We start from the raw sequence: 113,884 nt of genomic DNA on the forward strand, positions 1-113,884 counted from the left end.
TGCTCTCACTTATTCACTGGTACAGTCAACACACATATAGAGATGCAGTCAGATGTATTGCACAGTAGTACAACTGCAGCTGTGTATTTGCTGTTATATGAGTTTGCTGAGGTTGGATGATTTTCTTATCCAGCCACCATTGATCTGAACTCAGCCAACGATGCCTGGTACGGCAGCGTCAAAGACTCCATCAGAGAGCAGCAGATGCAGGCTGTCTGGGTTTCTGATGGCAAGGTAAACACACACACACACACACACACACACACATTCTCGCACATGCACACACACACACACACACACACACACACACACACACACACACACACACACACACACACACATTTCACAGGCTCCCCCGTGTACCTCATTCAGGGAAGCAGGCAATTAAATCCCCCATGTGTTGAGCATCTTTCAACTCGCACTGACTGGTCTTTCTTTTGTTGTTTTCCACCCCATTTATGCCAGTAAGAGTAGGCTAAATGACAGAAGCATAGCTCCGTATAATGCAACACAGTTTAACAACACCACAAAAAGGTTGAACCAACACCTCTCTCAACTATTTCAACATAAACTGAACATTAGATCCTTCATGAAGGGAGTGTTTATAGCAGGACTGCATTAGTTTTAGTTAAGTGTGCCTAATAAACTGGCAACTAAGTATACGTCATAGTTTGTTGTAATTGATCTGTAGTGGACTAACTGCCCCTCTATCTTCCTGTCACCTTCATAGCAGCCACTTGTGTGTGCGCTCTGAGCATGCTCACTGTGTGTCTACTACTTCCTGCCAGTAGTGCTCTACAGCTCGGCTCTGTTTGTCTTTCTTTCTTCTCTCTTGTTCTTGTGCTATCCGTCTGTCCATCCTTCCTGCCTGTACACCCAAGATCCACCATGTGTCTCTTCTAGCTGGAGGGAGTAGAGAGTGATCTGGACTGCCAGGACGTGGAGCGTCTGTCCTTCCTGTCCGCCGACTACCTCAGCATGGACAGCCGGCTGACCTCCGACCTGGACGACACTGCTGACGAGGCCGGGACCTACACCGACAATGAGCCCGATGCGGAGATGATGCACATCTCCGCCATCAGCCGCTCGTCTGAACCCGTGACAGCTGAGGAGGTCAAAGTCAAACACGCACACGCGCACACACACACACACACATACACACACACACACAAACAAACAAGCTTCCATACAGCTAATGTGTAATAAAATCAGTTAAATATTTGAAGTTTTATTTATTCAGGGAGAGACGTCCATGCTGCTCACTGTAGTACTGTGCGGCACCAGCAACCCCTGACCTTGAATTCTAAATATACTTTTTTAAAGCTTTTTTACAGAGATTATCTTCAGTTGAAGAAAGAGTATACTTGTACCTCACTTAGGTTTCAATATTCTTCAAACAAACAAAACAAGTGTCATCTATCCACATGTACGTATACTGTTGGTTCATGTTATGAATGATCACACTCGCAGGGTGAAAACCCAGTGATTACAGATTATACAGTTAAACACACTAAATAATACAGCTAGGATTAATGCTGCACACTCTCAGTTTTTCCTCTAAGACATTCATGGTATTGTACTTGGAACATGAAAAGTGACATATGCTGTGTCTGTGAAAATTCATTTGCAAAGTCAGTAACTATGTCTGTATTTACAGAATTAACAGAAGAATTAAAAGTTACAGTGCAGTGAAGATGTGAAGACATACCCTCACATGTGCCTCACATACGTCAGGTGCAGACAGAAAAGTCTGAAGCCTCAATTTAAAAGAAGTGAAAGTCGGAGCAGACCTCAAGTCTTTCTGGGAGTCTGAATGGTGCTTTTCCCTGTTTATCTTTGACCATGGTGACAGTGAGCAAACCTGTTTCAGACCCCTCGAGGCATCTGGATGGTTTAGAACATAGCAGCAGGTCACCTTGAGTTTTTCACTTCTTTAGAAACCAACAGTTGTATATTTTAAAATGAATTCTTTAACACACAGAGGACTTCAGTGCAAATACATGAGAACTGTCTTAGTGAGGAGTTCGCAATCAGCTGCAGTTGTCTGATACACTTTTTAGGCTGATGTCATTTTCTCTCTCTATTCTCTGTCCCACTCATTTTCCCTGTTCAAATTCCTCTCTTGAATTTCTGTTTCCTCTAAAAATTCCATGTATTCTCCTACTTGTTTCATTTTTTTTATCTCAAACAGTGTGTGTGTTAAGTGCTATATGATAATGTGTATCTGTTGAGGGGCGTGTCAGACACACGCTCATTAACGCACAGCCAAAAACACACAGTTCAGTCCTCCTCCTTCCACTCTCAGGATGGTGCTGCCACCTGCAGTGCAGACAGGGGATTACATCTCTAAGGATGTCACAAAAGGAAAATGCAACTTGCTTTTGCACAGCTGTTAAAAGTCTCACTTTAAATGTTTGCTTTGGGAAAAACAAATGTCTACACATCAAAACAGGGCCTGGGCACTCTGGGACAAATGCTTGGATATATCCCAGTGTCCCTCTCCTTTTTTTTTAGCCCCACACTTCCTCCAGGCTGGCCAAACATAGAAAAACTAACCAAGCCGAACAAAAGTGTTTATTGAAGTGTTTATTAAAGTGTTTATTGAAGTGCATCTTAACGAATGAAGGGAACAATAAGTCTTTGAGATGAACATGAGGAACACCAACCCCTGTCATGGTGCTGCCCACTGTCCTGTTCTGTGTATTATATTGATGTGTACAATGTGCATGTGTGTCTATGTGCAGATCTTGCGCAGGTATAGTCCAGACATCAGGAGTCGCATGAGGAAAATCAGCAGCCGGGAAGTCCTCAACAGGTGCAGCCCTCCACCTGTCTTCTTACCAGACAACAAGGTGAGAGAGACACACAGTATATCTACAGGACAGTACTAAACCACTGATTGATCTCACTGCCCTTCAGACTCCTCCATCAGCAGCTCATTGGACCTGATGGGTACAAAGAATTCCCCTCAGTTGTTCGTAGATGTCGGTGGGCTTGTGTTTAGCAGTAATGTTCAGGTTTTCACGGCAGCTGATATGCACAGTTAGTCTTTGTGTCTATCCAAAGTAAACAGTGAAAGTTGGTGAGGAGCTGCTGTTTGGTTGGAGAGAAAACAGTTCAGCTTAAGTTCAGCAACCAACACTTTTTCTTGTGCTATATAAAACAAAAATATTCAGGCACGTGAAAAAAAAAACTATCACTGCAGGACACGAAGGAGAAAAGTCTGCACTGTTAGGCTCCAAATTAATCTTCTTCAGCTCTGAGGAGAATCTTTTAGATCGAAAAGTTGCCTTGAAAAGAGAGTTAAACTATTTCTTTGCAGCCTAACGGTGTGCAGATTCTCTCCTTTGTGCCTTTCTTCTCTCATAGCCAGTTTTGAGTGGAGCTTTAATGTCTGAACCACAGTGCTGTTTGACACTTTCGTTTTTTATAAATAGATATTTTGGTGTACACCCTTGATGATCAGTCCCACATTTTTTTCTTTCCTGAGACTTTATACACCAGTTAGTTTTGACTTTTAGTGCCTTACAAGTACTAAATCTTGTAGTAGTGTTTGGAGGACATGAATATATATACATTCATTTCATCAGTCCAGGAAGAAACAAAAAATAAAGAACATAATTATGTTAGTCCTCTTTCACTGGAAGAAGTTATTGAAAGATAACATAAAATGTATCCATGATCGGGGATTCTGCTTCTGTTTCCATCGTTCTCTGCTGGCCTTGGGGAGGAGCTCTGAGAATGAAATCTGGGCTCTGCTTAGGAAATGATACCAAATCCACCAAGGTGCAGAGGCCTCCAGCCATCCAGGCCAGAGCCGTCCCCTCGGCAGCGCCCCCATCAGTAGACCAAGAGCAGCTCCCAGTGTGGGGGGGCCCCCGTGAGGAAACACTGGAGCTAAAAACCAAGGGACTAAGACATAAACATAAAATAAAATAAAATGAATAAATGAAATAAATAGTAATTAAACATATCGTTAAAACGTGCAACTAAAATAAGATACGAATAAAGATTAAATATGATAAGAAGCCTGATTAAAGGATTAGATAAATCAAACAAATCAATTGAAAGCCTGATTAAAAAGGTGGGTCTTGAGCCTCTTTTTAAAAACATCAACAGTCTCTGCGGCACTGAGGTGCTCCGGCAGGCTGTTCCACATTGCAGCAGTCTCCCCTTCCTCTCTAAGCAGGCAGCCCAGGCGCTGATCGAGGCACTTGTCTCCTGCCTGGACTACTGCAACTCCCTCCTTGCTGGAGCCTCTGTGTCTGCCATCAGACCTCTGCAGCTAATCCAGAACACTGCTACCCCCCTAGTTTTCAACCTTCCCAAATTTTCCCACATCACTACTCTTCCCCGCTTACTGCATTTGCTCCCTGTTACTGATCGTATCCAGTTCAAGACTCTGGTGCTGGCCTACAGGGCAGTGAAGGAAACTGCTCCTTGCTGCCTTCAGGCCATGGTCAATCCTACATCCCAGCCCAGCCCCGGTGCTCCTCTGCCTCTGGAGTCCCATCACTCAGAAGACCCTGTGGTCGCTCATCGCTCTCAGACTCCTCTGTTCTGGCTCCGCAACCCACTGAAGTTAGAAGGAGTGGTTTGGTCTATGTGGTTTGAATGCAGTTATTGTTCGTCGCTTTGGAGAAAAACGTCTACCAGATGAATTTAATGTTCAGAGGTTATTGGCAGTGCTGTTGATTGGTCATGCAGACAATTGAAGTGTTTGACACACCGGACACTGTATCATTGGAGTTTCTGCTTTGTGTTGAACAATTGGACACCAGTAATGTTTGCTGATAGTTGCAGCTGTTTGAAAGCCAGAAAGGTTTGTGTTACATGGTTTAGCTTATCATAGAAGTCAAGTTGGCTTTTTCTACAAAACACCAGAGAGCTATGAGTACAAGGCACTGTAAGTATCTGTTCTGGTTCTAACGTATCCCCTCCTTGGTCAGGTGAAACTGTCTCTGAGGGAAGATCCTGTCCTCATATCAGGCTCCACGAACCCACACCATCACCACCGTCAACACCACCCTCCACGCCCTAGCTCCAGCAGAAGTTACGATTCTCCCTCCAGCAGCAGTCCCGCCAGCAGCAACAACGATCCTCCACCACCCATCTCCCGTTCAGCTGCCTCCTCCGCACCACTGCCTCCACCTCCGGCTCATCATTTCAATTCCTGCGGCAAACTGCGACCCCTGGGAGCACCCCAACCACCCCCTGTGCCCAAACCCAGCAGCTTTGGGAGCACAGCAGAGGCTGCAGTTCACTCTCCTCTGGCTCTGTCAAGTCCTACTGTGGTGGCCTGTAGGCAGCAGCAGGAGGCAGCAGAGGACAGCCCTGTCGAGGATCCATCCATGAGGTCCTTCCTGGGTAAGATCAAGGCCTTCGAGAAGATGGATCACTTCGCCCGAGCCCAAAGGATACTGGCAGTGCAGGAGGCGCAGAATGCCAGGGTGGGCATAGCTAATGTTCCTATCAGCACAATAGAAGTCAGGGACTTGGATCAGTTCTGTAGGTTTTTGCAGTGTGGTCACGTTGCAGGTGTCTTTTTTAATGGTGCATTCACAATAGCCAGCAGTAATTACAAGGTGTGTAAGAACAACAAGAACACATTCCAACACATGTTATTGTTTATCCAAGCGTAGCACACTACATGCAAAAGAGATTTAACGAAAGAGTACTTCACTTCAGAGCCCCTGAAGACCCAGAGGAGGATATAACTGACACAACATTTTAATATTCCAGCACAGCACAGTAAGTTGTGCTCTCAAGATCCATACCTCTACATCTTTTTCAAACTTGTAAGCCCTAATCGGCTCAGGTACCATCGTACGAGGCAGTTCATCTGATTTTTCACAGCTTCCTCTGGAGTCACAAAAGGTTTTGTGAGATATATGCAGTGCTGTTTTGTACAAATTATTTGCTCAGGTTCTCACTAACGAAAAAAAAAAATCATTTTAACAGGATACTTTTCACTTTATCACAAGATATCTTATGCAATAATTACACACATCTTTTTTATACAACATACCGGGTAACTCTGTTTTACCAAGAAACATTTCTTGTTTCAACAGAATATCAGTTTATTTTGTTATATTACAAAATGTTCTCTATCAACATATCTTAGAAAACAAGAAACTTTTCATTATTAAAACATGGTAATTATGTTTTTAAAATGAGGAAAAGATAGTAAGAGAAGACTGACAAAAACTGACAATGACTGCTTGACTGGATTTAAGTTTTATTTTGTGCTTGGAATGAGACACAATGACATCCAGGTGAAAACGATTTTGTTAAAACAAGAACACTTAAGGAGATCATTCACCTACTTTGTCCTCGTGGCACCAATACCCTGTGGCAGTCTAGAAAATCTGATCATATTATATTTTCTATCAGATGGGGTAAACTTTTTATGCAAAAAAATGTTCTGTGTGATGCACAGTGCATGTAAAAGACGTTCTGTGTCCACTTGGTAAGAATCATTTCCAGCACATATTAAATCTTAAAAATACCACGTTACATTGTTTCAATTTCATAAACCATTTCTTCATTTAAAATAGTGTTGGGTGTGTAGCATAGGAGTACATTGCACTCACTGAAGAACAAAACTGAACACACTGTCTCATAATTATTACTTTGGTGTCTCATAATTATTCTCAACATCTCATGATTAAGAGATCTGTATCACATGATTATGAATAATATTCATAATCATGTGCCTTTTTTCATGCTTCATTTCTGAAATGTCTTATAATGAACCACATTTTTGTATTTGTAGTGAGGAAAAGGAAGTTGTTTTCTATCCAGAAACTGCATGTTCATTTGGATAGCAGTTATGAGAGACTTTAATCAAGTAATCTGTGTTTCCAGTTGGAAATTTCTCAGAAGCACCCAGACATCTATGCTGTTCCCCTGAAGACAGCCAAGCTGGATCACAGTCGCCCGCAGCCTATCGGGTAGGCTCACTACTGCCATACGGCTCTGCTGTGAGTGTGTTTGTCAATGTGTTTGTGTCTCTGCAGTGTTTGCTAACCTCCCAGATTGCAAGATTTCCCTGGTAGCGCAGCCTTAGAGACTTGCATTGCGCAGAAGAGAGAATTACATTACCAAGTGAAAGACGAAAACACATTTCAGAGACACAGTTTGAAGAGAGTTAATGCCAATCAACTGACTGGTACACTGGCAGCCAACAGATTACTAACATGTACAATGTGTTAGTTCTAACCCTTAGGATTTATTTTTGAGGCATTTTACAACAAGAGTAAACACTGAAGCTGATATCAATGACATTTAATTACAAACAGTAACACTGGGTACATGCTTCATCTTTTCCTGGAAATCCCTTGTGTGTGTAAACTCAATTTGAATACAGGACTGGAATGTTAAAATTATATTAGCCCAGCATTATTTGACTACTGCTGAAAAACAACACATGAACAGTATCAAAAACAGGGTTTGATTCCATTACAGTCTCAAGGATTTTTCTGTGACATATGTAGCAGATCTAAGGCATACATTCAATATGTGTGCAATATATTGTGAAAAAAAGTGAAAATAACATTTCTGATATACTCCAATGAAAGTGGTTTATATAATCAGGATGAATTGTTGGTTTGTTGCCAACCTGTCTGTCTGACCACTCGTGTTTCTTCATCTGTTGGACTCTACTTTGGCAATGTCACTGTGTTCTCAGATCTCAGCAATTAATGTGATGAATACAATTTTATCATAACTCATAGAACTGATGATAATGATGATAGAATGATTTAATAACACTCAAAGTGGACAAATCCAATTTTGATATAATGTCATACAGAGAAGGAGAAAGCCCTCTATCAGATGGGTTGAGAGCGAGGCAAGTGTTAATCCTCCCGGGATCTTGAATATCTGAAGCAATTTTCACAGCAATCCATCAACGCTTGTTGAGATATTTCAAAAACCAAAATTGTCAGCCTCATAGTGGTGCTAGACAAAAAGTCAGGCATTTGTAAAGTAATTCGGTTACATAGGAAGCCATGAATGTCTGTACAAAATTGGGTACCAATCCATCGAGCAGTTGTCAAGACATTTGACTGAATAAGTGAAATCTTTGACCTGCGAGTGGCACATCAAGGGACCCTGAATGTGGGGCAGAGCTCAGTGCACCTTGTGTTTTCTGTGTCCTTCCAGCTCCAGCTCCTGTCCTGAACCCCAGAATCTTCCATCCTCCAGGGAAGGAGGTCCCTTCTACCCCAGCGAAGAGGAGGCGCAGAAAGAGGCAGTGCCAGGATACTACACTGCAAACTCCTACCAGTACCAGGACACTGAACTGTAGGGCCAGCACACAGCCGCTGTGTGCCCTCAGCTTCCTGGACATACATGTACACATGCACTGCATATGCAGTATATCTACACACTTACCATTCCATCATGTCCTGCACAACAAATAAGCTGCTGACTTTGAACTGACTCTTGCTTCTTTAACAATGAGGGGGGACAACTGCCTTTTTTTGCTTCAAGGAAGTTAAAGCAATCTGTACTATCCATTTGGATAGGAACACACTGTCTTCACTTTACTTTTTATGTTGTATTTGATTGTTTTTTTTCTTATGTACCACTTTTAACGGTCAAACTTGAGTGACTAGGAACCACCTGTTTTCTTGCCTATGCAACTCTTCAGTTTGTGCACACCAACTGAAACCTATTGCCACGAGTTTTGCCCTCACAAAAACCTCAACAAACCCACAATGCGCTTTATCACGTCTATCCCCTGCTTTTTTTAAGCTCCTATTATTGCCAGCTACGATCAACAAAGGTTACATATATATTATTACATATATATAATATATATAAATATATATATATATCTAAAGTCAAGTGTTTATACTCTGTCTTTGCATTCCTTCGTATATGACAATGCCTGTGTATACATACAGTATATATCTATATATATTCTATCTAGTAACTCTGGAATTTGTTACAATTTTTTGAAGTGCCTTTTACTTTCTTAGTCCCATGAGGTTTGGGTTGTCTTTCCTCTGCCCCTCAGCCACCCAGCTGTACTAAAACCTCTGCTGCTGTCAAGCTTAAAGGGAAACCAGGGAACCAGTGACACCAAAACCTTAATGCTGTCCCCACACACACTGTACTGTATGTTGTCACCTGCAGTGACAAAACACGCCCACAAAACTACAGTAAACACCCTGCACCTCCAGTCCTATCTGCCATGTGTAAGAAAGAGCAAACATTGTCTGATCTCCAGCATTCAATGGAGAATAATACGAGTCTAACACCAGTTTGAAATTACAAATTCAGATACCTAGACTTGGTCCAAGCTGTAAAGGCCCGGTCACTCCAGTGTAAAAACAGCCAAACTGTGCAGCAAAATCAATTCATTTCAGTGGAACTGGCACAATTAGTGGACTAGCTTGTGGGGGGCAAAGTGAATCTGAGCAAATCTTTCATGTCAAATTCAATTTTGATGAACTTTAACATGGGAAACTTACCAGTAGTGAACTATCTTGACAGTGCTGATCTGTGAAGGAAAGAAGAGCCAGAGAGTTTAGAGAAAGGAAGCTATCATAGCGTGTTAGCTGTTTTGCACTTTTATATAACCCTCTCTATCAGAGTATAGACTACTTCATAAAAGAGGCATGGATTTTAGATTTATGAGACAAAAGTCAATAAACATGTTTTCCTGAATAGACTTTGTAAAACTATTGTCCCATTAGCAACAATGCTCACTAGCTTGCTAAAATGAGTAAGCCAGTTAGCCAGCGAGTTAACTCAGAGAGCTGTTATAACTAGGACCAGCATTCTGGCTGGCTAGCATGTTAGTGATGTCACCAAAGTTGGATACGTTCAATTAGAGGGAAGTTCTGGTTTTATCCAACTTTGAACTTTCATAGTTTTTGCCATAATTTCTCAAAGTTACTGTTATTAACATTAGTATTGGAAGTAACATATTTAACAAAATCACTCATAATATCTCTGAATGCAGCAAAGTTGCTAAAACAGTCCAATCACTGAGCTAAAATGACTCAGTAAAGTCAAAATTCTTACCCAATAGGTTGTTTGCAGATAATGTCATGTCACCCTTTTGTTGTGGTGCTAACTGCAGATGGAGGGCCAGTGGTAATTTTCTGCATTGGAAGCATTGTAACACACGTTCAAAATGCCTATGTTTAGTGTCGTTTGCGGATCGATCAAACCAAGAAACCACAAGGAGCTTTTATTGAGTACCAAAAGTTGTTGTTCATAATTGACCAAAAAACGAAAAAATGGCTTGTTAACTGTTAATTTAATGGTTGGGAGGAGCCGAGTCAGCTAATGGTGGAAACGGTCTAACAATAGCTATTGTTTTAAATCTAAGGTGATAGATTTAAAGTAATAGCTACAAGCAACATGACAAACACTTAAAATCAGCATTAACGGTTTCACATAAGACAGGTGAATGTAAATAATGTACGTACATATGTACATATGTACGTAGTGGCATTTCACCGGACCTAAGGTGCACACCCTTGAAAAAACCAAACAACAGTCATCCCGGAGCACTTTGGTACCGAGGTCGTGGACCCAACTGTTAACAACGTTTGTCTGTTTTCATTTGGTTTCTAGAGTAGAACGATGTCTGAATGAGCAGGTTGTTCTTATATCTGCAGCCTCAATAACAGCAAATCTTTCAGTTCAGCCGCTCCTCTTCATAACGTAAGGGTCACATCCAACATATGTTCTGATTTTATGTTTGTACCTTTCTCTCATAATTTCATCTAAACTAGCCCAGTAAGAACTTTCCTTCATCTCGTTCATTGCAGTTTTCACTTCCGGCCCTATGTTCCTATTTAACATCACGTGACTGCAAACAACCTATAGGCAGCAAGGCTGACTCGCCACTTATTGCATCCGTCTATGAGTTAGTTTGCCAGCTACAGTAGTTTGCCAAGTAGTCTTGTGAGTAGGTAGTCATTACATCACCAAGCTTCCAGCACAACCTATTTTATTAGGACGTCCAGTGAATTTTGCTGTGTACTTCCTGGTGTGACTGGGCCTTAAGATTCTTTTTTTCTTCTTTTCCATCTTTGGTGCTCAGCACTTATTGCTGTATTGTTTTTGCACTGTACCTCCCAGTCAGACATGATTTGCCAGTCTTACTGTATGGCCAGTAGTGTAATGTCTTTGCCTTGGAATGTTTTGTTCATTACGTTTCTGCAGGTGGTGCCCTCTTCTGTCTGTTTAGCCATGGTGGCTATCACTGCCTATGCTAACAACCCTGTTAAATGAAAAGGTGGGTAATATTCTATATTTTTCTTATTGTCAACAAATCCAATACAAACCAACAATGAATTAATCTTTCTAACAAATATTACATGTGTATTCAAAGCCTGATGTATCATATTCCTCTGTGCCATAAAGCTCAAATGTTGTCCAAAAACTATTAAAGACACATCAGATATTTGCTAGAACACCAAATGTGTATTAATCCACTGCTGAAAATAGTCCCCAACAAATCCACTATTTCCACCCGTTTGAGTAACGTTTGATAAAAACTGAAGTGTCCAGCTGTTTTAAGAAATTACTGTATCTTTTGTAAAAGTGAAACTATATATTTGAGCCATTTTTAAAATATCTACATCCTCAGAAGAAACCGCAAAGTACTCTGATACAGATTCACACATTGTTGGTTTTGATCTTCATGTGGAGTTTATCGATAATAAGAAGAATATAGAATAACACCACCCTTATCTTTTCAAAGCTGTGTCCCATTTCAGGACAGCTTGAGGGCTCAGTGAAGCAGAATCTGTCCTCTGAAGGTATGGCCGGATGAACTCCCAAAGCGGCCTTGGAGCGCTGTGCCTAGATTTTGACACAAAACCACTCTTCACGATCTCAAGACCAATAAAGCAGGAGTCACCTGAAGGCCTTTATCATGTCATTTGATTATGTGGTGCATATTTCTAAACACATTTTCACAGTAAGCTTTGGCCTCTGGGGAAGTAGCCCTCTTAGCTAGGTTGGTAATCCAGCCTTGTCTAACAAAGACACATTTGTGGACTGTGTCCTTCCAAGGGGGAAGGCTCTGAATTGAGACACAACTTCTTTCATTATTCTGAACACACTTTAGAAATTAAACACAAGCTAGCAGACATTTCCCCACACAAACCTACCAGATACGGAGAACAGTAAAAGTAAAATCTTTAATATGCTGGCAGAATATTTTTTGTCTTCTATCAATCATCCACAGAGTGGACCAAAACAAATTTAGAAGGAATCCTGTGATAGATGAGTCCCAGCTTTGAGTTGGGGTGTGTGTTCTGCCATGGTCTTGGTGTCTGTGGTAGAGACACTCAGCTGTCTTTGGTTTGGGCTCCATCATCAATGTGACTGAATGGTGTCCCACATGTTTCATATATGCTTGATTGTATATCTCAGTTCACTCTTTACCTCCACATGAGTTACAAAGTGCTTACTGTCAGAATCCGAGTGCTAATGACTGACGTCCTTCACATGGACTGGCATTGAACTCATGGAGTATACTGTACTGTGTCATGGCAGAGGATTATATTACAAATGAGACAGAGAGAATGAGAAGAATGACTGGACTGTGTCTGTTGAGTTTTTCCATGTTTTCACCTTAAAACACCAAATAAAACAAAAAGTCCTAACCACGTGTAGTGTATGTACCATGATCATTTTGGCAAACAAAGATTTCATAACTCCCCAACTGATTAATCAAGCCATTCAACTGATGCCTCATGTTAACTGCACATGAACTTTAGAAAGCATTTTCACACAGAACAAGGACTGTGGATTCTGACATTTGAAGGTATTACTTCGTGGTCAGTATGAAAAAGAATGATTACAGCAAAAATAAATCTTTCGACGTACATATGGAATGTGATCATATTGTATTACGATGGACCTATCCAAGCCTATTCTTTAATCCTATGCTTCTTCTCCTTATTCGCTGTCCTTGAAAGCCAAGAGTCCTTCTTTCTAGCTGGTATAGTCATGTAAATCTATCTATTGTCTGTCAAATCAGTTCCCTTTTCTGGTTTGGATGTCAGAATGCTGTGTACAATAGAGAAAGTAGACATTTCCATTGTGTGGCTTCAGCAGAAAACAGCAGTTGACAACAGCATTAAACGACTAAAACTAGTTCAACAGGGCATATGGCTCACTGAGGTAGACATAACTGATGTCTTTAATATTGCTCCAATCCACCCTTCACAACATCTTTTTGGTAACAGGTGGGATTCCAGATTTTATTGAAGAGTGCCTGACATTCTGCTGCTGGACTACCCATGGATACTTAGTTTGATATAGGTGTTTAGACACTGGATGCAGCTAAATAATGTCAAGTTTCCTTTTCCATCTGCGGGACAATTTCATGATAGATCCCCCTCATGATAGTTCAGGCCCGTCTCTGTCAAAATTCCCATTTCCACTCTTGCTGCATCCACCCGCCTGAAGAGGAAACAATTGGTCAGGACACACATCTGAAGTAAGTATCATACCTGAAGAAAAAATGTCTCCTCCTCCACTGAAAACATCTTGCCTGGGTCCAGACCTTTGAATCCACCCACTCCACCGAGTTGACTGATTTGCCTGTTGTCATGACATCAAACAGTGGTTTCTCATTTATAAAAGCGGACATCCAATGAGCACTGCAGGGGACAAACGATTATCCAGTCAGCACCATGGATGGGACTAATACCACTGTCGTGCTTTTGTCAAGCAGTGTAGTAAAAGCAAGGAGGAGTAACAACAATATTGGCGACCCCTATAGACAAGATAGACACTGCTGTTAGGGCTGTTCTTCACTCACCAGAGTAGTTTGTTTTTACTACACTCCTCTCCATTCTAAAAATCCCGGCAAAACTAGTATGTTGGCATGGTTACACATCAGTGTCAACATAAAAGGACATTGGATTCAAGCAGATATGTTTGGCTCTATCCCTCCACTGGCTCCCAGTTGCTGCCCGCATCAAGTATAAGTCCTTGATGCTTGCATACAAAATTGCCACCAAAACCGCTCCAAACTACCTGAACTCCCTCATTCAGGTTTATGCTTCCTCCCGCTCACTACACTTTGCCCAGGACCGGCGCCTGGCGCTGCCACCTCCAAAAAGCCGTAAGTCTTTAGCTGGACTCTGTTCTTCTGTGGTTCCCAGGTGGTGGAACGAGTTAACAAACTCCATTTGTTCTGCAGAGTCCCTCTCGATCTTTAGAAAAAGACTAAAGACCAAGCTCTTTACTGAACACCTTGCTCTTTAAAAATATATAAATATATATGAAAAAAAAAAAAACAACTCTATCGACTCAATGCACTTTTTGCATTACTTCGTATAATTGTCTTTGTAGCACCTATGTCCAGTTGGACCAGAAAGTTGCGTTAGGGCACTTATCCTTGTTGTTCTCTTCCATCTAGAACCTTGCTTATATTGTATGAAAATCTCATATGTACGTCACTTTGGATAAAAGCGTCTGCCCAATGACTAATTGTAATTGTAGTGACTGGGCAAGGAAAAAAAAAATCTCTTTCCCACCGAAATCCAATAGCAACCTCAGATATGGATATGTCAATCTGAGATCTTCCACCAGGTGTTTTTCCATAACTTTTGTTGCCACTGTCCCAACTTTTCTGAAACATACTGCTGGCATCAAGATCTAAATGAGGGCATAGTTTTCCCAAAAAATGTATTTCTCAGTTTCAACATTAGATATGATAGATAGATGTTGTCTTTGTGCTATTTTCAATTAAATATGGGCATGTCAGTGTTTTGTAAATCATCACATTCTGCAAGGCAAGGCAAGGCAAATTTATTTGTATAGCACAATTCATACACCAGGCAATTCAAAGTGCTTTACAGAAGCATAAAAATACATTAAAATCATACATTTCAAAGAAAGAAAGAAAGAAAGAAAGAGATTAGAAGAGAATAGAAAAAAATAAAATAAAATACAATTAAAGGAAGCCAGTAAAAGACAATAATTTAGTGTTTAAGACAATAATCTAGCATTTAAAATGATTACTTTAAGTAAAAGCTGTAGCGAATAATAATGTTTTCAACTCTGATTTAAATGAGCTGACGGTTGGTGCAGACCTCAGGTGTGCAGGGAGAGTGTTCCACAGGTGAGGAGCATAATAACTGAAAGCTGCTTCACTTTGTTTGGTTCTCATTCTGGGAACACACAATAGACCTGTCCCTGATGACCTGAGAGGTCTGGATACTTCATATGGAGTTAATAAATCTACAATATATTTCGGTCCTAGACCATTTAATGCTTTGTAGACCAACAGTAAGATTTTGAAGTCTATTCTTTGACTCACAGGAAGCCAATGTAGTGATCTGAGGACTGGTGTAATATGGTCCATTTTTCTGGTGTTTGTAAGGACTCGTGCAGCAGCATTTTGAATCAGCTGTAGTTGCCTAATTGATTTTTTGTTTAGGCCAGTTAAGACTCCATTGCAATAGTCCAACCTACTGAAAATAAATGCATGAACCAGTTTTTCCATGTCTTCTTTGGACAGACATCCCTTAATTCTGGTTATATTTTTCAGGTGATAGTAGGCTGATTTGGTAATGAGCTTTAACTGGCTGTTAAAATTCAGGTCAGAATCAATAATTACACCAAGATTTCTGGCTTTATCTGTTGTTGTCAGTGACATGGAATTAAGGTGAGCACTGATCTTTGACCTTTCATTTTTGGGGCCAAATACAATCACTTCTGTCTTATCTGCATTAAGCTGAAGAAAATTCTGGCACATCCACTCATTGATTTGATGAATACAGTCACTCAGTGAAAGTAAGGGACTGTAGTCATGTGATGACACAGAAATATAAAGTTGTGTATCATCTGCATAAGTATGATAAGAAATATTATGTTGCTCCATGATCTGAGCTAGGGGTAACATGTAGATATTGAAAAGAAGTGGTCAGAGAATGGACCCTTGTGGCACCCCACACATCAACTTTTGTTGTTCAGACACATGCTCACCAATTGACACAAAGTAGTCTCTGTCTTGTAAGTAAGACTTGAACCAGTGTAACACTGTGCCAGTAAGTCCCACCCACTTTTCCAGTCTGTCAAGAAGTATGTCATGATCAACTGTATCAAAGGCAGCACTGAGATCCAATAATACTAAGACTGAGGTTTTGGAAGCATCATTATTCAGATGTATGTCATTTAAAACTTTGATAAGTACAGTCTCAGTACTGTGGTGTGGACGAAATCCAGACTGAAATGCATTAAAAAGATTGTTCTGCATCATGAAAGCATGCATTTGTTGAAAAACAACCCTTTCAATAATTTTTCCTAGAAAGGGAAGATTTGATATTGGCCTGTAGTTACTTATCGCTGAAGCATCCAGATTAGTCTTTTTTAGGAGAGGTTTTATTACTGCAGTTTTCAGGGCCTGGGGAAAGTGACCAGACTGAAGAGAATTATTTATTATCTGCAACACATCTGGAGCTATGCAATTAAAGACATTTTTAAAAAAGTTTGTTGGCAGAGTATCCAGGCAGCATGTTGTAGATTTTAACTGTGATACAGTTTCTGCCAGCCTTGTATGATCTAGAAGGTTAAAATGTGCTAGATTAACTGTAGAACAAGAAGGCACAGATGGACTTATCATTTTGCCTGAGCTGGAGCTGCACACTGTTTGTCTTATCCTTGAAATTTTATCTGTAAAAAAGGCTGCAAATTCATTGCATGACTTGTTGGATAGCAGCTCAGGAGGGACTGATGCTGTGGGGTTTGTCAGTCTATCCACAACAGAAAACAAAGTGCGGGCATTATTACAGTTTCTGTTGATAATCTCTGAGAAGAATGCTTGCCTTGCCTTCTTTAGTTCATGGTTGTAGGTGTGGAGACTGTTTTTGTAAATCTCATAATGAACCTGGAGTTTAGTTTTTCGCCACCTGCGCTCTGCCTGTCTGCAGACTCTTTTCTGGACTTTGACCAGTGTGGTGTTTCTCCAAGGTGTCTTTTTCCTTCCTGATAAAACTTTTGTCTTAACTGGGGCGATGGAGTCAATAATAGCCATAACTTTGGAACTGAAACTATTTACAAGGTCATCAGTTGAAGCTGAGGGCAGTGTTGGTGATGGTGTAAAACACTGAGTGAAGACTGCACAGGTGTTATCATTAATATAACGCTTTTTGATTACCTCTGCTCCACTTTTGTTAAGAGTAGTAGGTATGGCCATTTTAAATGACACACAGTAACGATCAGAAAGAGCAACATCCATCACCACAACCTCAGAGATATTGAGCCCTTTGGAAATAACCAAATCTAATATATGCCCTTTGTTATGTGTTGAATGTGTTACGTGCTGAGATAGGCCAAAATGATCCAGGATGTTTAGAAGTTCTTTAGCACATCCATCTTTGAGATTATCAACATGAATGTTGAAGTCACCCACTAACACAACACAGTCAAAATCAATACAAACAACAGACAGTAGATTGGCAAACTCATCGGAAAACTTTGCATTGTATTTTGGAGGCTTGTAGATGGTTACGAAGACTGATCGACAGGGAGACTTAGATTGAATGGCAACATATTCAAAAGATTCAAACTGACCATAAGAGACTCTGCTGAATTGAATGCTATCATTAAACAAAATGGCGACTCCACCTCCTCTCTTATGCATTCTTACTTCACTTATGAAACTGAAGTTCGGAGGGGCTGACTCATTGAGAACTGCTGCGCTGTTATCTTGTCCTAACCAAGTTTCAGTTAAAAACATAAAATCAAGCTTGTGCTTGATGATAAAGTCATTGATTAAGAATGATTTGCCTGCCAAAGACCTAACATTTAAAAGGGCTAAATTAAATGTGCTAAAAAGTCCAACATCCCCATGTTTTAGAACATACTGTGGCTGACATGGAATACTTGTTAAATTCGATGATGTGATGTTTCTGGAGAGATGGGCCGATCTTCTCCTCCTACCTATTGAGACATGAATCACTGCTTCCGGCACAATGGGCCCTGGCTTTTCCTTGGAAAAGTCAGGCATAACATTTGCCTTAAAAGCTGGACCCGGAACACATCAGTTACCAACACAAATAGGTGGCTGTGCTGGGCTCTTACTAGGGGACTGGAGTAGGTTCAGATCAAGCCGTGGAGGGGGTGGAGGTGGTGCCCGTCGGCGCTGTGGTGGTGGAGGGGGACAGGGTGGTTGTAGGGGGCGGGGTGGAATTTGGGGGGACAGGACCCCAGATGGGCGAGGGGTAAGTCTGATACCCGCGCTGACAAGTTTGTTCATTTGGTCAGTAAACTCCAGAAGGGGGGAGGATGGTGATGGGATACCCAGTGAAGATGATGAGCTAGATGGAGTTTGGGCAGTTGGAGATGGTGACCTAGGTGGAGTTTTAGTGGTTGGAGTCAGTGAATCCTCGCGAGCAGTGGCCCCTGGTGGAGGACATGAGGCATCCCCCTTTTTGCTCTGGCATCCTTCATGGTTAGAGCATACAGGCGGGGGGAGAGTTGGTTCTCCTTCATGTTTTGGTGTTTGCTGCTTTTGTTTGGATTCCTCTTGTCTCTTGTCCTTGGGAGTGGGAACAGTGTTACGCAGGAAGAAAGATAGGTTGGAGGCAAAAAGTTTTACTCCTGACTTGTTTAGGGAAAGTCCGTCTCCTTTGAAAAAATGTCTGCGGTCCCAGAAAAAGTTGAAATTGTCAATAAAATGCACTGAGTGGACATCACATGCAGTTGAAAGCCATCTGTTTACTGCCAGTAATCTGCTGAATCTCTCTCCTCCTCCTCTGACTGGTGGTAAAGGCCCACTGAAGAAGACCTCAGCATTCAGAGAGCTCACTGCATTTAGCAGTTTATCTAAATCTCGTTTGAGCACTTCAGATTGTCGTTTCGCAATATCATTTGCCCCTGTGTGCAGTACAAGGTATTTCAAAGTTGGAATTTCTGCAACAAGACTGAGGATTCTGTCGGTCATGTTGGAGACCGTATCATCAGGAAAGCACAATACTTTCGTGTTTCTGCTGTACATGCTTCCCACGTCTTTAATAGCAGAATCACCAACAACCAGAGTCTCTGCTTCTATTTATGTTTAACACAGCATCCCAACTTTTTTGGAAACAGGATTGAATATTTATATATGTTGGACCAATTTCATCTTTTCCTCTGTGACAATTTGCTGTTAATATATATATTTATTTTATTTTTTAGGGACTGTACATGCTTTTATCACATTGTAATTAATAAATTGCTCCAGACCTGATTTTTATAACTATGTTTTAATATCTTGCCCATCCAGAGTAACAATCCACGTCTTTGTACTGTTTTATTCTGTGTGGAACTCATGTCAACCTTAATTCTGTTTTCCTGGGTGGTGGTGGTGGTGGTGGAGAACCCTGAGGCCCTCTAGTCTCATTACTTTTTCTCTGTTCCATCTATTTATTTACTTTCTCTCTCTTTCTCCTCCAATTCCACTCTCAGCTCAGCTGACTGAGGACATACATTCTTTCAAGGAAACCAATCCGATTTTGCCATGACCTCTGTGAGCCAATCATCTCATTGCTGTCAAACCTTCCTTCCTCTGCTGCTGTCAGCTGTCATTTCAGTGTCATACTGACACAGCCCTCCTCTATCCTCTTCACCTCCAGTTTTCATCACAGCCAGCGCCTGTGGACCCTTCCACTGAGCTCATCACTGGTCAGCTCCACATCATATATGTCCAGACCTTCAGGCATTGCTCTTCACTACCCCCTTAAAATAATGACATCACTATGGGATCTAATCACTAAAGACTCACATCATAATTCTTCAGCTTTCCTGTTGTATGTCCTTCTAAGTCTCCTGCAATTGAACTGTAGCTCAACCTACCTCTTCATTATTGAGGAGTGATGTAAAGTGTAATATCTTATTTAAATATATATCAAAACTGCATTTGTATACTTGGATTCAGTACACTGAACACAAAATCAGATTTTCTGACGTGCATGTCACACTGTCAAGAGATACGGAGTTTTTAATCTGTCAATTTAATGTCAATTTAAATTGTCCACAGTGTTTTCTGTACAGGTATATAATTGCTGTGGGGGACTCAGGGTCATTTCCACTTTTCATCCAAAATGCTTTTTGGTGAACATGAGTCAACTAGTGGTTAATCCTCATATGATTTTATAGTGCCATTCATTTCTTACAAATCGAGCTCAGATAGTTAAAGCTCATCTGATATATTCAACTTCCATTGATACTAAATCAGGAGCAGCCCAGGCTGAGAGTGAGGTCACCTACTCTTTGCACTTTATACAGCCCATTATAAAACTGCATATACATTTATGCTAAACTTTTCAGATTGCCTTTGTTAAGCACTGAAGATCTATGTGGACACTGCTTTATCTCATTGTGCACACACAGACTATATCTGTAGCAAGGTACAACAACTGAGGTCATGTCGAACATGTCAATCAAATGAAATTGTCTTATTGATCAAAGTACACACATGATTGTAAGGTAATTCTTACAGAAACTTACGCGTCTGCCAGGGTGTGCATTGAGACAGTGTGATAGGGAATTCTATTAAATATTGATTTCATTTGAAAGATGTACACTGGTAGTTTATAAGTATGAGGGTAACATACTTAGAGGTTTAGTAAACCCATATTATAAAGACACATAATTTATCTCCTCCCTTTACTGGCATCTGTCCATACACATAAATGAATTTTAGATGCACATATAAAAAGAATCAGCAAGGTGTAATCTCATTCATCTCTCACTCATCAATAAATATGCATCATTTCCAATAGTGACATCCTACACATCTGTTTTATGTCAATCTGTCACTAAAATCAGCTTTAGTCACTGGGACACTTGCTGCAGTTCAGCACGGAGCTAGTAGAAACACCTCCATCACACTGCCTCAGGCATCGTCATGTTATAAAGTGTTGAATGTCTAGCTTATGCAGCTAGTAAAAATTTGTCATCATGTGACCCATGTCCGACACTTTAGTCACATGATGGCACCTGAGTGTAGAAAGCCAATAAGTGAAATATAAAAGAGAGGCAAATGCACAGCGAAGCATGTATGAGCCGCTTCAAGTAGCAGGGGCCCGCAGGATGTAACAAGCAGGGTGTTGTTTGATTAGGTGCAGGCATGTTGTCAGCAGAGATTTAGTGGTGACAGGTAAATGGTTGGTATGAGGCTCTCTGGAAACAGCCAGGCCAACACTGTTGTCACATGAAGTTCAACAGCAACATACATTACTGAGGATTTATCACTGCTGGTACAGTCCTGGAACGATGTCTGAAGGTTACACATGATTCATGCACAGGTAGCTGCAGTACATCAGCATGGTGGACTCATGGAACCTTTCAGTCATTTTCAATGGGAATGGTGTTTTTTTTCCAACTAGTATACAAAATGCTTCATTGTGGAGCTACAATGCAATGTAGAACTTTCAATCTGCTTTCCTACTTCCAGGGCCAACTCAGGTTATCAAAAAAAAAAAATGGCTTCCTTTAAACGAGATGCACATTTTCAGTATCCTGTGGGTCTTCAGCTATCTCCATGTAAATTCAATGAGTATTCACTCTTTTTTTCCAGTAATATCTTTGCTATTTTCAAACAGCCTCCAACACGAAATATGGTGGAAATCATAAAGGGAGCTCAATCACAGTACCACAAGAAGATGAGGCCTTCCTTTGTGTGTCAGAAAGAGGCAAACAAATGTAACAAAACAATATTTCTAAAAATAAAAATAAAAGCATCACTACTTTTGAAAAGCGTTCCCAAACTGATGTGTTCACGTCATGTTTTCAGTGGTACATATTCAGAGATACAGAAAACAGAACGGTCAAACACCAGAATGAATTCATTTGGTATATTTTTGGTATATTCACATTCTTACTTGAGGTTAGGCTAAATCCTGTTGGAAAGAGTTTGTCAGGTTGATCAGTAAGTTCAAGTCTTGTGTCTTGAGTTTTGGTGACGCAACTCTTTTGTACCCCCCTGTAGGCTACGTTTAAATCTCAACTGTGAAAAACAGGGAGCAAAGGTGGGCTTTAGTCAGTGTCATTGGGTACTTAAGACTAAATTTTTCTTTCATTTTTGTTTCTGGTTAGGTTAATGGTTTGACACTGGTTTAATTTACTTTTAATATTAAAAACACCCTGACTGGGTCCTGACAGCACATTTTATACCAATGACAAACACTGCATTTATATACAAACTGTGAGGAGTTCAGAGCCTGGGTTTGATGGGGGCCATTTTTTCTTCCAGCCCGCGCCCTTCACAAGTGTGCGCGCGGGCCTGCGGAGGAACCACCCCTGAAATTGTAGAAAAATAAGAGGAACTGTCCTCCGTACGTGTGTGAGACTGAGTGAGGCCCCGAGCAGACGTTTTATTTGTATTTTCCAAGATTCGAAGAAGGCACCCTGGCCTGTTTACATGTTACACATGGCCTGCCCTGCCCCTCCCCCGTCCTCACGTCTCTCTGCCCGCTGCCAAAAAATGTGAAAGTCAATCCAAGCGCTGCCGCTCAGCGAGCATGTTATTTAAAACTGGACACCATCATGGCAGGAGTACCGAGCGGCTCCACTGAACCGAGCGAGGATCCACCCTTTAACCCGTGAAAACAACTCTTCTCTGCAGAAAGTCCAGCTTCGACTAATTTTTGCTTTTTCGTCTGGTGTCGACATGTCGCTCCCAGTGGTGCTGCCGGGGTCTTGCTGTCCGGTTACCGGGACTTGGCAGCTCGCAGAGCCGTCTTACCGAAACCGACCCCGTGGCTTGTCCGCCTCTTCCCGGATCGCCGGCGGTGGCTCTCGGCTGTTGCTGCCCGGGCGGCCGCTGCTCTCGCTGGGCTTGTTGCAGCTGCTGCTCGGCGGCTCCATGGTGGCGCTGTCCTTTGGAGCTCTGTCCCTCAGCAGCTCACCCCCCATCCGAAACTCATGTCCCTTCTGGGCAGGCTCCTCGGTAAGTAAGCCACGGGCTTCGGTGTCATCAGTGTGCATGGCATTTATGACCACTGAGCCTCTAACATTATCACACACTCTTCCTGAGTGTGTAAAGTACTGCAGGCTGCATGAACAGCACGGGGGACGAAGGCGTCTGTTATTTCGCAATTTACCATTTTAAAAAGGGAAATGGCGACAGAAAACTGATGCATATCACAGGAACATGTTAGTTGTAGCCACTTTGACAGGTTTCCATTAATGCTATTAATACTGTCTCTGTCAGGCTTCCTTATATATGTCGCTGTCAGAGCTGCAGTGGTACGTTCAAGTGCACCATGTTAATGTAGTGAGAGCCATGCAAGGTCCCTGTCAAAGAATCCAAATCCCATAAAACAAGACTGTTCTGGTGGTGATTATCTGTAAAGTGTTGATTCCTTCCTGATGGGGTTTTGGTGACTGTGCAGCCTGCAGTGCTTGTGTCAGGCATAAAGGAAAACAACAGTTTATTTCTACTGGGGTCTTATTTCCACCACAGCTCCTCGGTTCTGTCGGTTTAGATAACATTGTCCTCACCCAAGCAGCTGATGAGAGTTTGGATCACAGCCACACATCACAAACAATGAGTACAACAGGGCGAGAAGTGGCGGCGGCAGCACAGTCAGGCAGGTTGGAAGCAAACCAACAGGTTTTCCAAACTCCTTTTGAAGAGAAAAGAGGTGAATGAGAGAATAGCATATTAAACAAACTGTCCCTTCACCACAGTTTGACAGACCCGCTTCAACTGTGACCTCTGACTTTGTCACACTTGACACAGCTTTGGAAGAAAAATGTTCTCACATAGTTTCATTTCAGAGGTCAGCCTTTGGAGACTTCTAAGACTTGCAGCTTGGCCTGTAAATTGCTGGCAAAGCTTGGGACTTGACTTGTTCAGATGCAAATGTTATGTCATTGTATTATCACTGTCATCATTCAGAGACCAGAAGGACTTACGAAGATTTGTGACTTGAGACTTTGATAGAAAAAAAAAAAAAATACAATGAGAGACATTACTCCTTGTATATTATTTCAACACAAACATCCTTTAAATGATTTGATACCTACACATTATAAATTAAACAAATAAAATAATGTCATGCACCATGTAGTTGAATTATATGCTCATATCCGCTTGAGTTACATTTTATTTTCAATCAGTAAAAGTGAAGTTTTGCAGAGTTTCCAGTTGGCTCTGGTCCTCGTGTCCTGGAGGATTTCAATGTCCTGCACAAATGGGAGGAATTCCAGTCACATTTTTTCTGATTATGGACTCTTTTTTCCCATGTTTTCTGCAAGTGTCTAATGGAGACAACAAATTCTGAAGTTTTCCAGTATTTAGTAAGAGAGCACTGCAGCTGGCAGCCACAAACACTTTGTTCAAACACCACAGAAACAAAATACACCTCAACAAAACCTTCTTGGTTCATCTTTTCACTGCTCTAACGATCACCACCATCTCTGGTTTGATTAAATTAAACTCTTAATCTACCAAATTGGGAGAGGAACAAGAGAGAGGGTGGACATCAGAGGAGCGGTGTGTGAAACAAGAACATTTTCACATCTAACTCTGGAATTATTTTCACCTGACATGAAGACCTGAGAGATTACAGATTTACAAAAAAAAAAAAAACCTAATTACTGGAGAGGGAAAACTCTGGTTTTGTGACTCCTGAACCTCATGCAGTGCGTTCAGTGCAGCTGCTGTGGCAGTGCTGCTTTTTCTCCCCACAATCAAATGTTAATTTCCACAATTCCAAATTGTTTACAATTCAGTTCTATGTTCAAATGTAGAATATTCATTGACAAACTTAGTTAATGACAATGTTAATTTTCCAAAATGTTGGCCCAATCCCTTAATCGGCTGAACATCACACACAGCTTTGTAACTGTCACCCTTCACAGTTCAAAACACTTTCTGATCATTAGTTGAATAGTATGGCATTAAATGCAAATCAAATGTCCATGGAAAATGAGTAATTCTTCTTTGAAGTGAGTGTTGCTGGTGAAATTCCTCCCGTTACATGGCCATCTTCCTCTGACACAACATCTCTTTCTGCTGCTCCTCCAGCCTTTGGAGAAGATTAAATTCCCTTAACTCCTTACAGTATTATACTGTATACCTCCATCAACTTAAAGCTGTTAAAGGACAAAGCCTTTTACTGTCCACTCCAGCTCTCCAGTCTCTGTAGCGGTACATTTGATTAGCTGGTAAACATAGTAGAGCATTTAGCAGCTAAGGAGCCAGACATGTTTCTCACGAGTTGGAGACCAAGCCAGAGCTAAATGTGCAGTCACTACTGGACTCACAACCATTAGGTGGACACAAACACGACTCTAAGCGAATACCCATGCTGCTCTGTATCTGCTGGATGTGTGTTTAAAATGTTAAGTTTATTCTGTTATTTATTCAATCATCAATTCATCATTCAGTCTACAAAGTGTCAGAAAATAGTGGTAAATACCCATCACCCAGAGCCCAAGGCATGTTTTCATATTGCTTGTTTTGTAGCAAATGTTCAACACTTTTTCTTGATAAATGATTTAAATGATTTTCACATTGATTTGACACACTTTCAGCACTAATTTAGATACGCAGATGTTTGTTTGTGACAAATGGGTTTTCTGGAATACCCTTATCAATGGGTGTTTTCATCCCTTTCATCCATGTGTACAGTGTTGTGCACTGATCAAAGTAACTTTTATGATGAAGGCTTACGTGAACAGACCCAAATTTTCTGTCTAAATGGCACAAAGTTAAACATCACACATATCTGAAAAATGTAAAGCAAGATTACTTAAACATTTTTTTTTGCTTTGGGTTTGTATGGCTGTTAGGGGCACAGGAATTATTGAGTGGGTGGAAGGAATAGTAGAGTCCACCAAATATCAAAAAATGTAGATGCTAATGGACTAAGCTCAGTCCAGACTTTGAAGTTGAAGAGAGGTTTGGTATTTCAGCAAGAAAATGGCTCAAACATACCTCAAAATCAGTCATTAAGAAGCTCCAGGAAAGACAGATGGAGATAATATAAGGGCCACCACTGTCCTCAGGCTTGCATTGAAAATCAGGGGAGAGGTCTCAAGCAGCCTGTTCAGGCAAGAAGGCAGATGAATATTTTTGCACTTGAGTTGTTTTCCCAGGAAAAATAGGAAAAAATTCTGAAAGCAAGAATTGAAAGAGCCGGCTACAGGAAGCATCTGTAAGCTGTTGTAGTTGTCCAAGGAGTTCCAAAGTACAATGAGTACAAGGACAAACGTCCTTTTTTATATTAATTTGGAACTGTACAAATATAAAAGTCATCTTGCTTTAAATTTTAATGCTTCATGCTTAACTTTATAACTTACAGGTCAAGTCAGCTTCTTACTCTATCCATTGTAAAAGGCATTTTGATTTGCACAAATTTGTGCACACCACTGCAGGTTTTCTGCCGTTGTTTGGTCCAAACCTACAACAATGAAACTGTGGAACTGCAGGTGGAAACTTTGTGGAACACAGGGTGAATTTTTGTCTTAAAAGACAAACTGTATATACGCTACTTGAGCGAACTCTTTTGACACTGGCTTCACCACTACTGTATGGGAATCTGCCCCCCTGCCCCCTGCATTTATTAGAAAGTGAGGTAAAACATCCTCAGCACACTGTGCCAGTGAGTACCAATTCAAGCACTGTTCCAAAAACGACATATATGTCTTATTTACTCAAATTAAAGTGAAGAGGGACATGGGTGAAAACGCAAATGAGTGTTTAAATGAAAGCTAGACTTCTTCAGAGTAATAAAAAGCAAGAAGTCGTTCAACTGCGATGTTTGTGTTAATAATGCTACTTTTAAAATCTGACTTTCACCTGGAGTTTTGTGTGTTTGTTAGATATGTGCCTCTGTATACTTCTGTGGTGTCTCTTTTTGATAGTGCACATGAACATTAACATTATTTTTCTCCACGTGTTTCCAGGTCATTCTGTCAGGCATCGTAGGCCTTACAACATGGAGAAGGCCCATGCTACTACTGGTAAGGGACACGGTTTTGGTTCCTTCTACGAAACAGTGATTGATAACATTGATTACAATGTGGTGTTACATTTAACTGAAATTCCAATAGTAAAAAGGAAAAGGTAGATTTAAATTAGCACCTAATCAGGGGTGTCCAACCATGTTCAATGGAGAGCCCAACTGTCTAGAGGACTACATCCTCTGATCAGCACTCCCTCAGGTAAAAGAGAAGAAGTTATCAATGCAATCACCTGCTGAGGGACTGTTGTACCTCAGTTGAAATGAATATCTGCTCTCTGTGGCACATGATTGGACAAATCAGACCTAGATAAAGGATAAGGAGAAGTGTATTGAAATAGGGTTTCCTTCGAAATACCTCACTAACTGACCAGCCAGAAGAGGAAGTAAATGGTGTCAAGGGTTACAACATAGACTGTGCTAAGACAAACGTACTCAGAAAGGAAAAAGCTAATTAACAAATATGTAGAGTCTGTGATACCAGGAGATGAAGATGTGAAACAAACGAACAAAAAAAGACATGCAGTCAGAAGGTGGAGGTGTGCAGCCTGCAGCCCATAATCTAACAACTCGCTGTGGCTGCTCCTCACTCTATCATTTCTCCCTGCAATATTTTAAAATGATCTGCTATCAAAAAATTGAGGAATTTACACTGTGTTTCCTGTGACTGCCACCCTGTTGTTCGCTAATTGAAGTCATTGAATGTGAAGGACCAGTTATAGAAAATGTGTTTGCATTAGCAGTAACTAAATCTTGATATGATAATGCCACAGGAGAGTGAACAGTCAACAGTGAGGCTGATATCAACCCGATCAAATTACAAACTGTGACACTGCATTACATGCTGCATTGTTTCCTGTCAATACGTTGTGTGTGAAGGCCAGTGTGGTAATGGCAGACTCTGCCATTTATGACTGAAAAGACTTTATCATACAACATGTCATCCGACCACATCTGAGGGCAAACGGTTTTTGGCTGGTCCAATCACCCACACATTTGAATTTGTCTTGACCTGTTGTTATAGAGGGGGGACGTGCAATAATCTTACAGATGAGGGTAACCGAGTGCCCTTGCAGACAGTTTCTCCTCAAAGGCATTCATGATGTTGCACTCAGTTGTACACATGAAACTCACTCACTGTATTTCGTCACCTCCACACACCTGGCCAATGACACCATGAGGTGGGCGGGATTGTATGGTCAGTTTCAGAAGTTTGCAGAAATTGTCATAGAAAGTCCCCCAGTTCAAGTGTCAGAAAGGTGTGGGCGTCGGGACTTCAGACCATCTGACAAACCCTTCTGTTGAAGCACACTGACTGATGCCTTGAGTTTCTGCTCTGGTGTTTTTGGAAGTATCTTAGTATTTTGTAAAAGTTGAATTTTTGAAAATTATTCCATCAAGTCAACAGTGCGTAGAGGAAAATCATGGAAGCACGAGCATGTTGTATTAACAGTGCTGAAGAAATTCAATCTGAACTGTTACCTTTGTGGATCCCCTGGCATTTCTATTTAAGTCAGGATGTAATGAAAGATTTAGAGCACTCAGAGAGTGTACGGCTACCAGACAGTGCCTGCTGGACCATGCTTGGCGTATGATGCCCAAGACAAAGCTGGAGGTGTGAGAGATTGATTAGGTTATTGATTATATGGAATCCCACACTTTCACAGCAGTGTCACAGGGGACTGTACTGGAAATGTCTTCTGCTATGGTCCCAGAATATCAGAACAGCAGTGAGCTACTCTGGATCCATTCCGTCTTTTTAAGAAACCACAGTAAAGTAGCTGACTCACCACAGTGTGGAGAACTCAGTGGATCATGTGAAATGATTATCTGTCTTGACTATCAGTCCTAAAGCAGTGTTTTGGACTTGATACCAAACCAAAACAGGGGTTCTCCAGCTGGCATGTATTGCCCAAATCTACTCTCAGATAGCTGACTGCAGAAAAACGAAAAAGTGTGACTGAAGCACAACGGATGAGCTTTGATAGAAAGACTTCAACATGCAGTCGGGTGCTCTAAGGTCTGAAAAGCGAGTAGGTGTACCTTTTGAGTTGAGATGATGTTGTCAGACAGCAGGTGTAGGCAGTTATTTTTAAGTGTAATCAGCTGTGCCGGGCTGAGGTGCTGATGTCAGCAAGAATGCTGTTGTCCCAGTAACGCTAAGCTACAGCGTCCTCCTCTTCCTCTGTGTTTGAACTCTTGAGCTTCACAAGTTCAGATTCCCCAACAACACAAGTTCAAACTTGGTGTACGCTGTATATTTAAAGGCCTACTGACTAACAGACAGACGACAAACAACACAAGAGTCATGGACTTTGAACAACAATCCACATTAGCTTCCTAGCTAATGTCTCAACATCTGGTACAGACTGAGACAGACAGCTGGCTGGTAAGGTCATTTTTATAGTTGCTAGGTAGTCTGACTAAATCAGCATAAATATAGGTCAATGACAACAGCTGTGCTGTATGATCAGCTGTATGGACGTTTAAAATGTGTCATCACAGAGAAAGTTAGAGACAACAGGAAGTCTTCTTAACTGCTGCCACACAGCCGTCTGTGGCGGGCAGTTACACACACCACTGCTTCCTCTCGTCAGCCTCTGTCCAGTGTCCTCTCTGTGTCACTGTGTTTTAATGCAGCTAAATTCATCATCAAGTTCTGCTGTGAGATAACTGAAGTATTTCTAAGATGCTGTTCTGCGGTGATGAAATCATTATTTTAGAATTGGTACGTCGTCTGAAATCAACAGAAAACCAGGTTAATGACAACAGTTGTCTGGTATCACACTGTCAGCTTGTTACACTCTGTTTCCATCTGAAGAATCAGTCAGCTGATCTCGGTGCAGTGGGTGCAGTGCAGTTCACAGGTCTGGACTCAGGTAATGACAGATAATGCATTCAGTATGTAATGTAACTGGCTTCATGTGGATAGACTCAAAGACAAGCAACAAGTTTGAAGGCTTGAAAGCTGATTAGCTTGTCAGCTGTAGCACACTAAACTGATTTCAAACCTACCTGGAAACGCTGAACATTTGACAGTTTGGATGCTGACTTATCCCTCAGCGTCACTGTCCTTGGCTTGCCAGAAACAGTTTCCAGTGGATCTTTTACATCTTGTCTTCATGCTCCTGTTGGCACTCAAAGGCTTCGAGACTGACGGAACATTCCTGATGTGTCTTCAAAGACATTTTTTTTCTCCTTTCACTACTGAAAACATACTAACAATAAGTTAGAAAATTGCTTTTACTCCAGAAAAGGAAGACTTCTGTGATTTCAGGTGGGCTTTATTCTAATCTGCTGTGTGTCATCTCATCTCTGTGTTTGGCCTGTGCCTCATGTCATTCACTTACTGTAACACCATTTGATTACACCTTGGTTTTGAAACATTTTTTCACAGAATACGTCCACATGGTTAGACACAAGTGTTCAAACCACAATAATCCATCTTCCCTTCCTTCTGTCACCCACCCCCTCTCCCCATCCCTCCATCTCCAGGTCAATGTGTTTGTCCTGCTGTCTGTGGTGTGTGTGCTCCTTAATCTGGCTGGATTCATCCTGTGCTGCCAGGGAGCCCAGCTGGTTTCCAGTATGACCAGCTGCCAACTGGTGAGGCTGTTACCTGTTTGTGTCTGTCTGGTTTTGGTCTCATGGTTTGTAGATTTTCTGTATTTTTCTCCTTCATGGTCTCTCTGTTCCTCCTGTGAAAAGTCAATAGGAAATGACATCTTGTGAGCATCACGCTTACTAATTTGATGTTAACTAAATTTACTAAACAAGGATATAACATAAGTAAACCGTGCAAAATTCAAGATCATATATTGCCAAGGACTCAGCAAGGAAAGTAGATTTCAGCTGAAGCTAATGATGCTATCTTTGGAAACTGTTTGCTGAAGGAAATAGGTCAGATTGGTTTTGTGTGTGTGTGTGTGTGTGTGTGTGTGTGTGTGTGTGTGTGTGTGTGTGTGTGTGTGTCCACTAGATCTGTAAAAAAACGCCATGAAATGTTATTTAACTGCTGCTTCTTTTCCAAGTTGTTTATTGAGGGCGTGTCTTGATTCACAGATAAAGACTGAGGGCCAGAGTTACTAAGACTTTTGCAGCTGTGTATGCATTCAAGGGAGAATTGCGCAAATAGAGGAGGAGTTGTGTTAACAGAGGATGATTGCGTATTCTGCTGGATTTACTCTCAGGGAAAACTCTCTGAAGACCAGGCATAAACATTGCACCAATAGGATTTACAGGAATGAAAAGAAACATGCATTGAATAGAAACACCATGGAAACGAGTAACAGTTCCAGGTCATGAGACAGCCCATCAGGCCTGCTCAGTACTCACAGCTTAATTCTAATAATGATCCGTTTAAAACATTTAGTTATTTCAACATTTATTGGTTATACTTTGTCTGGTATTTATTCATATGTTCATTTTAGACATGTAGTTGTTATTGTTTATTGGTGTTTTGGACACACACGACACTGGGTGTGTGTATGAATGTGTTTGCAGGACTCACTGGAGTCAGTGGAGGTGCTGTACAGCTCCACAGCACCGCACTCTTGGCAGGGTAAAATGATTTCTTGTCAGTCAGGCTGCAGGAAATGTGATGAGTCTTGTTCAGGCCAGAGCTCCTCTGTGTGACCTTCTGACCTTTCCTGCTGTTGTGTTGCCTTTCCTTCCTCTCTCTGCCAGGTTTCCTCTCCTCTGTCTCTTTCCTCTCGCCCTGTTTTTCACCTGGATTTATGTCCATCTGTCCTATCTGTTAGGGCGTTGAATGTATAAGAATAGATGGAGTTATGCAGTGTTTTGCACTCTGCTCTATAAATAGAGGTCAGTGTGTATGTTTGCTGTGTGTGTGTGTGTGTGTGTGTGTGTGTGTGAGTGACCCTGTTTTCATGCTGATGCAGATCAAGTGCAGTACTCCAAATGTAGCCTCATTTGACGTCATGTGTAAACAGATATTTTCATCTGTAAATAATACTTGAGTGACTCATTGCTTGGTGCAGAAATAACTTTGGAGGCACATTGTTATTGTTCTTATTATTGGAGTAGAAATACAGATTAGCCTGTATACTTACTTTGTGCATAATGCTGAGGTTTCAAAAAACATTATCAAATCTGAATCCAGTTTGGCTTCTCTCATCTGGATCTTTCCAAAGTGTGAGCTGTTCAGCTGGACATCCCTCTCATGTGAAGCAGGTGAAAACAGCTAGCCTGACGAGTATGTTGTGTCCATACACAGAGAGAAATGTAGCAATGATGCCTAGTCCTTCAGTGTGGCGTCTTAAAAAGGCTTTCCCCTGGAAATTGGTTAGCAGAAGTGTTCCAGACTGCCCATCCAGGAACCAGTCCATCAAAGAACACCCTCCACCACAGCTGCTTTTTCCAGTTTGTAAGAAAGGTTTTCTTTTTCGCCAACATTGCAATGTACTGCTCTGCTTTGTGTTATACGACAGGTTTTTAATGGATCCAGGAGCATTTTCTTGCTAAGAAAAGTCCAGCAGCTTAGATTTCTGTAGTCCAAAGACTGGTCTGGGTGGACTGTCAGTGATTTGTTGTCCTCTGTGAATCTATATAATGTCCTATAATGGAGCTCGTCGAAATAGAACATTGTAACAGGGATCCCAGAGTTTTTCTTCATCATTAACATTATGAAGATCATCTTCCCATTGTTTTACAAGTCATTCAGTTATGTCTCTTGTAGCTTAGCACTCTATCATGAAAATGTAAAATCCAGCCTTCATTTCATGTGAAATAGATTCCAATCCTCACAACTGGTCCAAGAAGGGCGACACCCTAACTTTGTTTTGAATAGCATTCTGGGCCTGAAGTACAAAAAAAAAAAATAAAAAAAAAAATAAAAAATCTTTGTTAAAAAGGAAACGTGAGAGCAGCAGAGTGGTGAAATGTACATTATACTGAATTTAAGACTACAGAAGTGTTGAGTTTGCATCAGCATCCCACAGTGTTTGATCAAATTGAAATGCAAGCAGATATGAAAATAGGGAAGTTTCTTCCTAACACATCATCAAATACACAACAAATATATATAAAACTGGAGAAATTAGGAATAAAAGTCTGCCAGCTCTTTGGTTTATCCTGCATTGATCTGGACGTGGTTCTACTGGCACCAATCCACGAATCCGTGGGTAAGGGGGGGGGGGGGGGTGCTGCTAATATCAGCAGCACACTGATATTATCAGTTGTTGTTGCTTCTTTCAAAATTCTTTTGTGCTTTGCAGGAAGTAAGCTACTTGCTTGCTTGCTTGCTTAGAGTAAGTCTCCAGGAAATGAATGTAAGTCTATGTAATGTCCCTAAAAATGATGGAATTCTTATAAAATCAGTGTGACCCCACTGATCTTGCTGTTAATGTTGTTCTGCTCCATCTGATCCTCTATCTTCCCCCTGTAGCTGCTTTTTCCCCTCCTTGATTCTCCTCCTCAGCTCCCTCTGCACCTTCTTCAGCTCCTCTCTATTTCATGACCCTTCTTTATTTTTCTTGAGGGCAGCCTTTATGTCAGGAATAATCCAGGGTTTGTTGTTGGAAAAGCGTAGTCCAATCCTGATGGGTATGACATCCTCCTTTATTCATCTTCTCACTGTGCAAGTGGCAGCTGGCTGCCTGTAGAGGTTTGTACACAGGTAGGAGGTGCAGCAGGTTGTGATCAGACTGTCCCAGTAGAGGGAGAGGTGATGAGTTATATGCCTCCTTGGTTTGGGCATGAAATACATCCATTATTCTATTGTTTCTGGTGTAGCATGTAACATATTGAGTGAATGTGGGCAGAGTGGAGGACAGAGATGATTGAAGTCACCAGACATAAGAAAGAGGACATGCAGGTGTTATGGCTCCAGCCTGCTTGGAACTCAGTGGATGACATTAGAGGCCGTGTCAGTGTCTGCAGAGGTGGGAGTATACACCGCTGTGGCAATAACCTGCAAGAATTTCCTCAGTAGGTGGTATGGCCTCATGCTGACAGCTGACAGCTCAATGTCCTTACTGCAGAGTTGTTGTTTAATCATGATGTGCTCAGATTTCCACCATCTATCATTAAAAACTATGGCCAGCCCTCCTCCCTTCCTCCCACCGCTCACCTTTGTCCTGTCCACCCACATCACCTGGAAGCAGTCCATCACAGTGTTTGTGGCCAGAGTTAGTGTGTTCAGTCATGTCTGTGTGATCACCATAATGCTACACTCCCAGTATTTCCCCTGGCGCCAAGGCAGTGCTGCTAACTCATCCATCTTACTGGGGAGAGATCTCACATTTGCCATGATGATGGAGGTGAGGACTAGTTTGCAGCATCTCCTCCCAGCCGGGTGCTCAGCCCTGGTACAGTTTCCCTGTCTCTTCCACCTCAGCTCACGGGCAAGACAAGATAAAGAAAAAAGTACTTGCACTAAAAAACAAGAGGAGGAAGCTCAACGGTGAGCGAGAGCTGCTGTGTGGCGCCATCTTGGAATGAGCTGAGAATAATAAGCCTCTGGGGACCAAGAACATCCGCAGCAAGTTTCATAGTGTATTCTTGTCACAGTCCCCACATAGATCACGATGTGTTGTGTGTAGCTGGATGGTTGATTGAGCTGCATAGTGTACTTTTTATTATTTTTAAGCTGCTCCTGTTGAAGAGCGTCACAAATTGTTTCAACTCCTATCGAAATAAACCCCCTTTGTGTGTTTGTGTGTGTTGTTTCAGAGTGAGGCTGGAGATGTGTGTTACTGCTGCTCCCTCTCCCCCACCTCCAAATGTCCCGAGGAGAAGCTGCTGGTGCTCCACCCTGCTCACTCCTGCAACACCATGAGGATCCTGCTCAAGGTACACTGCTGAGTATGCGCTGTGAGCTGACCAGTGGGTACACCCTGAGTGGTGATTCACAGATGGCTGGATTTACTAAGATGCCGGAAGGCTCACACGCAAACAGTGACCTCACAGCTTAAGTTGCTACAACGCGAGTGGATTTTAAGAGCACGTATAACATGAACACGAAATGAGATCACTTTAATCCCAGTGCACGAGACACATGCTTCAAATGTAAGAATGCAGAAGAATACATGAGAGCGTAATGAGGGGAAAAGATTTTGGAAGGAGGGTCTTGACATGATTAACCAGAACAAAAGAAGAGTGATCGTGCGCTAATAGACTTGTGTCTCTTAGAACATAAGAGAGCAGTAGCTATAGGTTAAAATAAATATGACCTAGCTAAGTATGAAGGGACTCATCATCATGTGTTGCTGTGGGAGGAAAATATGTGGCAGAGTGTCATCAAGTTTTTGAAGCTAAATGCTAAATGACTTGGGCATGGGTGTCGCAACTGGAATAAGATTATAAAGTTTAGAGGCCCATGTGATCTTCAAGGTTTCTGTACATTGTAATTAGTGCAACATTTGTATATTCACCTCTTAAATTATTGTTTTTCTCTGTTTGCCTGTTCATTTGATTGTATACTGTATTTGCTACCGAGACTGAATGTCATTGAAAAGGCCCAGTAAAACTATTGTTCAGAAAAGGAAAGCACAGTTTAATAGTACACATATACACATATTATAATCACATACTTTGTTAGGAGCCATCGTAGGTGTGCAAAACGCTGATGTTTCCCACATAAACACAGAGTATGGAGTTATAACTGAGCGGTCTGATGTAGTCAAGGTGAACACAGTGGACAGCTGTGTGTGATGTCACTACGTTCTGTTGGGGCAACTCTCCAACCAGAGGCTGCAGATGTATCAGCATATGTGTCCTGCTGCCTTCAGGTGACTGCAGGGATTCAGTGAACTGAAGGAGAAGCTTTTCATACGGTATAAAGCGGCTGTGTGCGGCAGATACTGTAATAATCACCCAGATTATAGATCAACGCAGATCTACTGATGTTCCTGCTTTAACCACATTTCATGTTGTTTTTTTAAGCAGATTTAAACACTTACTGTTTGGAGGGTGATTCAGTGGAATGGTTTATTCACAGACTCTGAGCACATAACTTGTCCTGTTTTAGCTGATGTGATTGTGTCTTTTTCTCTCCCAGAAAGTGCTGTTTGCACTGTGTGCTCTGAACGCTCTGACCACAGCTGTGTGCCTCATGGCAGCTGCCCTGAGATACCTGCAGATCTTCACCACAAGAACACCCTGCATGGTATGAGCCCACCACAGTCAGGTCTGCTGCACAAGGTTCATGTTGGCTATTATCTGCTGTGGGCTGCTGCTTGCACATGTCCAAATCAGAGTTAACATTTGAGATGATGATGTGTTTATCCAGAGTAACTGTGTAGTCTGAGTGTCACAGGCTGAAATATGTATTCCTGGACTCTCTAAAATACAAAGAGACAAATGACTAAAACATGAGAGTGGCGGGAACTAGAAAACTGTGGAAAATTCACATTGCTCCATCGCACAAATTAAACCCACATGGAGTTGGGATCTGGGCAGCCAGCGACCACAACAAAAAGCATTAATTGGCCAGAAAGAAAGAAATAATCCTAACAGAAAGCAGCATATGTCACCAATGAACAGTCAGATTCAGCAACAGAAACTCTGAAGTGTGGGCCTACACTGACCCCCTTTATTTGTTTGCAAGCTAATAAGCACATTTTCCACAGTGCTGAACAAGTCGTTTAATAACACGTCATGTACATGACAGGCCACATCAGCCAGCTTTATCATGTGAAGCTTCAGAATTGATTTTTGACACTGCAAACAGCAGTCGAGGACTGATCATTTCACATGATCTTCACCAGTAGATGGAGTAGCCAGCCTGTCATGGAATTTGTCTTGTCTGTGCCTTAGAAACATAATCAGCCTTGAACCTCAGCTAAGGCCATCCAGATGTTATTAGACCCTCTGTGGCAGCTTTATGTACATCCTGCTGTAATTTGTCCACTTGCCATGTGACCAGAGCATCACACTGCTTGCTCGAAGAAGTGCGCCTGATACAGTAGCATGATGTGTGATGTCACGTGTCCCTGCTCTGTGATAGGACGAGCCCAGAGCCACGGTGGAAGAAAGAGAGGAGCCTGCTCAGGTCCAGGACCCAGATGAGTTTGTGGCCCCAGCCCCTCCCCCTTCCTACTTCTCCACCTTCTACTCATACACACCTCGCCTGGCTCGCCGGTACACACACACACACACACACACACACACACACACACACACACAGTCAACAGTGTTGTTGTGTAAAACACTCCAGCCTCGTTTTCAGCGTTGATGTGTCACACTAACTTGGTTGAACACGATAGCTCACTCACTGCTTTGCTGTTTGACTTGCGTGTTTCAGGATGCTTGGTGACAGCGTGATTCCCCTCCCTCATATCTACGGGGCTCGGATCAAAGGAGTGGAGGTCTTCTGTCCGTTAGACCCCCCACCTCCATATGAGGCTGTTGCTGGAAGCGCCACCAATGCAGTCACACAGGTACAGAGCACATTACCATCCCTACACTAAAGCCCAGCTCATGGTGACGTAAATATCTGAGATTTTGAACAAATCCAATAAACATGTACTGACCGTCATTTTTTTTAACATAGACACATAATTAGGAATGCAACTAACAATTGCTTTGATTGATTAATCTGTGGTTATTTCCACAAAAATGCTCGTCACAGTTTCCCAGAGCCCAAAGTGACGCCTTCACAGTCCTTCTTTTTTCCAGCCAACAGTCGAAAACCCAAAGAATCTTGATTTACTATCATAAATGACAAAGAAAAACAGCAAATCCTCACATTTACGATGTTTGATGTTTTTATTTGAAAAATGTTGTCAAAGCCACAGAATCTCTTTAAGGAAGCTGCAGCATCTGAGAACAAGCAAACATGATGAGTGTAAGGTGGCTGAGTGGTCACTGTGATGCGTTACATCAAACTGTTAGAAACATGAGTTTAACTGCTCTTTGACTAAAAGGTGAGCAAATTTGGTGACTGGCAACTTGTCATGTTTCTGAATTCTGGGTGTGAAGATGTAAATTCAGATTTAATTGATAAGATTAAATTAGATTAAACTTGTTATGCATCCTTCATTTAATGGAGGTGTGATGGTCTCTGTTTGTTTCAGGAGACAGAGATTGCTCTGACAGACATGGCTATGAACCAGACTACCTCTCCACCAGGAGCCTCTGCAATAGGTAGGACATGTCCACACACCAGGCAGGCAGGTGGTGGGGTGGGCGGCACCCCCCCACATTCCTCCCACACCCCCAGTGCACCCCAGACAGAATGTACCTGCCTGTGTATCTGACTGGTCTCAAAATAAAAAACTCAGAGACAACGGTGCTGTGAGTCTTTGTGCTGCTCTGATTGGCTCTTCAGTAATTATCATTGTATCATACAATAAAACAGTTTCACTTGTACTAGACAAGCTGTGTTAAGACATGTTTTGCTGGTTTATCTTTTCAGTTTTTATGCTTCCAAGCCAGCGACAGCTGTGTGTACTGTACGTCCATCCATCCCATTCTATCTCAAACACTCTTTCTTCTCTGTGTGGAAGTGCAGCACAGCTGTACTGTTGGTTTCTTCATGTGTGTCCCTTGTCTAAAATCTGGGACCACCAATGATAAACATGTTGTTTACGAAGTGATTAGTAGATTTCTGTCATTTTGATTGCATGACTCAGACTAAAACATTTGGACTGGAGCATGCTCCCATCCTGGGTCAGTCTGTGTTATTTGATTTTAGCTGAATGGCAGCAATTCTAATAGAACTTATGTCCATCTGTCTATGTTTGGTCTTAGACACAAGTGCCGAAATAGTATCGGCGTCACCGGACGTCCTTCCACCAGCCAAGCTCCAGCTTCCTACTTCTCTTCCTCCTCCTCCTCCTCCTCAGCAGCAGCAGCACGCTCCAGCAACGATTCCCTGGAGGAAACCAAGGATACACCGTTCCAACAGTGACCCAGTGCTGATGGACCTCGCTGCTAAAGGTCGGCTGCTTTTGCTCATGTGGAACTGTAGAATCTGTAGAAACACAGTGAGTGGATGGTTGTGCGTAATGGCACAGCTTGACACATCTGGTGCAGCTGCAGATTTATCAGCAAATAACGATGTGTTTACTGTGTGTGGTTAATAATGTGAGAACCTGAACCTTCTTCTTTCCCTCTGATGTCTGCTGTAGTGCAGAGCAGCAGCGATGCTCCCCTCGCTCCCTCTCCTCAGACCACAGATTCTTCCACCCAGACATCGCAGCCCACACTGGCCGCCCACGCCCAAGGCCATGTCACACTGCGACGGGGCAACAACGACAGTAGGACGCCCCGCCGGCCCCGGCCCTCCTCCATGGTGGACTACCAGAGCTACCGACACACACAGCAGCTGGTCAGGAGAATCCTGGAACAGCCGGCAGCCCAGGGCCTGACCCCCGAGGTCCAGGAGCTGGTGGACAGCATACGAAATGTCCTGCAGTCTGATCAGGAGCACATGGAGGAGGCTGTACGCTGTGCCAGTTTCATAGAACAGGTCGGAGTTCATACGTGCAGAACATTTATCATTCAAAACCACAAAGAACAAAAAACGCTTGGTAATAGTAATATTGAAAAGACCAAAACAAACAGTGTGTTAGTACATCCTGTTACATAAATGCAGTGTGTGTGTGTGTGTGTGTGTGTGTGTGTGTGTGTGTGTGTGTGTGTGTGTGTGTGTTTTAGGTTCAGTAACTCAAAAACATCTGGTAGGTTTTATCAAATGTTACTCAAACAGGAAGAACATTTGGTGCTCTAGTGAGCTCTATAAACTCGGGTTTATGGCTTTAACGGGGAAGAGGAAGGAACCTCAGGAAGAGTAACAGAGGAGGGATCCCTCTCCCAGGACGGACAGACAGACAGACAGACAGACAGACAGACAGACAACAGAGGTCCTGTGCACAGAAATACAGCTATATGTTGAAAAAGTGATTAGCTAAGAAAGACAGCTTCACACAAAGGATTACTCACAGAACCACACTCACATGTTAAGACGATCGTAATCATTATTTAGTCACAGAGACACCAAACCAGTTATGAAATATATGAAATACTCCAGAATCCTACAATGTGCTGAGAATATACAAGAATACATAATAATAGAACTGATCTATGTCAAACCCTGTTGTATTTTCCCAGTCAACATCACAACATGATATTTAGGTGATGAATCTCCTTTCTGGTGTTCTTGAGAGGTGGACTTCTTTTCACGTCGCCATTATCAAATATGGACAAACTGCAGCATATTGACTAAGAATGAGTATTATTTCTTAGAATTCACACTGAGGCTGAATCTTGTAGTCTTGTTTTTTTTTTTTTTTTTTAGAAGTTCAAAAATAGTTTCAAACTGAATGTAAAACTGATGCCCTGACCACAACCTCTGATATAAATGAGGTGGACAAAATAAGAGAAACATTGCCAGTGTAACATACAATTAACGGTTAAACAGCAGAACGAGCTACATCCTCAAAATGATCATTGAGTCATTTTATCATGGGTGGACCTAATAAACTGTCAGCTGAGTGTATGTTACGTCCAAGATATTCAATCAGTCCAAATTAATGACTGATGTTTTTGTTCTGTGCTCCATCTGTATTTTACAGTGTCATGAACATCAGTCTCCTGTTTGCTTTCAGGTGTTCACCGACTCAGACATGGGCCCCGGTCAGCCTAGACCTCCTCAGCAGCAGCAGCAGCAGCAGCAGCAGCCAGCAAGCAGTTCCTCTCAGACTTTCCCTCGTCCCCCCAGGAGAAGGCCTGGTCTGCTGCACCTGCAGAGCTGTGGGGATCTCAGCTCCTTCACCTGTGCTGCACTGGAGGCTGTGGAACATCGAGGAAATGGTAGAAAAGTGGGGTCGACGGCCGGCTCCAGAGCAGGTTCAAGGGCAGGGTCAAGGACAGGGTCAAGGACAGGGTCCCGCGTGGATCATCCTGAACGGCCTCACAGTCTGATCGGAGTCTTTAGGGAGACGGTGCTTTGAGGGAAACCCAGTAAAACATCTTGGCAACACAGCTGGATGCTGCCCTGTCTGTTGCTAAACTTTGAGAGAAAGCTATTATAATCCAACCACTGATGAATATCTGTGTGTGTGTGTGTGTGTGTGTGTGTGTGTGTGTGTGTGTGTGTGTGTGTGTGTGTGTGCGCGCGCGCGGGCGGGTGGGTGGGCAATGTGTGTTTATGACAGTGTATGAGTGCAGTTTTTCAAAAAGATTTTTGTTCCTCTAATACTGTTTTTGTCACAATTTGTGAACTCGTGAACCTTGTATTTAAACACAATACCCAGCAGCCGATGTTTTGTATGCTTTCTAAGTATTGATTGAGATTTTTACAATGTAATGAGTTTTCATTTGTTCCAATCAACTCAATACAGCTATACATGAAAGCACTTCTTCTTGTATTTAATGGTCATGTGCATTGGCATCAACATTTTCAGATACTAATAAAACAATAATACTTTATTTTATGGGTCCATAATTTCTTCATAAGTTTCTTGGAAGGAAATTTGGTACTAATTATAGGAAAAATATGGATGGAAAGAAAGGTAAATATATCCATTATTCATTTATTATCAGAAACCTTATTTTCCTATATGTTGTCTTGTGTGCTTGACTGTAGACAAATTGAAAGCTTTTTCATGTTTACCGGACCTGTGCAGCTCCATTAGAATGGAAGTGAGTTTGTACAAATGACACAGTTCTTTGCAGGAAACTTACTGACCATTTAACGAAGTGTTTGCAGTCACAGCCCACCAGCATAGCTAGCTTTCCAGTTAGTGAGTAACAGCTTGGTTACTGACAGGACGGTTAAGGAAGAGCCTGATGCCTGCAGGTCATACATCCTTTGTGGAGCCATTTGCGCTCTTGCAGAGCATATATATAAAAAAGTGGATGATGCGGCACAGCTAATATGATAGCTCCTTCTATTTTGGACTCTCACTGAAATGTCAGCCCCGTCAAGGCAGTTCGTTTGAAAGTTCCACACAGATTCATTTAGTCTCTAAAGTGTTTTCATCCAATATTTTTAGTGTTCTTAATGTTGGAGTGAGTAGGCCCTGATGTTGTGTTCACATCATGCAAAGGTGGTGATGATTCTCATATGTACAATGACTGTTTATGTCCTTGGACAACTCAAGTCAGCTGTATGTTTGAGGAGTTGGCCATGCATGTGAAATAAAAACCTCATCAGTTTAGTTTAATTATTGAAAATTTGCTTTTTGAGGAACTTTCTTCTCATCATAGTCAGAATAGGCTTTATAGGAAAAAAGACTTATTTAGTACTTACTAGTAGAATATATATTAGATATATTAGAATATAATAATATATTAGAATATTCTAGTAGAATATACTTTAAATTTCAGAAAAATCCAGTTTCCCATTCGTAATTCTGACTTAAATATTGTCATAAATTGGAAACTGGTAGTTACTTCCACATTGTGTGAATGCAGTATAAGAAAGTGGCATTTTAGAAGTACATATGTTTGATGAAGGCCGTAAATGTCCTTGTTTGTGGACTACTTTGACTGCCCTGCTACTACATTTGTTCTCTGTATCTCTGGACTGCTCTGCTGATTGTCCTGCGGTCTGAGGATTTACCATCGTAACGGATGGTGCACACAGAGAGGAGTTCTGAGGAGTGACCGTGAAGTTCTACCGACCATCGTTTCTGGAGAGGGAAATGTGAAGTTTCTTGCAAACAACAAGGGCGAGTTGTCCAGCTCTGTCAGTGCACAGCACAATAATGCTTCACTCTGTTTGAGATGTGGCTGCTGTGGGATATGCTGGCAGGCCTCCACACAGTCTGAGCCGACCAACAAAAGACAAACAAAGGGTGGACACTTGAGCCGCTCTACAAGCAAAATATGAATATTTTGACATTGACTCTGTCATTAGCCTCAGTCCACTGCACTGCCCAAAGACCTTCTATACACACACAGCATGCAGAAGTGTGTGTTTGCACTGGATGTGCCATTTGCTGACTGGATATTTCACCTGTTATTTTGCATTTTCTGAACATATGAACACAGAGATCAGATCAGGACGGTTCAGAGTCAAAGGCCCAAAACATCAGGCTTTCTTTTAATTACTTTTTCATTTCGAGTTTTCCTCACAATAGTTTTCACATTACCTCGCAACTTTTTGCATTCATTCTGATGCATATTTCTGAAGGAAGGCAGAGGTCCAACAGTAAGAAACTAGAACCATCTAGCAATGACATCACTCCAGCCGCAATAATCAGTGTATATGCTGCAATGGAACACATAGAGCAGTGAGTTTGGTGACCTGAACCAGATTTATTCAATATGCCTAACCATCCTCCCAGGGTCAACTTGAACCTGTTAGTACTGACATAAATGTGTGTTTTGATGAAATATTCCCTTGTTTGATACGAGGAATGTCCAACATTAACCTCGCTCCTCTTGTGGTGTTTCTTTTGCACCATACCTGTACACACAGATCACTGCTGGTGTGATCTTACCACAACACGGTCTCTAGTTTTATTAAATGTCTTAGGATGGACAGTAATGGTTGAAACGGTGGGGGGGACCAGTGGCCCCTTCTCCACTCCCCAGCCTACTTCTGGTGCCCATGTTTGAAGTTGCCCTTCCTTTTTTATCTCAACTCTGCACCTTCATGACAAAATCTGTCCACAGACATATAAACACCTGGCAAAGTAACCTGCATGTGTGGTAGTTCCCACACACACACACAGACACACACACACACAGGCTCACAAGGTGAAAACAAACCCTTCTGAAGCACAGCACGGCTTTTTGGGAGCTCTGTAAGATTCAGTTTTAAGTGCTAGTTTGGACTATGACTCATCATGATACGAACAGCATCCACTGAGCTGTTTGTTTCCCAAGATAAAGGTGCAAGAGACACAAATGGCACTTCTGACTGTCAGTCTCTGCAGAGGAGAGGTTGTTTTCGATCAGTCACATGAGTTAGCTGTCAAAATGTCTTCATTACAGTGTTTGCCTTTACAGCACAGGTGTGTTGACACTGAATGCCTTCTGACTGCAGTGCAGATGATCAGCTGTGAATACAGTGAATACATCATAGAAGAGAGACTTCTGCAGCCTGATGATCAGAGTACAGAACAGGCTCCTGTGGTTCTCTTCTCATCCTTCCTGACCTAATACATTTAAATAATTTTCACATATTTTCCCTTTTGTATCGCTTTCTTGTGCAGCCACATATCAACATGAAAATCTCACACGATACCTTGTTGATTACCTTGTTTGTCAACTCAGATCTTTACAAACAAGTGTATTTTTTGCAAACAGAAGAACAACAACGCTGAACACAGTGTCATTTAACTGTACTTGTAAAAGGGTTCAGTGGTTTATTAGTTGTTTCAGTCCAGAACAAAGTGGTGGAGTGACTGAGTGACTTACCGACACTGCCACCCCTAAAGCCAAAAAGAGGTTTTTTTGTTTTTTTTTTCTGTAGCTTTTAAACACCAGAAGTCCAATCAGAGTGCAGCCAAGCAAGACCAGCTTTTCAGACCAAATTTTCAGTCTCACAAACAAAACTCTATGTTAGACCTCTTTGGGAATCATGACATTTTGGAGAGGAAAATAACTCCCAACGGTGTAAAACTACTTATAAGATCATGCATAGCTGATTCAGACAACACAGTCCAAGCCAAAGTCCTTCTGCAAGTCATTTATTGTTGTAAATACTGTTACAAACATTCTGGCTCTGGTACAGGAATGTAGCTCCAATAGCTAGAACATCACAGAAAAAGCTAGCAAATAAATAAACATTGCTGCTGCTTTACAGAAATGTATTTTTCTTGTGTTTTTTTTTTTTTTTTTAATCTTTAGACACATTTAGAGTTAATGCTTCAGTTACATTCAAAATGAGTGCACTTATAAATACTTGTTAGCCAACCCTGCTGCCTGCCGCCAGCTTCAAGTGCTTGTTTCCTTGGTTAGCTTCATTGTGTCACGCTAGCCTACAATCCCTGACCACAGAGGGAAGATATCACACGCCTTAAATTATCTTGTGCTCTAGCTGCATATATACATGAATGTCATTTAACACAATCACTTTCCTACATTCCACTGACCTTAAAGACCCCTCGCATTGCTTTCTACTGACTGAAGCTTGCCTACAGGCCAACCCAAACACACAAAACCATTAGAAGTATATACCTTTACATAGTTTCTATATAGGTCATCTATATGTGTATTTTATATATCCAGCTGGTTTTTGTTTGAACATGGAGTACATTGGTCGTAATCACACGCCACACACACACACGCACACGCACACACACACTAGAAGTGAGAACGGTACAGCGTAATCACGTGGCTCCAGAGAAGCCCATGTTAAAAGTCCAAAAATGGCTGCCGTCGCCCCTGTTCCTCTTCAGTAGTAGCAGTTTTAACATCATAAAAAGTCTGGTAGTAGAAGTAAGGCCAAGATGAGCTTCATCGATGTGGACTGACAATAGCAAACAAAAAACCTGTCAAATCAAAGAAATGTTGTGTGATGGAGGCAGGTACATTCCCAGAGAAACAGGAGGGGAGCAGAGGAGTTGGTGTTGGGTTCAAATGCTTTAGTAAATTGGAGAACAGAGGTTCCACAGATTCATAAAAAAATCCAGAACTGAAGTCCACACTGAGAGGCCTTCTTCCAATGAGTTGTTTATCAGCGTTAGAGATGTAAACACTGTGAGTCATGTGTAGAGCAAACGCCTATTCAGACTGGTTTAGTTTTACAAGGAAGGGCATGTTTCCACCACCTGCAACAGCTCCACAAAATAAAAACTGTGACCTACTGCTTATTGGAAACTCTAAAACCATCTGGCATTGCCGTCAATCGTAGGAACAAACATCAATTCTGCTTCAGTCCAAGCTGAACTTTCGGTGTTGTAGTTGATGTCACGTCCAAAAGACATTAGTTTGAGCCTTAAATGAAACGGGATTCAGATTCTCTCAATATGAAATGTAGACATATTTTCTATATCTTATAAGCTATGTCCTTATTCAATCTAACCAATCAGCTCACCTACGTTTTACATGAAGCACAATGTGACAGAGACATGTGACTGCAATAACACTCTATATGCACCACCGATTTTATACTTTAATCTGACTGCTGATCTTTTATTCAATGACAATCAACCTGCTAATTAAGTAAATTCCAAAGGTTTTTGGAGTCTATTTCATTTAAGTGTGGCATCTTGCTCTGTTGGGACAAATGGACCACGGACTGAGATTTGCTGTATTTAGGAGGTTTAGAATTGACCTCCTGGTACATGGAAATGATGACGAGAGCCTCTTCCAGTAAAAGTAAACCAGCTTAAAAGGTGCTTGTATGTCATTTAGTTCCAGCATACATCTGTGCACATGAACAACATTCACTTTGACAGCTTTGACCTGTGTTACCCATATCTTCACGTGAAGGCATGAGCAAATAAAACCTCCTTTCTTTGCCTGTTTTTGAGATCATGTTAGTGTATCTCACTTTAACTAAAATGCATGTTGATTCAAACTACCTTCAATTCAAACCAGCAGATAATCTACCATTTCCACAGCGAGTTCATGCCAGTGTTTTTGCATGTTTCAGCCCATTTCCCACAGCAGAACCTTTGTTTTTGGAGGCGGCCACATTGTAAAGGCTGGAAACTCTGACAACAACAATACTCACTGCGACAGAACATCGAAGTGTTTGTAAGATGAGGTTGTTGAAGTGGAAAGTGATGTTGCACTTTGAAGATGGCCGGCAGTAATGCGAAGAGTGTGTATTGTGTTGTAAATGCGATAAAACATACAGAACCACTGGCATTTAAGGGTACAGCTACATTGTCATTTTATATCCATATTATAAGCACCATTCAAATTTGAAAACCAATGTGTTATTATACAGTGTTACTTTGTGTATAAATACACATTAAATGAATTAATTTGATCAAATTACCATGAAACATTAAAATAAGAAAAATAAATCTGGCTAAAAGAACCATGTTTCAGTCTTTTTTTCTTAGCAAAATAAAGACAAAATCCCATTGCACTTCTGATAAAGAGTTTAACCCCTGAACTGTTTGCATTGCAGGAACAGAAATGTGACTGTTGAGGGAAAACTAAAGCTGCTGTAGAGCTTTGGTGGACATTAACTTCCACTGAGCCGCTGCTCTTTCTCTCGTACTGAAGGTCCTTCACTGTGACTCCACTGTGTGATGTGAAGACAGTGGCCTTGGAATACATGCAGCTGGTGATAGTCATGTATTCCCTCTGACTGCACTTCAGTAACTGCAGAGAAAATACAGCTTTGTCAGAATACAACACGTGCTGTATTTCAACTGAGGAAAAAGTTAACTGAACTGTACTACCTGCTGTGTTCCAGCTATCAACTTCAAAAATCAAAATAGTGATATTCCTGATAATATGTCCCATTCATGTGAAACCCCCTCCTTTCCTCTGATAATGACTTGATTATTATCATTTATTACATTTAGAAGAACATTAAAAACTCCAAAAATGACACATTGAACTCATAATAAACATCTGTCACCCATTCACAAATTTGGTTATTCAATGCTGCTACATGTAAAAATGTGTATGGACGAGGTCTTTGGTGATCACTGCAGATGACATTTACCTAATTCATGGGAGTAATGACACTGTTTCTTTACTTGAATGGTTGCACCTGGGCTTAAGGCAAGACACTACAGGTGAATAATGTCAAAATTTAAACTTCCCAACTTGATTACTGACATTAAGATATTTTTGTTTTCTGAAATGCTGTTTTAATATGCAAATGAAGCATTATCTAATGAAATACACAGTGGTTATTGCTATTTCATGTAGACATTTCACTTATTTTCTTATCTTTTTATTTAGCTAAGAGTGCATTTTCTTTTCTTATTGACACTGTGTTTAAATTGTTGCCTTTTTAATCATTGCTGTTTTTGTGTGGACCCCAGGAAGACAAGCGACCACTCTGTGGAAGCTAATGGGGATCCAAATAAAGAACAGTGAATGTGCACTAATCTGTAGATATTTCCAGTGAAGTAAAATAGTAAAATAAACATGAAAATTTGTACAGTGACCTGCTAAATGTGTATTTTGGGATATTTTCTTTTCATTAGTCTGATAGAAGGCATGTTATGAAAGCAAAATACAGTCCAAAATTGACCACTGCATGCATTTTTTCCTGTAGTGTCTGACCTGAAGGGTTATTTGTTAGTTACTGTAAATTCTCAAATAATGTGCTTGGCCATTATTTACCTTGAGAATCAGGCCATTCCTTGAAAGAGATTCATATTAGAAATGGGACTTAAATCATTATTTCCTGTTTTATGAGTATCAGATTTTTAATTCTTAATTCCTCCATATTTACCTGTTGTCTTGATAAATTCAGTATCGTGTCCATTTCCACAGCACTCGCTCATCATTCCAGCAGTCATGCCACCCTCACCACTCTACTGTCTCACCATTCGCTCTCACACTTCCTGGTTCTACTTTGTCGCTGTTTTGTTCACAGTTAAGCTGCTCTCAGTTACACCTAACACCTCCTGAACCACTGTTTAACATTAGGAGCCTTCCAGTGGCTCAAAGAGCACAATCACTCCCTTCCCAAGTAGGCTTTTATTATAAAACATCTGCAGGGAATGCTAAGTTTCAGTGACAGCAGCTTAACACTGATCGAAAAAAACAAAACAGTATTTGTGTTAAAAGAGAATGACTGACTGATGGAGTCAGTGCTGTGGAAATGTATTCTCTTATATGTTTGAGTGTTACTGTATTTGCTACAAGCAGTGCTTAGTGTAGTACATCCTTCAGGCAGTGCAGAGCACCTAAAACTCTGTATTAAGGAAACTGTGTACCGTTCAGTATGGTGCTTTGTACATCCACATATGGAGGTGTGTTGCAGCCCAAAGCTCACTCCACATTATTTACATTATCCAACCTGCAAAGAACAGAACATACTTTCTACAGAAGCCTTGGTAGCCTGATACCATGTGTGCAAATCAATATGCAGAGCAGTGTTTTACTTTCTCTTTTTCAATAGAAGTGGAAGAGAGGGAGTGACTTTCATATCTATGTATCAGCCAGCCTACCCGCTCCTGCATCCTGTGCAAACACCTTGACGTAGGGACATCAGGTTTGGTGTACCAGGGTCTTGTGTGAGTCTGCTCTACCTTTGGACACTGGTCTCTGGTGTAAGAGGGTTATTAATTTAATGGAGGTCATTGCATGCTGACCCGAGCTGCTGCTGGTGCTATGTACAGAGGATACAAAAAAATCAACAAATGGAATGCAAACACAACAACTTCTGTAACAACCAACTACAGCAGAGATGGATAACGTTCCTGTTGGTAAATGTGAGGTGCAAAACGGAGCTGCACAGTCAACTCTTCGACAATACAGCAAACGTGTAGAATGTGATGATGGGGAGTGTGTGTTCACACACACATTTGTCAGCAAGATTCACATGCTCCCTCTGTGGAGAGCTCTGTGTTGTGCAAAGAACACCAAAGTAGAGTAGTTTGAGTGACTGCAGTGGCAGAAGGGAGAGCTGAGACTGAAAGCAAGCTTGGTCCCATGAAATGTGTAGCTACAACGTGAGTGCATACAATGCACATAAAAAAGACTTTCTCACATTTGGTGGAGGAAGAATAAGCAGACACAGGCAGTGTTCTGCCAGTGAAATAGCAGCATGGCAGAAAGCACAGTCAGGGGTGAAGGTCAGGACTGAATGTGCGGATTACCTTCAAGTCTACAATCAGGGTTCAGTTTCAACCTCATAAAAATAAGGATTCTACTGGGTGAAAAGTCCTCATAGATCTTATTGAACAATGACCAAAAATGTCACCAAACTGTCTTAGTTGCCTAAACTGAACATTGAAGATACACTTAGGAACTGTTTTAGTGCGCCCAAGTTTGACAGTGTGAAATATGTGGAGTTTCAAAACAGCAACAGTGAACCAGGAATAAAGTCTAAGGATTCTGGGGCACTACCAAGCTCCGAAAAATGCATCAGGTGTAAACATCCTTTCACTAACTAGACCATTAGCCAAAGCACACATACAAATCTTTGAGTGAATACAGATGGATAATTCAGGTGGGTTTCTATGTTGCTGTCACTTGAAGACGAGGCTGAGCAACACAACAACCCCACTAACAACTCACTGCAGTCCACCAGCTGTGGATAGAAAGGTACAGGATGAGGAGGGGGACGAGGGGTCGGCTTGGGGAGTGACAGTTGATTGCAGGAGACTTAAAGGGTGCGTGAGGTCAGGGCTTTGTCTTAAATGTAAACAGGCTGCTCCTGGGCGGTCAGCAGGCGGTACATGGCTGCAGGCATCGTCTTCATGTGGATCTGAGACACAAACAGAACAAAGGATGCAGTTTAATGGAGTGATTATAGTAAATCGCTTTGAAGATCAAGTGCCAAAGACTAGCAATGACTGCTGCCAATCCAGACATCCCATTGGACACTGGTAACCACCACTGTTACTACTGTTGTAGTGACAGCTAACATCAGTTCTTCTGATGCCGCCTTTCTCTGAGCTCTCTAGGCAGACAAAGTTTCTCCTAAGGATGTCGCTGGAGGAATGCTCAGGAAAATGTTTAAGTTGATCCCCTTGGAATGCATAAATATACTCAGGATATTTGCTGTTCAGTCATTAAGTTTAAAAGGTTGTGGCTGGTGTGAAACCTTGTGATATATTACATTTTGATTATAGTCAGCAAATCCCATGAAAAGACCAAAACCAAGACAGTGTGTCTCAATAACTTTCTGACCTGCCCAGTCCCAAACTCTTTGGCTGTTTCCTAAAACAGCTGAAATGTTGCTCAAACTCTTCCTGTAGAACATCAAGACATATCTGATGACTTATCCTGCACTTGTTTCCACTGAAATATGATTGATTCAATTAAAATGGCTGAAGCTGATTACAATAAAACATACATTTTCAACTCTTCTGACCTCTTCTGGAGGTCAGGATGTTGTTTCAAAGCTTGCACTCAGTGTTGAGCTGCTTACACAGCGTGCACTGGCATGAACCTTTGGGTGTCATGTAGCTGCTGTTGCTGTTTATAACCAAGCAAACAGCACAGTTGGAAGTCCTTGCTGTAAAGCCAATTAGGAGACATTTGATGCTACTCAGCAACTGAGCTGTGACATTCACTGGTAACAACTCCAATAATCATATGGCTGTGAGGTGCAGAAATTCATGATAACTGCGACTTGGTTCCTTGAGTAGGAAGAGGCAGGAATATTTTACTTGCATGCAGTAACTTCAATAAGTGTTTGTTATGTCCATGTCCAGTGTGCTGTCTCACCTCTCCCACAGCGTTGGACAGGATGTGGACAATTTTTTCATGGGGCGTGGCCACCACGCTCTGGCTGTTGATCTCGATAATGCGGTGACCCACTCTGACCCCGCCCCGCTCAGCGATGCCCCCACGCATAAGGCTGCAGATCTGTTGAAGGGACAGACTGATTCTTTTACATGACAAATCAATTTTCACTCAACCAATTTAAAAAAAATCTCATTTCCCATAAAACCAGTGCAGAAGCACAATGCTACCGACAATGCCATTCTGGACGCTGAAGCCCAGCTGGTAGCGGAGGTCTGGCCGTCTGATGAGCACAGTGGTCACTGGGGGACATCTGACAATGTTCAGCTTGATCCGAGACTGGTTCTTCAGACCCTATTTAAATAAAGCACATGGCATCAGTGAAATGTTACTACACAAACATATGATAAGATGCCAGTGGAAGTAGAAAACCTCCAGTATTGATCCCTCACTGGCTTCCCATCTACAAACACAGTCTCTTTCACAGAAGCCTGAAAATGATTCCTCTGTGCCTCACAATTTTCATCCCATGTGCAAGTTGCCCTTTTATTCTAATTCTGGAGAAAGTGATTGCTAAGCAACACCTTGAGGTTTTGGATCATAAATGTATTCATTTAAATCTGGCTTACATCTGCATCATACTACTGTTTTAGTTCTACTCTATTAATATTATGTCAGCATTTACTTGCAGTATTTGATGAGACTGATCATCACATTTTTGATACTGGGTCAGGATTTCTGGCTTTGCCCTATTAGGTTCTCCTCCTACCTGGAAGACAGGCAATTCTCTGTGGACAATCCTGTCTCTTCACTGGCCAATGATAGGTTTAGGGTGCCTCAACGATCAATTATATTTCCTATTTTATTTTCTTAATATATGCTCCTTCTGAGCAATATAATGTGCTGCCATGGCACGTTATCGCATTTTTCACTGACGACACAAAAAGGGCCACCCAACTGTGATAAGACTGTCTGCCTGGATGGTAAATCATTTTCTTCATCGCATGACAAATATTCTTACTATAGTCCCTCAGCACATTTCTGAACAGGGAGTGAAATCAAGAATTTGTATCTTGCATCATTAAACTTAAATCTGAACCACAATCAAATAGAATGTGTCTAAAAAGACACTAAAACTGCCGTACATGCCTTCCTCTTATCACACCCTGCTTGCTGCAGTGTTCAGTTACAGAGCCTCAGACAGACAGAGCAAAACTCTGACACACATCTTTTAACTACAACTAAGTGATGGGATTACATTACACCTGGTTTATCCTCTTGACACTGACTGTTTGAATTGATTCTTGATCTTCATCTTACATCTGGGGTGCATACACAGCTTATTACAACAGTTGGATTTGTTGAAAGTCAACCCCCTCTCTCTCCATGCATCTCCTGTCTGTATCTCTACTATCTTCATCAAGTAAAAGCAAAAATAAAGGTGCAGCCAACCACAGAGAACCCCTGGTCTATGCAGCGGTGGGCAAGAACTTTGTCCCTGTGCTACCTGTGCACCTCTATAATCAGTATCTTCATTCATAATGTCCATTATTAAAAATAACGTCATACGCATACCTTGATGATGCTCTGGCAGGTGGACAGTGGCAGTCCCACTAGACTGGTCCCATTAATGGACATGATCTGGTCTCCTATGTTCAGTCTGCCAGACCTCTCAGCTGGCCCAGCATGCATCATGTTGGCAATAATGACAGTGGGCAGGATGGAGCCCCACCCACTCTCCACAATGACCACACCCAGAATCTCCCCCTTAGCTTTCTCTATGAACACCTGAGTTCACGGCAGGCAGGCCGCAAGCAAACAAAAAACAAAACAAAGTCACTTGAAATGAAATCATGGTCAAACCAAGACTTGGTTTAATACAATTTCCCACATCATAACGCAAAAACAGATGAAGTTTAGTGTACCAGTGTACATTCATGCTTACAATGACAGCAGAACTCTGGAATTTGGAAGTTCAGACAAAATAAAGAAAACAATGCTCGACTTTTTCAATTTAATGTTAGAGCTAAGGAACCAGAATAATGATGTTTGAACGATACACAGCCCTACTTACATCTTTGCAGTTTTCAGACTTGGAGAAGTGGATGAGGTCATCATTGTACATGTCCTGAGTGTTGAGCAGATCACTGTACTCCTTCTGGCTCAGATCCTCAGGGTTTATGCCATTGGCCCGTAAGAACTCCTGGTAGGCCACACTGAAGGCCTGACCAATGGACTGGGCGATCAGCTGGGCCTAGAGCACACGATGGGTGGGAGAGAAATGGCCAACTTAAAACTGTTGAAATAATTGCAGTCAGTATTTATATTCTCCTCTCATGGTCTGCTTAAGTTCTATTTAATAAACTGTATTCAGTTTCACAGCTGATTAAACTGTCAAAATGAACATTAAAAAATGTATGTATGCACATATAACTGCGGTCAAACTCACATCCTCAGACTCAAACACGTGGCATATCATCTTGTACTGGCGCTTGCTGTCTTGACCTGGGTCTGAGGCCTCCACGTTCTCCTGAGAGTCAGGTCGAGGCATCCTGCGCCGGGCCATCAGAACCACAATGTTGCCGATGTCTGCAATGTAGGAGATGGTCCGCAAAGGGTGGTCCATCATGGTCTCCTGGCAGTCAGAGAACCATAATATACAGTACATCATTTAAATCTGGGATTATAGACCATTTTACCAATGGCATAAATGCACTGACATTTACATCACACTATTGTCACAGTACATAACAATTATTCAGAATATATTTAGTTCATTAGCAGCAGATGGCTAGATGAATGAAGGGATGGATTAACTAATTAAATTTTTTGTGTGTCCCCACTGTTTGTCTGTTCATATGTGCAGTTAAAAAACAGAAAAAGTTACTAATGTATCAGTTAGCTACTGTCACTCGATCCCACTCGATAGATGCAAACCAGTGATGCAACTACTACATTTTAGACGTTAGATGTGTGGCTTCTTTATTTGCTGGCCACAAAGTCTTTATTCCCTTAATGAATTATGCAGTAGCCTAACCAAACCTACTCAAACCATAGAGTTAACTCTTTAGCTGATTGGCTGTGTAGCTGTGTAGAGATGTTGTAATAGTTCAATAGCGGGTGATATGAGGGTCCTTACTCATTGAGACAAGAAAAACACTACAGTACAAAGCACCACAGTTGTGTGTTGTGTGTCAGTCAGAGTGAGTACCTGAGAGTCAGCATTGAGCACTTTGATCCTCTGGGTGGAGATGAAGAGATCCACCTCTGTCATGGGCTGAGGCTCACCCTCAGAGGCCTACAAGCACATACGCACACACACAAAACCACGTCCACAAAGCAATATGTGACACACATTCATAAAACATATATCGAGGCAATTAAAGGCCAAAACGTGCGTGAACGAATAGGACCTTAAAGTTCAAGGTCAGCAACCATCTCATTACGCCCACACAGTGCACACAGTGAAGGAAAACATGCTGAAAGATGAGACAGCTGCAATGCTAACTGCACTTTCTGATCCATAAACCCCAAAGTAAGTCTGGCCTCAAGCTGCACAGCTGACTGTAACAACTCAACAAATAATACCGATCTTTGTACTACGTTTGGCCCATTTGCTGCACACAAACTAGTCATTCATTACTCTACTGCTGACCATTTGTCACAGAATGCCACAATTTACCTTGTTTTCTGTGTTTTTCTCATTATCATTTCAGCGCAATGAAAATCTAGTAGCTTGAGCTTCAGTGAACATTGCATCTGCTTTCATCAGTGTGAAAGTCACAAAAAATGAGTGCTGTATGGTAATGCAGAACAACATTTTCAAAGTCAATAAACAAATTTCCCAAAATGTTGAGCTGTTCCCTTATGTCTCTTTGATCATGACAGCACAGTAAAGTGAATGGAGAACCACTGGCTACCCGGAGGGAGGGACAAATATATACAAACATTTCAAACACTGCAGTACACTTTGGAAAATGGTCAGCAGGGATGTAAAGCAAAATAAATCTTTACTGTCATTAACAATCTGCAACAGGGATGAGTGCACGCTAATGGAGAACAGTGAAAACAGTCCCCATAAGGAAGTAAACAGCAGATGGTATGTGATTTTGGTTTCAGTGACCCATTGTGTGTGTTTACATAATACAGATACGATAATGTAAAGCATCTAACAGACTGCATTAAGATCTGCATGTCTCACTGTAGGTACCATCCTCAGCATGCATTCCAATTTTAGGTACATTAAGTCAATTCAGTAAAGTGTTTTCCCTCACTGTGCCCCTGGTTTACACAATTAATATGTGCACAAATTTGTACCGTATGAAACAGAGTACTGTTTGCATTATGTTGGATTTAGAGGGTTTTTTTTTTAAGACTCCAGTGCTTCCTGCTTGGTGTCACAATCTGTGGAAGGTGTTAAACTGCAGGAAACTCAGCAAAGGGGTGAAGATCCTCCAATACAAAAATCAAAGCCGGCAGCTATATTCGCAACAATGAAAGAGAGATAGTTTTAATTCCTTATGGTTGATTTTAATCCATAAATATAACTATTTAGATGTAGCAGATTCATCTATTTGACAGGAAGACGTAATGCCATTCCTCCTCTTCTTCCAATATGACGTGTGTGAATTATTAGTCTATGTGCGCCTCGTCTTTTTGTAAAAATTTACTCCACCCAGAATCTGTATGAAACAGTCACACCCTGTATACCTGAAATGTGGATGTAAAAAGTTTGGATTTTTATCTTCAACTGTGGCCAACTTGGCTTCATAATCGTGAAAAAATCATGGATACATCTAAAGCCAATGCTGCAGTTCAGTCACTTCCAGTGCTGAATGCTCCCTGTTCAAACACTCCAAAGTGAAGCAAAGCCTGTGAGCTGGTTCAGGCTGTCAGCTCGAGGCCGCTGCTACACTCACACTGCATACTCCTCTACTGTACCATATCTGATATAACACATCATTCTTCGTCGCTGCTGTTCATACAGCATTTCATTAATTATCACTGATAACTTCATCGATTTGCCACTCTCACTGTGCTGAGATGCTTCCTTATCGGGAGTGATGAGGTCAGAGCCTGGATGCCAAACATTCATACCATACATATTCCACAGTCCCATAATAATCCTTTCTAAAACAGTTGTCTGAATGAATATGACTAAATACACTCCCTGTGTCTCAGCTCACAAGCAGGCATTTGGTCCAAACTGCTTTATCATCGCTCATTTACTGGCTAGCTTGACGAACCTGCATCCAGCTCAAAGATCTGTTCAGCCATGCACTTTCTTTCAGGAAGTGCATGAGGACTGAGCAGTCTCCCTAAGCAGAGGACAAGCACACAAATCACATTAGTTCACCTGCTTGCTTGTAAGCTTCACAAGGTTATGCATGAGAATGTGTTTGGTAACAGTGTCTGCAGGCGCTTCTTTGGTGAAGATGTGACTGGTTGAAGAATTTTCTCAAGTATGTTTTTTTCCACCATGAAAATCCAACAGCGACAAACAAACACTTTACATTCACTGGGTACAGGGTCTGAATGCTTCGCCCGTGCACACAGGTTAGTCTGATGTTACATGGTTAGCTCTCTGTCAATACTGATTCAGGACACATTGTGTGTGTGTGTGTGTGTGTGTGTGTGTGTGTTTGTGTGTGCTAGCTTTAAACATCACAGCAGTATTTTTTGCATGTTTGCTGCAATGATTCTTTACATATTGCTGAGAATTTCAAGGGTGTCCAAAAAACAACTTTGTGCATGTCAGACAGTCAATAGCACCATCGTCATTTAGAGGTTTTTTGATTTCAAGCAGGCACCAATTTTATGGAGCCCGGTAAGTCTTTGTAAGGGAGGAAATGTGTGTACATAAATGAGTAATTTGTGTCTCAGATGAATCATTTGGTGCATGAAGTAACAGAACATACCACTTACCAATGCTGCTCACATGTACTGTACAGTGTATCTTAGGTATGTCAGAGATAACACAGCTTTGTTTAACAGGAAAAATCTACACACACATCTGGCACCACACATGTTAAAGCACGTCTTATCAATTCATGTACATCAGTGATTTATCTGAGAGCACAATTTACTCATTTGCAACGTGCTTGAAATAGTCACGCCTGCTCTTGCTGTTGTCAGAGAGATGCTATCATTGCATACTAATGCCCTGGAAAGTTCAGACATGTCACCATGATGGGTTTCTATAGGTGAATTTCCATACTATACTGAAATCAATAGGAAGCACTGGCTACCAGGGAAGGCAGAATAACCTCCAAAAATCCAAATGTAATATATTTTCTATCTGTAATGTGAAATATATTTGGTTTGTGGTGAACAGACTAAAGCAGACAAAAACACCAGCATGATACTCTGAGGAGGCCAAAAGCTTCTATAGGACTTATTCCACCCTCTTGTTTTCCATTAATTTTATTCATTAATTCATTTTCAGTACTTTCATATTGATTTGTAAAACATGTCTGTCCAATTGGAATTTTTCACACAATCCGCAACAGTTCAGCTGCACTTCAATATTTAATGCTAGATGGCACTGTTTATACACACACAATGGGTCACCGAAAACCAAAATCAAAGAACTGCTTAACAGTTATCATAATGACACAGTACGTCAACCTGACACTGTGCATGTGTTAACTGCAAAGCTTACACAGTGATTAGTAGTCCATGTTTTTAGTGGATCAGCGTGTAATTTATGAAAGTAAGGGCACTTTCATAACTGACTGTTTCACAGGACAGAGTCTGCTGTGTGCCATGTGAGTATTAAAAGTTCAGCATTTTGGGAAATATACACTTTGCTGTCTCACCCAGAGTCATATGACAAGTCCTGTTTCATCTCTTTATGGCAAGTACAGAGATCCAGAATGTGTTTAGAATAGCCTAGCACAGAGACTGGGGGCACGGCTCTGAATGATGAGCTTGATGTTGCCTTGTGGGGAGTGACGAAGTCACAGGCCTAACACCAAATATCAACACTATATATATAATTTAATAATCCATTCCACATAAGCTGTCTGACTGAAATGGTAGTTTTGTATTGTTGCACTCAGTATTCATATTAATGTTGTAGCAGGTCAAGATAGAGTTCATTTGAACAGTTGGATTGTATATGCACTAAGAACACATCACATTTTATAAGATGATTATATATTAGCTAATTATAAGTCACTGTGTAAAATCAAAGTAACCAGCCGTCATCGGTTACATGTAATGTAGAGGAGCAGAAGTATGATAAATGTAGTTTAAAGATGTCATACTAAAGTTAAGTACCTTAAAATGATTTATACACAGTGGAAAAAGTTTGATGCCTAACTGCTCTTTTCCATTTGTTATCATTACATTTTTTCAGTTTACACAAAACAGAATTATATAATAAGATTGTTCAAATTCTGACTTTTAGCCACACCCACACACATGGCTGCAGGGACAGCGATGCTGTTCAGTTCAACACTTCGGTGCAGTCAGGAATATCTCTGCATAGATTACCATGACATCTGGCAATTGGTGACCAGGGGATGAATCCTAATGATTTTTCACCAAGTTGCAACATCAGCTCAAACTACCAATTTGTCTGACTCTGTGGTTCAGGCCGTACACATCCCCATCAGCCTCAGCTCTTGTATTTTTTGGATTGGTAAACATTACCTACATCACAGTTACTGCTGTGAGCACATTAGCATGCTGACATTAGCATTTAGTTTAAAGCACTGCAAAGTCTAATTACACAGAGCGTGGCAGTAGACATCCCAGACCTCTGTCTGTACTAGATGCACAGAGATGATTGACATTGCATTTTATCATTTGACTCTTGGTAGGTGAGCAAATAAAAGGTTGTAGATTATTATGTACAGTCATAAAAAGTGTCACTAGAAATACAGAACGAGCAGCAGAGAAAGAAACCACAAACCCAGAGAGACCTCACAGTGTCAGAGAGATTACAGCTGTTTCCTGCATCCAGCAAACTGGATTACCTCCATGACAAGCACATGATAAGTTAACCAGTTAGAGTTAACCAAGTTAACCACTTTGACGGAAACTACAAATTATGGACGTATCATGTCTGATATGGAATGAAGAAATGGTGAGGGGACCGGAGACCCGAGGGAGGGACGAAAGCAATGAGCATCACCTCCAACAGTACGAGGCTGGTTGCTGGATTCAGGAAAATGCCAACAACTGATCAGAATGACACAACACTGAAGAGGACACAAAGGAGAGGACATGAAATACACAGACAGACACAGAGACAGACAAAGAGCCAAGCAGAGGAAAGAGAGGAGCTGTGCTCGGCAGTGTGGAGGACAAGACGGATATGTAGGTACTGCACCTTCTTCCTGTTCTGGGCTAATTTCTGGGCCGTCTGCCAGGCATGGAATAAAGCAGACAGGAGAGTAATGGGTTAGAGCAGTGCACAGGAGAGGCTGACTGGATCACAGGGAGGGGGGCAGGGACGGGTGTTCAGCGTACAATATGTCACATACCAAAACCTCGCTGTAGTGCCATTGTGCCGAACACCGTTTGTTATTTTGTTCACATTGAGTGGGTGTGTCCATGTGCAGGAGCGTGCAGTGCATACAGATGGCTACAGCCCAGAGTCTGAGCTGAAGAGGAGGTGGCCCTGTGTGCCCTGTTTTTCATTTTAATTAAATGCTAAACCTGGATCTGTGTTTATCACACAATCCCTGTGAGGAACCACACTGAAATGGTCTGTAGTGCTCCTCTCCATGAAGAGCTGGCCGGCAGCTGGCTGTTCAGCCACTTATGAGAAATCAACAATATGGAAATACCTCTCAAAAATGATAGTACAACTACAATATGAAATCAAAGAAATAATACAAGGACCTAATATTAGAGTTCATTTGAATTTGTGCATACATTTATTGTCTAACTTTTCACTATTTCCCAAAGTTTGTCTCCTCACTGTCAGTATTGATAAATATCATGATGAGATTTTAACTATTTACTAATTTCGGCATCATGTGTTTGCAATGCTCTGAATACCATAACACAGGTTATCTTTATTTTTATGATAATTGCCTATGAACAGAAGGCCTCAGAACGGTGCTAAAACAGTTACATGGAGTCCTTCTCCGCTGAGCATCACTGTAGATGCTTGATATATCCAGGGCCCATGAAGTCAAAAGCACTCAGCCGAACAGAGGCCTAAATTCTGACTCATGCCAGACTTGTGATGAATGATGCTCCACATTTGGCCAAGTATGCTGTACTGGTATGACGTCTGAGTATTTGGTAACCATGTATGGTTCAGAACACAGCAGAAAACGTCAACACTCAGTCACAATCAGCCCAGCCTGTGAGGCCGTGCAGCTGCAGGATCATGCTTCATTTTGTATCTATAACATGTATTTTGAATGTTTGAGAGTGTCGAGAGGTAGTGATTCATGGGACTACCTCAACACCTGGTGAGCTGAACAGGCCGGTTTACAGCAGCCATTCCGCGCATTCACAGATTTAACACATTTAAAATGAACAGTGAGGGTACTTCTAACCCCCTCACACGCCCTCAAAGGCAGGCTGATTAGCTACTGGGAAGAGCCCCCTCACCCTCACTGTCCCTCAGCTGAGAACAGACGAGTTCATCTGTCCTCTCTTCTTAATTCTTCTTACACCATCTGGCTGTAGAATACTTCCTGCCAACACAGCCAAGCCTCAGCCAAGACCCTCTGGACATCTGTCTGTTCATTCTCTGCTCATATTAAAACTATATGCACAGGAGGAGCCTTTGGATATGTCACCACGCAAGGTAACTCAAAGATGAAGTGTATTTGCATTAGCCTTCCTCTACCAGCAGGTGTCTCTGTTGTTCTGGCTCCAGAGTAGACTGAGAGGCTGTCTCTCAGCACTTCCTGTACAGAACTGCATCACCACACAGTTCAGCTCTGTCCTCTCTGCAGACTCCTAGGACTGGCTGCAGAAAGACAGACTTTAACGATGGCTAATGATCAGACTTCACACAGATGTTTGTTTGGCAGCTGCACAGAGCTGTCTAGCTGCTAACTGTCTTAGAGTGGAGCTAAACCCACGCACTTCAGCTCTGCTCACTGAAGCACAAAACCTGTGCCTTCTGGAAGAATTTCAAATGTCACCGTCATTTTACTTGGAAATTTTAGAGATTGGTGTCAAAACATTATTTCATACAGGGGCAACATGGATGCAGCACTCATGGAAGAAACTGGTGGAGGTGCCGAGTGACACTGAGATAATCCCATAAGGGTGAATTGTTTCATTGCTTTGCTCTGGACTGTAAGTACATTTATAAAGAGTAAAATGGTCAGAAGTGTGTTGTACAGATTACAAATAAATAGATTACTAGAAATGAAATCAAAATACAAAAAATAAGATCAAATAAAAAAAAAGGATCAGGATCAGCGTCTTATGAGGGGGTGATGGCTGCTATGAGAGGGTGTGGTTTAGGTGTGACGACACAAAAACAACCATGGCGGCTCCTAAAGAGGTTAGTGCAGATGCTGCTACAGCATCAGTTCCATCAGAACTGGAGAGAATTTCACTGAAAGAAGAGCCAAGAACGGCACTGAAGGCTTTTCTCAATGGAAAAGATGTTGTACGTTAGTCTATGATAGACAAATGCTTCATCCAATCACCTGCCGAGCAATTTTTTGAAAGTACCACCCTTCTTCAAACAGTTTCTGCGGACAACTTCCCAGATGGTTCTGTGGAACAAGCCACCTGTCACATAGATTTTTTACGTTTACGTTAGCACTTTGGACTGAGAACAGCACATTACAAAAGTCGAATCTGGATGAGATGAACGCATGAATGAGAAGTTCTACGTCTGCCTGTGTTAAAAATGTGCAAACTCAGGCAATGTGGCAGAGATGGACGAATGATCTCACTGATGTGTGTTTCAAGTGAAAGTGATGAGTCAGTGACCCCCTGATTTTTGACTGGCTGAACGATGTAACTGACACATTTGGTGAATATATTTGGGGATTTCTGTTTTGTCTCCTCTCAGGTGGAGAAAGCTGTCAGACCGACAAAATGCAGCGATAGATAAACAATGTGAAGATGAGAATAGTCATCGGTATAGAAATGGGTTTTAGAAAATAAAAGACTATCAAAAACAGAGAAAACATGAGAAGTACAGTATCAAAATTGTTTTTTGTTAATACCAGTTCAAACCATGACGAAGCTGTCTGAATGAGCTTTAAACATAAGAAACTTCACCGTGTCTTGTAAAAATACACAACCTGCTGACGAGTGTGAGCATACACTACACGAGCGTGTCTGAGTGTGTACTTTGTGCTTTCACCTTGATGCGGCTGACGGCCTCCTGTGCCTGCATCATGCGGATGTTCTTGGACGGTGTCTTATCCGACAGCAGCTGGGTGGAGCCCAGGTAGTTGGCAGCGAAGATGATCCCATCGATCAGGTCCTCTGGGTCACACGGTCCTGGGACTGGAGGGAGGGGGGTGGTTCAGTCTCACTATGTGACACAACGTTTCCACTGGAACTTTGAGATTCATAGAGTGAGCCGCACTTATCAATAGTTTTATGCTGACAATGGATCAGAGTTACTGGTTGGGTTGAGTGTTCAGTTCTGAATTTGTTTGAAATAAGATAGAAGAAGATAAGAAAAACAAATATTACAGCACACAAACTGTAGAACACACACACACAATTTTTTTTTTTCCCATTTCTGGGTAATTACTGACACACACACACACACACACACACACACACACACACAATACAAGTTTAAAAGCTATATTTTAGCACTGCTGTCATTGTTATTACCAGTATAAGATGTTACTGTTTCTCATCCTGTTGTTGTCCACATGGTATGTGCCTCCGTGTTTAAGGATACAAGTCTTCATGTTTCTCACTACCTTGTACTTGACACATTCTTTAAACACTCATGAAACCTTGATGAAAATAAATCCTTTGGCAGTGCATTGATTTCTTTCTGTTTATCTGTTTATCTGAATGTCTTTGGCTCAGTTTTGACTTTCTTCTTTTTTTTCCACCACTCATTCATTCACTTTTCTATTAATGAAGCTGGTGTACTGTGTTTTGGTAGCACCTCGGGCAGATAACAGTTTATATATAGTGTGCCAGTGACTGGCAGAACAGCCGTCATCTTGTCTTTGATTGTCTGATTCTCCTTGACGTAATGAGAAGAAACAGAAAGGACCTAAATGTCCTCTGTGAGCTGCTGAGCTTGTTAGTGAGCGGACAAATCAGCAGGATAATCTACAATTACTAACTACCCCCCTCAGGGGGGCGCTTCACGGTTTAAAAAGCTCTGCAGCAGAGGACGAAGCACTCACCTTCTACATATGTGGGGAAGGATGCAAGGCTTTTCCTGGACTATTAATAAGAGGAGAGAAGAATGAATTTTTCAAAAATCACTTGTACTTGATGGCAAAAATGAAAATGAGACGGTGCAGTGACAGTAAAAGACTGAACCCACCTCTTTACTGGAGGGAGAAGATTCAAAGCTGTCCTCCTGAAGCAGATGTCTGCTGGATGACTCTGCTCCTGGAGGAGACGGAGAGCCTGAACCAGGAGACTGCAGGGGGACAAAGCAGAACAGTCTGTGAACTGCACCACGTTAATGCAAATGTACCATGAGTTCAAAATGAATAGGGATGTCCACACATAGGATGTGCAGATGATGAAAGCTATGTCACACCAACAAAGAGGGCATCAATTGAGTTTCATGACATCAATCATAACATTTATATCTTAAGTTTCACTAATTCATATTTTTAGATTCACAGTAGAAAGTTGCGGCTCCTCGTGATGAACCCACAGAGAATCACCACTGACTCTGTAGTTCCCTTCAGCTCTGAGGAGCTTTGAAGTGTCTTTCAGCTCATTGTTTGGTTTTACAGCCAAAATAAAAAAAAAATGGTAAATTTCTGCTCAGCTTCTTTGAGTCAGATATTCTCAGACTGTTAGGATCTACACCACCACGTGAATGGAAGTCCACAGAAATCTCTGAGTCGTGGGGAGCTATTTTGATCGTCCATAGATGTTGATGAAAATACACATAGCACTTCAAACAGACAGGATGGCATTTTGAAAAGCCCAAAGGAGAAGCTGCATTTCACACGTCACATTCACGCTTGTCAAAATGATCTGAACTCAGCACAAAGATGATTAATTATGCTGTGTGAAGTGTGAAAGACACCTTAGAGTCTATTTAAAGCCAGCGAAGGGCAGAAAGCACAAGACCGATCCAAAGAAAACGGCGCTCCCCTCACAGCCAGCATCAACAGCATTAGTTACACAGCACAGCTCATCTCATCTTGCTCGCAGTCTCAATGTGTCAGACAGCAAAAACACAAACACGGGCTGTGATGAGGTGAGCTGAGAGGGAACGCTGACAGGACAAACGGTGCTTAGAGGCAAAACATCACAACATATCACCTCTGTGTGGGACAGAGGGCAGCACATGTCACAACACAGAGACACAGCGCGGCTGGAAGCAGCTTGTTGGCTGCAGCTTAAATAAACTGTAGGTTTTATGTCTGTTATAGTCAGGTGGGACCGCTCACGTTTTGTTTTAGTCCATCTTCTGTATTTTTTTTTTTTTTTTTAGTTTCGCAGAGCATTTAAATGGTTGGTTCACCTCTCACTTCCCTCTAGTGGTACCTCTCCACGCAGGTAGCTTTGGTTTCATTAGCCCAGGTTGTAGATCAGTCTCTGAGGTTTCTACCTCCACCCCAATACAATGGAAGTGAAAGGAATTTCATTTGTGGTAATTCAAACAGCAACATGTTCCTCTGAAACCTGTTGTGACTGTGTTTCTCTGGCAGCTGTCAGCACCTCCAGCCCTGAAGTATATGTACACATTCTTTTGTCTTTTCATAGATGGGAGAAAACTTTTTTTTTTTTTTTCATTTTGCTGAAAGTCTTTAAGGGCTTATTGACAGTTTCTAATACTCATGCTATGGCCACATTTTCACCACAACTTTATCTTGACATAACAGATGCTGCTCATGAGACAAGATTTGTTTTAGTTAGAACTGAGTTCGTTGAGTTTTTAGGCAGTAGTTGGATTCTCATGTAGCTCATGTAACTCACACAAATAAATAATCATCCATTGTTTATTTTGGTTATCTTCCTATACATGCAGCGTACTTTATACAGACTATGTTTTTGTTCATACACACTACATTGAATATCCACAGAAAAACTTCTCCTTTCTTCAGGTTCAGTAGACCTGCAGTCCTCTGAGTTGGCTGATCACTCCTCACAATGTATTGATCTGTGCAGTGATCACTTCAAGAGCTCACAAAATTTGTTCTTTACCATCAAAAGCTAGTTTGGTGGCAATTAAAATATATTCAGAAGGAGACTAATAATGCATTCACCTCACAAGACGTGACAGAACTCCTCACATTTCAGAGGGGAATCCAGCACTTGTTACTCCAATACATGTATCAGGCAGCTTCAGTTACTTTTCAGTTTAAGATTGTAAATGATAAATAAAATATGTTGAACTGTTATAAAGCAGAAACAACAAGCAACAGTATACACAGCAGTTCAAATAGCTCCACCTCCTCTGACAGGTGCCCTTCTGCATGATGGAAACTGTTACTTTTGATACTTTGAACTGCAAAACTTTCTATTGTAACAGAGCAGTTTGACAGTGAGGGATTCTGTTACTGAAGCAAAGGACCTGAATACTTCTTCCACCACTGACACGGGATGACAGGCTTCTGTCTTTTCTCTCAGCTGTGAGAGAGCCCTGCACATAATGTTATGGCCATGGGCACCATTACTTCTGTCCAGATAATGAAATCATGATTGCAAATTGTTACCTGTAAAAAAAAAATCAGACTATTAAGTCTCCACTCTCAACCACTCTCAGCTTCTGTTTCAACTCAAAAAGGGCTCTGAAATGAGAAATTTGGTCCTATAAAGACATCATTTTGTGTCATTTCAGAACTCTGCACACATCATAACACTCCAGAGACAATTGAATCCACCACTGCTATAAATATAAACCATCGCTTCAACAGCCCAAAGGAAAAATCATCAGAAACTCGTGAAACTGTCCACACCTCATCTCCATCACGTTGGTCGGTCTGCTGCTTCTGCTTGGCTTGTTCCTCCTCAAGCTTTTCTACTTGATACATCCAAAAGTTTTCCATGGTTTTTGGTAAATGCGTAAACGCAGCTGAACCTCAACAAGTGCCACAGATATTGTGTGGCTAGATGTAACACTGGTGTCTATAGACTGGGAGTGAGCGGCTCAGGTGACGCTCAGGATTATGTGTCCGGACTCATCATGGAATCACCAGGCTGGGTCTGTCTGTCGGACTGGATTTGCTCTGTTGATGCTGTGACATCATGTCATCTTTATTCGCCCAGTTCATTTCCACTGTATGTTTTGTACACGTCCGTGTTAATATGAAGTTTAAAGCAGGAGTATTATTAAAAGCACCCACACTGCAGGTGTGTTCTGATCATGGCGCTGGAAAAAGGAACACAGCGTGATTATTCTGTTATTGGATCCTCACTGAATTATTTAACTTGTCTTGCCCTTTACCTTTCTCTCTCTCACCCTTACTCAATAAATCATTGGGAGGAAGGAGGGGGAGACACAACAGCAGGGGGAGAAGGAGAGAAATACCACATGACTGGGATTTCTATTCAGGCTGAGATCAATGTGGGCATAATCACCACGGCTGATGCAGCAGTATGAGGAAGGCAAATAATATGAGGGGTAGCATACTATCCAGAGACACGGCTGGCCCACGTCACGCCACACAGTCCACAGGACGGTTCGTGAAGGGGCCATTCAAATCCTGGAGTTCTCTTTACCACCCTGCTGTGTTTGCCAGCTCCTGGAGAAAGACTGGAAACAGCTATCCTGACTATGTTCATAAATACACATACCAGCACCTCTGAAGCTCATTAATGAACAGGTTGAACCCTGTTTGTTTACTTCAAACACAAACAGAAATGTGAAAACAATGTGTTGTGTTCTTTATGCTTAGCATCATGGCTAACCACACCCTGACTCCAGCTCTGTCCTCAGACTGATTCATCTAATCTCACTGCCTTTAGGAAAGGTCAGTGCAACATCTCACCTGCGTGTGTGTGTGTGTGTGTGTGTGTGTGTGTATGTGTGTGCGCGCATGTGTGCGTGTGTGTGCACATACAGTAGATGTGTTCTGTTCTGCATTTGTTTAATATTTTAAACAGAAGCTCATTGTTGTGCTGTAACCTAACCTACGATTCTTTCTGTCTGTGGGGTTTACAAATGCTGTAAAGAGGTGGGCTGCACACACACACACACACACACACACACACACACACACACACACACACACACACACACACACACACACTTGCTTTGTGGCATGGGATACGTCTATTGTGTTTCTCTTTGACATTATCAGCAGGAGTAATGACAGTGTTTGTGTTATGTATGAAGTGCTCTACACCCCTAAAAGTTAATGCACTATATTACAAACTGACATCATTCATCAACATTGTTTTCATTTGTCAGCTTGGAAAAAACAGCAGCTTTAATCTGCAGTATGGATGAGTCAAGCAAAGCTCTGTTGATGAGGTGTTGATGCACAGACTGCTGTCTACTGTTGCCTTCATCTTTCTCTGTCATCACTCATATTCCACAATACAGCTGCTGTCATTGACCTGTATGTATTTTAAGCTGTCAGTTGACTTTGTGACCGTAAAATACACTAAATGGCCAAAAGTATGTGAACATCAGAAAACTACAACAAAGTCAGCCGATGTGGAGTGATAAAGCTCCAAAAACAAAACTGAACTGTAAAAATGATTGTTATCAGTAACAAAGAAATCAGAGCACGTATGAAAACATGAATAACTGCATCTGCAGCACAGTTCACTGTTAGGTTTGATCCAATCCAAGGTGAATGAGGTGTCACTGAGTGGAAGTTTACTATATTTCAGCTCTTACAGTTGTATTTCAGGAATATTTGATGAATACTGTGATAATATTGTTTATGACATTGTTGGCCACAATTATAGTAGCCATAAAATGGTGAGTGGAATGCGACAAACCAAAGTTTTAACCAGCTGAGGCTCAGCAGAATAACCAGGCTGTGGCTGCATCTCCACTGTAATTACATGATGTCTGGAGCAGGCATAAGAGATTGAGCCCTATTGCTTTCATTTTGGTGGTGGAGTGTGAAAGACTATTCAGACATGAAAACGATGGTGGATGCACATTGTTTTGGCATGTAAACAGTGTTTTTACATTTGTCCGCATTAGTGTGTATACTGAATTGATTTGTGATGCCATTATTGTGGACGGAACAGTCCATTTACATCAGAAGTGGAAAAACATGAACACTATTTATCTCAAATATTGATAAGAAATGTGAATTCTTTGCAAAAATGCACCCATAGGTTTCTGAAGAGCCATTGTGAAGCTCTGGTCATCGGCATCTTGGCAGTGCCTGACTCCACCAAACTCCTGGCTGATGTAAAAATAGCAAAGAGATGGAGCGTGGGTGGAGCTAAGGTGGGCCGAATGAAGCCTGGTTGCTGAATCCTACCAGCTAGCTGTCACTCAAAGCAGCCATGTCCAGAATTCGGCATATTTTTAATATAATTCAAAAAGTCTTTCTTGGCTGCTGGGCATTTTAACATGGGGTCTATGGGGATTCTATGAGGATGTTGCCGCTGAAATCTTTTAAATATTGTTTTCACTGCTGTGACCAATACAGATGAAGGTGGGAATCTCAAAAGCATATATTTCAAATCTATCCCCATGGCTAGATACAGGGATGTGTAAAAACAGCAGCAGAGTCAGTCCTCCATCTACACAGGAAGCGTCCAGGCCAGTACTGCTGCTGAGAGGCCCCTACACAATCACTGTCATTACACACAGAAAATGGGAGAAAAAAGACTTGAAACCTTGAAGACGCTGTTAGTCGACAACTGAAAAAAGCTGCTGGAACACCTCCTGGGTGGACAGACATAAAACCTGTTTATCTGTGCTGTAACCAACAAGCTGTTTCCAGCCGGTCTGTGTTTCTGTGCTGCCCTCTGTCCCACACAGAGGCGATATGTGATCACCTGAAGCAGTGATGTGTCCAATCAGCACGTCAGTGTTCCCTCTCAGCTCACCTCATCAGAGCTTGTGTGTTTGTGTTTTTTGCTGTCTGACACATTCAGACTCCAAGAACGATGGAATAAGTTGTGTTGTGTAATAATAATGCTGTTGATGTTGGCTGTGTGGGGAACCTGCAATGACATGTGTTCTGGTCTTCAGTTCTGCCCGCTTGGAGTTTTCTGCCCTCTGCTGGCTTTCAATAGTAAATGTGTACAAGAAAAAAAAAGTAAAACAACACATCTATATGCAAACAACAGCTGACTAACAGAGCAGCCATGTTATCCAACACAAGTTGATCAGTAATAGCCAGAGCTGCTGTACTGTACTTACATCACCCCCTAGTGTTGGCTGTAGGTCACACTCTGCAGTGGGACTCAGGTCCTGCCTCATTACCCAAATGGGCTCTTTAGGCTCATCAGGTGTGTAAGGAGATCTCACTGTTCTGTTCTTCACCTCCTCTATGGCCTCCTTAATGTCCTTGATGGCCAGGGATATGGCATCCCTCTTCTCCTGACTGTTCCTCACTGCTACAGGCTCCTCTGAAGGGCTCCCAGCCTGTTTTCTGGCTGGCTTCCCTCGATTGGCAGCTTTGTTGTTTTTGTCTGAGTCACTTTGGAACTCCTGTTCTGGTTGTTCTTCTCCCTGCGGTAGCTCAATTTCTTCACCTATGGTGTTGTCCATAGCACAATGAAGACTCTGAGAGCTTAGGCTTTCTTTGACCTCAGCCACGATGCTGTCGATGTCCTCTTCCTGGTCGCAGCTGTCGGCACGTGGGTATGGGGCAAACTCGGCCTCCTTCTCTGGGCTGTCAGACTCACCATCCGAGCGTTCGTCGTAGTGGCGCAGGCGGGAGCCCACTGCCTCTTGCTGATGGTAGTTTCCGCTTCCTACCCGGCCCTCCAACAGCTGAAACCCGGCCCTCTTCTGTTGGAGAGATTCTGTGTCCTCAACTCCGTCTGCAGCAGATAACACTGATGTCGGAGCATCGCAGATTTCCTCGTAAACGTGCTCAGAGAGTGAGTAAATGTCATATGGCTCAGAGTAGGCTTCATCCACAAGTCCAGCATCTAAACTCTCCAAGCTCTGACCAGCCGAGACGTCGGCCCTTCCTCCAGAGTGACTGAGGGGTTGGGTGTAAACGTAGTTGGAGTAGCCAGTGTTCAGCATCTCCTCAGCTTCATCTTGTCTCTCTGGATTCTGGATATCAGGCAGGGGTTCACGTGGTAGGGGCGGGGGCTGCGGAGGATAGCTCGGATGTGGATGGAGATGTTGCTGTTCAGCCTCGGCACTCTCAGTGTACCCCTCCGCCTCCGGCCGCAGCTGGACACCGTAGTTCCCCGCCTCGTCGTCCACCTCTGGCTGCCCCTCAGGCTCCAGAGACATCATCACCAAGCCATCATCCCCCTCAGCCCTGTCAGTGTGGGTGTGGAAGCCACTCTCAGTGCTCGCTGAGCGCGCCAGCACTGAATCGTCCCTCTCTCGTTCATCTTCCTGGGTCATCTCTGCGAGGTGCTGCTTCTCCTGTTGTTGTGCTAAATGTTGTGCTCTCTCTGCCTCTCTCTGCTGCCTCTGTCTGTGCCTCTGCTGCTGGGCTCTAATCCGGGCCTCGCTGTCTCCTTGTCTGCGATAACGTGTCACTGCAGGTCGAGGAATGGGCTGGGGCAGCTGGGGCTGTGGGGACTGAGCTCCATGTTGCAGCTCCATGTCTTGCTCCTCCTGTGGCCTGCGCTGCTGTGGCGCCCTGGCTCTACTGCCAGCACTTCCTCCAGCAGGGGCATCACAGCGTCTGTAGCGCTTTTCCTGGTTGTTGTGGTTACGGGACCGGTTGTTGTGGCGATGGCGAGGAGGGGCATCAGTCTCCTCCATCACTTCCTGGCCAAGCTCCGTCTCCTGGGGGTTCATGGCTATGTGGCTCTGTTTGATTCGGTGGTGTCAGAGAAAGGTTTTAGGAGTGCGTCATCAGCCGGTGCATGTATGAAGGCAGGGCAAACGCTGCTTGAAAGACACTGAAAGTGGTAGACAGAAAGGAGAAAGAGAAACCGTCACTAAACAGAAATGGAAAAATATGTTCAGAACATCGGACACAACGATTGGTGCATTCTTGCAGATGGTACTGGAGGTTTGGTCACACAGTACCTTCTTGTGCGCTAACCACTCACAATATCGCCTGCCAGGAACATGCTAGCACTACTCAGCCATAATAGCAGTGCAAACCCGGTTACTAACCAGGTAACAGTCTATTTAAGAAATGTATCTGCACCATTGACTTTTGTTTCATAACTGTGTGCAGACCCATGCCTCTTTTGTGGGGCAGTTTGTAGTCTGGCGGAGCAGGACTAAATAAAAGTGGATGGTGCCACACAGCTAATGGATTATGATTGCTTGTTTGGACCGTTTGGCTCTTCAGTCCCTTAAGGGGCCAGTGTACTCCATCAAAAGTGCTTGTGGGATGGTGAAAAGCTTTGGAAACTCTCAGTTCATTTCATTTAAAATTAATTTCGATGGAAATTGAATTAACTGCATGAATTAATTATGAAGTCAACATCATAATAATAACCTGCTCAGGATGTTGTCCATGCTTTAAGTAGAAAAAGCAACGCATGGAAAAGATTCAAAAACTGAAGATGGATATATTCTGGGCCAACAGACATGACCAAGGCAGTTTTCGCAGCATGAGGTGTTGACTGACAGATTTTAATAATGTATCACAACAAGGGGTCACAGGTGGTGGAGGCGTAGAGCTCCCATCCAATACCATAATGACTTGTGGTTCCTGGCAGTGGTACCTTTGAATTGACCAGTGCATTTCTCTCTGTGGTGCAGTCATTTTCAACTGGAAATCAACGGAAAATAATCTGCACAAACAAAGTAAAACCTGTCAAACTGCAACAGATCTGACTGCTGTCATGTCATTACAGTCACATCTATCCAATCTGCATATGCTGCCCTTTTTATCAGTCTACTGACTGCTCATCACTCAACAATGGGCTAATGTCATGTAATGAATTGTAGGCTCAGTCATTGCTGTCAGAGGCAACATCATCACATCTACTGGAGCACAATGACAAATCATGGTTCATTGAAATCTGCTCATTGTTTCAAAGACACCAGAGTTGATTCAGTTTTCAGTACAATAACCAACTTAAACAAAGAACTTTCTTTGCTTTCTCTCCTTGTGCTCAAACGCTAAAGTCTGCTCACTCTGACCTCACTGAGTTACACTGGACAGATCATCCAAAAGAAAGAGGCAGAAAGAAAACACTTTGTGGAAAACAGGAAAAAGGTTTTCATAGACTGCGCCCCCACAAGAGGGGGTAACTGAAATGAGGACACATGGACAAATATGGCGGTGGCCCCTAGAGGCTGCAATGCTCATTAGACACCACAAAATGAATGCGATGAACGGAATGAACCAGTGCGGACACTCTCACAAAAATCACAAAAACACACATCTATAACATCTTACTATGCATATTCCATTGGCTAAAATGCTAAGACTTCTAGCATTAGCCTGTGAATTAGTCTGGCATGCTGTGTTTTCTTGTTTTGAAGTGAAAATGATGGATGAACAATTTGCTTTCGTTTACTTATGCTTTTTTTTTTTATTGTACACCATGGGTAATAAGCTAAGAGTGCTGTGTATCATTCAAATCGATTTTAATTTCAGGTCACCAAAAAAAAACACTCTCCACCGCCCAGAACTCTGTGCTCAGTGCAGAATGCAGAGAACTGGGTCATTTAGGAGAGAGACCTGCGGGCCAAGGACACACAGAGACTGTGGGTTATTACCATAAAAGCACATTGAAAGAGGTAGCCTGGCATTTTCCACCCCAGATTCATAATTATTGCACAGAAACTACCTTCTGCTTTTTCAATTACTGACTTTGGCTGTCAGCGTTTCCTTTAAAATAATATTACTGTGCAGGAGAAACTGCATCCATTGATTTTTTGGGTGCAGTGGAACAGCCTATAAATATAACACCAATATTCCAAATCCAATATTCACTGTTTTTGGACTCCATCTACTCCTGAGAAAAATATCTGCCTCTTTAGCAGCTAAATGCTCCACTATGTTCATTAGCTGGTTGCTAACTTTGTCTGTCTGCTGGGGAATGATGAGTTTGTTGGAGCTTGTGTGACACACACTGTGTTCACTCCTCCTCTGACACGTACAGCACTGAGCTTCCTCTGGGCTGAGATGAGCAGATGTCTTCACTGGTTATACTATGTATCCACAATAACTTTAACTAAACCACCCCAAACCTCTGCTGCTCAACCATCTCCACATTCATTAAATCTTGCTTTTTGTATGTATCCTGTGTTCAGACCTTTGGCATCACTGTGTGTGAATACGTTTCACTGCTCAGACGCTGAATGCAGATGAGAAAGTCAGTGCTGGCAGAGTGCATTTTTTAAATTTAATCAGAATTGGCCTCTTCATTTATTGATATTCCATTTGCAAACTCATTATTGAATCAAATGTTTCAGGCAAAGTAAAAATAATGTAAATTTATGTCACACCAAACCAGTTTCTACCCGAGGCACAGGGGCTCTGACACGTGACTGAGCGGAAATGAAAATGTAAATGTGTTTATTGCTGAAAGACATCAGCCTCTTTTTCAGGACAAGTAATAGATTGTGAAGGGAAAATCTCTGTGAATCAAGACAGTTGTTTACGGTTCTTTTGTTCATCAGACCTACAGTTAACACAGACACAGTATTCTTAACTAGTTGGTGAGTCAGAAAACAAACAAAATCTAAAACCTGAATTGGTTCTGGGTGGTGTGATGTAATGTTAGATCACTCTGAGCGACCAATCACTGAGGGATTTCTAATAAAGCGACGCGTCGAAGGCTGGTCTCTCGGTATCCTCGCTCACATCTCCTCGGAGCAGGAATGAGGCAGTTGGAACATCATCCATGATGGTGCAGGGGTACCTTTAATTTTAGAATCTAGAGAAATGCTGCTTTCAGAGCCCATACTTCACTCATAGTCCCTGAAAGCTCAGACATGTCTCACATATTCAAAAGATGTAGCAGAGAAACCAAGCTATGGTAAAGCACTACCTCTTTTTATGTCAAGTATCGGAAAATGTGTATTTGTCAGGCACTCACTCACCTTCTGTTACCAAGTGCAAGCTGACGGCAGTAGTTTTGGATTGTGTGATGCTTCTTTTCTCAAGTCCGTCCTGGAACAAAAAGAGCACAAAGCCAAATTACAACTGCACAATTTAGATAATTATCTATTAAATCTGACATTTTAGCCCACATGACTCCTCATAGACCATCAATAACAAATCAGAGCTGAAAAATAAATACGTACATAGCATTTATAAACACTACATGTAGCTAAGAGCAGAGACCTATACAGCAAGAAAGACGACAGGGGAAACTGAAGTCTTATTCATCACTCTGGTTTCCTTTTCTCCAGCGATGCACAATAACAAGGCAGTGAAATGTTAAATGTTAATATTCACCTTGAAAGAGGCAATCACACACACACACACACACACACACACACACACACACACACACACACACACACACACACACAGCACTAACTCGCACAGCAAACACTCACTCACATATAGTACAACTCAATTTGTCAAAGGGATGTTGACTCAGCTGAGAGCTGTAACCCAGATTTCCTCTGCATGGAGGAGATAACATAGATCTGAGTCGAGTCTCTTTTCCCTTCAGTGCCTTTGTGTTCCAGAAAGTCATCACTTCACACTGCTTTTACATGACAACTTATTTATTGTCAACACAGTCTAACACGGTAAACTAGCTATGCTTATACCACATTCAAAAGCGTAGGAATGAACATGAATATGTTGTAATTCACAGAAAACTGCAGTCAAAAAGTAATACTGCTCTGTCCTATCTATCCAGTCTATCTACTTCCATCTACACCCGCTTATCCTTTGTACTGTGGGGGAACTGGAGTCAATCCCACACATCCCACCCAGGCTGACACACAGAGACAAACAATCATTCAGGCTCCTGATCACACCTACAGGCAATTTAGAGTCCCCAGTTCACCAGCACGTCTTTGGACTGTGGAAAGAAGCGGAGCAGCCAGAGGAAACACAGGAGGAACAAAACTCCACGCAGACAGTTATCTGCCGGCCACCGTGAGGCACCGAGTCACCACTGGTAGCTTGTACATTCAATCTACATGTTAACAAGCCCAGTCTCCAGGTTTGATCCTGTAGGAGTATTCATTAAACTCTACAGTCTGAAAGTGTTGAGAACATACAGACAATTCTGGAGCAGGAATGACATGTTTTGTAGTGATGTAGGAAAGGTCGCAGGGTTTGTGGAATCTCCAGCCATCAGACACAGTGCCGGGCAAAGCATGAAGGAATGGCCACAGTCGAAATTGTATGTCACGTGGTGCACTCGAACCCGTCAATTATCATTTCAAAAGAAACAATGAATTGGAAGTGGAAGCAGCAGGAAGTCACACTCAGTGTAGAATCTATGGTCCCATCAGGTAAGGCCTTGCTGCCATCTTGATTTGTCATACTCTGTATTGCAGCCGTATTTTGCATGATGTGGCTAAAAATCCTGATTTTGATACAGAGACAGACAGACTGTCTGCATCGCCCAACCAGCTGCAGTTGCATTTTTTTTTGTGCTTACTTTCTGTTTGTGGTAGAATTGCACAAAGTCTGCCTTTCTCTCCTTTTGTCAGCATTGTTGAGTGTGTTGTCAGTCCTGGAATAAACAATCATTTCCAGGATAATACAGTCAATTAGTCAGTTAAGCTTTTTTTTTATTTTAGGAAATCAAAAACAATCATCTCTCACACACACAGCCACTCTAATTAAAAGAATCCCCGATATCATCAAATGTATTGGCTCTCAGAGGGATGAGTGGCTCAGGATGTGTTGCAGATCATTCCAGCAGTGAGGAGGATAGCGGCAGAAACCAGTCTTAGGAAATATCAGAAGAGAGAACATGAATGAATTCTGTAGTATTTGGTTAGTGAACTTGCATTGAAATAGTCAATGTTTTTGGTCCATGTGGGTTTAAATCTATCCTCTATGTGCATGGATTATGAAATTTTACTTAGAAGTGTAAAACGATGCTTTGGGCCACAGCTCTGCACATAAAGTGCAATGCAAGCTTTTATGCAGGCTGTGTAGACAGCTGGTGGTCCAGCATTTCATCCAACCACTGTATCAGTATCATATAGGGTACAGCATACTGCACAGGCGTGTGTGGGTTGATGCTGGGGTTGAGAAAGGTGTAAACTTGATCGTAAATAAAAATTAGTTTGGCTTTAAAAACCCTATTCTTTTGTGCAGTGATCCAACCGACATGATATCACAAGAGTGCGTGATGCTGGTGCAGCAAACACTGCAGAGGAGCACAGGCCTTGTGTGAGGAAGAGTTATTTGTTTGCTACAGGGAAGCTGTGACTTAATTACATGTCATCAGGAATGTGGTACAGAAAAGGATTCTCTTCCAGCACAGAACATCAACATCTGCTCAGATTATAAAACTCTGTGGGAGGCAGACCCATGAGAGTACCCTCATTATTTCACTGTTTATAGAATGAGGTTGTATTTTTGCCATTAATCATTTTCATGCCTTTGACAGGCTCTAAGAAAGGATCTTTCAACAGCCACAAGCAGTTTCCTATGAATTTGTTCATGAGGTGTTAGACTGTCCTGTGTCACCCATAAACCAAACCAATGGCAAAAGCACAGAGTGAAATAATTGTTTGCGAGTTGATTGTATATATCCTGTGCTTTTCTGTAGAGATGGAGGGCTCCACTGATACAAGTCGTGCAGGTCTTAGTCTGAGATTTGAAAAGTTCACACAGGAGCTGTTATTATTCAGATGTGACCTTTGGATAGTGATCAAAATAAAGAGTCTGCTGACACAAGCAGCTAGATTGAGGTTTGTTTGCAGCCTTTCTGGCTCCATCTACACTGATAATTATGAACCCGATACCAACCTCAGACACCTAGATAACGTCCAGGTTTAAGCGACAAACCTTTCAATCTTTTTATGTTGTATTCTTAAAGTTTCTACTAATTTTATATGTGGTGTGGCATTTATATTAGTAAGAGCAAACCTCCACATATTTTTTTCATACAGCTAATAGGGTTTTTCCACGGGCCCAGAAGGCTTTACCGTAACAAGCTGTGATGACGTGTCCTCTACAGCCTCACAGCAGGGGCCGGCCGTGCCGAGCCACGCTGCTGTGGTCCTGCTTGGTTTCAGACTCGACCGCAGCCAACCCGTGACCGTCTCCCCCCCTCAGCTGTCTCCTCAGTGGCTAAACTTGTGTGTCTGTGCTGGAGATCAGAGAGAAAGCTCTGTGTTCAGCTCTCAGTACTTTCACAGAGCGGGACACAGAATATGTCCATGTCTACACACAGACATGGACATATTCTGCCCTGTTTGGTCAGTGGATCGGTTTTAAATATCACAGGGAGGAAAAGTACAAACAGAAACAGTGAGCTGAAAAGGCTGCAGGCGACAGGCCATTAGTGCGGTTTGCGACCAGCACACCTCCAACACATCATCAAGGTAAACTAGTTTGCCATGCTGTGCGGTGCAGTGGAAATCACTCTATGCCTCTCCCCTCTCTCACTGTCTGGGCACAGGCGGCGGCAGGACTGCTGGTTGTCATGGAAACCACTGGGTAATTGCTTTCTGTGGGAGGGCAGATGAGGAGGTGACCTCTCCAGGGGGCAGCAGTGTTCTCCCACCTCCACCACCATGGCTGTCACTTCCTGCCCTTTACCACCCGTTACAAAACCGCTGACGGCCCCACATGGTGCGCCATTTCTGGATGAACACTCTCTTTGAATGACTGTGTTGTCTAAAAGTGAGGGAATGTTTCTTTTCAGTGGACAAAATAAAGAATTCTAAAGATAAAGAATTATAGGATATGTTTAAGAAAGAGACCACATGGCTGACAACAGTGGATCCATCGGCCCAGTTCTTCCAAAACCTGGTAACCTGGCTATGACGACGAGATTCAGGGGGACCACAGTCACTGTGCTATTCAGCAAAAACAGGTTACAGCACATTTCTCATCCTATAACTACAAAGTGTTAATTTCACATTTCTGTTTGTGCCTGTATAAAACAAAGATCCATGCTAATCACTGAACACTGTTCACAGTCAGGCTGGCTTTTCAGCCCTACTTCCAGTCATTAGCTAGGTTCAGCTAAACACATTCTGACTCCAGGTCTGCGCTTCACATGAAGACACGAGATTGAAACACATCTCCTCACTCTCAGAGAGAAAGCACGTAAGCGTATTTCCCAAAATGTTGACACTGCTATACTCTATGATAGAATTCCCAGCAGTCCCCGAGGAGCCTTGCAAAATAAAAAAGCCACAACAGGAAATAAATTCAGAGATATAGCAGAACAGTGAAGAATGACAGCAATGATCCAGGGTTTCATTTTCAAGCGTAACAGTATAGAAAGAAGAAAGTATTAAGCACTACAGCATAGAAAGCCCTCCAAGCAAAGAAACCACCTACTTCCTTGCACCTCACTGCGAGGTCCTCTATATTCACAGCCAGCTGTTAAAACCACAGTATACACATACAACAAGAAAATCAATCATACATCATAGCTGGTCAGGAGCTTTCCTGTATTATGGCTCATCATTATAAGCTGAGTAGGATTTGAAATTCTAAATTCAGCCAAGAAATGTGGCTTCACTTGCCTGAATGTGGAAGGGTCATGGACCAGGAGTCAGAGGATAGCAGGAGGAAGGACAAGTAGGGTGTTCATATCCATCATTGCATGAGTGAAACTGCATATCAGATTAATGTGAACCTACTCTTTTTGAGTGCAAACCAGTTCAAGGCTGGTTGGCTGAATCCTTCGCTGCGCTGCATTGACGTAGTTTATCAAAAAGCTACAGCTGATCTTATCACTGCAGTGTGACACTAACACTGTGCAGGCCTTCACATGACACACCAACGACTGGAGAGACAAGCAGTGACTCTACGAGGTCAGCCTCGCCTCTCTGTGTCTCGCTCCACATATACAGACCGAATTCAGATTCATCACTTTCTTACTATGGGTTGTGGACATGTGAGTGGCTGCAGCTGGAAACCTCAGCCTACATTTGAAGTCCTGCTACAAATCCTGTTTGTCCCGTTGAAGGCATGAAGAGAAAACGTCTTTGAGGATAAAATCCATCCAGCTCCCTGCTGATGTCCTGAAGCTCAACTGCGTACCGTATACTGAGTGAAGCCTTCAGCTACGACCAGGACTGCAAGTCAGAGGGTCACTTACAAGACAACAGTATCACTCTATTTTGGCCTGGATTTACAAAGCTGACACCAGTAGTGATATTTGACGACTTCTTATTTTTTACTTTTTACCATTTATTTTCAGCTCTACCTCCTGTCTTGCCTGCATTATTTTCCAGCTTCTTTTTCATCTCAACAGGAAATGAGATTTGACAGTGACATCATCTGCATTCTAAAGCACTGATATAAACATTCTACACAGCAGGAAGGTGACGTGTTACTGTAGTCAACATATAACGCAGAGCGAAAGCCTGGATATGAATGCATGAAAAACCAAATTCTTTGATTATGGGTTGTGATTGGTCCACACGTCAAACATGACAGTCATCTAATAAATGCAGTCTTTCATATAAAGGGGAACATGCTTTTAGTCTTCATAGTGTATTTAAATGATGCTGCACCTGGAGCAGCTCCTCTTGGCTCACCCACAGACTTAGTGACTGAGCTTGTGCTACTACTGGTGGACAGAAGATGTGAAAAGGATTACTGTAACATATCCTCTCCTGATCCAGTATCACAGTCCAAATCAGGCTTAAAAATTGTATATACCATAGGCTACGTAAATTATATAAAACTTCATGAGGACTGTTTTGCCTCTGTTAAAGTAATTTATGTTGCACTTTAGTCCTGCCGGCTATTCCACATGCAGCTATGACGTCAAGTCAAATAAACAATCTGAAATATGAATCCAAAATTAGCTTGTATAAGCCATTCTGATCTATCAGCCTCCATGCACAATAACAATGCTTTTACAACGCAGTCTAATACATGACATGTGCTTCATTTAAAGCCACTAATCAGTATTCTGTAACAACTGATCAAATGACCAACCTTTAGTGTTTGCTGTGTCACTGCTATCATCAAGCAGCAGTTTTCATCACACGGGCTCTGACAAACCCACTGCACATCACCTGCCAAGCACCAAACAGCAGACAGACACAGTTAGAGACGAGCTGGTGAACACAGTGGAGCATGTAGCAGGTAAAGAGACAGACATTGTTCTCAGGAGTTGTGGAGACCAAAACCGAGCTAAACGAGAGTGAATACTGGACTTAAATTGATCAGATGGAGACAAACACAACCCAAAATGAAGGCTCATGTTGATCTGCGTCTGCTGTATTTGCTCTACTTAGTCAAAAAGTGGATGTCCCAGTAAGCAGATCAGAGTTCAATCGCATGTAAAACAGGCAGGGAACACCTCTGCCTTGGTATCACAACAGAGTATACTGAAAGCAGCAGCAGGATATGAATAACATATCATAAGACACTGTATGAATAGGAATTATTTTCCCCACCCCTAATCAATAGCTCATGTCAAAAAACACTGTATCACATTAGTCAACACCTTTTAAAGAGGCGGGGGGTAAGAAGGGGGATATAGAGTCTATTATTAAGTTCTGACTGGAGGAACTAATTAGGAGGAAGGCAACAAATACACAGCAGCCAAGAATAGGCCAGAGCATGTGGAGCCTTATTCCATCTGGATCATTTTCATGTCATGTTGAGGTTTTTCATATGCAGTGCCGGTGCTGTGGCCGCTTCTTTCACACCTCATCTTACCATGAATTAGCAGCAGGGCATGAGCAGGCTGCTGGAGTACCGTGGGTAGAAAACACTGACTGACAGCAGCTTTACAGGAAATGCTGTAGATGTTAAGGAGGACATCACAGCCAAAAGAATGCTGCGATGTCTGCGCTGATTGTCATTAACTTGGAGAAAATTTAATTAGTAATGGCTGCCACACTGAGGGGTAGACAAGATGCTCTGAGAAGGGTCACTGATTGAAACGTTTGCACTCCTGTAAATAAATGATCAGAATGGGAATGGCCCTGGAGCTCAGAAGCCTTTCTATTTCTGGCCAGCTGATCCATTTCTGGTTCTACTGAAGGCTAAAGAATGTTACACTGTACTACTGTCAAAATTTAGGATTTTGACAGTAGTAGCCTTCTCTTTCGTCCTGCGAATGCACTGGCACACTTATTAAATGATGTCGCACACGCAGCCCACAATATACAAGATGCAGCAGGATGCAAGACATAAAGGAAGAAAACCCTCATCGCCACATCCACAGCCCACAGGCCTCTGCGTAGAGCCCTCACCAATCAATAGGCTGACTGGTGCAGCAAGAGGGACCAGTGCCCTCACTGGCTTCCCACCTACAAACAAATCCAGGTGTTTTCATCAGAACACACAATCAAGCCAGAGATACCACTACTAGGAATGAAAGAGCTGTTGTGTGTTTACCTCATTCTATCAGAGGCACTGGAAGCGGCCAGCAGTGATGACATATTGTTACAGATTATTATTTTCAGTGTGTGTTTCTGGACTAGTATGCATTTAAAAAATTGTTTTAAAAAAATGGATTTGGATTTACAACTGGAATCTCTTGCTATCTCCAAGAAGTGTTGGAAATGATGTTTGAAATATGCAGCAAACATTGCAGAGCTGTTGAGGATGCTTCTGTACAGTGGCAGGCTTCAGGGCCCTGGAGTCTTCCTCTACAGGTTGCCATGTAAAGAGCAGCTACACACAGGCTGAAAATCATCTAGCGGTTGCCGCTTGCTGTTCTGCACTGCTGCATTACAGATGAGTATGGTACTATGTACAGACAACAGTGACCACATCTAACTGATGGGAGTGCAACATCATTAAATGTCTCTGTGGAGGTCAGTGCAGCGCTGACTTTCCTCCACACAGGATGCAGTGAAGAGCTACTCAACAGCGAGAGAAAAATCAAAAATCAGACCACCAGTGGTCAGAAAATACATTGTCATAATGTCATTCTAGCTAATCTAGGGACATTTTTGGTTGGGACGCTGTTTAAAACAAACAAAAACAGCATGCAGTCGTTAACAAATGAACTGTGGTGAACCTCGCTCCATCCTTGTTTGTGAACAACTGAGCCTTTCATTTCACTGAGTCTGTCAAAAAAGAGGTAAATTACCACAGCAACAAGCATCCAGCAAGCAGGAACCACCATGTGATAGACAAGTGAACATGCCTCCATACGCTAAACATCTTTATTTATAGTATTTTTTATGCTACCTTCTGCACAGCCAACAGGCGCTGTGGATGACTGAGAGGAAGTGCTATTAATTATTGAGACCACAAAGTCTCAAAGAAAAAAATCCACAGCCTCCCTCCCAACCCCTGTCAATGTGCCTGTTTATGATTCTTCTTAACACACATATCAATACATCAAAATTACAGAAACCCACTTTATCTCACACTGTTTCAACTTATAGAAGGGACTAGAGTGTAGAATTGTGTGATTTACACACTAACTGCAGTCTGGGGCTGTGGGAGGCGACACAGTGAATACGATGACAATCATCCACACAGTAGAACACACAGGCTGACACAGATGCAATGGAGACCTGAAGTCTTGCCCCAATTTAAGCTTAGCTTCCGTTTCACCAGAATTTTGTTCTAATTTTATTTTGGCACAAAGCGTTTCACTCATCTGTCACGTTAATCAAATCAGTGAATGGACAACATAACAAGGGATGTCTGGTACCATAACACAGGCCAGGGTATCGAGTTTTTGCATTGTTGCCCCCAATAATCTATCAGAGGTATTAAAGGATAGTGTGCCAAAGTCTCAGAACTGACAGATTGTTTGACAGTCATCATGCCTCATCATATCGGCCGTGCCGCCGTTACATCGTGCAGACTCCGGGCACACAGTTCCTCTGTGCAGTGAGAGATTATTAGCGACGTTTCAGCTTGATCGTCTGACTGCTCGTGTGTCTTATCTGCCAGACTTTTGCTTGTCTGATGTGTTCCCAGATCTCAACAATCACTTCGGTGAGGAAGGGTATACATCGTTATAAATCAGAATGATCCTTTAAGTATCTTTCCTCACTTGAATGGGAGCAGGAATCTGTAGTTTGTGCACCTGGGCAACAGTGGGACAATGTGGACGGGTCACCACTCTGTCACAGTGCTAACACACACAGACACACACGCTAACCACACAAACCCAGCAGAACAGAGACAATCTAACACAGCAGGGACCAAGTTTCAAACCCACAACCTTCTGACTCACCGGCCACAGCGCTGACCTCTTAGCAACGACACCAGAATGATTACAGCAATATTATACATGAATTTTTTTGATTGGACTGGATGTAATCAAACTCCAAAATCAAAAACCCACAACTCAAGGGCATGAGACACACACTTAATCACTAGAATATTTATAGCTATTCACTTAGCTTGTCACTGTTATTGTCCCCAGGAGGTGAGATCACAAAACCACTGCTGACTTCAGAATAGTACTCACATTCTAGCATTCATTTCATATATTTTGCACTGGTGATGAGGTCTGAATGAAGAGCTCATCTAATCAGGCTCCATCTTCCATCAAAACGCTGTTAACCAACACAACACAATGCTCCCTCAGTGTGTTTCAGCCTCTACACTACCTCCTAGCTGACAATGACCGTGCATTTAGAGGTGAAGTATTTGCCTCAGGCTGTCTTAGATGCTCAGGGAGGCAGAAATTTACATCACCAGATGGATTCAGCCTGTCACCATTTCCTCATGTACTGTATTTACCTCGGATTGGATGGCCTCGCAGGGGAAATCTAGACTCGGCTCACTGATACGCGCACCAGCAGGAACCTTCCTGAACAAATAGAGATGCAATTTGCCGGTGGCAAAGGGCTGCTTTTCCAGGTCTGCCAAGATGTCCACTTATTTTATCCTCCTTCTGTCTGAGCAGGTAGCTGACTGCAGGCCCCCACAGCTACTGTCCACTGACACAGACACAAAGGGCCTGAGACAAACAGGCTGAAACTAAAGCTAGCAGGCAGCAGTGGAGCTGTCTGCTTGTTGCTGACCACTAGATGTACATGAAAGAATCCAGCAAAGCAGCAAACTACAACACTGATGATCTCGGAAGAAACAGGACAGTGATTTTTCTATATACACCCTCATCATTTGCTTCATGTTGTATTTAGAAATATAAAGGCTGTAGGAACTGACATAAAATACACAGAAAGTAGTAATATATAATTATATACTGTATATATTATAACTACAGGACAATACAATAGTACAATATGGATCATGGCCAGATTCACCTGCTAGGTTGCCATAGAGCAAAAATGAGCTGCTTTAGGCACCACTGAGGGGCTTTCATTTCAACATGAGCTGGTTCAAAGGCAGACTAGTGACCCAGGACTAAGAGGTTCCAGCTTTGTCAGTGGAGCCAGCTGCAGTCGCCTGGTGTCATCCGCAAACCTCAGAAGCTGGACAATATTCACCAGTCTCTAGTCTTAAAAGTCAAAGACTAGAGACTGGTGAATATTGTCCAAAGTCAAAAATCTGCCACTGAGTGAGTGAGAATGATGAAGTTACACCATTGGTCGGCTGACTGTAGGAGTTTCCCCATTGGCCATTGCACAAACAGTCCTCAATTTAAATCTAGCGCAAGCTGAGAAATACAAATGATATCTTTAAATACTACGATGTGAACACTTAACACTTCTGATTTCACTGACCAAACCATGCTGCCTATCCCTCCAAGGTAAGCGAAATGCTTCACCAGTAGACATTTACCAGAAACTGAAGTGTTAAATGTTACGAGTTAAAGTGTCTTCACTCAGTGTGTGGAAGGAAGTCAAGGAGGAGTTCAAGTCGGGGTGCAACAGTACACAGGAGTTTTGTCATGCTGGCTCACATCAATTTTCTGATGTACAAGTAAGCCTCCAAGCTTCCTCCCATTTGGTGAGATTTGGTGAGACTTGCACAAACGTTTGGCCTTTTTGGCAGGTACTGCACCCCTCTAATGTTCATCCTTCTTCACACTCTTCTTCAACTGGTGGGTGCCATTTGAGAGAATGACTACACAGAAATAGATGTTACAGCTAATGTTTGACATACTGCCACCTGCTGGAGCAGGGGGGAATGTGGCAAACACATCACATTTGCAGTTATGCCTCCCAACGACACTGCAGACGACTTCTGTTTTGAAAGGTTAGAATATGGGAAATTTATAGGAAAATATTTAAATGAGAGGACAGAGAAGGTCCTTTCCTGCATTGATAAAATGTGTATTTATGTATCTGTTAAATTGTAGACTTTATCTTAAGGGTCTCTTACAGTGTGTAGTTAATGTTGTTAATGTAAGTTAATGTGTAGTTCAGCTGCTGTGGACAGTCACTGGCTCTCGTCTCCCAGTCTGACCTGGATACTCATATTTCACAACAGACATTTTGACTGTTAAAGCACAGATGCTACTAATGACATCAATGATGCTTCAGTAAGTCATGGCAGTGCTTTATTATTTATGTCCAAAAGCCCCATCAGTGCTGAGCTATAGCAACCAATCTTAAACACATGCTGACAGCTGGTCAGTGCCGTGCAACGACCAAATCTGGTAGAAGGTACAGCTAGGTAAGCTGCACTGGTCCTATTCCAGGACCAGGACTCAGGGTCACTAACCTCCAGGACCAGGACTGAGATCCAAAATTGAAACTGGAACAGGGCTTAGTATTTAGCTGTTACCACACTGTCCTTAGCTCAATAAAACTCAGCAACATGCACATTTTGAAATCTTTTTTTTTTTTTTTTTGTCTGCTAGGGCTCACATCTGTTGTGTAAATCCCTTGTCCTGTGTCCTCCTTAGAGAAAAAGAAAAAAATCAGAAAATCAAAGGCACGATGCTTAATGGTATGAAGGCTCCATCTTTGCAATTCATTGTAAACCATATTTGCATTTCGTAGTAACGTCAGAATTCTATCATAGGCAGATGGCCACACTATCAGAGGGCATGGCCACATTATGTGTCCATTCAACAAAGTTATCTTGCACTCAGCACTGGGAGGGGACATGACGTCACGTTTCTGATGCAGATAATAAATAAATATTGATCAGAGCAACCACAGACTGTAAACTATGGTGGCCCTGAGAGCTCAATGCATTGAAATGTAACAAAACACAAGCAAATTAAGCATAAATCTTCACCATTTGAGAAAACATGAACAGCATTTAGAAAAAAAAGGCTGCAAATATAGAAACACGCTACAAGTAGCACAGACGACAGCAGATCTGTTTCCAGAGGACATTAACAAGCGATGAATATGACTGTGCTTGTTGAAAATTAATTTAATTAATGTCAAGGAATCTGGAAAAAAAAAAGTTGGAAAATTACCATATCAGCAATAACAGTAGCCTGTTGCGAACAAAACTAAGTGCACATAAATAACTTTTCCTGTAGTGTGCCAGGTTCCCTGCATTAAACCTCATGGGTGAAATCATTTTACATCCTCACCACAGTTATCCTGTAATGCACCATGAGGAGATAATACAGCTCTTTGATTTGACGAGCTCACATTGTACAGTGACATCTCGTGTCCACGGTCGTCAAAGCAGCTTCAATCTAATACCTGTAAGATAATTACTGCGTGACTTGGTGGATATCTTTCCAAATTGTGGCAAATCAAATTTTGGTGAATGAGTTCTATTTGTGACACCCAGAGTTCTTCATCACCACCAAGACCCCAATACTGCTCCTCCTCACCTTCATCAGCATCGTGATCACATTCAAAGCCAAACTAGAGGGGATTGTGTCAATTACACTAAGAAGTAGTTGTCTATATGGGAATTATTTAAGTAAGGAAATCCTGTGGGAATAAGTAAATATTACTTGCTATTAATTACAAAATTAAATGTTGCTACTTTACAAACACACATCACACACACACAGAGGCAATATCCAAGAAAAGAAATCTCCCCTTCAGAAAATATGATAATGTATGAACTTTTTTGAACATGGAATCTTAGGTTAACTCATTATCGTTGCAATCTGAGACAAGGCAAGAGAAAATGTCTAGAGACAACCCACGGGCGGTAAAAATAACAGCTGCTCTTCCTCAGTGCACCGCTCTTAATGAACAGCCACTGTCAGTTGTACAACCCCAACTCCAAAAAGCTGTGACACCGTGTAAAACACAAATACAACAGAAAGTGATCATTTGCTAATCCTGTTTGACATCTACTCTGTTGAAAACAGCACAAAGACAATGCATTTAATGCTTGACTTCATCACCTTCATTGATTTTTGTAACTATATCCTTATTCTGAACTTGATACCAGCAACACATATCAAACACGTTGGGACAGGAGCAGCTAAAGACTGGGAAAGATGTGGAATGCTCCAAAAACACCTGTTTGGAACATTCCACAGGTAAACAGGTTGATTGGTAACAGGTGATAGTATCATGATTGGGTATGAAAGGGGCATCCTGGAAAGGCTCAGTTGTTCACAAGCAAGGATGGAGAGATGTTCACCACTTTGTGAACACATTAAATGACATGTACATGGACTCAGGAACACTTCGTAAAACCATCAGCAAACACAGTTCATTTGTGAAAGACTGCATTCTGCTTTTGTCTTTTACAGTGCCCCAAGTTTTTTGGAATCTGAGTTGTAGATAAGACGGGATTTCATCATCTCCTCAGTGTACTGGAGGCGAAGTATGAGGCTCTCAGCCGTCACAACATCTCAGAAACTGCATTACCAAACAGTCCCTCATCGAGCAGGAGCAGGCTCTGACAATACTTGGGTCTGATTTTGAGCTCCCTGATCATCTCAGTGCTCACCAGTGGACACTGATGCTTTGGCATCAGATGTGATTCCTGCTGTGACGAGACTTTGGACCCAAGATACGGATGTGGACCATGGCATCAAAACAATGAAGGTTGCTTAGCTGCAGCTGTCTGCGAAGAGATGCTTCACTGACACGGAAAAAACCCACTCACTCACACTGCATTGCAACTGAACTCGATCTAAGGTAAAGTGTGTGTCTGTGTGTGTGTGTGTGTGTGTGTGTGTGTGTGTGTGTTTGTGTGTCTGTTGAGCATGTTAAACTGGTAAGGGTATAATTAAATGCTTGGTATCAGCAGATACCCAAATGGACGTACTTGTACTTGGTCTGAAAAAAAAAAAAAAAAAAAAAAGGGGATATCAGTGCACCCCTAGTCATAAACACCAAAGCTCACCAAAAATCAATAAAATCATGGACAGAATTCTATTTTTTTGGTGAGCTCTGATGAGATACATGCAGCAGTCACTTTGAGTGAATGAGCACCGGGAAGAAAAGTTTGTTTCCATTGACATCTGTGCTACTTGCAGCATTTCTGCATTTGGTCATGTCTTCTGTATCTGCAACGCATGTGCTCCAAAATTGTTTTCAGTATTTGCTTCTGTTGTGTCTGCATGTGTTTTCTTAAATTGCAGTGCATTGTGCACTCAGGGCCACCATAGCAGTGTTGAAGAGCAGTGCACCTTGTATTCTGGTAGTGTCGTATTTAACTGAGAATTGTGAAGAAACAAGCTAGAAAAATAATTTCATTTTCCAAACACAGTGCTACAGTGTTTCTATTGGCCGACCGAGCACATACACTCATTGCAAGTTGAACAAAAGTGAACTCTAAGCTGCACATCCATCGGCGCCAGCAAGAGATCGCAGAGAAACAGGAAATGCACCTTTGAATTTGGCCATTATTCCGCCTTCAACAGAAGTGAATGGGGGGGGTGAAGTGAATATTTGTAAACTAGAAATCTATTTTGTGCATGCCTTCAGAGTCAGCAGCCTGCTACACCTGAACCACACACTTTGAACAACAACCTACATAAGGTTTCCTGCTGAAGTCTCCTTTTTTATCTAAACTAGAAGCACATCTTGTCCTGCACCTCTGCCTGTTGAACGAGCCACCAAACAAACATTCACTGGGCTAGTGCACCGCTAACATTAGTTTGCATGCTAGATAGCCGATTAGCTGCTCCAGCACGTTAAACAGAATGTAAACTAGAGCAAAAGTACAATATCCAAATCACAGGAGCTCCACTTCTTTGTTAGAGCTAAAATGTGTCCACATATGAGTCAAAATGAAGCACTGTGGTGTGACAGAGGTGCCCCAGCCTATAAATCACATTCTCCAGACATAAGGGAACATGTTTGTTTGGCACACACCCAAACAAAAATCACATCATCTTGTTTTCTTTCTTTGAACATGAAATGCTAAAATGACCATTTGCACTAAAAACATGAATCATCGCAATATCTCTCAAAATAACAACAGGATGATTCTTCTGCATATTGTTCAGCCCTACTGTAAACCACAAATATCCCCTCTGTCCACTGAGATGCTCGTGTGCTTCTCACTCTTCAGCATCACTAACAGCACAATGTCTGCCCATAACAAGCAAACGATGGCTAAAACATATTTACTTGTCTTTTACCCTGCTGGGGCTCAGCCTGCCAGCTGCTGTCAATCAAACACAGACAGGGGCACGCCCCTCCAGCTGCTGACAGGAAAAGGAGCATTTCTGATATTTCCCCAATACCATTTTTTCTTACTTCAATGATAAACTAGTAACAACACATTTAATAAACATACTGACACATTTTGGACTGCAGAATGGATGACTAAATGTGATTTCACTTGGACTTAACATAAGGAATAAACAGTAGGCTATGTGGACTTGCCCCCTCATGTTTTCCAGTCTGCTTTCTATCAGGACTTGATGAACCTGCTTCTCCCCCATTGGAGGGAGGTGCTGCAGCCCAGACAGAATGCACAACCAGTATCTAACCTGCAGCATCTCTGTCAACAACGGCAGGCCACACACAGGCAGGCTGCCTCTGCAGAGCAAGAGTCTGATTCTGGCTCCTGCATCACTTGAGGCGATAGAAACACAACCCAGGAAGCATCACAAAAAGACTCAGCCACAGAGTTGACTGCATGGTGGTTAGCCCTGCTGGGACTCTGCACCTGCCAACAACAGGGCCTCTATGGGCCGTTTCATTCATGTCAACCCGGTGGGCGGTCGCGCTTCAGCCCGGCACAAAGCCTCGCACATACAGCCGGTGTTGCAGTCCTTTCCCTCTGAATCCCGGTATGGCATTTCCTCTGAAACGCGCCGTTATCTTCTCCTGTAGCCACTCCTCAAACAGTCAACAAACCGAGCGGCGACGGTACACCGTCCCCACAGCTCCACAACAACCCCGGCGCTGCACAGCCGTCTGCTGCCCGCGCTGCGCCGAGGGAGGCGGCTGACAGGGAGCCGCATCTGACGGCGAACTCACCTGTTTTCAGCGGTGATGTTGCTGCGGGCTGGAGGTCCGATCCTCCGCTGCCACACCGTCCTCCATCTTCCCTGTAGCGGCTGCTGCTGCTGCTGCGTGTGTGTGTGTGTGTGTGTGTGTGTGTGTGTGTTTTCGCCAGCCTCCCAGCCCCTCCTTCTTCCCCACATCATTACCGACACAACACATCGCCTGTCCGCTGTTCACGAGAACTGGAGCACTTTGCAGCACTTTGAAAGCGTTTCGGGGAGGACACACATCCAGTCCATATGATGGAGAACAACATGCAGCACACTTTAAAATAATCACCCACAACATGAGATCATTTATGAAATAATTACTTTTTATCTTAAATAAACGAATGTTGGCGTTTTATTCAACAAAGATGTCTATTTCAAAAGCATCAATCTTAAGGCTTTGTTTATATATATATATATAGATATAAAAACCATTCATTCATCTCATGTTAAATCACACCATCAGTTTCTCTACATCATCATGGTCTAAATGTTGCTTCCAATCCATCTCTACACCGTCAGGTATGTAGTTCTGCTGGAAAATGCTGAGCATTCTTATTTTAACAACATGTTTTGATGAATTCTGTCTGAAACTTGTCAGTAAGTTATCAGCATGTGCAGTTTGTGCAGTAGTAAAATGAAATCCCAGAAATTGTCTGAGGACATGGCCTCAGCGCCTCAGTGGGAGCTGCAGGCCTGCTTGGCACCAGACCGCTCCCTTGACCTTCAGCCAAGCCAGTCCGGCCACCTGCTAAGACATGTGGCTCCAGTCACTGTGAAAATGAGGATGATTAAATAGCATTTCATTATGCATACTGAGTTGAAGATAATTGAATAAATCATAATAGTCTGTTGTTGTTGTTGTTATTTGTGGAATTTTGGGGCATTTTTCAGTAACAATTTCATGGTTTGGATCACACAAAATATAGAGTTGTACACATTTACACACTAAAACTTAAGTGTAAAATCCATCAAAAGCTTGTTGAAAATGAAAATAGAGCAACAGATTGCTATATGCTTTAGATTTTATGAAGTGCAAAAAAACACAACTTTACTCAAATATTTAAAGAATAACAAGATGAGTTTCCCACTTCAAAGGTTTGGTTTTTTTTTTACATGGGAGGCCTTCACAAGCGTGTGTTTGCTCTCAGTCAAACAGAACATCATTACATTCATTTTCCAAAGCGTGACAGTTCATAGCTTCACTTCTGCTGCTCCTCTCATGTCTTTCTTGACGTACTCTGTTGCCTCTGATTGGTTGGACTCTCCTCCCTCCTGATTCTTCTTAGCTTCTCATCAGATCCTTCAAATAATGTGAAGGCCTCTTCATTGCCTCATCCATTAAATAACTATTTCCGGTGATCAGAAAGCATTTAATGAAGGTAACTTTATCATCTGACCATGCAACTAAATGTAAATTACATTTGGGGAAATTGTAACGTTGCCTGGATTGCTCTTCAATATATCAGACAAAACATTTTTCCAAAATGTTTACTCACACTTCTGTCGATCATCCAGGTCAAGAAGGGTCAAACTTTGGCAAAGTGAGGATGTGGGTTCTGAAATCAGAATTCAAAATGACACGTATCATCTCACTTTTGGTTTAGATTGCCAAACGTCTGAGAAAGAATATCACTCTTACTCTTGGGTCTTAGAAGAATTCTGTAAAAAAGAATAAATGCTGTTCATCAAATGTAAGTCAGGTCAAACCCTTAGGGTCGTGAGGCTCCTCTGAAATAAAGATAATTGATGTCAAGCATGTATAGTAAGAAGAAAAGTGGGCTAAGACAACTGTCCAGTGGGACTCCTGAACATTTTCAGAAGTTCCTCAAACATGATCTCAGAAGTGAACAGTTGCAGATAGACCAACCCAGTTTTGTGCCAATATTAATAGCATGTACTTTGTTATATTATACACATGCATCACATTACAAATTCTGTCAACAAGCCAGGCTGGGGTATGCTCAGGCAGAAACTGAAGCATTGTTCTGAACAGCTACACTCAAAGGCAAGATGTAAGGCTGTCGATCACAGAGAGATAGCAACACTGATAGAAAAAAAATAAACAACAGGTAAAAAAAATTTATCCCAGACGAGCTTTATTTCCTTGGTAAGCAGATGACAAAACAGTGAAAATGAAGATAAAGACTTTAACCCTATAAATAAATAGAAAATTAATGAGATGCTAGGGGTTATTCATTAAGTACATACCCACCACTGAAGTCAACTGAAGAATAAATTAGAAAAACAGAAGCTACATTATTCTTTTTAAAAGCTTGTTGAACCTTTAAAAAAAAAAAAAAAAAAAAAAACTCTGCATAGATAGTCTTGTATTCAAAGTTTGTGTTCTAGGTCTGCAAGGATGTTAAAATGTCCCCTCCATACAGGTCTGATATGCACCCATTCTTGATGAACAAACCTAAAGAATACATGGCTCAAAAATACTACTTTCAAGATTATCTATGATCATGTACACAGTGATCTGAGGTGATAAAGCATTTTACTTCATAACTCTTACATTGTAGGATTATAAGAGAAGCTAAGTATAACATGGTAAGGGTTACATGGAAGCACATGGAGACTGTAATGGGGAGCTCGGCAACTGTGGCTCTCCAGCCTGTGCACACTGTGGCCACCGAAACCAAACACAGCATTTCTACTTCTCTTCAAATCTGCCATTTTGTCTTTACGAACGAGCCAATGCAGGCAATCCAATCAAACCTCTATATACAGATGTGATGGCACCCAAATTAGATCAAGAGTCCAGTGGGAGGCAAAAGCTCCTGCCACATTTGGATGTGATCGGGGATGCATGTGACCACATAGTGCATACACATAACGAATGGTAATGGCTCCACTGATGGAACAACAATGTCCTCCGTGTTAATTTCTGTATTTGTTCTTTTGTGTACAGACATGTCACTGACAGCTAAACAACTAGTAACAATGGCCCGTAACACCCTTGGGCAACAAAAAGATGGATCCTATTCAAAGTGCAATCCATTATATTTTCTAGGCAACTATCTGGAACACAGGTGACTTCAGATTTGTTCGACTCAATCCTCAGAATACCATTCTTCCCTTATCAATACAGATGAGACAATGTAGTGGGAGGAGCTAGAAATTTCACCTTCTACATTACTGAAGGATGAACTGTGCAGATACAGCATGTTACAATGTTTAAAGTACTGCTAGAAATTATTCTTCAACACAAAGATATAATGTAGATTTTGACCTTTTGATGTTATGTCTATTTTTATACAAGGTAGTGACATAAAACAGTTAGGCCTACTGTTAACTAGCCTGGTGCAAAATAACAAACAATATTTCAAAAAATTGTCATATTGTTTAGCATTGATATCCAACAAAACAATGATTGCTTGCTATCATCAAATAGTCCAAAGTGCTGTTCAGTTTTCACCTGTTGCACACTACATCCCTGTAACAGATACTTGTAGTAACGGCAACATGTAGCACCAGTGAATGTCAGGGAACTCACTTCCCCAGCACTCGATCCTTCAAAGCCAAACGTCAGTACCGCTAAACTAGAAAGCTAACATTTCTCTGCTTATACATTTAATGCTTCAGGTTGGCAAAAGGTAAGACTTGCAAGTTAGCTAGGACTAACCTTTCACATAGCAAACAACCTTTTTTTTTAAGCTAACAACTAGCTTTTTGGCTTTCTGTTGCAAGCTACTTAGCTACATAGTTAGGACTTACTGACTATATTCACCAGTAAAATTAGAGGGTAGAAATCGACCAGCAACGACAAACAAGGACCAACAGAAGAAAAGAAAGAGATAATGACATGGTTAATAAATGTTCCCGCCTTCAGAATGGAAATCTAAGGAACTTCAAATAAAACAGGAGTGTGGCTGTGCTTAATACCTGCCAAGTGAGGCCAGAGTGAATTTCAACACATTCCTCTTTAGAGGAGTGAACATGCAGCTGGAGGGGAAAGGAGAAGGAAAAAAAAAATAAAAAAAAAAAAAATCAACAATTAACAGGAAGACATTTAATCAGAGCCACTATCATTCATTCCACAAAAAAAAAGAACTGTCAAAAAAGGGCCAATACTTAAAAAAAAAAAAAAAAAACATTGAGTGTAAATTATTAAAACTCATTATTGTGACACATTTCATCACAAGTAAGTTTGTATTAAATTCATTTTCCTTACATTATACCTATATTAGTAAAAATGCCCCTTTTAAATGTTTTAATTCAATTTTTCTGTCACTTTTTATGACAGAGCTGTTTCCACCCCACGGCTTCACCTTTCAGCCAATCACCTGACGACAGACTTTGGATTCATAATCATTGACTGAGTTTTAACAAGTTATTCAATTATGCACAATGTCTGGGTCATTTCTAAATATTGATTATTTGTGATCTTATTTACTTCGATAATATTGGCTCTTTTGGCATTCCGTACAATCAGGTCCAACAAGCGTGACGTTTCGTGTGTCAGACTGAGTGTAAATTCTGCTCTGCTCTCACCTCTGCAAAGACATTATTCCTCCTCCTGTGGCAGCTTCATTTAGTTTCTCTGCTGAAACATTTGAACAGAAATGATGTGCAGGTGAATGCCAAACTGGCAATAAAAAAAGAGGTGGAAATTCGACCTGAGGCATTGAGACACCTGAAATAAGAACAGAATCTACTGACAGATGCACAGCGAGCAAACAGGCTCTATGTGCACAGATTTCCATTCTGAAGGGGTTCTGGCTCAGATGAAGCTCAAGGGAGTCCAGATGTTTCCAAGGAAGAACAGACTAGAGACCCCATCCTCTCTACTCACTGTCAGGAGGACAGGACAGTACCCAGGCTGCCCCACGACTGCTTTCTAAAGCCATCACTGCATCTGAAGTACTATTAGTTATAGTCAGCACTACAGGTTGGCAAGCTGATCCTAAATCTGTGTCTAAAGGCAACTTCAATATTGAGAAAGGATGGGGCTAACTGTTCTCTCTCTGTCTCTCTCTCAGGGCTGCTGACCAATGACAGTGTCTAACCACTTCTTATATGCCAGGGCGAAACGTCTCTGCTCAGGGTTACAGCAGTTGTCCAGGATACTGCTCACAAAGCTGTACTCAGAGGGCAGGGCGGGGGGGTCCGGCAGCAGGACGCCTCTCTTCAGTCGTTTGCTGTCACGGGGGTCTGGCAAGGACGCCCCGTCGACCTCCATAGCTTCACTAGCATGCCTCTGTCCGTTAACACCCTCCCCCCGGCCTGCGCAGCCTTGAGCGCTGGCCTTCTGCAGGCCTGGGTCGCTGTCGTTACGGTGAGCCGACTCGTTGTCTCCGTTGGTGCTGCAGTGGTGCTGGTGTTCCCTCCTCCAGTAGTGCCACAAGTAGAAGACATGCCGCCTGGAAGGGGTGAAAACACAACATCTCATTAGTGAAATGTACTGCACGAATTCACTGTATGCCAAAAAGCACAGCATGAGGGCACATCGTCCACATACTCCGGAGTACTTTTGGTCTGGTGCTGTGTTTCTTGGATTGGGATAAACTACCTATTTCTACGGTCTTGGAATGACATGATCAACAGTCACCTACAGGTTTGATATCGGGTGTCCAAATACTTTTAGCCATATACTTTATAAAGCTGAGGCTATTATGCAACTAGCATTCAGATTACCCATTTTCCTGGGGAGATTATTAAAGATTCATGTTATCATCTAAAAATTTCATGTTATCACAACATTCAATTTAACCTGATTAAAACAGAAGAGTGTTAGTAGTCTCATTATATTTCAGTTCCTGGCTGTCCTAATGTAACCAGAATATTGGTATTTACCTCAGAACAGCTACTGTCACACATTCCAAGTGCAAAGGGTCCACTATGGTGTCAGACATCAATTTCATGTGACCAATGAACAAAACTGTGGAAACCTGCTTTATTGTGCTTGTAGAAGGCAGTCTGCCAAAAGAGTGACATTAGTTTTGAATGTACCAACCTTCCCATTGGTTTTATGGTCTGTCTATGAGGCAGCAATTCTCTACAACAGATGTGTGTTTTCCTTTGTATTTTCATTGTCATTGTTTTTACTGTGCAATATGCGTCTTAAATTCTAATGGGGAGGAAAATACTGGCTCTAGGTTGCATTTTTTGAGGGAAGTTGAAACTTCAAGATAGAATTACACTATACTAATTAGTGGGAAGCTTCAGGGTACCTCAAGTATTCAGATTTGTAAAAGTTGCAATACAGCAATGTAAAAAATTTCCATACAAGTCCTGCATCCAAAAGAATAAAAGGTAAAAGAAAAAAAGCACAATTTATAATATTATTTATAATACAGAAACAGGTTTGCTTTGGAAACATTGGTTGGAATATTCTTAGAGCACTGATGCATTTTTTACACTTGGTTATGAAAAATAATTGTTGGTAACAGTTGATCATGTGTTTTGTATAAAAAAGCTTAATTTGTTAGTACCTAGTAAATATAAGTTGTCAGACAATGAAGTGGAGCCAAAGTGAAAATAAAATGGAAATATGCAAGTATAAGTACCTATGGACTGACAGTTCTTGCGTAAATGTACTTTAACTCAAATGTAATCCACAACTGCTTCTGGCAGATTTGGAGGATGCAAACAGTGTGATCTGAAAATCTGAAACCCACAACACCAGCAAAAGAAGAGCAACAAATGTCTTGGCAGCAGGAGATCCTTTTTAATTCATGGCCTGTACATCAACTGACATTAAGAGCACAAACTAACATTCATTAAAGTTTAACTGCAGCGCTGTTTGTTCCTCTGTTTCACCTATTTATTTATATCTGCAGTTTATTTAGAAACAATTCTGAGCAGTAGTCTCATGATAAGTCACTTTTACTGATCTGTTCATGTCTGTGGCCTCACCTGTGACTCCAGAGTGTCTCGTGTCCGGGGAAGGACTGGATCAGGTCTGAGCACAGCTCCATCTCCTGGCGGAAGAGCTGAAGGACTGTGGTGAAGCTGAGCTGCTTCTCATCCTCACCCGCTGCCTCTGCTCCTGACAGCTCCCCGTTAGCCTGGGCGTGGCTGTGGTGGTGGGGACTGCTGCTGGGGGCTGTGCTGGAGTGGTGCTGGGGTGAGTTGGTGGTGTTGTTGGTGGTGGTGGTGGTGGTGGTGGTGGAAGCTGGAGCCTGGGAGAGCTCAGTGATCAGCTCCTTGAGCAGGAACTGGCGGTAGTGGAAGCCACTGTGGTCAGACACATGCATGGACACCCATAGGCGCATGGAGGACAGCTCATCATGGAAAACCTGTTGGGAGACGAGGGTGTGAGCACAGGGCTTTGTGAAGGACAGAAGGCTCATATTAAGGGAATACAGCACGTACTTTGAGATTGCCATGCTGTCAACCGAGCCATCAGGTAATCTTAATCAAGATGTTCCAATTAATACACAAAGTTGAGTAACTGTTGTGCAAAATCTGCAGATTCAAGGACTGCACTGACATTGACTACGTTTACATGCAGTCAAAAACCCTTTCATAACCGGAATATCAGCAATAACCCGGTTGCGCACGGCCATGTAACCACCTTGAATAACCGGAATATGCTCATATTCCGGTTTTTAAAAACCCGAATATGACCCCTGGATTACTCCTTTTCTAACCCGAATATCTGGTCATGTATACGACTATCGGAATATACCCATCGAACGGAACATTAATTTGTGTTCTATTCTATTCGCAAGGAATCTTGGTCTTTTCAGTGCAGGAACTACTTGTTGAAAACATGGCAAAATGGAGGACACCACACTTTTGGAGCGAGGAGGAGACAAGTCACCTCGTAAGTGTGGTGAAAGACATGAATATCATGTCTTTTGTAGATGGTAGAAAGTACCGGGATAGCAAGATATACAAGAAGGTGAGCTAAAAGTTACGCTACGTTAAGCTGAAATGACGCGCATTGCGTCATGACATTCTCCGTGCGTCGACACGTCTGTGCGTCACTGTTTTGATCGGGATATCCCAATTGATTATAATTACAATGTGTACAGGAATAACCCTGTTTGCTCATGCATGTAAACAGGTTATTCTGAATGTTTCAGAAACCGGAATATTGACCATAACCCAAATACTGACTGCATGTAAACGTAGTCACTGATTTCTACCACAAGTGATTGTTGACATTGGCACACAGTCAAAACATCATACAAACTGCAAAAGTTAAAAGCCACAATTCTACTCAGTAAATGGATATCGACAACAGTTGTATTTAGAATTATTAGCAATATTTATCAGCAATCAGTATAGGGTATAAACTGAATACTCGCATATCATCTTTCAGCGTTTCAACAAGACTAAAAAAAAATCTCTATGCAGAATGAAGGCTGGTTCTAGAGAAGCTAACTCCCATGTGGACGAGACTCTGGTAGAATTTCTCCACATTAATAGAATACAACTACAACACCACCAAAACTGAAGAAATGATAATCTCACTGAAACAGTCTCCACAGGGCTTTCATGACACGATCGTTCATTGTTCAGACTGACCTACACTGAGAGCTGTTCTAAGAACTGCTTTGTCTTTGATGACAGATGCAGATTTAGTGACAAACCTCAGCAGCATCTCTACTGTCTGTATAAAATGAACACCTCTGCAGTAGATCAGAGAATGCTGGTAAGTATCTGAACCACAATGTGTTTTAACTTCAGATAAAATTATTGGCAACCAGTCACCCCACACACTGTCTACTTGAAGATAAGGCATCAGGAATGGGTTTTTGATGTGTATGAAAAACAAATGAGAGATTTCCTTTTATTCCAGAAGTTATTGGACTTATGAACAGTACAAGGAAATGGTCAGTTTAGGTTGTGCATGATTGCATGATCTGCACTTTGACCTTTGACACTTAACAATATAATAATGGGCCTTTGTGGCGTTGAATATCGTTGGTTAGCTGCCATTAATCCTTGTACAATCCTTTATATATTTCAACTCTTTCCAGTATAATCGTGTTTGTATCTTTAGTGAATATGAATTGTCTGTGTCCTGAATTTGCAAACTTGGCTGCCTCAAACTGCCCTGAGGGATGAAGAAAACATTTTGAACAGAGCTGAGTTCAATCCTCTTTGTTCTTTGTTTTTCTTGGAACAGACAGGCTTCTAGTTAGGATGGTGTGTCAATCTTACCCATCAGTTTAGAAAACACTATTCAGCTCTGCTAGAACACCCACAAATAATGTGCAGAGCTGATGATGATCACCGTTACCAAAACAGGCATTTTTAGGCATCACTAAAACCTGAGGATGGAGCAGAAATTACACATCTGCATTCCAAATGAAGAGTGCATGCAATATTAAACATCACCCCCACATGAGCATCACACCTAGAGGAAACACTGCAACCCTGTATTTATTTGCCTTTCCAAATCAAGGACTGCAGCACTTCTTGCACATGCTAACCACGGCATTAAAGATCTTAAAGATGTCTGATTGATTGGTAATGGAGAAGACTCTCAGTGCTCAGAGAGGAAGAAGCATGCTGGAGCTGCTGCAGCTGAGAGGATATGTCTCTTTCAAGGAGCAGAGAGCATGAAACACGTTACAAATCAAGGAACACTTGCTTGTCTTTATACTGTACATACTGACTAAATAGCAGCTATGGCACAAGCAATAAATTCCATGACTCTTTAAAAAAGAAAATAACATATCCCTCGTCCCACCTTGACATTGCCCATGGCCATGTGCTGCAGCACCCAGATGCGGTGGGACCAGGCGTTGTAATTGCTGGGATAGCGGCAGGCAGCATCACAGCAAACCTTCATCTCTTGGTGGAGCGTCCTGGCTAGATGGTCACTGAGCTGCTGGCTCCTCTCTGCATCAGCCTGCTCTGCTTCACCCTGCTGCTGCTGCTGCTGCTTCCTGCTGCGACCCCCCGCAGAGAACTGACGCAGGACCTGCTGCAGCACCCAGCGTCTGCAGGGAGATAACAACTGATGGGTTGGAGGACTCCATTCACCTGGTGCACGGTTACTGCTAAACCATTTCTCTTTCATCTGGACACTGACTTGCTCTAGTCAAAAAAAGCATGGATCTATGGACCTGTTTCCACTTCAGGAATTTTTCCAGGAGCCCAGGAACCATTTCGAGAATTCAGGAACCATACCTGCATTTCAACTAGAGGCTCCAGTCTAAATTTAGATCCTCAGTCCTAGTTCCTGGACACAATATAGTACCTGCTCTGACTGTAATATTTTCTGATGGCACTGAATGTTGATTGGTCACACACAAAACTTGGGACTGCTGCAATTTGTATAGAGCTTCATTCACAAAATTAGAAAGTGCTGGATAAATCTAGAAGCAACATTAGAACGAGTGGCTCTAATGTTAATTTAAAAACTTTGATTCTCAACTTCGCAACTAAACAGAAAGATTGAGAAGACAAAGTGAATGAAAACAAGACAAAACGTGGATTTGCTATTATTCCTCTTCACTAATGAGAGGAAGTGATAATGACAGCGCTGAGAGAAGAACAGGCTGCTCTGCAGTGAAGTCTTACCGGTGTATCCACGTCTCTGGGCTCTTGGGGAATTTGGTGAGAGCGAGTTTGCCCAGGTACAGATCCTTCTCTGGGTTAAGAACTCCGCACTGCAGCAGCTCTTTCCTGCAACAACAATCAGCCATGTATTACAATAGACCTACACAGAAGATGATGGCCCGTTTCCACAGCACACGTATGTCATGTATTTACTATGCATATACAGAAGCTTCACAGCAGTCTTCCTATGTTCAGCTGTGTGTATCTTTTGTGTAGAGACGTCAGACACTTTCAAGGGTGTAGACCATGAATAGCTGACATTCATAAGAACAAATATTTTCTGTAGCTGTGTTGTAGCTCGCTGCTGTGACGGGATGTATCTGTACCTGACATTCCATGCGGTGGTGAAGTCCGGGTTCAGCAGCAACAGAGTGCAGGTGATATCCACTAAAGCTAAGGGACACACAAACATGAAGCCTTCAGTCCTGTTGTCCTCTGCTGTTGTGTGTAAAATGACTAAGCAACAACCAAAACATCCCTGCTTGACTTTCAATACTCCCCATCAGTCTGCATGTCTGCTACAAGTCTTTTTGTCTTTTATGTCCCTGATTCCCTGAAAAATTTTTTGATGCTGTGTAAAATATAAATGAAACAGAATTTGATAATACTTTTTGAAATATATTCAATTAAAATACACACAAAGACAGTATATTTAATGTTTTACGTTATCAACGTAATTTCCTACAGATTTTCTTGGTTGTAAAACAAACAAAAACAGTAATTAAAAGGGAAACAGAAACTCTGGTTTTGTGTCTATCTGTCCATCATGCAGTGCATTTAGCGCAGCCGCTACGGTGCTGCTTTTTTATCATTCAATTTCACAATCAAACAACCTTTTTTTTTTTTTTACAATTCAAATATAAATTCAAATTTAGTATCTTTGTTGACAGCCCTTGTCCATAATCAAATTAAACATGATCAGGATTTCTCCTGCTTGTCCAGCACATGTAAACCAGCACCAACTGGAAACTCACACAAACCGTCACTGTCACTGAAAATGAAATGTAGGTCATGATGAAACGAGCAAATAATTCAACAACATGGTGTAGGACATCATATCATTTGTTTATTTTGAAATGTGCAGGTATGTTGATCTTTTAAAAGATATGTTTATGTTGAAATAATATACAAGTAGTATGTCTCTCATACTGACCAAGTCCTGACCTCACCACCACCACCACCACCACTGTTACTGGCTGGGGATACACACCCACTGCCCAAAGGTTGAGGCCCAGAGCCGTCTAGCACACAGCAAAACAAGAAAAATACAGCTGCAAGCAGTGATTTCAGGTTCAAGCTCTTTCACGCTCAACAGAACGAAGCAGCTTAATGGACCAAAATTAAAACTGCAAGCAGCAACGAGCAGCTTTCAGGCTTCACAAAGGTGAGCAAAGTCACTTACGCTAGTTTAATTCTGTTTAAACAAAGAGTGAGACCAATTACACAGTTGTTTCATCTTCACAAAGCCGCAGCACTTCAATAATTACTCACTCAGAGTTCTGCCATTTGTCTCCCCTTCATCGGATGTGAACAAAACTTGGTATGAATATTAAGGAGGTACCGCAGGATGTCTCCAGGGAATATAATCAGGATTAATGCTTGCCCCCAGAACATGTACAGCTAAACCTGTAAAATTCTGTCTTCTGGGTTTTCAGGTATATGGTTTTGGTATCTGTGGTACCTCCAATGGGTGGGCTCAGAATGTTTCAGTGGACCTATTCCCAATCACTGCCTGCAGATATGTACCACGATTTATGAGACAAATCAGACAAAGTCTTCACAAATTATGACCATTTTCCTGCTGAGCCCATCCCTCAATAACTTTTTTGGTTGATGGCGGCCATGTTTTTGGACCATAATAATAGAAATGTGTATTGTAGGACTGCAATGCTGTTTACAAATTTTGCCATTGATACAGTCAAAATCCAACAAGATTTCATATTGCTGTTTCAAAAAATTCAAACTGGTCCTTCAGGATTTGAACCCAAATAAGAAAACAGAGGAGGGCAGGGCCTCTGCATATAAACATAATGCCACATACTTCTAAGTCTGGGTCATGAGTGATGATTAAGAAGGCTCACTTCTGTATGAGTATATACATTATCTTTTTAGGAAAATCCTTATGGTACACCTTTAACTATAGGTAGAGATGGGAAAGAGGAACATGTAAGCAGGCAGACAGCTGTCATGTCCTATTTAGCTTTCAATACACCCTTTGCTTTAGTCATGCTGCAATTGTGAGCTTATAAGTGAAAATAAAACCCTGGTTCCAGCACACTTTGTACAGACATGTTCTCATATAGAATCCGTAAAACATACTGTCACAATAAAGAAATAATATCAGAATGAACCATAAAACCTCCAGGAATGATTTTGTTGAGAAAGATGTTGAGTCAGTTTAGTTACCTTCCCTGTCCAGCCAGTGTTTACGCTGGCGGTAGAGCAGCAGCTTGTTGTGGACATATGGCAGCAGGAACTTGACACACCAGCTCTCAATTCCCAGCTTATTCTCCACCAACACAATGGGACTGCGGTTGTAGCGAGCCTCTGGACATGGGATCACACCAATCTCATCACTGAGGAGGCAGACACTGAGAATGAGGGCTCAAGGAGATTTTCACTTGTTGTATATGGACAAGGAAGAATCATTGTGACAAGATATTGTGGCATCCCTTGTGGAATAAGTCACATTCTCAGGAATACCTTAACAATTTTGAACGACCTTTTGCTCAGCTTATAGCTTATAAGCTATGTACTCCAGGCTATAGCTGAACCTTTTCAGGGTAACGTCAATCAGTCTTAGCACAGCTGCTCTTCTTGGAATGTTCTTTTTGGGCACGTGGGTTTTCTGAGACTTGTCTTGCTCTTAAAGATGGATTGTGGAACTTTGACAAAAAAATGAACATCCATCACATTCAAGCCCTTACCACACAAGTTCACACAATGCCGACCAAGACTACCACTGCCAGGTAAATCTCTCTGTATGCTGTGACAATCCCACACTGGTGCATCAGCAGTGATGCACTTTAAGTCTACCAGCAATGATTGGTTTGCAAGAGCTGAATGGTGTAACCACTAGGGTGACAACGTAGGCTGGCTTTTACCAGGACAGTTTTGGTAGCTGCATCATGCTAGATGGCTTAGCCTGGTTAGCCAAGTTTATGCAGTGCTGGCATCTAAATTGCAAACACAAATGAGAGACTAGAGCTGAAGGATCCTCTCATGACATTTAGATCCACTGTATGAAGCATTACAGTTTCCCATTTAGTTGCAGCAAAAATGGACTATGATTTGTGTCAAACCATATGTTGACATTGTTGAATTGAAATCAGTATTATCTGTGGAAATGCTTCAAACACATCATTGAGGACGGCATCACCTGAAGGTGCTGATTATCAGAACCAGACAAAAACAGACTGGACAGTCCTGGAGTGTGAGTGCCTTCAGTGTTACCTTAACAATCATGGCCAATGAGCTGCTGTTGATTTTTTCCATTTTTCCCTGCTCTACTAGTGTTGTTCCAAAACGCAGAACTTGAGAATATGACAGTGTTATGACTGGACTACTTCATTCAGAGTATGTATCTTAGCAATAATTAAGTGTTGGGACAAACATATACAGAATATACACTCAGTCACCAGCTCATGAGGTTCATATAGCATAGCTAAACCAAACACAGTCCAATGCATCAGCCCGCAAGAACCCTACCTTCATGTAACCTCTAAAGTGAGTTTTTGTGAAAGATTTTTCTACATTTAAACAAACTTTTAAGCTTAAATTTAACATTTCAATCTTAAATGCTGTTTTCAGTTTGTTGACTATTGCATATTAAAGATTCCCATTTGTTCAAGTCACCATTTCATCCATGCTTCTATGTTATCTTGTCATACACATTTTCACGACCCTTCACTCTCAATTCAGGCACAAGATTTTACGTAACCGTAATACATACACACACACACACACACACACACACACACACACATATATATGTATACAAATATATGAGATGAGAGCATGTTAAAACCATCTTTAAGTACGGCATATTTCGATACTAGCATTATAAACAACTTTAGATAAACAGCTAGTAAGTAACATTAACGTTAGCTCGTGAAAGCAGCGTTTGCTAACTCTGACAGCCTGACGCCGGTGAACCTCTGCAAAGTTAAAGACACTGAGGAAACTCCTTAACTTAATTTCGAATAAAAATTTATTACAATCGTGAATTACTAAATGAATTAATGACACCGTTAATGAGCTAACGTTACTGGCCCGTGAAGAATGGGGCACCGTTTTGACAGACGTCCGGCCACGTCAAAGGGCTAACATAACTAAACTAAGTTAATATTACACGAAATAACACACCGACATTACACACCGAATAGTGTCCTCGAGGTGTTTCGAAGAAACCCGTTCATCTGGCTATTTAACAGAACAAACAAACAGCTAAGCTAGCTGGCTAAAGTGTCAACTTTCCCTCTGCCGCTCTTATTCCAGGTAATAGTCCAAGCCCAAACAGTTCAAAATCTGCTTCAGGATGGAGTTTGGCTCAGGGTCCACCGGATGTGACAGACGCTGTCTGAAACGACCACGGTCAGCTATACTTACATGTTGGGGTTTCTCTTGAAGGCGTTAGTGATGTCTTTGACAACTCTCTGGACCAAGACGTCCACCTCCTCCTCAGACTCCGCCATTTTTATGGCATATAAACGTCACATGGATCAAGAACTTTTTCCGGGTAAAAAAAAAAAACGCAACTACGGAAGCCCAGAGAGGCCTTAGGCAAAGGTACTACGAGGCTCACTGCAATAGTTCAAATCGTTTTCAAGATTCCTTGATTCCGTTTAGCATTTCATAATTCATTTGGTGGGGATAGTCTTCATTATTATTATTATTATCGTTGTTGTCGTCGTTGTTGTTGTTGTTATGAAGTACAGTGCACACACAAAACTGCACATGGCAGCTACATGTTAAATCCCCTGTGCTACTCCTGTACCACAGGTTTGCTGTGTGTCAGTGAGTTTGTCATAATAAGATATTTCCCCAAAACAATTATTCAGGAATATACACAAGGTCCCTCTGTAAGACACTCATCTCTAGATTAGGTGCAGGAACTGCTTAAAATCTAATATCTTTTCATCCAGACTGTGCTTTAATGGCACCTTTTTTATTTTTATTTTTATTTTTATTTTTTTTATTTTTTTTTTTTATTTATTTATTTATTTTTACAAAAAAACAAGTAGAAGATTAACTAAATTATCAGATAATAATTTCCACACATGACCCTGGAGCGTTTTTGGGCTCCTGGGAGTCTGGGGAACTGGGGCAGTTGTCAGCCTTGCTCTGATATCAAAGTGCTGATTGTCATATCTCTTTTAAAACTCATACTCCAAACTCTTTGGAGCAGTATTTGTAATTTGATTACTCAAGTGTGTATGTCAGTAAGTGTTGACCACGTTTTGGCCGTTTATCCATGTTCCCATTCAACTTGGAAATATGCATAAACCACAGAACAGATCTGCCAGAAGGTGGGGATATGTAGCTGTTATAGCCTTAAGACACACAGGGTTCCAAGCAATGCAGTGTGAAGATCATCAACAAAACTATCCAGTGCATCATTTGTCACACGTTATGCAATCTTCCTGAAAATCCTCTCCTGCCCTTTATCTATTTTTTAAATGTAAATCTTGCTCTGCAGTGTTTTCTGATCCAAAAACCCCTCACTGAAATAATTAATTCAAGGCAAGATTAAGATAAAGTACAGACATACAGCCAATTCCCTGATGTGATCTAATATTTAAAAAAAAAAAAAAAAAATCTTGAAAAGACGACATGCTTCGGAAATGGAGCAGCTTGACTGACTCCCCCACCTGAAACTGAAAGCCAGAAACTTCACTTTCAAACAATGTTACATAAGAGATGAAGAGCATCTGTGGAAAAAGTGTGTTTTGGTGATGTGGGGGAACAGTGGGGGAGTCAGCTGTTTACTGGCCAGAAACCATCAAAGCTATTGTTTCAACCTGCTTCCTTCTAATGTTGTCAGCATAGAAAAGTAGTCCAAAAATATAGTGATGCTTGATAATTACAATGTGTTCTATTGTTCTCAACAGAATACACACACATTTTATTGTTTAATAAATGATCTAAATATGCAACCAGTTCAAATCTAACTGTGTTATATTACATGCATCCACTTATTTCTACATGTGCTCTTTTTTGTGTTGAGTGTGTTGGATTAATCAGGGACAGTATTATGGGTCAGTTTGTTTGTCTCAATGTTTTATGACACTCAAATGGTCTTTTATGTCCCTCATCCATAAATCTTGGTTTCTATTCGAATACATCATCTTTTGTTGCTTTGTTTCTTATGTTACTTTTGCCATAGTTTCAAAGAATGTGGACCATAGCGTTTGGTTTGAACCATGGTTCTGTGACCTCATCCAGTTTTAGTGCTTTGGTCCAGAGGAAAACATTATGTCAACAACTGACCACAATGCAAAAGAAGTACGTATGTTTAAGGGCTCAAAAGACTAAAACTCCACAAAATCTTGTAAAGGCTTACTCCACTGACCTCTGGATTGATCATACCTCTATATAGCGGTTACCCTGTACAGTACAGCAATCAGGGAGTAACAAGATTTATTGACGAAATAATGAATCTGCTGACCCTCTGACCTATAAAACCTTTTCCTGTTGCACAAATTCTGTATATTTGGTATCTGGATGTTCCTCCAGAGGATTCAGCCTTACCTCTTGTCTCTCTGTCCTCTTGTATGAATGGTGTCCTTGTCTGTTCTCCCTCTGTGTGAATGATGCCCTAGTGTCTAGTCCCTTGCATGTGTGTAGTCTGGCCTCTCTCCAGGTCTCCATGTTGGAGAGGAGGCCCTGTGACTCAGGTCCTGGAAGTTGATCAACATCCTCTCAGATCCACAGTCTTCATATAGTTTTACAATCTAATTTTAAAATTGTCATCCTGATTTTTACTGTTGTTATTTAGATCTATTCTGTACACAGCACATCTTTTACATGTCTCGTCATCCTGGAAGAGGGATTGATGGTGCTGTATGCTGTACAGATTTCTTTTGAATAAGAATCAGGATAGCTTAGCAAACAGCATGAAAGCAGGGAAAATAGGTCACATTGCACCTACCAATACCTCTATAGCTGACTTGTTTTCACAGTGTTTTTTGTTTATGTATCTTGTACATGTACAGAAATATAAAAACAGCAATTTGTATTTTAAGACGGGTTTAAATGCTGCAACTTATTCTAGATGTGTATCCATCTGACCAATACTTCTCTGGAGCAACAGCTGTAGTGAGGGCTGCCAGATACAGACGGTGAGCAAAGGTTTTTGTTTTGATTTCTGTACAAGCACAACAGCACCAAACCTGGCAACTCCACTGTAATGACAAGACCTCACACAGTCACTGTCTGGCTGCTGTTCACCTTGAAATGGTGCCATTCCTTCAACACTGCTAACCATCCTCCTTACATTTCTTTTTGTGTATAGAGCTAGGTCTGCCAAAAGAGGTCAATTTGGCCTGCAAAATGTTTCTAGTGAATGTTTTTTGTGACCATTATTTGATAGTGATTGCTGGAGAGAGACAGGAGAATCAGGGAGAGAGAGAGAGAGAGAGAGAGAGGGAATGATATGCCGACAAAGGGGCCAGGCGGCGGCGGGAAGGACTCACGATGTAAATCATGACAGTTTATTTTTGTGAGGTATAAAAACGCTCCTTTAATATGAGAGATCCCTAATTAGTAGTTATTTTTCATAATCTGAGCATGGTGAGCCCACTGACATTTTGTTTAGTCAATCAATTAAGGAAACTTTGGCTCCTATACTATTTTGCATCTTAACAATACAACACAATATCTTTGCTTTGGGCCCATTTCCCACTATTAAGTTTCAGTTTTGGCCCTCCAGTTGAAACACTTTGGGCACCCCAGGTATAGACCAAGCAAACAAGATACAAAATGTTGATTAATGAGCATTAAAAGTGATGGACTGCTATCTCCCTATCCTCACACAGTTTTTATTGCACCGCTTAAATATAATGTTTGCTGTGATTTACTGGGTTTGTACAATAAGGTCGGGTATTACCTGCAGGTCAAACTATGAGGATGAGGAGGAAATATGGATGGTCAGCTATGATGGAAACCATTGCTGAGCCTCCTCTCCAGCTGCCAGACTCATGGGACACTTCCTTTAACTTGAACTACAGCTGTGTTTTGTTTGGGTCTGTGTTTCATTTAAGAAACTGGTTCAACACAAATGGCTTGAATTACCCATTAGGATTTCACTGCAGTAAGAAGGCAGAAAGTGTAACAAATTAGACAGTCTTGATAAGCAGATTACAGAATGAGCGAATTAAGTTTTGTGTAGTTTTAAGTCAACTGGAAACTAAGTGGTGATAATGTACAAGATAACAGAAAAAAAAGTTCAAAATGTTCAAAAGCCTTTAAGAAAAGGGAGTGACCACACATTCCTAATAAAACTAGACCAGCAAGATGCCACTAACTCACACCTTTAAGGGCCACACCACAGATTTTGCATATGTTGCCCATTTAATAGAAATTATAAACACATTAGCATTACAGCTGTTTTCCAAAGCATGCCAGAGTTTTAGATTTGGAAATGTTTCCTGCCTCCTAAGCAGCAATTGGTGTCCACATATTTTAGTATGTACTGAAAATGATGAACAACTGACAATGAAGAGACTTGATAGGTAATGAATCAGATCTCAAGGATTCATTTTTGTCAGCAAGTGGAGGCCAGACGCCACCAACTGTCCATTTTTCCTTTTAACTAAAGACGACTTCTGCAGTCATCTGTTGCATAACTGCTGCATGTCAGGAGGTGAAAATGTGACATTGTTATACAATGTGTAGCTTTGCAAAACCTCTTTGGGTGGAGGTCTGGGTGGATGGCTTGGCCAGCAAAGCATGGGACTGTTTGTCATTTCCTGCCTACAGTGAACATTGTTTTATTTTCTAATGTTAACCAAATTGTTCTCTTGACCAACCCAAACCTTAACCATATGGATGGCAGATCATAAAACGCTCATATGAAGGATGTCTATAATGGCCATAAAAGCACTGAGAAAAAATGTCCTCCTGCTGATGCGGTTATCAGACCAGAAAAGGCGTGCATTATTTCAGAGGGCAATGTCAGTGGACTTGTCAAATTTGTCTGCTGGTTTTACATTTTGATTGTCTGAGATATTGCTAACATACTGCACTAACGTACAGCAACATAAAAATCTTAGATTCAGTGCTTCAACAGCAATAACAAAGAGCTTCAACAAAAATAAAAGTGTGATGCCTTTTGATAGATAACAAAGCCGAAGCAGGCGTGGTGTCACTGCAAATACATTTTTCTTGCATGCTGAAATTGAAATTGTAGGCTGTTGCTTACTTAGTAATTTGGTGGACGTTCTGTAGCACCATGATCACTGTCACATCAGTGTAATGTGCCATTGTAACCCCCAGACAAATGAACCTCCAAATCGATTGAATGTTATTAGTAAGTGACTGTCACTGAAGTCACTGAAATGTGGTGCAAGATATTTCATGCTCATCCACAAACATATGTGCTTTATACAGGCTCAAATCAAATTTCAATCATCCATTATTTGATAAACACAAAAAGAGTAAGGAGCACAGAAATGTGGCACAAGCTATTTCTAACAAACAAGTTAGTCAAGTTAAAAAGTGCAGTCGCCCACTTACTAAATTATGAAAAAATTCAATGTAGAACAATGGTAAGCTCTGTGTAATGTTTTTCTCCAGTATTCCAGAAGGCTAAACACACATGTCCGTGCCTTTCTGTGCTGAGAATTTTGCTTTATTGAGGCGGCTAAGAGTGAATGTTGGAGGTGCATGCGGAGAGTCGAGAGCAAAGTTGCAGTCTGTTGAATTTTGGGGCTACACTTTGAGGAATCGAAGGACATCATAAAAACCACTTTGTAACTTAATGGAGACTCCACTGAAGGAATGAATGTGCTTCACACAAGCAGCAAGCAGCAAGCTCTGTATGTGACTTGATCAAATTAGTAAATAGCAATCCGGACTGTTACTTCAACATCAACAAGATGGCAAATTGACACATTATTACATTTTAGTCTCTCAGCCCTGATGCACAGTCATCTGTAAAAGATGAATGCTCTACCATGCAGGAAGCTGAAGTGGAGGATGACCCATAGGCGGACAACAAGGAACTGTTTCTTAAGGCTGTGCTATGTATGGGGTGAGAACCAAACACCATCTCCTGGTACTCACCTGAGTAAAAAAGTAATGGGCACCCCTATTTCTAGCAGACTTCCTGATGTCATTAATAATGGACTGGTGGCCCAGGAGCTCGCCTTGGATGCCTTCATCGCTCTCACCATCCGCATTGACAGCCATCTCCATGGGCAGGAGGGAGAGAAAGCTGACTGAGTTTTCCCACGTCTGCCTTATTTTCAGCTTCGACTGCATCTTCATTCTTTGTCTTAAGTGTCCCTGGCTGTCAATCAGACACCTGTATGCTATTGCATTACAGTCCATTACTTCTCACCATCACAAAGATTGAAGACTTTATTTGAAGGGGTGTGCATAAGACTGACATGACACTCTCATGACATTACACTTGTCATGGAGATGAAGCAATCTTAGTGAATGTTTATGATTGTTATTAAGAGTCATTTGGTCAATTAACCCTAACTCTGACCCCCATTAAAAATAACACAAGTGACACTTAATGACACTTGATGACCACAGTCTTAAACATTCATAAAGGCTGCCTCTTTGATTATCATCTCTTGAAGCTTGCTAACATCAATAAATATTTCTGCAGCACAGTACCTGGAGGTCTTTGACATAAGACCAAAGCTGTTAATTCTTCATATTCTGTTGATAATTTTGGTTAATTTTTGAATGTTTTAAACTGAAACTCTTACATATTGCACCTTTAAGGACTGTTAACAATTTAGGTTGCGGTGCTGATGGCGATCAATACTATCTTCCTTTCACTTTCCCTGTTTTATCATTACCATTGCAGAGAAGTAGCAACACATACTTTGCTCAGTAAGCAGAAGCAGACTTGTAGTATTATGTATTGGGATGTGATGTTTTTGAATATAACCATATCCAGATGTGTAATATGTTTCCACAGAAGCCAACTGTAGAGTTCTGAGCTCTGGGTATATCCTGCAGGGCCTGCATATATTTCACATTAGATGTTTCATCCCCTGGAAAAATCATTCTCTTCTTGAAACAGGAAATAGTGGAATATAAAGGGATGTAGTGGAGGGTGAACCCACATGAACACACTTCATCCTTCTCTTTATTTGCATAGTGCTTCGAGCCTGCTGATGTTCTGTAGTATTGGTTGCGATGGTTCATGCTTACCAGTTGGAGATCACATTCAACCTTTTGACTTAGCACTGAAGCACCGTGTCTGTCCACATATCAAAGAAATCTAAGTCGTATTTTCCTCATATCATTTTCATCATATTTTCATGATTAGGCAGGTTCAAACAGTGGACTCTAAAAATTAACACGTAAAAAAAGTTTGACAGAATAGTTTTATATCAACACCTCCTTACTGGCTTTATCCCAGACCATTCAACCACATCTCATCGTCTTCATCACTGTATGAAGTTTGTTCAGGTGTCATACACGAAGCTGTGGTCATGTGAAAATAGATGGCCATATATGGGGGAGATGGTAAGGATGGTCTTTGGTTTTGGATGTGAACATCCTCCTTGATCTGTCTCAAGGCCTTGTCTCATTCCTGGCTGATTACTTTCAGTGTTGAAATGCATACTGAGTAATGCATGAAAAGATGTTTAGAAACTTAACAAATTTAAGAGGTTCTTATTATGAAGAAAATATTGATTGACATACCACTAAAAAGAAAAGAAAAGAAAACTATCTGCGTGATGGAGGGAGGACTATGTAATGTTTGGGAGAGCAGGGGAGGGTCTTTAACATTTTAGTCCAGAGTCCAGCTGATATATTTTGTTCTATTCTTCCCTCTGAGATGTATTGATAAATGAATAAATAAATAGTAAATAGTGAGATTAAAGATGATATAATATTTTTGTATTAATCATGTGACTATGTGTAACATGGAAAGTGTTGCTCTTAGTGAGGAGAATTATCATAAACTCTGCAGTTCGCCTCAACTCTACAGAGTGTTTTAATCTCTTTGTTTTTGGATTTATGGCCCACAACTTTATTGTTGTATGCATGAATGCAACATTTCATCATCTGCTTTTGAGGATGGAGCTGCAGACCTGGATGAAGACACTGACACTGTGACATCTTATATCAGCTATTGTGAGGACGTGTGTGCCAACAAACCTTCTTGCACATACAGTTACAGTGAACCATTGACGTAGCTGACGAGTCTATCCAAAGCGACTTAACGATTTAACCATGTGGATAAAACCCCAGAATCACAAGAATCAGGCAAATACATCAAATGTCATCAAATATGCTTTCTTCAAGTGCTACATTATGAACAGTAAGACAGTAAGAGATAGAGAAACGGGGTATTTGTGCCTTTGCACCATTCATATTGTTTACAATCTACAGAACACTTGTTGACATTGTATGTTCCTGCTCACTGTTGCTTTTTA

General features: G+C 41.7%; 4 protein-coding genes across 8 annotated transcripts in view; 2 read left to right on the top strand and 2 right to left on the bottom strand.

Annotated features, from left to right (window-relative positions):
* tjp2b (tight junction protein 2b (zona occludens 2)) overlaps positions 1-11,433 on the top strand; it is a 108,390-nt gene extending 96,957 nt beyond the window's left edge. For all 4 annotated transcript variants that reach the window (XM_076731855.1, XM_076731856.1, XM_076731863.1 and 1 more), the window contains exons 17-23: positions 1-19; positions 134-234; positions 904-1,113; positions 2,745-2,852; positions 4,950-5,450; positions 6,868-6,953; positions 8,167-11,433. The exon at positions 1-19 is cut by the window's left edge and continues 192 nt beyond it. In XM_076731855.1, coding sequence (XP_076587970.1) covers positions 1-19; positions 134-234; positions 904-1,113; positions 2,745-2,852; positions 4,950-5,450; positions 6,868-6,953; positions 8,167-8,311 — 1,170 coding nt within the window. In that variant the 3' untranslated portion in view covers positions 8,312-11,433. The remainder of the gene's footprint in view (positions 20-133; positions 235-903; positions 1,114-2,744; positions 2,853-4,949; positions 5,451-6,867; positions 6,954-8,166) is intronic.
* A 10,638-nt stretch (positions 11,434-22,071) lies between these two features.
* On the top strand, positions 22,072-41,342 carry fam189a2 (family with sequence similarity 189 member A2). Of its 2 annotated transcripts, XM_076731912.1 has the most exons (11): positions 22,072-22,924; positions 26,893-26,949; positions 30,444-30,554; positions 34,641-34,760; positions 35,968-36,075; positions 36,916-37,049; positions 37,213-37,348; positions 37,985-38,054; positions 38,661-38,849; positions 39,041-39,381; positions 40,520-41,342. In XM_076731912.1, the coding sequence occupies exons 1-11, from the start codon at positions 22,646-22,648 to the stop codon at positions 40,862-40,864; spliced, it is 1,890 nt and encodes a 629-aa protein (XP_076588027.1). In that variant the 5' UTR covers positions 22,072-22,645; the 3' UTR covers positions 40,865-41,342. The 2 variants fall into 2 exon arrangements, with proteins under 2 accessions (XP_076588027.1, XP_076588028.1); XM_076731913.1 differs by lacking the exon at positions 30,444-30,554.
* Positions 41,343-44,538: 3,196 nt separating this feature from the next.
* On the bottom strand, positions 44,539-90,830 carry apba1a (amyloid beta (A4) precursor protein-binding, family A, member 1a). The gene is made up of 14 exons (XM_076730929.1): positions 90,715-90,830; positions 74,437-74,506; positions 69,649-71,324; positions 63,667-63,765; positions 63,524-63,563; positions 62,506-62,651; positions 59,542-59,574; positions 54,415-54,501; positions 53,653-53,838; positions 53,278-53,457; positions 52,779-52,991; positions 51,438-51,557; positions 51,186-51,326; positions 44,539-50,220 (listed from the first exon to the last, which is right to left on the bottom strand). The coding sequence occupies exons 3-14, from the start codon at positions 71,218-71,220 to the stop codon at positions 50,149-50,151; spliced, it is 2,889 nt and encodes a 962-aa protein (XP_076587044.1). The 5' UTR covers positions 71,221-71,324; positions 74,437-74,506; positions 90,715-90,830; the 3' UTR covers positions 44,539-50,148.
* A 1,980-nt stretch (positions 90,831-92,810) lies between these two features.
* ptar1 (protein prenyltransferase alpha subunit repeat containing 1) lies at positions 92,811-105,967 on the bottom strand. The gene is made up of 7 exons (XM_076731628.1): positions 105,864-105,967; positions 103,662-103,831; positions 101,582-101,648; positions 101,217-101,321; positions 100,381-100,633; positions 97,590-97,972; positions 92,811-96,094 (listed from the first exon to the last, which is right to left on the bottom strand). Exons 1-7 carry the CDS (start codon positions 105,947-105,949, stop codon positions 95,710-95,712), a joined length of 1,449 nt encoding a protein of 482 aa, XP_076587743.1. The 5' UTR covers positions 105,950-105,967; the 3' UTR covers positions 92,811-95,709.
* Between the last annotated feature and the right edge of the window lie 7,917 nt (positions 105,968-113,884).

This window comes from Chaetodon auriga, chromosome 5 (genome assembly GCF_051107435.1).
Source record: "Chaetodon auriga isolate fChaAug3 chromosome 5, fChaAug3.hap1, whole genome shotgun sequence".
NCBI classification, from domain to species: domain Eukaryota; kingdom Metazoa; phylum Chordata; class Actinopteri; order Chaetodontiformes; family Chaetodontidae; genus Chaetodon; species Chaetodon auriga.

Coding starts and splice junctions, on each gene's coding strand:
- apba1a (XM_076730929.1), bottom strand. CDS start 71,220: ATGAACCCCCAGGAGACGGAGCTTGGCCAGGAAGTGATGGAGGAGACT. Junction 63,766..69,648: donor AGCCAACACTAGGGGGTGAT/GTAAGTACAGTA, acceptor GTCCCCCTGCAG/TCTCCTGGTTCAGGCTCTCC. Junction 62,652..63,523: donor CTTCCCCACATATGTAGAAG/GTGAGTGCTTCG, acceptor CCCTCCCTCCAG/TCCCAGGACCGTGTGACCCA.
- ptar1 (XM_076731628.1), bottom strand. CDS start 105,949: ATGGCGGAGTCTGAGGAGGAGGTGGACGTCTTGGTCCAGAGAGTTGTC. Junction 97,973..100,380: donor TGGCCATGGGCAATGTCAAG/GTGGGACGAGGG, acceptor GTCTCCCAACAG/GTTTTCCATGATGAGCTGTC. Junction 96,095..97,589: donor GAGACACTCTGGAGTCACAG/GTGAGGCCACAG, acceptor CACCCCTTCCAG/GCGGCATGTCTTCTACTTGT.
- fam189a2 (XM_076731912.1), top strand. CDS start 22,646: ATGTCGCTCCCAGTGGTGCTGCCGGGGTCTTGCTGTCCGGTTACCGGG. Junction 22,925..26,892: donor CCTTCTGGGCAGGCTCCTCG/GTAAGTAAGCCA, acceptor ACGTGTTTCCAG/GTCATTCTGTCAGGCATCGT. Junction 37,349..37,984: donor CCACCAATGCAGTCACACAG/GTACAGAGCACA, acceptor TGTTTGTTTCAG/GAGACAGAGATTGCTCTGAC.